The sequence below is a fragment of the Cyclospora cayetanensis genome, unplaced genomic scaffold, assembly GCF_002999335.1.
Source record: "Cyclospora cayetanensis isolate NF1_C8 unplaced genomic scaffold, CcayRef3 CcayRef3_contig_99, whole genome shotgun sequence".
NCBI classification, from domain to species: Eukaryota; Apicomplexa; class Conoidasida; order Eucoccidiorida; family Eimeriidae; genus Cyclospora; species Cyclospora cayetanensis.
The window spans coordinates 5001-139817 of NW_020312773.1; the positions used below are offsets into that span (position 1 = coordinate 5001).

At 52.8% G+C, this 134817-nt stretch overlaps 16 protein-coding genes and 1 non-coding gene across 17 annotated transcripts in view; 8 read left to right on the forward strand and 9 right to left on the reverse strand.

Annotated features, from left to right (window-relative positions):
• Positions 1–321, reverse strand: part of LOC34621906 — a gene marked incomplete at its 3' end in the record, with an annotated part of 4964 nt that extends 4643 nt beyond the window's left edge. Inside the window, exon 1 of the mRNA XM_026336230.1 lies at positions 200–321. Coding sequence (XP_026192015.1) covers positions 200–321 — 122 coding nt within the window. The remainder of the gene's footprint in view (positions 1–199) is intronic.
• Positions 322–684: 363 nt separating this feature from the next.
• On the forward strand, positions 685–3111 carry LOC34617369. The gene is made up of 4 exons (XM_026336233.1): positions 685–831; positions 1945–2051; positions 2580–2810; positions 3039–3111. Exons 1-4 carry the CDS (start codon positions 685–687, stop codon positions 3109–3111), a joined length of 558 nt encoding a protein of 185 aa, XP_026192018.1.
• A 762-nt stretch (positions 3112–3873) lies between these two features.
• On the reverse strand, positions 3874–5981 carry LOC113147057. Its single transcript, XM_026336234.1, has 4 exons — positions 5819–5981; positions 5443–5641; positions 5113–5318; positions 3874–3941 (listed from the first exon to the last, which is right to left on the reverse strand). The coding sequence occupies exons 1-4, from the start codon at positions 5979–5981 to the stop codon at positions 3874–3876; spliced, it is 636 nt and encodes a 211-aa protein (XP_026192019.1).
• A 3158-nt stretch (positions 5982–9139) lies between these two features.
• LOC34617370 (golgin subfamily A member 6-like protein 4) lies at positions 9140–11991 on the reverse strand. Its single transcript, XM_026336235.1, has 7 exons — positions 11828–11991; positions 11626–11754; positions 10489–10581; positions 10234–10300; positions 9965–9999; positions 9800–9868; positions 9140–9296 (listed from the first exon to the last, which is right to left on the reverse strand). Exons 1-7 carry the CDS (start codon positions 11989–11991, stop codon positions 9140–9142), a joined length of 714 nt encoding a protein of 237 aa, XP_026192020.1.
• A 4085-nt stretch (positions 11992–16076) lies between these two features.
• Positions 16077–18486, forward strand: LOC34617371 (ubiquinone biosynthesis protein COQ4 homolog, mitochondrial). Its single transcript, XM_026336236.1, has 8 exons — positions 16077–16179; positions 16322–16601; positions 16856–16957; positions 17096–17207; positions 17389–17484; positions 17696–17989; positions 18108–18182; positions 18421–18486. Exons 1-8 carry the CDS (start codon positions 16077–16079, stop codon positions 18484–18486), a joined length of 1128 nt encoding a protein of 375 aa, XP_026192021.1.
• A 116-nt stretch (positions 18487–18602) lies between these two features.
• On the reverse strand, positions 18603–20410 carry LOC34617372 (basic salivary proline-rich protein 1). Its single transcript, XM_026336237.1, has 3 exons — positions 20260–20410; positions 19223–20154; positions 18603–19106 (listed from the first exon to the last, which is right to left on the reverse strand). Exons 1-3 carry the CDS (start codon positions 20408–20410, stop codon positions 18603–18605), a joined length of 1587 nt encoding a protein of 528 aa, XP_026192022.1.
• Positions 20411–27270: 6860 nt separating this feature from the next.
• Positions 27271–36033, forward strand: LOC34617373 (kinesin-like protein KIN-14M). Its single transcript, XM_026336238.1, has 20 exons — positions 27271–27763; positions 27939–28179; positions 28334–28412; positions 28489–28566; positions 28790–28967; positions 29231–29484; positions 29874–30002; positions 30092–30179; positions 30239–30324; positions 30769–30948; positions 31106–31252; positions 31505–31618; positions 31832–31999; positions 32606–32656; positions 32823–32881; positions 33343–33523; positions 34451–34766; positions 34931–35017; positions 35330–35502; positions 35812–36033. The coding sequence occupies exons 1-20, from the start codon at positions 27271–27273 to the stop codon at positions 36031–36033; spliced, it is 3324 nt and encodes a 1107-aa protein (XP_026192023.1).
• A 1818-nt stretch (positions 36034–37851) lies between these two features.
• LOC34617702 lies at positions 37852–41712 on the forward strand. The gene is made up of 6 exons (XM_026336239.1): positions 37852–37912; positions 38125–38519; positions 38648–39993; positions 40169–40676; positions 40957–41073; positions 41449–41712. The coding sequence occupies exons 1-6, from the start codon at positions 37852–37854 to the stop codon at positions 41710–41712; spliced, it is 2691 nt and encodes an 896-aa protein (XP_026192024.1).
• A 1321-nt stretch (positions 41713–43033) lies between these two features.
• Positions 43034–54111, reverse strand: LOC34617701 (plectin). The gene is made up of 18 exons (XM_026336240.1): positions 54018–54111; positions 53140–53597; positions 51753–52956; positions 51095–51410; positions 49630–50182; positions 49196–49377; positions 48987–49138; positions 48682–48839; positions 48467–48529; positions 48042–48196; positions 47428–47518; positions 45921–46062; positions 45348–45577; positions 44907–45212; positions 44351–44548; positions 44073–44171; positions 43651–43779; positions 43034–43165 (listed from the first exon to the last, which is right to left on the reverse strand). The coding sequence occupies exons 1-18, from the start codon at positions 54109–54111 to the stop codon at positions 43034–43036; spliced, it is 4662 nt and encodes a 1553-aa protein (XP_026192025.1).
• An 8032-nt stretch (positions 54112–62143) lies between these two features.
• On the reverse strand, positions 62144–65283 carry LOC34623421 (putative trans-acting enoyl reductase Rv2449c). Its single transcript, XM_026336242.1, has 6 exons — positions 65228–65283; positions 64190–64293; positions 63677–63840; positions 63267–63433; positions 63033–63110; positions 62144–62654 (listed from the first exon to the last, which is right to left on the reverse strand). Exons 2-6 carry the CDS (start codon positions 64257–64259, stop codon positions 62144–62146), a joined length of 990 nt encoding a protein of 329 aa, XP_026192027.1. The 5' UTR covers positions 64260–64293; positions 65228–65283.
• Positions 65284–74005: 8722 nt separating this feature from the next.
• Positions 74006–75216, reverse strand: LOC34623420 (26S proteasome non-ATPase regulatory subunit 9). Its single transcript, XM_026336243.1, has 3 exons — positions 75087–75216; positions 74547–74819; positions 74006–74376 (listed from the first exon to the last, which is right to left on the reverse strand). Exons 1-3 carry the CDS (start codon positions 75214–75216, stop codon positions 74006–74008), a joined length of 774 nt encoding a protein of 257 aa, XP_026192028.1.
• Positions 75217–75943: 727 nt separating this feature from the next.
• On the forward strand, positions 75944–76027 carry Trnay-gua. Its single transcript is given in 2 exon segments — positions 75944–75980; positions 75992–76027. It is a non-coding gene; the product is annotated as a tRNA-Tyr (tRNA).
• Positions 76028–77234: 1207 nt separating this feature from the next.
• On the reverse strand, positions 77235–81446 carry LOC34623419 (centrosomal protein of 135 kDa). The gene is made up of 12 exons (XM_026336232.1): positions 81327–81446; positions 80693–80788; positions 80427–80507; positions 80027–80252; positions 79674–79776; positions 79363–79444; positions 79183–79215; positions 78976–79029; positions 78621–78821; positions 78150–78372; positions 77766–77887; positions 77235–77387 (listed from the first exon to the last, which is right to left on the reverse strand). The coding sequence occupies exons 1-12, from the start codon at positions 81444–81446 to the stop codon at positions 77235–77237; spliced, it is 1494 nt and encodes a 497-aa protein (XP_026192017.1).
• A 7635-nt stretch (positions 81447–89081) lies between these two features.
• LOC34623418 lies at positions 89082–90195 on the forward strand. Its single transcript, XM_026336244.1, has 2 exons — positions 89082–89888; positions 90073–90195. Exons 1-2 carry the CDS (start codon positions 89082–89084, stop codon positions 90193–90195), a joined length of 930 nt encoding a protein of 309 aa, XP_026192029.1.
• Positions 90196–122375: 32180 nt separating this feature from the next.
• Positions 122376–122639, reverse strand: LOC113147058. Its single transcript, XM_026336245.1, has one exon. The coding sequence runs from the start codon at positions 122637–122639 to the stop codon at positions 122376–122378; it is 264 nt and encodes an 87-aa protein (XP_026192030.1).
• A 794-nt stretch (positions 122640–123433) lies between these two features.
• Positions 123434–128544, forward strand: LOC34623416. Its single transcript, XM_026336246.1, has 12 exons — positions 123434–123578; positions 123731–123848; positions 124044–124202; positions 124308–124410; positions 124663–124822; positions 125057–125102; positions 125286–125603; positions 125830–125923; positions 126333–126414; positions 126669–126842; positions 127058–128226; positions 128419–128544. Exons 1-12 carry the CDS (start codon positions 123434–123436, stop codon positions 128542–128544), a joined length of 2694 nt encoding a protein of 897 aa, XP_026192031.1.
• Positions 128545–132825: 4281 nt separating this feature from the next.
• Positions 132826–134747, forward strand: LOC34623415 (tubulin alpha chain). Its single transcript, XM_022736538.2, has 3 exons — positions 132826–132887; positions 133320–133440; positions 133569–134747. Exons 1-3 carry the CDS (start codon positions 132826–132828, stop codon positions 134745–134747), a joined length of 1362 nt encoding a protein of 453 aa, XP_022586662.1.
• Positions 134748–134817: the final 70 nt, after the last annotated feature.

Here is a 134817-nt window from a genome sequence, read left to right on the forward strand (position 1 = left end):
TACTATAGGTTATAGGCTGTGTATGGGGTAATTTCTGCCATCGCCACGCGCTAGCCAGGAGACTCGGTGCGTCCTGCGCCGCAAGGAGGCATAATCCTGGCAAGTTAGAGGCTATTTCGGGAGAGCTAGCTGGCGGCAGACTGTGAGGCTACACGTTTTGCAGAGAGAGAGAGAGAGAGCAGAGAGCAGAGACACGCGCACTGCACGCATAGCGTCCAGCAGTGCAAGCGGTGTGGATGCAGAGACTGCTTGACGAGGTATGCGGAGAGCTTTGCAGAAGCGTTGAACTGCTTCATACAAGGAAGAACTCGCAATTGGCATTGATTGTAGCAGAGAAGTTCAGCCCAATGGAAGGGCTGCACCGCGGCGGGTGCTTAGGATTGCGGGGTGCCTCCAGCTCACTTGATGAGTGTGAAGAGTTGGCTAAAGCGTTCCTCGGTAAGGAGCTCGAGCATCGCCTCCTTGCACTCTCCCTTAAGCAGAAGGGCCTCGATCTGCTGCAGGAGTACCTGGTAGTCGGTGTCTGAGCAGTCGTCTGCATTTTCTGGCACCCCTACTGCTGCCAGACACTCCGCGCGGAGTCCGGGCAGCGCATGCAGCGGCTGCAGAACGTCGGTACTTTTCTCCAAAGACAGAGGATCTCCTGTCGGGGGGGGGCAGAAGCGCAACAGTGGAGGTGAAGTCATGGCGGGAAAAAGGTGTGGACTGGCGAAAAACGCTCTCCAAGGCACGTCCACGCAGATGCGTGAGTGGGGAGCCGGAGAAGGTCAGGCCCCTATGTACCCAGAGGTGTACAGACACCCCGAGGCAGGAAGAAGTGACGACGGCTATGTGGGAAGATGCTGAGGGGCCGGCGGCCATGAGTCATTCTGCGGAAATCCTCTTCCGACGCGTGTGTATACGCGCGCGGCCGGCTATGCAAATGGACATTTGCAAAAAATGCATGGGCATTGCAAGAAGTGCCTGGCGATCATCATACACGCGTCTGTCCCCCGTGGGCACCTCCGGGGTAAGTCAGACTACGAATGCCGGATGGCTGGGAGAGACCTCCTTCTACGGCTTCCTTATTGGCTTTGAAGACAGCGGAAGGAACCATTTCTGCCGCAAAGCGAAGCATGAGGGTTTACGAGGCGTTGAGCCAGCACGAGGGGCTGCTGCTCTACGCAGACACCCTACGCCTTTTTCGTATATAATTGTCGAGTTGAAGCCTGAGATTCCAATATTCCGAGTCCAGGCTATTAGATATTTGCTAATTCACATGCAAGACTGCCCACCGGCTATTTTTGGCCGCGAACCCCGGGGGGTCGGTGCTGCCGGTGGGAAACAGGGGGGGGGGTGTTTATGCAAAACACCCCGAGGCCTTCAGTCCATTTTGGGGAACAGGGGGGGCCCTCCTGCCTATCGCCGCATTCGGCGAGGATTCGTGCAGACTGCTGCTTTCAATGCAGACTTAAACCCCTTATCTCCCTCTTTACTGCCTGTTTGCGTGGAAAGAGGCGGCCGCAGTGTGCAGCAGGTCATCATCGGCGGCGGTACAGACCGCCTCTCTCAGAGCTCCCCCATCGAGCATTCGTTAGCCTCCCCGAATTGTGTAGCGCATGCATCTTAATGCAGCAAAGAGGAAGGAATATGGCACATTTCTAAACACCTTCATGAATGGAAGATTTGAACGACAGCGTGCGTCACCGGGGGTTGCTCTGCCCGGCCACCGGCCTGCTGCGCATACAGATCCTTCTACAGTGTCTGGACACATGGGCTGCGCTTGTAGCTGTAAATATGGATCTGCACCTGCATAGCGCTATTGCCGCATGTGTATGTGTATACGTACGTGTATATGTATATGTATATGTATATGTATATGTATATGTATGTGTATATGTATATGTATGTGTAGATGTATATGTGTGTGTATGTGTATATGTATGTGTGTCCACGTGGTCGTAGAGGAGCGCTCAGGAGGCTGAGCGTGGCGTTGACACGCTGGCGAAGCGGCTACCGGACCTGTTGGTGACCATTTGCCGGAAGGCTACGGCTATTGGTAAGCGACAGAAGCGCGCATCCATGGGGTGTCTCAGTATCATGAGCTGCTGCTGCATCTTTGCACCGGCACACACGGGGGCTGTCTGTACCTTTTGGCGTAGGATGTGGAGGTGCTGCTGCAGCGAGCAACTCCGGCTTACGGGAGGTGCCCTGCGGGGAGCGCTGCTCAGCAGAAACTGCTGCAGAGGAGGACGAGGCAGCGGTGGAAGCGGCAGCACAACACGCGGGGGAGTTGGCTGTGAAGGCGGCTCGTCTTATTCAGGAGGCCCTAGGGGAGGCCACACCTGCCGAGGGTGGCATCAAGGAACTCACGGAAGTAGGGGAGAAAAATCCACAAAAAATGGAGGGATAAGGAGGGTTCTTGAGTGTGCTAGTCTCCTTGATCTTCTCTCCTTTCTGCGTTCGCTTGTGCAATGCAATGCAATGCGCCTTCGAGGGTCCCCTAGGGCTCGAGGCAAGAAGACTTGGGAGTATTGAGGGCAGGACAGAGAGCTGCATCGGCGGTGGATTGCGTGCGCTCCCCCCTGCCCTGCCGAAAGAGAGCTTCATGAGGCTGCAGTGCGTCGCTGTTTGTGCATGCAGCGCGTCTTGTTTCTTGGTGGTTCTCACGCCTCGTCAGCAGGCCCCCGCGATGAAGCAGACGATGTCTCAGTAGAACCGCAGCAGAGGGGCCCCGCAGCAACGGGAGGCCGCTCTCTTGGAGCTCCGGATATTGTGTTTTTTAAGTGCCCTCTTACCCAGGAGCAGTTCAGGCTTCCTGTTTCGCAGCGGTACGAAGCTGGCAGGGCTGTACTGTGCGTAGTGTTTTCTGAATTTGTCTTCTCCAACTCCCTTCACTTGACATCGGCGTGCCCCTCTGCGATTTCGACGTGCTGACCGGCCTCTTTAGACGCGAAACACATGCATCCCCAGATTTTGAGCCTCGCGCTGTCTGTACACCCCGGGGCCGCTGTGCGTTTGTCTTCCCTCTTCCTTACGCAAAACCTTTGATTCTTCAGGTGGCACCTGGATGATGCATCGGGGGTCTGTCCGCATGTTTTTGAAGAGGAAGCCATCCTGCACGTTATGTGAGGCCGCACGGCAGCGGACGACGCATGGAGAGCATTTTCTCTCTCTGGAGAAAAACAGCAAATTATGTGCCGTCTTGTTGGCTTTCTTTGGGGGTTTCAGCGATTCAATATTGGAAGAGAGCGCAGTTTTGGGGTCTTCTTGTGTTTGCCGCAGGAAAGGGCAGTCGATTGCATGCCCTTTTGCCGGTGAGTTTCCACTCGAAATACTGAATTTGGGCAAAACTAACCCTGCTCTAAGGGGTGGTAGAAAGAGGGGGGCCTCTTACCCCCTTCTGTCGCCTCTTCTTTGGCTGCCTCTCCCCCCTTACCCCACACGACCCCACCCCCCTTCCTGCTCCACACACTTCTGAGTCTGTCCAGCCGCACGCCGGTACGGCGTCTTATGGCGCATTTTAAAGACATCCTGCAAGGATGCATTAAGAGCCGTACAGGGCCACCCCTCACTTAGCATGCGCTGCGGAAAAGCGCCATTAAGAAACTCACACGGTGTTGCTATGCAGCGCGGCTATGGTGCAGGCTGCAGAGCAACCGTCCACAGAGGGGCCCTCCGACGCGATGTAGAGACAGAGGAGCACTTTCGGTAAGGGCTAGCAGCAGCAGCAGCATCACACAGCGACCACTACCACGACCCCTGTACACTTGCTTCCCGCATCTCTGCAGCCTTCCACACGACTGAGACATGCATACCATCACCTCTAAGTCGGTTTTTTGCCTCGCCCTCCCCCTTGCGAATTGGGCACCCGTGACGTTTGCATGCATTTATTTACAGACGCGTGCGCCTCCAAAAGGCAATCGAGGAACAACCTCGAGACGCTGCCGTAGCCGCAGAGGCTGCACGGGGAGGCGTGGGGCTGTCCTAGGGCGTAATTGATGCCACACATCATCGCTGCAAGGACGTTATCTTGGATGCCTTCCAGAGAGCTCTTTTTCGCATTGAAACTCTCGATACCCAGCGTGGCAGCCAGCCTGAAACGCTGGCGAGGAGGAGAGCTTACAGATGCCTATAGATCTCTAGCAAGAGAGCTCACTTCTGCCACCATCACCCCTTCCGTTCCTCCCTTCTCCATCCTCATTTACCCCCCTTACTGACACGGTCTCCTCAGGCGGCACGGTGGGGGAAGGCACTGTGTTCTTAACAGGTGGTAGCGCACTTAGAAACTCCAAAGTTACTACTACTACTACAGAAAAATACGCCAACTCAAACATGGCGCGTCAACGACCCTCCCCACACGGAAGCGGCAGCAGCAGAAACGGCCAGAAAACTGCCTTGCTGTCTGCTAGGCCGCCAGCAGCAGCCCCAACGAATGGTTCCTCCCTTTCCCCTGCAGGCCTTCTCGGGTGCATGCGCGTGCCAGTAGATGTAGTTAAGGCATGCGTAGAGGGGGCACTCAGAGTGCTATGTTACAGCATCCATGGATACGTTTACCGCCAAAGATTTGTACACCCATACAACCCCCCTAGAGGGGCCCCTCCATCACGCCGGCTCTTTTTGTGCCGCATGTACGGAGGGAGGTTGGCGTATACCTTGGACTGAGCCACTAGTCTTCATCCCGGTAAGACACGGGAACCGCGCGTGTTTCTTCGCCCTCAAGGCCAAGAAAATACTCCAGGCCTCCCACTGCGGAGGCGTATGCTGACCGTGCCACTTGCCGAAATGTGAAGCCCCCCGCTTCCCCCTCAGTTGCTCCTGACTGGTGCGCCGCTTGCGGGTGGTGACGAGGTGCTGCTGATTCTTGCGTTGTTTGGCTAAAAGCGCCGTAACTCAAGCGCGTTGCGTGGCTGTCGGCTTTAGCGTCTGCGACGTGCGGGAACCTAGACACGGTGGGGCCCTCGCCCCCCCGCTCAGAGGGCCTTTCCCCGAAGGCCCCTGGCAGTTTGAGTGTCTCCATCGTGGAAGAGGCGGAGGAGGCGGGGAAGATGTGGTTGCTGTGGCTACAGCCAGGAGCGAACCAGACGTCGCACTCGGTTGTGGCGTCGCTGCAACTTTCTGCTGGCGCTACACATTTAGCCAGGGGGTTCCCCCGGATGACCCCTCGGGTGAGGGCCCGTGGGAGAAGCGCCTTCTTGATCTCTTCCTGGTTCATGTAGATGTGCAGCGTGGAAATCGAGAAGAGGACGACCAAGACGAGGCAGCAAAGAGGCGGCTGGAAGAGCAACGCGGATACAACGGACGACAGAACGTAGCAGAGGAGGCCCCAATTGAATAGTCTGAACACAGATGCGCACAGGCAGGCAGAAGGGTAGCGAGAGTGCGAGTGGCGGCAGACGGGATGCGCGAGGAGCGGGCGACTGGCGAAGGGGGGGTGGCAGAAGAGAGGGAGTGCACTCTTACCTGAGAGTGGTTTGTTGCGCAGTGTCCATTACCTGAACGGCCCTAGAGACGCTGGCTGCACCACAGCCTCTGAGGGCGAGGCCAGGGCCCCACATGCTGCAGAAAGTGGAGATTAGAAGCACGAGCAGCATAATTCCTAAGGCTCCCCCTGTGGCTAAGACATGGAGGAGGTGTAGCCGCTTGTATTCGGGGGTTACACCTAGAACGGGCAGGCGGCAGACACAATATCGACGCACTGTGATCATCCAAAGAGTGTGCAACGTGCGAGCAGCGAGCGAGCAATGCAAAAGGCGAGTGGAAGGCTTTTGTGACTGTTGGAAGGTTTTTGCTGCTCTACCCTTGCTGGTGCTGTGTTGTGCTGGGAGGCTTGGCTTACCGGCGGCCTGCATGAGTGCGGCAGAGGCGAAGCCTGCCAGTAGAGAAGCAATTTTGGTGATCCTACTAAAGACAAGCAGGAAGTACTCGATCTCCATGAACTGCAAGGAGACGCTGCCCAGGTTGAAGTCCGTAAGAACCGCTGCCTTGTTGGCTTGTATCATCTTCTCGACGAGCGCAAGCAGCTAAGGGGCTAGAAAGAGGGGGAACTGCTCTTAAGAGCCGGTGGTATGGTCAGCGAACCAATTTATTGACTCTTCGCGCGCACATGCAGCCGCGTGCTGAACATGAGGGGAAAACAGGAATCGGCAGTGCTCGTGTGGCGGACGGCAGCGCGGCTAGGCCAAGGCAAAAATGGATTGGATCAAGACCCCTAAGAAACAGAAAACCGTCGAAGAATAGCTCAAAGTCGGTGAATAAAACGACTTCAAGGAAGAACAAGAGTGCGGGAGGGCCCTACACAGGTGCCGATATCGGTTCGGCCAGAGTCCACGACGGTATGTCTGATATATAACGCCGAGGAGCCACGCTCGCCCTTAGGAACACATGTTTCCTCCTGGTTATATGTTCAAAGAAGAGAAATGCATATATCCTGCCTATTTCCTTGGGGTAAATATACCTGTACTTATATATATGCGCATGTACCACCAGAGTCCCCGCTGGTCACCCGACTGTTAGGCCTTACGGCCTGCGGTCGCTTGATTGCTCTTGCAAGCCCCTGAAGGCGAAACCTTTCAACGGTTCACCTGGGCAGTAATGCAGCTCTTTTATGTTCCTTAGTCCTTTCTTTTTCGGATCTTGCGTGTACTGTTGAAGGAAAGCTTTAAGAGCGGCAAGACACAGAGGGAAGGAAGCCCCTGTCTGAGGCGGGAAGGGAGGCGCAGTCAAAGGTCTAAGGGCCCCTTCGCCGGCCCCTTTTTTGTCGTAAAGACTCTGCCTGACTGTTTATGCGCTGAAACCTAAAGTTATACACAAAGCGATGTACTCGTGGGTTGATTTGCGCGTTTCTTTTTTCACTTTTCTCTTCTGTGTCGTCCATGTGCCTTGCTGGGAGGAACCACACAAACAACGGCCAGATGTTCGTCTACAGGCGATTCGCAGTAACTTCGTGGCCTCCACACATACTGACGTGTGAGCAGTGGCTTTTCGCCAGTAGTGCACTCCTGGGAGTGGCAAGTGCCCCTGTCGACTGACTTTGAGCACCCAAGACAAAGGGCCAGCTCGAGCAGGGGCCCTCGTCAGTAGGCTGTAGTGTGTAACTCTTCATCTATGGTCTCCATAGGCACATCGTTTACATCAGGCTCAATAAAAACTGAATAGAAAGCTACTGAGCGTGTTTGAAAACAGAGGGAAGCTTCTCTTGGCCTCGCTCCTCATCCCGATCGGGCTAGGGACAGCTTCGGTGCGAGTGGCTGCACTCCCACCAAGCATGCAAAGCACTCATAGCTAGTTGCACACTGCATCCAGCGCACGTGTACACGGCATGGCGTATTCTTGTGTCGAGCTAACGACACCCTGCGATGAATTAGATCTAAGAACATGCACCGCAATCAGATGGAAACGCGTTCAGCCACACACAATGTTCAGCTGCACAATAGTGTAGTCGCGTGTAAATTTTTCAAGGAGCGCGTCACACTATTGATTCCTAAAGGTATTAAAGTGGGCAGCAGGCGCTGAAGAGCCTTTCCCTGGGGAGGCAGATAGTCAAGGGTTCGTTCGTAGTCCTTGCCGCCGAAGGCGTTCACCCTTTCCCGAGAATGGACAGGTTGTGCTGGATGTTGACGGTAGAGCGCAGGCACAGTCGTGCTGCATTCTTGCGCGTGAAAGGCCAAATAAAACCTCTGGGATGCCCAAATGTGGCCCACTGAAAAGCGATGTTTGGAGGAGCCTCACCGCTCATACACCGGCGCTGAACCCAAGAAGCCCAAACGCACCAAATGCCTTGTGTCTATTACGCTGTGTAGCTTCCTGTGTTCTGCGCTTTGGGGCTTTGAAGCACTTTGGCTCTGTGGTGGCATTTTGCTGATGCCGTGTCTGCGCAGAAACACACTGAGCTCTTCCACATGGAGGTGCGGTGTCCGTTACACTGCGGCGTGCTGCTGCTGTTCAAAAACCTCCTCGGCCCATTTTCTTTGAGGCTTTCCATGGGGATACACATTGAGCCTCCAATCGAATGCCGAGGCTCAACAAAAGGATATGCAGCATCTAGTCCAAGGGGCTCATGCAAGACATCCTCCCCGTTCTGTCACAAAAACCTTACCGGCACCACTCCACACGCCTTCGGCAGTGGCAAAAGAGGGCAGGCGACCTTCAACCGGGGTGAGCGTCGCTCCACCATCCGCGCACTCCTAGCATTGATCGTGTCCCTGTGCGAAATGCTACATTGCGCACAGTCGCAAAGCGTTCGAATCCAGATTCCACGGGCGCACTGGCCTCTTATCACCCATCATGCGTATCGTATCCACTGTGTGTGGCGTGTGTTCTATTTAGCTCGTATTTGTTGCAGCTCGTAAGTTAGCAGGGCCAATCGAGAGTTCACTTGGAGTGCTTCCATGAGATGATCAGCATCATCGGCTAGTTCCTGCGCTCACTTCAGGTCTATATGCTATTTGCGGGTTCGTAGTGCACCACTGGAAACTGCTCAACTAGGCATTCCCACCCCCACACTCCTCCACCCACTCCCGATCCCCCCAATTCTCATCCTGGTTTTGCCAGTGAAGAGGCCTCGCGCTTTTTTTTCTGCCAGGATACCTATACAGCAGCCCCAGACTACGCGGCCACCCTCCCCGATTAGCAGTCTTCCACGCTCCTCCCCTCAGCCTAGACGCAAAGTCAGAAGGATGCTTCCTATATCAGCCTCGATTTCGAAAACACCTACATTTGATGTAGCGTCACAGCGTCCGTTGCGCCGGCAGCAGCGGCAGGTGGTGTAGCTGCTGATGCAGCAGTGTGCGTGAGGCAGGCACACCTTGATCTACTGAGACGGAATAGCGGCCAGGAGTCTGCCTGGGGCGATAGGTACACTACGATGATCTTTTGCGAGTCGTTGTGCCGCCTCCAACTCCCGCCAGACACCGCGCCAGCCGCATTCCCCCATCCCCCTTCGCCAACAGGAGCCTTGCTGTAGGCAGCCCACAAGGAAAGTGCCGAGAGAGCGCAGAGGCTTTTTAAGTGACAGATAAGGCAGGACCAGCATAGCTCCCGAAGCGGCCACCAGCACATTCAGGAGCCAGTTGCGCTCAGACACGTGAGGCGACTTTTGGAGCTTCAAAGGCCCCCGGCGAGCTTGCAGGGGGATCTTATCGATAAAAAATCGGGGCATCTATATGGCGGAAGTGATCCTGTCTACTGTCTGCTCCATCAGAGACACAAGAGAGTTTTCAGACTTCTTTCTTTCCTCCTCCTCTCTGCGGACGTCACGCTGTACTTCACGCACTACCTCCTCTATCAAACTCAGCAACGAAGCCAAATGCTTCTCCCTAGAGGCACCCAGAGAACGAGGCAGGCCTCATGCGTCGTGTACACCACGGCACCAGCGGGAAAAGCGGAACGCATGCAGACACAGCGTGCAATTCGTCTCTCTATGAGAACTTAGAGCACATACCAGCCCGCAGGCACGGCAGACAAGCAAGAGACAAGAGAAGCAGCAGCGGGCATTGAGAACAAAGGCTCCAAAGAACCGAAGAAACAATGCAGCGCTAAGGCATCCCGACAGGCCTGCGGCAGCCTGCTTCCAAAGTGCTCTCCTGAAAGCAGCTAAGCGCCTCTAAAACTCGAGCGACTGCCTGTCTGAGGGTGCCTCCTAGCTATTGGAGAACTCTGCTCATGATGCGCTATTTGCATGTTTATAGAGAGACATATATATGTGTATATATCTAGAGTCAGATGTGTGTATATGTAGAGATACAGCGTATCAGTTACCTATATATTTGTACAAGAGGGCCCTTTGATCACAGATTTTGAGTTTGAGCCACGCGCTTACCTCGCTTCTTTCTCCTGTTGGATCAAGTTTTGCAGGCGCTGCATCTGCTCAGCAACTTCTCCGACGATCCTGAAGGGATACGCATGCTAAAGCGGGAAAACACGCTGAACTCTATACCGCAAAGCTCATACTGAGTGAGCCTGCACGTGTATGTACAGAACTGACCTGCTTTCCATGGCTTCGCGCTCTCGAACCTCCGCCTGCAGGGCCTCCCGGAATTTTGGTATCTCAACCTGAGGCACCGTCCGTCATCGAATCGTGATGGAGCGAAAGGATATTGCCAGCAGTCTGAGCGTGGTTGGTGCTTGGCTTTTTTACTAACCAAGGCAGAGAGGAAGGAAGAGGGGCGGGGGCAAGGCACACGCGCGAGCGAGAGCAAGGGGCTAAAAAATACTCCACGCATCAAGGGTAGCTACAGAACGCGACTAGAGGACCTCGCAGTAGTGAACGATGCTGGCCTCCTGCCCTTGTCGTTGCTGATTTTCTTGCAGGATATCTGTTCTTGAGAGAGATCACACACACACACACCAGCAACAAGAGGCACCCCCAGTGCTGCCTCAAAATCCGGAGAGAGCGCTTGCGTCTGCTTCCAGCGCGCGTTGCCCTCTGGAAAAGCAGCAGCTGCAAATTCCAGGTGAAATAGAACCGTGAGCAGGATCTCGCCAGCAAAGTATTTCGTTAGAACGCACTTGAGTGCCAATGCCTTCTCCTCGAAGGCGTGCAACAGCGACGTCTCCGCGTCTCGCAGCGCCCGTTGCTCAGACTGCAGCAGCTGCTGCAGCCTGCAAGCATCAAGACAGCAACCCTGACAGCGCGCCAGAGGCCTTCAGGAGGGAGAGCTGGCAGCGATGTTTTCAGCAAGAACGCTGCCTTGAAGCCTCTGAACTCTGTCCTTCTGCCCTCTCTCTCCCCCTCTCCTTCCCCCCACAGCTGCTAAGACAGGCACCTCTAGGATGGCCGCAATGCCGACATATTTCTTGAGTCTGCCTCAGCGTTAAAATATTACCAGCACGCTCAGAGAGCGTGCTGGATATAACAACGAAGAAGAGAGGACCCCCTACCTCTTTGCCATTTCCTGACTGTATCGCTCTGCATGCTGCTGCTCCTCGTCTGCCCTTTGCTGCTGCTGCATCAGACTCTGAGCGGCATGCGCGACGCGAGCCTTGAGAGCATCTAGCGCCGTGTGCGTCTTCTCCTCGGCTGCGCAGACAGCCTCTTCTAGGCCTTCGACGCGCCGCTGCGTGTGCTGCAGCAAGCAAGCAGCGGCGGGAACCCCCCAGGCGCAACGCAGCTGAGGCAGTGCCACGCAACTGAGCGGCAGAGGTCTTGCTGGGGAGACTCGGAGACTTGCAAGAAAGCCGAAAAAGGAGGACAGGCAAGCACGCAGACACTGACAAGGGGGCGACACACGGCAAGACAACAGCGAGGCGCCCACCTGAAAGCGATGCTGTCTCTGCCTTTCGAGGCCAGCGTGCAGCCCAGACAGCCTCTGCTCCAGTCGGTGAAGCCTCTCCTGCAATGCAGAGAAGCGGAAGAGCCAGAGGCACAGCGAGGAAGTCTCTTACACAGCGCTCCTCTAGAGGGGGGCGGGGGTTGTTTCGTCATGTGCTGGGAGGCCCCCTGAACGGCTCAATGCCGAGCGAGAGAGAGACAGACAGGGAGACAGACAGACAGAGATAGAGGAAGACAGAGAGAAAACGCCAGAAGGGTGAAGGCGAGGCAGATGGGGGAGAGTACAGAAGACAGCCAGGGGAGCACGCAGTTGGAGGGAGAACGACAGCTGTATGTACAGACAGATACGGGAAAAGAGATGGGCGTAGGCTCACACTCTTGGCGCTGCATGCAGATACAAGCCGAGCGCCCTCCAGCTGCTGCTGGGGGGACTGTACAGACTCCCGCTGGTGGCTGATGCTGCTGCTGCTGCTGTTGCTGCTGCTACCACCGTTTGCGGGCTCCTGAGCGCATGCGGAGACGGCTACCTATCGAGATGCTGTAAATAATATGTGCATGCACTGAGAAAGAAAGAGCGAGAGAGAGAGAGAGACAGGGGCCGCAGGGGTGTGCGGCTTAGGTAGGGAATAGGATGCGAAAAGTCTAGTTGCAAAGGTTAGAATGGTGGGTGGGGAGAAGTTCACGTTCTGTTTGCCCCTGCTGCTGATACCAATGCAAACCCCTGGTGTCTGCCTCTGCATTTTTTTCGCGTGGAAGAGAGACGCACCATGCTGCCGCTTCCGGGGGTAAAAAAGGTTCTGAGTTTTAGAAGTTGGTGTTGCTGCTGTTGTTGTTGCTGTTGTTGCTGCTGTTGTTTGTGCGGGTAGTGATGATGTGGCGTGAACACACCAGCAGTTGCTGCTACTGCAGCACGTTGGCGTATACACGACGTGTTGCAGCAGGTTCTGACGTTGTGGATGCTGATGCCTTGTCTGGTAGCGCTCGAGATCTCCTGTGGCGTATCTCCGCTGAAGGGTGATTGCCTACACGACGGAGAGAAGGCCTTGTTGTTGCAGCTAGTGGCGATCGTGGCGAATGCATGCCCTGCAGCAGCCTTTGCCACGCTACCCTTGCTTGCGCGTTGTTTCAGCAGCAGCTGCAGGTCTGTGGTTGCATGCGTGCAGCTTTTGCTGGCGTGTGTGCTCCACCCCCTCTCGCTACTGTTGGTGCGCGTGTCTTCCGCTGTGGGAGAGACGGCCGTGGCTGGTGTGGTCGGTAGAATCGGCGAGCGTATGTGACTCTCTGCATGCGTTTCTGTGCCTCCGGATGATGCTGCGGGTAGCAAAGAGGAATACGTGGCTGCTGCACCCGAGAATTTGTCTCGTCGAGATGCAGGACGCTCCTCGAGAGGGTGTGCAGCAGCTAGCTTTGCTGTGCGTAGCGTTGGGAGAAAAGGTGGAGGATATCCTGTCTCTTGTCGTTGCTGCCCTTGTTGTTGGTGTCGCTGCTGCTCCTGTTGTTGGTGTCGTTGCTGCTCTTGTTGTTGTCGTTGCTGCTGCTGCTGGAAGCTGCTGGATGTGAGTTGCTCGCGCAGACGCTCAAGGCGCTCTAGGAGGCCTCGTTTAGGGGGGGAGGCGTCCTCAGCGAGGTAGTGGTGGGGGGTCCCCTTGCAGTACTCAAGCGGCTTTTGAGGGTTGCTGAAACGGCTGCGTGTTGTGTCTGCTGGGGAGTGCGCAGCAGTAGTCGTCGGTGTCTCTTGCGTGCCAGGCCCCCAAGTGTCACTGTCGCTACACGCAACACCCCGCGTGTGCTGCTGCTTTAGTTGCGGCTCTGTGGTGCATGCAGCTCGGGGGGTCAGGTGCATTGCTGAGGGAACGGCTATTGTTGGGGTTTTCTTCCCCCCCCCCTGTCCAGCTGCAAGAGCGGCAGCAGCGGCAGCAGCAGCAGCGGCAGCAGCAGCAGATGCGGGGACGTCTAAGCGCTATAAACGCAAGCTGGACGCCTTGCCTCTTTCTCAGTTGGTATGCCGAGGCAACGCGAGATGGATGGGCTGTCTACATGACTTGCCGCTGCCGCTGCGGTCGGTCAGCACTAGCTGTATCTACAGCGGGCGCTGTTGCCACGTCCTTTGGATCCGTCCGCTATTCTAAGCTCTAAAGAAGCCCATTTCCGGTGAATCGAGAACGTCATTGGTCACGAAAAAGGGTTTTTTCTCGAGAAGCCCTTGCAGCTGTTGCAGCAGCCGCTCAGGCGTAGAGGAGTGTGTTCAAAAGTAACCCCACCGCCCACTGCTGGAGCTGCCGCTGCCACTGCTGTTGCCAACTCAGCTGAAACCGTCGTATTGAGTCGGCTGAATTCATCTCCTTCAGGCAAAGGCGAAGGAGGAAGAGAGAGGCTCGTGTTATTTGCTTGGAGGGCCTTTAAAAGTTTCGGGGGGGGCGAAGGGGGGCGAAGCTCCCCTCGCGGCTTCGGTGTCTGCGTGGCGCTGGTATAAATTAGTGTCCTCGCCTTAGTGCCGATGCGCTCAGTTCTTAAGCTAATCCTAAGGAATACTGGCTTGCTTGTTGTATCGCGTTGGGGAATTGACATTTCCACCATTAACACAGATGCAGGTGCCGGGCTTCTTGCACCGCGACAGCTTGTTGTGCTTGTACACGCTACCACACTTCAGCTAGGTACGGCGCAGTTTTCCCGCAACATGTGTGCTGGCTCAACTTTTAAGCCTCTTATGCGCCTGTCATGGGGCTAATAAGAGCTGGGCACTTCTCTCGCTGATATATCCGTGGAATTGATGCCGTCAACGGCAGGGTTTGAGCACGATTCGTGGAGGCATCCCAAAGGTCGATGCTGCTCTTCTGCTTTCTGGTGTCCCTTCATACATGAGTTCCGGCTAAAAACGAGCAAAGGAGAAGCGGAGGGAATATTCCACTATGCTACTACCAACGGTGCATACTCGGGCTTTTTGCTAGAGGAAATTATCTAACAAAACCACCCTCTCGTCAGCCGGGCGCTGTAGCGGGCTCAGTTAGACTTCGGCAAATTCTACTACATGCTTCAAACCCCATTGAGAGTGAGTACTTGCTGGCAATCTCTACCTCACGATTCATACTCAATCAAGAGGTAGTAAAGAGTTCAAAAATGGGTTTGGCTCTTCGCATACCTTATATGCCGCAGAACGGCGCTAGCTCGATATGATACAAAGCAACGTTGCGTGTCGTTGCGCTAAATGCTATGTGCAACTGGCCGTAATCGGTCGGCGTCATTAGAGGGTGTAGCAACGCGCATCCTAGGTCTCTGTCCCCCTCCCGTCACGCTGGATCCTTGGAGAAGGAGGCGGGCAGCACGAGGAGCTATTTGGAAAAGAATGCACTAACCTCCTGATAGTCTGCTATTGGTATTGGGGCCGGAGTTGATGGTTAATTCACAGCGTCCTCAAGTGGAGCGCACATGAAATTGAGATCAGCAGATCTTCATGGGAGAATTCAATGGTGCTAAAGGCGCCCTCTTCTGACTCTGCAGTAAGCCAGTGCCCCTGGAGGGCTGTCTCTATATGCAACAGCAGGCGTTCCACGTCGCATCACAAGAAACTGAGAACCTCTTCGGAACCAAGTCGGGTACGACAGGCTTCAGGACAAAATTGGCTCTGCTTCTATGCGTGACCACCCGGCTTTTCTAATTTCAAGTTTTCTACGTGATTAAAACGGGCATAGCCAGACTAACATGACGTGGTGCTGGCATCTTACAGCTCCCCAGGGTCGAGAGCTCTTTGCGTCCCGACTGCGGTTGCTGACCTGTATTGATGTGTACAGTAGATTTGTATGGCTAAATCTGTTCTGCCTAGCGAGCAGCAGTTTTGTTCGTCTGCCCCTTTAGTTGGGAAAAAATATAGAGGCTAGGACCCTTGATGCCCACCGCGCTCACTTGGTGAAGTGTAGCAAAAACTGCTTCTTCCTGGTGCTGCTGCAGCAACAAAACCAGTGCGGTCAGCAGCCTTATCAGAATCTAGTTTTCTATATATTTTGTATATGCAGCTTAATGCTGGCATCCTAGCTGTTGCCTCCGCCAGTAACCAAGCCTCAGGCGATGTGCAGCCAGGAAGGGAGGCGTAGACACACACTTGCCTGAAATCACAGGCGCGACTTCGTCCTCGAATTCGGATGTGATGTAAAGGGGTGCATTGCAGTATGCGTGCAAGGGCTCTCCTAAACCCCAGTTTCGCCTGTTGGCCTTTTGCGCACACGGGGTGTTGACTCTCCGCCCTCTGTTAGCACCCGGAGAGATGCAGAACCACCCCAACGAAGTACGTTCGCTAGAAGTCTAACCTTCTGACAGTGTTCGCGATAAGATTCGCTCCAATTCGAAACAGATTTGGCCTTCGGTTCCTGCAGTCGAGTTCCTCTGCTCGGCACTTACTGCATTTTTAACCTCGCATAAGGGGAAGCTGATCCATAAGGAAGTCTGAAAAATAGCAACAAATCCTCTTGTGCCGCCGCTAAGCCCCATTTCATGATTTTACTATCCCGCAACCCATAACTCGGAACGGAACGATGTGCACGCGGGTGCTTGGCTTAGAGCCTTGACACCAGGAGGCGGTACAGGAATCGCAAAGATTCCTGGATTTATCCCTTTAATTACACCGTAATAGTTTCAGATAGACGTGTATTCGTTTCAGGGGGCCTCCAGAGTTTGGCTCCTCAAGCACCCGGGGGCCCCAGCCAAAAGGTGGCGCCTAGCATCGACTCCCCCCAGCGAGGATCCTGCTACTTGTTTTCGCGGGTGTCTGAGTGGATCCGCCTTTTCTAAACAAAGCCTCTACATCGCAGCCGGCGATGAGCTCCCGGAAACTATGGCGCTTGTGCAGTTCTACAGGCCTCTCCAGCGCAGAGGCCTTCGCGCGACAGCACCGTCTGAACCGGATCCATTTGGGGGGCCCCCGAGGCCCTCAGAGCGTAGCCAGCTGGGGGCCCCCTTGGGGGCCCCGTGAGGGGCCCCCTGCCGGGGATCGGGCCCAAACCCGTCCGGAACGTGTGTTGAAGGAGTTTGTATGGGAAGCGGCCTCAGGCAGTTCGCATGCAAACTCCCGGATCCAAGGGGCCCCACCACGAGCAATAGGGGCAGCTAGCGGAGCTTCTGAGTCACCTCTCCTGGCGTTGGCAGCGGTAGGGGGCGTAGCAGCAGCAGCGGCAGCAGCAGTGCGGCGAAGGGTGTCGAAAACTTCTCTGTGGCAGACCCTCTTCAAGGCGGATATTGCCGCACGCTGCGCAATTAACGCAGTGCTAAGGCCAAAAGAAGATCTGCATATTGCGACGCTGAGCGAGATGTTTGTAGAGAGCCAACTCGAACGCATGAGGCAGTTCATGATGTGCGAAGGGTTTGGGGACACCCCGCATGCAGCCTGCAAGGGGGGAGCAGTGGTTTGCAGGAATGCGACTGAACCGTGCTTAGCCACACGCTGGCGGTTCAAGAATGTTTTTCGCGTGTGCTACGTTTTGCAGCAGTTTTAACGAATGCGTTAGGGCTTGGAGTTAGTGTTACTGTGTGTATGTGTACGTATTGGAGTGTGTGTGTGTATTTGTGTGTGTATGTATTTGCGTGTATGTATTTGTGTGTATGTGTGCTTGGAAGGCAAGAGGAGGAGGGGCGAGAAATTCTGAAACAGCGACCACTCTTCGATGATCGTTTTATCGACTACGAGGGACTGAGGCGGCTTCCCGAAAACACTCTAGGGTAAAATAGGGTTTGGGGGCAGGCTAGCAATACGGGGTCTGAATAACTCGCTTTCTGTGAGAGCTGAGGGGCCCCTATTAAGCCTGCAACGCATTGGAGGGTGCTGAAGGCGGATGCAGGGTTTGATGGTGTGTCTAGGTATGCGCTGATGAAATTTCTCGATGGAAATTCGCTGCATGCGGGACACCGCCAGCCCGTGAGGTTCGTGGAGGACGAGGAGCTCGCTTACATCCTGACTCGATATCGTCAAGTAAGTACAGGGGTTGGGGTGTATGCAACTTGGCCGCCCTGCGCTAGATTTTCCGCTGGTTTTTTTTCCATATGCCTTCATGAACGCACGCGAAATCAGAAAGCGGTATGTATGTATGTATGTATATGTACGTATGTATGTATGTGTGTGTATTTGTGTGTGTGTGATGATGGTGGTGCAGTTGCATGACGTAATGCATGCAGCCTTTGGTATGGGCATCTCAGTTGAGTCGGAGGTTGCCTTGAAGCTGATTGAATTCCACCAAACAGGACTCCCCGTGAGCCTTGCCCGGCCCCCCTTGTTGCTGCAGCTTTTGTCCGCGTCTCTTGCGCGTTTGGGGTGAAACCGCCTTCCTACAGACGCCGTTAGGAGGCAGCATGGCTTACAGAGAGCTGCCTCCTAAGGGCGTCTGCAGGCTGTCGCTGCTGCAGCGGTGCAGAGGGCAGAACGAAAAATACCGGCATGCCGTGTACGTGCACGTGCTTCAGATGACGCTGCTTTCCGCCGCCTTTGGGCCCTTCGCTGCACCTCTTCTTCGCGTGCAGCTCTCTGCCGCCGCTACAGACGTAGCGCTCGCAGGAGGGGGCCCCGCCGCCGTTGCCTCCGTGACCCACAGCCTCACCGAGGCCCCCAACAGCTGGCTACAGTTGTTGACCTCGCAGAAGGAGAAGCACCCCGCGGCATCTGCTACGCCAGCGGCAACACCGGCAAAAACGGAAGAAGAGCAGGGGCCCGTCGTGCTGTACCCTAGGCAGGTCCTCCTAAACGACTTGCTGCCTTGGGTAAGTTTTTGCTACGTCTCGCGGGGGAGTCTCTGAGCCAGTCGTTGCCACGCACAGACCTTCCGGAGTATGGAGTTGCCTTGTCGCCCCTGCTGCTGCCCCTACCTGTGTGCTGTAGGCCGACGCGGCCGGGAAGGCGATGCGACGGCGGGTGTACTGTCTCTTTGTGGAGGAGTGGCTGGACAAACCCCTAGTGAGCCGTCGTAGACAAAATTCATCTATTGGCACCTCCTCCAGTTTCAGCCCTAGGGGCTGCGGCACAGGCACCACGGCTTGAGGACTCCCCAGGCGGCAAAGCAAACAAAAGTCTCTCGCTCTGTCGCGCGCTAGGCGAACGCTCTAACATCTGAAAGAGACTCCCTAGCCCCGTGGCTTCTCAGTAACGCAGCTGTATCGCTCTTGTGGGGTGTCTGTTGTGCGGTTCCCTGCAGGATGCATTCCGGGAGCATTGCTGCATCATGCTGCCTCCTGCCCACTTGCTACCCTACTGCGCCTAGGGGTTGCCTTCTGTCCACCTCCGTGGCGTCTTTCGCGAACACGAAAACCTTTAAAGTGGTGCCCCGCCCGGCCCACAGTCCCCCCTCTTCTCCCCCCACCAGGGAAAGGGGGGCCCTTACACAGCGAAACTCAGTGACTGCAGTTGCATGGTTGCAGCAGAAAGCGACAACCCCGAGACACCTAGGGGACACACCCGTGCCGCTGCTCCTGCTCTCGTTGCACCCGAGTGTATGCACAGTGGAGGAAGCTTGGACTCGGCACCTTCCTCATTTTTATTGACTCCTCTTACGCAAACGCGCTGAGATGCGGGGGGACTCACCTCTGGACCCCCGTCTTTTTCCTCCTCCGCTTTGACTTCTGCTGCTGGCGGTGAGGCGCATTTCGGTAGTGAAGACATGACAGATGAGACAAGAGGCACCGCACTGCATCTGGGAAGTCGGTCCTTCAGCTCTAGCAGCAGCCGCAACGTAGATGGACCTGGCAGGCCGGCGAAGGCAGAAAGCCCCCGCAGTGCTAGAACGTTGCCTGCTGCTGCTGCTGCTGCTGCTGCACCGTCTTGGGGTTGTAAGAGGGGCCCCACTTGCTGCATCAGTTTCTCCGGAGTGGCCGTAACTAGGGTCTGCAGCAGCCACAACGGCAGTCTACGCCATCCCGTCACCCTAGCCAGACATCGCACTCCCCTAATAGATAAATCCCCTAAAGAATGCCCACCTTCGTCCCCCCTCCCCTCCCCACCTGCTCCAGCCACGCGAAAAGAGCTTCCTCCTCGGCTTCTTCGGGAGTCTTGGTCACTGCTGCCTCTTCGCCTGCATCCACGAGGCCCCCTACTCCCACTCCTGCTTGCTGCTGTTGCCCATCCACGATGTCGCCGCGGGGAACCGGAGACCCTCCGAGGGGGGGCCCCCCCTGCTCCCCCGTCCTCAATGGGCCCTCTCCCGTAGTGTACCCCGAGAAGGCAGCGACATCTCCAGCTGCAGCACTGCATGCTGGGTCCCCTTGGGGTGGATGCATCAGGGGCCCCAAGTGCGGGATGCTCGGACCGATGGGGGGGCCTCCAGGGGGCCCATGGACCCAGTCCGGAGGCATCCCCCTCATACCGAAAGCCTCCGGAGGAGGCGGAGGGGGCATCCCGGGGCCCCCCTGCAGGTGCATATGGGCAGCCATAAAGAAGGGAGGCCCCGCCCTAGGATGGTGTGGGGCCCCCCCCATCTCCAAGCCCATGGGAGGGGCGGTCCCCATTTGGGGGCCCCTCATGCGCGACTGTGCCTCCGTCCCCGTAGCACTCGGAGCTGCCTCCAGGGGGAGGCCTGAACTATGGCTGCCCCCTCGGCCTCCTACAGCCCGCAAAAAGGGAGGAGGCGGGGGCTGCATGTGCTGTCCAGGCCCGACCCCCTGAGGGCTCCCTCCAGGCTCCAAGAAGGGGGGGCCTCCAGGGCCGGGGGCCCCCTCCAGTGGGGGGGGCATCCCGTTGGGGCCCTTAGGAAAGGCCCCCATAGGAGGAGGGCCCATCGGGCCTCCGCTTCCCTGTGGCCCCGCGGGCCCGTGAGGGCCTCCCGCGTTCCCCATAGGAAGAAACGGGGGGACACCGGGGGCCCCTAAGGGCCCAAAGGGTGGACGCAGGCCCATGGGGCCCCCTCCAAAAGGCATCCAGCTGACTCTGCCGCGGCCTGCGCACAGAAATCCGAGCCGACCCGAGTTCAGACACCCAAGCTAGGAGGCGCCTGAAGCCCCTCAACCCCTTTTCTCCCCTGCCCCGAACACTAGAAGCTCACCGTGTTGAGGTCTTCCCGGTGGGGCCCCCATAGAGGGCATGGGGCCGCCCTGGTCACGGGGGCCCCAGGGGCCCTCGGGGCCAGGGGGCCCCCCCCCGAGGGCCTGAGCCGCGAGGGCTGCCTGAGGAGGCAGCGGGGCCCTCGGTCGCATACTCATGGGCTGCTCCATATACGGACGGCCATAGGGGCCCCCTTGGTGGCAAGGCGCACTTGCAGGGGGCATGCACGGGCTGCCCCCCCCCCCGCTGGCAGCGGCGTGTCCACCTTTCGCTGCTTCGCCTCCCTGAAACACACAAAACACCCTCTTCCGACGGCTGCAAGTGCCTCAAACTCTAACCCAAAGCGGTCAGCGTGACATGGACGGAAGTGCTACGGGGGTTCACACTGCAGACTTCCGAAAATACAGGCTTCTCTAGGCAACAAAACACGAAAGGGAGGCTCTCCGGAGAGGCCCCTACCCGTCTGCGGCGCCCACTGGTTGGAGCCTCTGATGCTGCTGAACCTCCTGGAGGGCCTCCTGCATACCCTGCATGCAAGCATCGCAAGAGCAAGCCCGCAAGAACGTCCTATCGCGCGCGCAGCAAGAAGGTGCTGCCTGCTAAGGAGATGTGCATGCGGGAGGAAGGGTTGCGGAGAGCTGCTCAGAAGGAAAAGCACGCAAAAGGCCCCCCTTACCTGTGGGCCCCAGTGCAAACGGCACGCCTACACCCTCGGCTGCGTCTTGAGGGCCCTGAAGAAGACGCAACACAACCCCCCGTAAGAACACACCCTCACGATCACCAGTAAGCGAAGTTTCAGGCAGCAGGGGCCTCTCATCGCAGTCGCGCCCTTGGGACCCCTGTAAAGGCTTCTTATAAGGGGCAGTGACTCTGCTGTAGGAGGCAGCAGAGGGTGGCGTTTATTGCCCTCTGCCTGCACCCTCCAAGAGGCATGCGAAGCCTGCCAATACAAGGGTAGCCACGATCCCCCATTATCCCTGAAGGCCGCCTCCACACAGCGTTTGTGTGTGTGTTTGTGTGTGAAGGGCTGCAGCCGCGGGGTGTAAAAATGAACAGCGATACGCATGTCTACACACACATGCCACTCGCGAACATGTTAAACACTGGACGATGGCTGCATGAGGGGCTTGTAGAAAAAAGACTCTTCCCCACCTGTCCATCTGAGCGCATCACATCTTCGTGCTCATCGTCTGGGGGCCCCATGGGGAGTCCCCGCTTTCCTGGCAAAGGGTCGGGGCCAGGGCCCCCCCCCGATGAGGGGCCCCCTTTCAGGGGCTTATCTCTCCGTTCCCTGGGGCCCTCTCGGGGGGCCCTACGGGCTCTTTGTCGCTCATAAGGGGAGTCCATGGCCTCCTGAGGCTCCCTCCTTCGGAAGTCTCTGTGCTCCTCTCGGCTGTGGTGGATGTCTTCTGCCTCGGAAGGCGGCAGCCGCTCTATTTCCCAGTGGGGGAGCCTCTCGCCAGGGTTCGGGGTGGGAGGCCCCTCTGCTGCTGACCCCTCCCTGAGCCGCTCTCGAGGGACGGGAGCTAGGCGGGAGGCCCCATCGCTGGACCTGTCCTTTGAGGAAGGATCTTCGCGAGACTTGGCGTATGTTCGCTCCTCCCGCGACCACTCCCTGTCCCTGCTGCGGCTTCTTGGAATCCTTGATCGCCTATGCGGAGATGCACCGGGCCCCACAGGATCCTCGGAGAGCCTCTCCCGCCGCTGTCTGCTTTCGCCCCCCGCCCCTTCCCTTTCTCTAGCCGCTGGGAGGCCCCTGCCGTCGCCTCCCAGGTGATGTCGGGAAGAGAGGCCCCGAAGATCGCGCTCGCGAGCTGACATTTGGGGGCTTTGACACCTGCGGCTGTTTGTAGGGAGACGAGAGTGAGGAACGAAGAGCGGCTGCTCAAGCAGGCAGCGCCCATGAGCCGTCACACGACGACCAAGCGTAGCTACAGCACGCGCAGAGAGAGGCTTTGAGTTTGGTCAGGGCGTCCTGCAGCCACAGGTCTCCATCCCCCGCTGCATCGGGCACAATTTAAATTCCCCTGGAAGAAATGCACACGAAAACGGGGGCAGAAAAGGGGGAAAAGGGGTGGGAGACGCGTGGCTTCGCGTGCTGTCGGAGGTAGGAGCGCACTCCTTCAGGCTCGCAGGACGCGCTCATCGGCAGGGAGGGGCCCCCTGGACGCACGCCAACAAGGATCGCAGGGCCCCCAATGCTTGAAGGAAAAGCCGCAGCAGGAGATAAAAAGAGAAACACAGAGAGCTTAAACCCTAGAGCGTAAGCGCTACATCCTCGGCCCTGCTCAAGCTCCCCTGCGCATGCAGTCCAAGACCCATTCAAGATGGATGTGCAGTAAGCCGCCTTCCATGGAAACCCCAGTGCATGCATCGAGCGCCTAATTGATAGTAGAACACGGCCCTAATTACAAGAGAAAGGAGGGGGAGTGGCGGCACCGTGTTGGCCCCTAACTTGCCCTGTAAGGTGTCTTCGGCGAGGGGGAGGGGGGAAAAGGGGGGGCTAGGAGCACCCATCCGATGAACCCTTACCCGCCAGCATTCCTGACTGCTGTTAAACGGATCTCTGTCTCGACAGGTTGAGCAAAAGCAAAAGATGCTGTAGCAGGAACCCTGCTTCTGTTAGTGGTGTGGTGGTAGTGGTGCTGCTGCGCCTGGCCTTCTTCGGGGTGCTCTGTGGAGGTGCCGCTGCCTGTACGTGCGTCGGCGTGCGTCTGCGAGCCTCTTTTTAGCTCATCTACCCACTGCCACCCTTGGGGCTGGTTCTGTTGTCGCTCGAAGATTCGTTCTGGAGGGAATGGGGTGCGTCCTGCAGCTTATCGTGTTTTGCCACTAGTCGCGCGGCCAAACACAATGCACTTCCAGCGTGGAGCGAGAACTCTGCATGACTGCTTGCCTGCTCCAGCACTAGAGCTGCCTTCATCGTTCCTTTTCCGCCTCGCCTTAGCCAGAGAGCCAATCGTTCTAGGGTTCTGCGATACGAGTGACAGACGATTTACACCGAGTTGCAGCCTCAAGGTCACTAGAGCACGCTTAGGATGCCGCCGCTGTAGCGTGTCATCTTCTATGATTTGACAGGGCTATGAGTTTAGCTCCAACCCGGACACAAAACAAGTGGCAGGTGATGAATTTCCCCCCTTCCTGAAGTGCTCTTTCCCCCCTTTCAACCCTTAGTGCACCTCTCAGGGGTCCAGTATCATTTGAAAATAAAGGAACCATAAGTATCCAGCTCGTCGGCTCGCTTACCGACTACGCAATGAACTTTTCGCACCCGGTTGCACATTCAAGCCTGTTGTGCATTGCCCCACGGCGTTGATTCTTGTTCGACGCTAACTAGCTTGACTTTGCACGAAGCAGCAAATACGGGCAGTCAAGCCGAAGTGTGCAAAAGTGGAGTGCTTGCCCCACTATGGCTAGAAAGGTGTAAAATGCATTTTACGTACCTACATATATGTATACATGCATGTATATACATATACACCTGCTAACACACACACGCACCTCCTGCATCCAGGGGCCAGCAAAAGCATGGTCGGCCTATCCATGACACATGCATTCATAGTGCACGTAATTCCAGTGAGCGAGTATATGAGCAGAGCAGTCGGCGAATTAATGTCAACGCATTTAGCATTGGCAGCAGTGCTTTCTGGGACATATAAGCATTACATCTGCAAGGTGGTCCTTTTTGTTGGTATAGCGAGGGGGAGTGGTGCAGGTTGGCAATGATATATGACGATGGTTTCTGCTCACTGCAGCGCGCCAGGAACAGGTTGGATGCGTGGGAGTGAGGTGACAGAAGAGCGGCGGGTTCAGAGTACCTCAGTTTGTCGTTGCTCCTTGGCTGGTAGGACATTCCCCCATGGTGACATACGCGTGCTTGAAAACAGCCTGTATAGGCTCTAGGCTCTCAGGGGGGAGGGTGATGCAGTAAATAGGCTAAACTCTGCGTTGGTGCTTTGTACTACATTGCTTGTATTAACTGAGAATTACTAATGAATTGTTGAATGGGTTTGCATGTCATACCTCTTTCTGCTGCAAAAGCGTTATCGCGATAAATAAAAGACCCAATTTTGTGTGCTAGTGCGCTTGATGGAATGTGGGATTAGCTGGAACTGCTGGCATTGCTTGAGGGGTGCAGCAACGCGCACACAAGTTCTCCCTTTCCCTTTAAGCCGGGGACCTGGAGGAGTATGGGCAGGGGGAGAAAGCTCATTGGAAAAGCACCCAAAGCCTATTTGTTTATGTTGGGTCTGGGGTTGATTGTCTCTCCAAAGAATTATAAGAAGGAGCGGTGCAGTGGGCAGCACGCACATGAACTGTTAGGCTCCTGATCCCCAATGCCAGTGGTAAAGAGTCAGCAAACAAGCTACAAATGTGACTAGCAGGCGCGTGCAGCCACAACACACGCAGACCGCAAAGGCGACTGCTCCTGTCTCCGAGGAAGCCCGTGGGAGGATTGCTGGCGTGGAAACAGCGTGGAAAAACAGCACGAAAAACCACATTAGTGGGGCAAGAGGTAGATGAAGGCACCTTATACTGCACTTGTTGATCCAATGAAGAAATCATGAAGATCTGACTGTGTGGTTTGGCCGTTCGTGCATGCTGCTTGTCGTGAAGTAGAGTAGGCTACTTGGATGCAGCAGGAGTCATCATCGTGTCTACGTGCGCTACAAGTTGGCAAGTTTCACAGAGTATGAATAAGTGCTCGGAGTGCCTACAGGCCGCATAGCCATGCACATCTATCTCATAAATGACCTGAACTATCTCCTTTTGCCAAAAGCTTTCGGGGTGATGTCGAAGGAGGGAGACGTGAAAGCGCATTTGCAAGGACACCTAGTAACTTTACTACGTCTCTCATTCGGTTTAGGGCTAAACATGTCTCTTTTCGGAGACCCTAGGCAGAGAAGGACACTCATGCTGTATGTGCAGCTAAGAAACCAGCAGCATGGGCGGCGGCAACAAAATCAACAAGCACGGTAGCAGCCGCAGCTACAGCGGAAGCGGGTGCCTCTTGAAGGATGTGGTGCAAATCGCAGAAAATTATGCAGGATCCTGGTGGCCAAAACCTACGAAGACGTGGCCTCCAAGCGAGGGTAATTTCCGCTAGATGAAGGGCGGTGGAGAGGGAGCAGCACAGAAATTACTAATAGGGTAATACACCGAGCGAACAAGAAAAGCGGGCAGTGAAGGCAGATACAATCAAGGAAACGGCGAAGAGAGCAGGCGGCGGCAAGCTAGGCACAGCCTACGCAAAGGCCTCGCTAACAAAAGGGAAATAGCGACAGATGATATCAAAGTTTCACAGAGCTTGGCAGAGGAGCAGAGAAAGAGCTCAGGGAGATTCAAATGCAAAGAGGGCCCCGAGAAGGCGTTCTTTGCGCGCGCGCACACCAACGCACACACACACACACACACACATACACACATACATACATACATACATACGTTCATACATACACACGGACTGCAGCAAGCAGAAAAATAAAAGAAACGTTTGCCTGTCAAGATCAGTTTGATCACGTTGGTGCTTCGTGTACGTTGTTTCCGGGGAACGACTGCCCTTTACTACAATTCCCTAAGACCTCAACGGCACCCTGTGAAACCAATCGGGGGCATCAAATCCTTGAAGAAGTTACTTGGGCTCTACGGTTAACAGTTTTGCGTTTAGGGTCTGGAGGGCTAGCGCATGTACAGCCCTTTCACTGCCAATGGCCGTATATTGGGAGTCCTTCAATCTGAACCCTAGCCTCCCAACACGGGCCCTCCACAGAAGTGGAGAGATAAAGGTGTATGTAATCACATCTCTGTGCACCTTTCGGAAGTTTTTTTGCGACATCCAGATCTATGCCAACCACTGCCGCAGGCTCACCAGTTGCTGCCGCCGTCGCCGCTGTTGCGGTCGTCGCCCTGGCATGCATTTTGTGAACGTCAGCATCTGTGTTCCCCCCATTTGTGCCCCACAAATTTTGTGCTTTTAGTCTTAAAGCATGGCAGCAAGCAGCTAATATTAACCCCAACAGAAAGAGCTGAGGAGACACCCGAGGTCACTTCCATGCGCGCTGGCCGAAAGGCCACCCGGCGGCGATGTGTGCGTCCCGCTGATATGCATTTTGTTGCTCACTTGTAACCCGCAAGAAACTTCAGCTATAGACATCTAAATCCAAGAACTGAGGGATCCAGGGCCTTTCCACAGGCTGCAAAGCCCCAGTGTGCACATTGCAGAAAAGAGAACGCCCGCTTCCACTTTGTTGGTGTTGCTGTTGTAGCAGCAGCCACACCCATAGCTTGAAACCGGCAGAGTAGGGCATAGTGGACAGCTGCTGGTCGGCTCTCTGACCCTCGGGGCTCTGCGATCTCCTGCGTTGTAGTCAGAAGTGGTCGTTGGTGAAGCGACGGATACGGACTACATAACGGCAGGACCAGCACCACGAGTTTCTGACCTAGGCTTGTAAACACCGATTTCAGTGCACACAGCATGACGAGCTTCGATGAGAAAGAAAGCATGTATGTATGTGCTGCTGTAGTTGCAGAGTGTCGATTGCTATGTCTGTGCGCTACTGAACGTCACTGGAAGAGCCTCCGAGCGAGGGCTTTCTGATCCTACTGCAAATGCTGTTGCTGCTGTAGCTGCTGTGCTTACCTGCTGCTTTTGCTGTTGTGACAACAGTGCTGGGCTGCGGGGGTATGGGAGTTCTTTTGCAGGGAGGGCCTAGGGGAAGCAGCCACAGAGGCGCCTCATCCCTTTATGGTGCCTCAGGGTTCTGCAGATGTAAGCGTGGAGCTTAGGATGTTAGAAGTTATGGCTTAAAGCTCTTTGTAGAGCCGATTCAAAGTCACTACGCCCTCGCCTGGGAATGCTCCATGGCACCACACCTAGTTAGTGTTAGACCTCCGAATGGTCTGCACAGCCTGAACCCTCATTCCTGCGCTTCAGGCCGAGTCTGACCATCCCGCTCAAACAAATGCTCAAGAGGATGCCTTCCCAGAAGTGGGGTTGCCGTGGGCCTCTAGCATGGGGGTCTTTGACGCTGGACTCGGGTGGGCTGCCCCTACAGGGGCCCCCACTGGCCTCCTCGAGGAGGAGAGCTCAGCAAAAGGGCCCCCTCTGGAGGAAAGTTTGTCCAAGCGTGGGGATGAGGGAGAGGGCTGTTCGCTGGCGGCTGCGAGGGAGGAAAGCCACGCAGAGAGAGTCACACCCATGAGGAGCCCCCAGCTAAGTTCTTCTGGAGATCCTCGCGATTCAGTGGCGTTAAACTCCCCAGAAGGAGAGAAAGCTCAGGACCAGGAGGAAGTCTCGCTTGTCAAGAGGCCCAGTAAGGGAGCTCGGTTTGCGGAGACACCCGAGGAGGTGTCCCTTTCGATTGGTGTCGAGACGAGCCCTGCCAGCCGCACTGTTAAAGTGCTGATCTCTGATAAAGCAGCCACGTACAGCGACGGCATATCTAGTGGAAGAAAGAGCATCAGAATTCCAAACATGCTTGCTCAGGAAGTCGCTGGGGGGGATGGTAAGATGCGCAACGCAAGGTGGCTTAAAGGGTAGGACTAGAATCTGCCAAGGAGCCATTCTTTGAATGTCTTGATGCCTCTTGCGCGAAAAGGAGGTATCAGGAGCTGATTTTTGTAGCTTGATTATGTATGTATGTCTGGTATTTATGAGCATGAATTCTTGTTTTCTGAGAGCTCAGTTGTCGCGTTTGCCTGTTTGTGGGTTGAACGGACTAGATGACCTCGAGGTGCCACGCAAAAAGATTGAGGTAGTGTCTTTCTCGGAGGGGCGAGTAGTAGACTCCGCAGTGATGGCTAGGGAGGGCCTCGTTGTCACTGACAAAAAAAGCTTCATTCCTACAGAAGCGGCTAAGGCATACATCAGCAGCCTCATTCAAGAGTTCGACAGAGTGAAGAAGCAGGCAAGCAAGCGAAAGCCCTCTTCGCCATAGCTCCTAGCCTTTAGTTTCCATAGTGGCATACTAGCGCTAGAGGCCAAAGGATACGACCGCAAGCACAAGCTGCAAGCGTCTGAAAATGCGGCTAGAAGGGCACAGGGGCCTAGCCTTTCATTCACTCTTGCAAGACAGGCCCCGTCACAACACTGTTCAACTTCACGGATGCACACCAAACCGACCATCTTTAGAGGCCTGTGGACGCCAAAGCTCCGTATAGGCGCACGCTAATGGCAGTATCTCGAGTAAAGAGACAGACCCATTTTCACGTGTGGATGATTTGTGTGTAGCAACTGGCGACGATGCAAGAAATGGAGTGGCATTTTCGAATGGTGGAAGATGCGACTCGGAGGCGCGCGGCCAAGCAGGTATTTCAAAATTCCTTAACAAGTCTGTAAACTTTGAGCTGTCTTTCTCTCTCTCTTTCTCTGTCTCTCCCCCTCCTCTCTTCACGCAGATATTCGGTGTCTAGTCTTGCCTTCTTGGATGCTGGTTTGAGCTTTACTGGACGGCACCCGGTTATGTGACCATCTTTCGGTGCTCGGCAGCTTATGCCTATAGAGCTTGTAGCCCTTGATGCGCTTTTCTAAGGTGGAAACTCTTCGTCGGACTGCGGTGAGCAAGTGCACGATGCTGCTCAAGAAACTACAGAGCACGAAGGCGCGCCTCGAGTTCTACGAGCAGGAAAACAACGAGCTGCATAAAAATTTTGAGGAGAGGGTCCAAGAGTTTAAGGAACAAATGCCCAAGACTATGCAAGAGCTCGATGGTATATACAAACGCCAAACACTTAACTGAGAGACACGCTATGAGCCAAATACCACAAACCCCTCACATACGTATTCACCTTCCCATCCATCCGATATGCATACAGCACCGCACCATAAAATGCAGAAAGGGGGAGAAGGAAACGCCAGGCCCTGTACGAGTCGACTTTTCTGGGTGAAGCGAGGGGGCACAAACGACTCAGAGGTAGAGGAAGGAGAGATTTAGGGTGGTCTATTGGTTTAGGGCTTTGGGTGTCAATTGCAGCGCAGTGGCAAGGAAGGATTGAGGAGCTTCGGGATGTGATTTTTAGCAGCCAGTCTGAGCTAGAGGTCCTAAAAGAGCAGCAGGATGATCTGATGCAGAACCTGGAAGAATTCATGAGCTTGTTGGGTGCCCACGTCCCTGAAGTCAGCAGCGTCAAGCAGAAAGTGGAGGCCTTTGCCGCAGCTCTCCGCGGCAAGCTGCAACAACACCAGCAGCAGGATATCAAATTTACTCTGAGTCTCATGATTGAAAGGGTAGTGGTGCAAACCCTCGAAAAGCAGCTCAAGGCAGCCAAAGAAGAAAGAAGCGCTGTCGCCCTCGCTGCCACACACAACCAGCAAGCAGAAACAGAAGAACGTGGCAGCCTATACCACGAAGCTGAGCGCTCCCACGCAGGAATAGCCGCCCTTCAGGCCTCTCTTGCTGCCGGAGGAGGCGCAGGGGTATGCTTTAACCCTTGAACCCGAGTCTCTGAGCAGTGTATTGCTCATGCCGACCCTGATACAAGAGGCCAGAAAATGTTTGCAAAACGAAGATCTGCAAATTAGCGGAGGCTTTGGGGGCTGTAATCATTTTTTCATGGGGACGTGCTGCAGGGCATTTGAGGACCTTCCCTTACGGTTTGTGGTGGGTTTGCGTGCAGACAGGTACCGCGGCTGGCAGAAAGCTGTCCGAAGGAGAACTGCAAGAGCAGCGAGGAATCCGAGAGCTTGAGGAACGCCTGCAAGCTCTCTCCAACCAAGTGCAAGCTCTTAAAGATGAAAATCACAATGTACGGACTCGGAATGCTCAAACTGGCGGCTTCGGTATTCATCCTATGGGGTTTAGCTTCTAAAGCTCTGTGTTCTGGTCTGTCTACAGCTGCAAATAGCGCTTGTGAGCATGGAGGAAGTGGCGAAAAAAGGCGAGTCGCTCATGTGGCTTGAAGAATGTTTTAGCGCTTGCGCAGGTATGCAGCGGTTTAGAGTCTAGATTTGCGCTTTGGGGTGTGTCTGCTGTGAGGCTTAGGGGGAAGGGCCCAAGGTGGAGGCGGAGCAGGCATAGGAGCGTCAACAGTACAAATACTGAACCAAGCAAAAGAGAAGAACAAACAGGTGCAAAGGAGCTACACATGAGACACCAAGACCTAAATCCTCGTCGTATGACGGACACACGCCATTGAAGAGAGGAGCTTGTGATACGCCTGCGTGTCATCTCGCCCTTCGCTTTGTTCCTGTGCAACCAAATAGCTATATTTTAACGCCTTCCGCCGCTTGCCTTAAGCCTGTGCGTGCTGTGTCGGTTCCCCTGCCTTTTGGCTGCTCTGTTGCCATCACGTGCACTCTCGACCTGCCTCCCGCCATTATTCCATGCCTCTGCTAGCCTCTTGGTTAATCGGCGTGGCCGTCTTGCGCTTTGCTTGCTGCGAGTGCACGTGACCCCTTCCTTGCGCATGGGCCTCGCGGTGTTGTTCCTCGCAATCCGGTGTGCGCTATCGCTATCCGGTCGTTTTGCTGCCTTGTGATATTCCACTGTGCGCATTCCAAACATACATACAGTTAGAGCAGCAGGTAGCAGCGCTACAGAAAAAGCTAAAAGAATGCGAGGCTGCTCGTGCAAAGGGCGGTTCCTCGAACAATCAGCAGATGAAGGCGCTCGAGCTGCAGCTTAAGGAGGCAGAAGCAGACAAACGCAGGGAGCTCAAACTGCTGGAGCAGAAGCTAACCAAAAGCAGCGAGGTGAGCGCCCCACTGCATCCCATAGTCTTTGTGGCGGGTGAGACACCCACGAAAATGGGGGACGCACGGACGGCCGTGCATCGAGTGTAGCTTGTTGCCGTTTGCCGTCCTTGCGTAGTGTCATGTCGGCTCAGAGCTGCGGCTCGCGTTCGCGCAGGGTGCAGCTGCCGATGCGAAAAAACTCGAGGCTCAGCTCCACAGACAGACGGAGAGGGCAGAAAAAGCAGAGTCGCAATTGGGCTCTGCTACCAGCGAGCTCAAAGACGTACAGGCCAAGTATGACGCGCTCGCCAAGGAATTCGCGGTCAGGCAGCCATGCCTCATAGAGGGCTAAAGCTATGAAATCCATGGTTCTCGTACATCCACATAAGGCTGACGCGCATATCTACGTATATAAATCTATGCCACCAGCCAACCGCCTAGCCAGCCAGCAGTGCCCCTTATGCACACACATCTTCACACAGGTAAACACATGTAGGGGCATTGCGGCCTAGGTAGAGTCAGCACAGCCCCTCCCCAGAGCTTGCCTCATTCCTTTTCCTGCATCCATCTTCAGGATTTGCAGAAACAGCTGGCAGATGTACAGGGGCTGACAGCTGAAGTGTTGCAGCTCCAGGCCACAGCAGCGCAACAGAGCGGCATGATCAAGGAACTAGAAGCCTCCTACCAGGTTTGAACAAGGAGAAAAAGGGCTTGGGGTTCCTGGACCGCAAGAGTGTGGGTATGGCCAAGCTCGGCTGAGGAGGCTGTAGAGGGGTTGACTGGCGCATGCCCTCGCTGGGTGTGATGTGGGCCGTTAGCGGTCGTTACCAGCGGCAGTCTTTAGGCGCAAGAAATTGACTCATAGGGGAGCTCGCGTTGTGCTGCTTGCTGCCTGGAGTAGGCGGAGAAGAAGCTTCGGAAGAAGTATTACAACGAGATCGAAGATATGAAGGGGAAAATTCGCGTCTTCTGCCGCGTCCGGCCATTCGCAAAGTACGAAGTGGAAAAGGGCTGCTCACGGAGTGTTGAGGTCATCGACGAATACTCCGTCAAAGTCGCCGCTCCAAAGGTAATGCTCCGCCCCCATCGACCCAAATTATAGGAGGAAAGAAACTAGGGGCCCGCTATCAGGGAGAGAGTAGAGTGCAAGGATGGCCAGAAACACGATCTTAAAGCATTCGTACGCAACAATGGCTCAAGCCTCACCAAAAGCAGCCTAAATTTGCCTTCTTCACTCCGGATCCACTTTGGGAAGTGGTGTCCTACATGGAGAAGAGAGAGGGCCTGTGGAGCAGAGTGACAATACGCATAACGAATGCACAGCAGCGAAAGTGTTGCTAGTCCCTTCATAAACCTAGATGTATCCTGGTCTGCCGGTGCATTTACTTAGCCATTCGCTTGCTAGGCCGTGCAGATGTGCGCGGGCTTTAAAGACAGGCAGCGAAAGGGCAGTTCTTTGGATGGACTGTGTGCTTTCCCTGTGGCACCGGTCTGCCTGCGGAAACACCCAACGCACTAAATGCAGGCGTCTAATAATAGCTCTGCACGTTCGCGGCTTCCGCTCGACCTCCTTTTGTGCTGCTGTGCACATATCTGTCCTTCGCAATTCGGTCAGCTTTCTGAGCATCTGTGTTTGCGAAGGCTTGCTAGAGGTGCTTGGTTTTTTGCCTGCCAGGGAGAGAAGGAGTTTACCTATGACAGAGTCTTCTCTGGAGAGAGCACTCAGGTATGGATGTAGAAAATCCTGATTCATCGGGGAATGTTGAGTGGCCTCAAGGTCGGTGTTCTGCTTGGCCAGAGTGTGCGGCTACCATAAGCCCGAGAAGCGACGAACCACCAGAAAGAACGCCTTCTAAAATGCCGCATCACGCTCTGTTCTGCGCACTGTGCAGGAGGAAGTTTACGAGGACACCGAACGACTCATTCAGTCCGTCATCGACGGCTTTAATGTGTCAGTCAGAGCACCCTCTACTGCCACTGCTACCTGGCCGAGTGCACCGTATTGTACTCCCCGATTCCATGTGTCCACGATTGTGCTTATCAAGCTCCACGACTTGTTGTATCTGTGGGCAGTGCTCTACTATGGCCGTGTGTTCACGTCAAAACATGTTGGCTCAGTCTCTTCCCTCTGGGGTCGCGTACGTCTTACTGAAGCAGGGAAGTATTACCTGCCTGCCTGCCTGCCTGCACGTTGACGGTTGTGTAGTGCTACGTATATACAAATCCGCATCTCGCACATCCCTTCTTCATACCGTACTGCCATTGTGTAGTTGCACACCGTGCTTTGTTTTCGTTTTTCAGACGTCAAAGCACATAGAATAGCCTGACCAGCCGTCTGTGCTCTTCCCTGTGTGCCTGCTGGCATCGCCTTTAGCTGTGTTTGCTGTGTCGTTGTTGTTGCTACTGCCGCAGATGCATCTTCGCTTACGGCCAGACGGGCTCTGGAAAGACCTTCACCATTCAAGGCAACACTAATTATCCCGGAATTGCGCCGAGAGCCATCAAGGGGCTCTTCACGCTCCTCAATTCACTCAACCCCCAAAAGTTTAAATTCGAGACACACAGTTATATGTGCGAGCTTTACAACAACCAGGCAAGTGCGCCCAGATGCAGAACATAGCAGAGAGAGTAGCACAGGGGAAAAGGGCACACAGGGGGACGTACGGAGGTAGTGAAACGCAGAGATGGGGGGCTGGCAACATGAAAGTCAGGAAGAAAGCCGCGCACGGGCATGTAAGCTCCCAAGCAATAGGCAAACACAGACAAAGGGCGATCAGCAAGAGGCAAGCCCGCACAGGCACGAGTACTAGGAGGAAAGAACTCTGCAGGCACACACACGCAAACACCAAACGGCGCACAAGCACACAGCGGCAGCCCATGTTTGCCAGATGCGAGGCCAGCTCACTGGAAGCATAAGGAGGGGGAGCAGTGTATTCTCTAAAGTTCGCGCTGGGGAGGCATTCTGGGAAGCCCTAAATCCTAATGAAGAAAACACTGTAGCCTTTATGCTCGTGTATGTGATGCATAAAATGCCATTTGATACACCGAGTAGATGATAACAGCAGTAGTTCTTGAACGTAACGGAATTAGGTGATCGTGGTATGGCTAGGACTGGCAGACTCAATATTGTTGCGAATTTCCCTACATCTAGAATAGAAAGCCTGAAACTGCGGCTCTCGTGTCAGCGTATCTACAAGCTTCTGTGTCGTGCTTAGTCGACTAAATATTCCTTCTGCTTTGGTGCTGCATGTTCACTCTGTGCATGTTGGCAAAAGTTTCGCGCCTGAAGTGGGTGCGCGAAGAATGCAAAGAATAGTTTTAGAGTGACACTTCGCCTTTTGCCTGAGCACGAAGCCTTATTCGATTGGTCAAGCACTGTGTGTGCACATAGTTTCATATTTCTTAGACATGTGTTAATCATAGAACGAGCTCCAAGGCGGGTACTGCAATTGGCGTGGACAACATGCGTGGGCCTTTGGGCAGGCCATTTCCGGTGCTTACTACTGTTGCTAACACGCAGCTGGTTGATCTATTGGCCCCACCTGAGGTGAAGAAGAATCCTCCGCCACTAGAAATAAAGAAAGACAACACAGGTATTGTGATGATACACGGGATCACGTTGAGGAAGGTAACTTCATCAGAAGCTTTAGAAAAGATATTTGAATACGGGCTGACCGCCAGACATGTTAGTGGCACTGCCATGAACGCGGAAAGCTCTCGATCGCACTTAATTTTCGCCGTCATCGTTAAAATCGAGGACTTACTCGAAGAAAAATTCACTATGGGCAAACTGTCACTTATTGACCTCGCTGGATCGGAACGCGTCTCCAAAAGTGGTGACTATACGGACAAGCCTAATAAGTTATCTAAGTCTATGAAATAATTAGATTATTTACAGCCAAGACAAACATTAAGCGTCCTCTAGTTTTCGACGTATAAAGGACAACGCGAAAAATATGAAACGCGGAGATCCACCGTCCGACTTCAAATGTATCTCCAGGTGTCACAAAGGAGCGGTTGCTTGAAGCAAGGGAAATCAACAAAAGTCTCACGGCTCTAGGTGACGTCATTTCTGCTCTTTCCAACGGTGGGCTGTCACTTGAGTAGCCTTTCCCTATCACGGCTGATTCGGCGTTTCATGCCTCCCCCCTATGTTGTTACAACTGACACATTGCTCTGCTGAGCCAACGGGACAGTGAATGGAACATGTGTTCTCCAATCATTTGCCGGTTGAGACGTCATAAAATATGCACACTCAAATCAGGCACGAGCTTGTAAACCAGTGTTCATGAACTTCAGAACATTAAAAAACAGTGATACTCCACCAAGTACACCTGCTGACCGCTTGGCAGATACTGCTGTATCTGTGCTTGTGCTGTTGTCTTTGTACATGTGACAGGTGAAACTTTTATTCCATACAGGAACCACAAGCTCACGCAAGTGATGAGTGACTCACTTGGAGGCACCGCTAAGACGCTGATGTTCGTCAACATAAGTCCAGCAGATTACAACACCGATGAAACAGTCACGTCTCTTATGTATGCATCGCGTGTAAAGCTCATCACCAACGAGGTGAGACGAGTCCCCGAGACCCGCCAAAAGGGGGAAAACGACGCATGACGAGTAGCGTTCACTTTTACGTTCCCCTCTAGGCGCCATTGGCTGAGAAGAGAGCGCACGGTGCCTTCGCTTCGATGTATTTTTCCTCGAAGTAGCAATCCATTTGACCATGCATTGCCCCCTTCCACAACGTCCTACTCTGCTGTTTTAGCTTCCAAGGCCCACAGGAATTGCCAGCGCCTCAAACATTGGGAGCAGCAAGTCGTCTCTGCCCATCCTGCATCGGCTTCAATGTTTCATCTTCTGCGAAATTATTCTCAGTCAACCAAACAAGTTGAGTCCAAGCAAATTGTAAAACTGAAAGAGAGAGTAAAGAAGCTAAGCAATGCTCTAGAAAAGGCGAAGCGGGGAGAAACCGTAGACTACTCCGTGCTAAAGGAAGCACAAGGTAATTTTCCCGAGACAGATGAAGGCCACCCTGACCATGAACCAATCAAGGAAGATGACTCGAACCTCGACGAGCCGCAGGATTTGACCTTTTAGGATGTCTGAACAACATGTCCTTCTCACTAGTAAAGAAAATCGCACATGTAGAGCACGAAAAGGGTTCAGCAGCTTTCGATGATTCGGTTCTTCGATGCTGGCTCCCTTGCCCTGCAACTCCCCTCCACTTGCTTCGATTAGATGTTGGCTGCTTCGCGTAGTTCAGGAATTCTGCCTGCGCGCTTGCAGCTCAGTGCATCCCTCCGTGTGCTCTCCGGTGGGGTGATGAACCCGAGGGCAGTTTTTGAACACTACACGAAAAGAGAACGGAAAACAGATGCCAAGTCCACGCTGCACACAATAAATATTCGGGGATGTCTTAGTATGCGCGAGACACATGCTTTCCCCCTTAGCCACGCCAATTGGGCAATATGCCGTGCGCAGCTCTGCACCAGTCGAATCGTCTTCGGCCCTTGATTGATCGTCACCTTAAGATTTGCCGAACGCTGAAACCTTCCAAGAGGCGCTCTCCCCGATAAAGTTCCCCTTTGGTATTTGACTGAACGTCACCAGATGCTTCTTCTCCAGAGAACCCGCCTGCGTAGACCACATGGCCGTTTCATCGGCCTTTTGGTAGTTGCACTTGATATCGTGCACTGGTGGTATTACTGCCTGAAATGCCAGCTAGTCCTCTCTGGATTGCAGACCCCGCAAGGGGAAGGACGATTGTATGGGAGCCGCAGGGATTTCTATTTCTTAAAACGATTCCATGTGGCCCTAATTCGATTAATCGGTAAAATCGATCGTGCCACAACACTTGGTTTACGATCCAACGGTGGTGTCGAAACTTCTTTCCTCACATCATGTTGCGGTGCCCCTTTCTTCGTGGATGTATCTTCGCTCAACTGCTTCTTTGCCTCTACCAGTTCGTTTACAAGCAGTTCCATCGTTGTAGAGTTGTCTTCGATGGTTTTGGCATACTCTTGCTCCTTTGACACGGAATCTTGGAGTCGAGAAGCTACAAGTTTTGCCTCTTCCTCGAGTATCTTTATTCTCTCTTCGGCTCTGTGATTATTGGTCTTCTCCGTCCTCAGGGCCTCTTCCAAAGTCAATATTTCCTCCTGCAGGCTTTTCAGGTGCGTATTCATCTTTTCCTGTTGAGCACGCTCCTCGACGCTGAGCTTCTCAAGCGTTACAAGCACGATAAAGACACCTAGCAAGAGGTACCCTAGATCTATACAGAGCCAAGTGACGAATAAAGCCCTCTGACGCTTCACGTGCTCCGTGGGCAGCAAGTGAACAGGCTCATGGTTTTCAAGGGAAGTCGCCGCCGCTTCATCGTCAAGCAACTCCGAATCCCCCACGTCCTCCGCTTCATCAGCGGTGAGTGTAGAGGACGCAGCCAACGTGACGTCTGTGGGTTGTGCCTCATCGCCAGCAGCTCGCTGCGGGTGCATACAGGCGCCGAGTGACCACACTGCGAGGACTAACAGCAGTTTCATCTTTGTAGAATTACAAGCAAGTCGACGAATTCTTGTGGTTGGTGCTGCTGGCTTCTGGGGCCTGGCTGTTGCTGAGGCACAGGCTCAAACCGCCGCAGCCGCCGATGCTGTTGGTGCCGCGGCTGCTGTATCTCATGAGCTTCTCCTGGGCTTTGCTGTCGCGGAAGCTTGCTGTTGCCGCAGCCACAGCTCCCGAATTCGCGGCGCTTACTTAGAGCTGCGGGGAATCTGGGGTACGACGGAGAGCCACTGGTAAGAGCTTTCCAACAGCGGTGGTCGGCACTCGCGCATTGATTAGATGCCAAGGAGCTTCCGAACGTCGTGGCGGCAGCAACGGCAGCGCTAAATGCGCGCAATTATAAGAAAAGCGCAAAAAATGGCAGCAGAAGCAGTGCGGAAGACCCCGATCCCTTATCCCGCGGTAGAGAGCGTAGAGGGCCCTAGGGAGACAACGGGGGAATGACTGGAACCCCTGCGGTGCCGGCAATTTTCTGAACAAGCATAAACTGAAACAGCAAGAAAGCAAGTTTGAAACGCATGAACGAGCAGTGCCAAAGCGGCCACAGCGGAGCACTTGCACAGGCAGCGGAGAGAGAGACGCGGTGATAGGGCTTCTTTAGACTGTGGGCTGGAACCTGCCGCCTTGCAGAAGGCCCCGAGACGCAGGAGGGGTGGCAAGCCTTTTGGGGAAGCCTTTCTGCGGGTATTTTCGTTTTAGAAGGTTCTTCCTTTGTTTGTGCTGGCCTGGCATTCAGAGAGCGAGCGACACCCGCCCATCCTGCTCCCCTGCTTCGAGGCACTGGAGCGGCGCAGCGAGCCGCGTGTCTCTTTCAGCCGTCTTCCGCGCCGAGGACTTTGCGATCTGGGCTTCGAAGTCAGGAAATTTCCCCTAAATGGAAACCTTGGTGCTCGGGAAGACAGCTGCAGCGGCCCCAATCTCGGGGTGCGGCGTCAACGGCAGCGGCAGCAGCAACGGCAGCAGCAGCAACGGCAGCAGCAACGACGGCAGCACCTTGCCGTGCTGCGGGAGGTCCTCCTCCTTCGGCGAAGCAGCAGGGAGCCTTGGAGCGGCGGGGGGGGGGGGCAGCGGCAAGCGCTGCCTGGCCTGCCAGTTCTCGCAGGTGGCTTTCAAGATTGCTTCGAAGACGCCTCCAGCGCGTTCCTGTCTGAAGGTGCGCAGTTGCGATGGAACCTTCACCGGAGGGACAGAGAGACCGGAGCCATTGCTGTCTTTGAGGGGCCTCTCTTCGCCTGCAGCGCTGGGATCGTTGCGAGCAGCTGTGGCCGTTCCCACAGATGGCAAGTCTGCGGAAGCGGACGGTGCAGAAGTCTTCTGCCCGAGCACTTCCTCCGCAACAAAAGCCGTCGAGAGTGCTGCCTGTGGTGGTACTATGAAGAGTGCTGCCTGTGGTGATACTACAGAGAGTGCTGCCTGTGGTGATACTATGAAGAGTGCTGCCTGTGGTGATACTATGAAGAGTGCTGCCTGTGGTGGTACTACAGAGAGTGCTGCCTGTGGTGATACTACAAAGAGTAATGCCTGTGGTGATACTACAAAGAGTAATGCCTGTGGTGATACTACAAAGAGTAATGCCTGTGGTGATACTACAAAGAGTAATGCCTGTGGTGATACTACAGAGAGTGCTGCCTGTGGTGATACTCTGAAGAGTACTGCCTGTGGTGGTACTATGAAGAGTACTGCCTGTGGTGATACTACAGAGAGTGCTGCCTGTGGTGATACTACAGAGAGTACTGCCTGTGGTGGTACTACAAAGAGTAATGCCTGTGGTGATACTACAAAGAGTACTGCCTGTGGTGATACTACAAAGAGTAATGCCTGTGGTGATACTACAGAGAGTGCTGCCTGTGGTGATACTACAAAGAGTACTGCCTGTGGTGATACTACAGAGAGTGCTGCCTGTGGTGATACTACAGAGAGTGCTTCCTGTGGTGATACTATGAAGAGTGCTGCCTGTGGTGATACTACAGAGAGTGCTGCCTGTGGTGATAACACAGAGAGTGCTGCCTGTGGTGATACTCTGAAGAGTACTGCCTGTGGTGGTACTACAAAGAGTAATGCCTGTGGTGGTACTATGAAGAGTACTGCCTGTGGTGATACTACAAAGAGTAATGCCTGTGGTGATACTACAAAGAGTAATGCCTGCAGCATCGACAGCGCCGGGGAGAACCTTGGCGAACAAGGCCCTCCAGCACAGGCCTTCACAGGTTCTCCCCCCTCCGCTGCTTGCATCCCACGGGAAATTCCCACAGAAGACTGCATGCCATCAAGGACAGAGGGCAGTGCTCTGCACGCCAAGCAACAAAGCGGCAGCGATTTGCCATCCGAGGCACCAGAGCTACGTTCGGATATGCAGTCTGAGCGTTCATCAGGCGCAAAAACAGAAAGCAGTGACACAGAGGCAGCGGCAGATGTCACCCGCAGACATGGCCCTCTGGTTCTGATTGTAACAGGGATGGCGGGAAGCGGAAAATCTACGCTCGTGAAGGCCATGGATACGTGAGCCATCTCCAGTTTAAACGTTTACCTCCTTATTCATTCATGCACCTAATTTCAGGAGCACATATTTCCTTCCCTTTTGATCTCGCATACCTCCCCTACGCGCCTATCGGTGCTGCATGCATCGAGTTTTTGTGGTCCTAAACACTTTTCTAGGCGATTTCCGTTTTTTCAGGCAGCTGCGTTCTGAGGGCAAGCGCGTCTACATAGTGAACTTGGACCCTGCGGTGTCTCTGCTACCTTTTTCGCCAAACGTCGACATACGGGATAGTGTGGAATACAAGCGAGTGATGCAGCACTACAAGCTGGGGCCCAATGGAGCCATAATGACTGCCTTGAATCTCTTTGCAACTAAGTTTGGCTCCTTGTTGCACTTGCTGCAGCAGCGGAGTAGCAGCACAGACGTCGTGTTGATCGACACTCCCGGGCAGATTGAAGTCTTCACGTGGAGTGCGAGTGGGGCCCTCATGACGGAGGCGCTTGCCACCACCTTCCCGACGGCTCTGGTGTACGCGGTAGACGCATGCCGAAGCAAGTCCCCCAATACGCTTCTCAGCAACATGGTGCATGCATGCAGCGTGCTGTACAGACACAAGCTGCCCTTCCTGGCGGCCTTCACCAAAGTAGACGCGGAAGATCCAGCGCTCCCTTTGCAGTGGATGATGGACTATGATGCGTTCCAGGTAAGGGCACAGACACACTGACATCCCACGGCAGTGAGGCAGCTGATGCTAGCGCGTGGAGTTCGAGGGAACGGCCTGAAAGTGGCAAAGTTGTTTTCCTTGCTGGCCATCTCCGCATGAGGCAACCGGGAAGTGTGCATATATATACATACATGTAATATATACATATATATTTATACATACACACAAATGTCCATCTATGCCTCTTTATAAAGTGCACATATGCACATACGTACATGAGGAAGCGCTGGTTGCCGCTGTTTTTTTGAATTTTTTTCAGGAAGCTCTGCTTGCAGATGACCGGTATATGGGCAGCTTGGGGCGCTCGACGGCCTTGGCACTCTGCGGCTTCTACGAAACCATTGAAACCATCTGCGTTTCAAGTGTCACGCTGCAGGTACGTCATGTCACGTACAGCCGTGAGAGGGGGGAAGGCAGGCAGGGGCCACGAGGAGGGGCCTTGCTGTCGGATAATTGCGAATGTAGCAGCAGCAGCAATTATCCGACGGCTTGGCGAGGCGTGCAGCGCAGAACCGTCGCCACGGGGACCTTTGCATGCAGGCACACTTTCCGCGCGTGACTCGAGATCTAGAGAGTTTCCCCAGTGCGAGCGAGGTGCATAGAGAGGGGAATTCGGGGGGTTGCCTATTCATACGGGAGGAATGGATTTTCCAAGAGCTCCTCGGCGCTTGCTGGTTTCTGTGGGCTTCTTTAGAAGAAGCCAAGCGTGTTGCCTTGTGTGCGTTTTTGCGAGCGTGGTGTCTGAAAACAGGGAATGGATCAATTGTGGAGTAGACTGGCGAGGCTTCGCCGGGAGTACCAGGAGAGCTTTATCCCATACCTCCTTAAGCAGCGCGAGACTGTCCAGCAGAGAAAGCTAGAACGACAGCAGCAACAGATGGCGAGGTTCAACGCCGACAGCAGCAGCGGGGGCTCGACGAACCGCAAGGAATCTGCTGCTGCTACTGCTGCCTCGCACGAAGTAACCGCGGAAGCAGAGGGTGCTAGCGCCAAGAGAAATGCGGAAAAGGATTAGAAGACCGCGTTTCCAGCAGCTATATATATCTGATGTAACCCTTTACTGGAAACAGATGTGGACTGTAGTGCGGCTATCTAGGCACATGCGCATTATTCCTATGGATGGACTGGGAGGAGGAGGTTTTTTCTCGCCGTCCTGCAGCGCATCCCTCTGTAGGGTTTTATACTTGGACATTGAGGCGAAATGAAGATATGTATGTATCTGATATCTCTATACATATTTCTATTTATATATTTATACGCCTCTCCCCTTCCCCCTACCAGCCCACCTTTTGCATGGGAGTGGTAATACTCGCGCTACTGGCTGCCTGCTCCCATGCGCGTTTGCAGAGGCCGACAGGCCTTGCACACAGTGCAGCACAGCACGCTAATTAGCTGTCTTTTGACGGATACACACAGAGCTCTAAACTGTAGTTGCTTCTTCGCAGAAGCGGCTGTGTGACTGCTGCTGCAGCAGCGGCCGCAGTGAGATGAAGGCAAGCGGTACGCTGAGCTGCAGCGCAGGTCGTCGAGCTGCACCTGTCGTGTGGTTCCCGCCAGGGGCGAATACGAGCAGCAGAGTGCATGATAAAAGGACTTGACTTGTCCTGTAATCGCGCACAAACGTGCGAGACACGCGATAAAGAAGCTGGACTGTAGATACAGGGTGCAACACGCAGAGCAAGGCTCCCACGCGTCAATCTCCCCAGAACATGTAGATCTACGCTGCCCGGACTCTGCATGCGGCCGCGAAAATGTAGGACGGTAGCACGAAAGGAGGAAGGTCATATAGGCAAGGAAAGCGCATATAAAAATGCGCCCATCGAACGGCAATGCCCGTCTCCAGATGCATGCATGCGGCGCACACGCCTTTTGGATACAGAAATGCGCGGCACATCGAAAGAGGATGCAGAAAAGCCCGTCCCGACGCATACACACACACACATACACACATAAAGATACACAGCGTTTGTTGCCTGCTGCTGCTCGCAGCAGCGCGTCTGCACGGCCAATAGCAGCAGCCTTACGTGTTTCTCCCGGCAAGGGTGCCGTGTGCGCAGGACGTCGAAAATGAGGGTTGCGTCGTGTTTTCTCGCGGCTCACTAGCTACCCAAGTATTAATATTGCACGCAAAAATCAATTTCCACCCACTCCCACCCCTCCGGCTCGGCAGACGCAGACAGAGAACATACAAACAACACCGTCAGCCACAGCGGGAACGTGTTCGGTAGGGAGGGGTCAGCAGCTCGCCCCTTCCCCCTCCACGAAACAAGAAGCGGCGCTTTTCCACCGTCGCTGCACTGCGAGCCAGCCAGTACGCAGCCGCCAGACCGGTGTCATTAGCTTTCCTCCTCTTTCAGCTGCTGCTGCTTCTGCTGCTTCTTTTGCCTTCTTTCTGCCGTCTGCATGCGCTGCACGCCCTGTCCAGAAAGTTGCGCATCTCCCAGCAAGCACAGTACCAGTTCAGTCGTCTGCAATCAACGCAAGCAGAGAGGACCACCAGCGAACGAGCCATGAACGCGCATGCAATGCTGCAATCGCAGCCGTCCTCTGTTGCCATCAACTGCTTCGGCCTTCAAAAAGGCGGCCCCTGCCTGCCTACCTGCCTTCCCTCCCTCCCTCTGGCAACACACGTCGCCAATGGAATAAACATTTGGAGGAATAATAGCTTCCTCTACAACAAATAGCCCCTTCCCGCTTCTTCTACACCAAATACCCCCTTCCTGCTTCTTCTACAACGAACAACCCCTCCTGCTTCTTCTACAACAAATAGCCCCCTCCTGCTTCTTCTACACCAAATACCCCCTTCCTGCTTCTTCTACACCAAATACCCCCTTCCTGCTTCTTCTTCAACAAACAACCCCTCCTGCTAAATCTGTCTTGCCGCGTGTGCAAATCACACGCCTTGCAACCCCCCGACACTCGCTGCGCGTGTGTCGGTTGCTTCCTCAGTTACCTGCAGGTGCTTCAGCAGTTCCTTCTGTGTAGGATTTTGCGCTGCTTGCAGGAGGAGCCGCATGCAGAGAGACGCCACGCGGCCTCGCTTAAGCAACCCCGGAACTACCTTCCAGCGGTAAGGGCTGCCCTGAGCGGCGCATGCACACCGATCTTCACACCCCTCCCAATTGCATGCTTCGCAGACCTCCTAACGTTAGGCACGAAACAGCCGACAGTGCGTGTGCAAATACACGATAACAACTCGCGCGCACGCACGCACGCTCATGTCTTGCCCCGACTTCGCTGCACAACACACGGCTTTAGAGAAAACTGCCAGGAGGACGTGTCAGAAGGTGTGTGCGTGTGTGGGAGAGATAGACGAGCAGGAGACAGACGCAACTTGCAGGAAAAAAAGGGGCCGAGCCAAGAAGCAGAGCTTGCCTGAAGAGCAGAGAAGGGTGCCACCATAGGAACGGCTGCAATGATCGAATCCTCGGGAGTGGGATTTGCTGTCAGCAAGTCCAGTTGACTTAACCTTTCCTGCAGCACAAAACAATAATAACATGCAAAGCCTCAAAAAAATCCTCCTCTTAACTGCGCACTGCAAGGAGCTCTGGCCCTGCCATGCCAGCCACAAAAAGCACTCCACTCAAGTGTTTCCTTGTATCAACCATTCGTCTTTCTTTCTTTCTTTCTCTCTCTGTCTCTGTCTCCCTCGCTTCTCCCTGCGTGGCTTCGCATCTGCACATGCTCTCAGGAAGTGGACGCACAGCGAAGTCTGCAGCGGCAGGCGGGGGTTCCTCTCCCTGCATGTGATGCAGCATGCTTTTCCATTCATGCCTCTCCTTTTTCCGCCTCTGAGCCTCTGCAGTCCGCTGCGCTGCGGCCGCTGCCTCTCGACTCCGCGCCGACTCCCCCTGCACATTCCCCCACAGCTCACTTCAGCTCAGCTCAGCTCAATGAACGAAGAGAGCACACGAAGATACACACCAGCGAAGGCTCCAGGAAAAGCAAGCCTTTCTTTACACGCAGACACGGATGAATGCAACTCCACAGCTTCCCCGTAGAACAGCGGCGGCGCGATGAGAATGCGCTAGTGTATGTACAAGAAAAGCAGCACCCTGGGAGAGCAGATGTGCTCATGTCTATATTTTCCACCCACATACATATACATATATCTACAAACATATGTACATATATAAATATATCTATATATAAAAATATGTTTGTATTCTGAATACACGTGGCAGCTCCTCCTTGCGTGGGTCACCCTACAGCGCTGGCAATCAGCTTCATTCTCTGTGCCCTCTCCTCTTCGTCCTGATCGGCGTATTTCTTTTGCGCGCGTTTTTCCTTGGATCTCCGTCCACGAGGAAGTTGCTGCTGCTTCGGCATCTTGGGTTGCTGTTGCCGCTGCGCCTCTAGGAGTTCCTGTTTGGAAGTCTCAAATGTTTCCGCTGTATCTACGGCTGCCGCTGCTGCGCCTTTTTTGATCCGACGGCGCGCTGCAGCAGACAGACGTGCTTTGGCCTGCTGCTGCTCCTGCTGCTGCTCGTTGCATGTCTCCAGCAGCTGCAGCAATGCATCGTGGCTTTGCTTCTGCTGAGTGCCGTCGCCGTCCTCCTCTTCAGTCTCGTCCTCCACCTGCTGCTCCAGAGTCTCGTCTGCTTCTTCGTCGCCTTCCGCTTCTGCTTCTGCCTCGTCTGCTTCTTCCGCTTCGCTTTCGTCCTCTTCGGGAGTGCCTCCCTCTCTCGCCGATACCGTGTCCTCCTCCGCTCCCTCCTCTGAAGACGAGTCCAACCAATCACCACCAGCAGGAACCAAATAAAAGTCTCCCGATTCAGCAGCAGCCGAAGCTGCCGCTGCATCCTCCGAGGCTGCCGCTGCAGCAACAGCTTCCAAGTCACGCCGGGTGTCCGCAGAAGTCGTCCCTAGGTCATCGTCATCTGAAATTCCATGCAAAAAAGACGCCAATTTTAACATATGCAATCGCCAAAAAATGCCACATCAACGTCGCTAATCCCTTCAGCCCCGCTCTCTCCCTACCCCCAAAAACAAACACGCTGTCACGCATACATAGACATATATATAAATATCTATTTATATAAATATATCTATATATATATATATGCCTGATATGTCCTAGGCCCTCCACCGCCTCACGCAATCGACCATTCACATTTCTTTATTCCATTCTACTCCCGTCACACCTCCCTCTCCACCTCTCACCCCAACAAAGATACTGCACACACACACCCCCCAGAATGCAGCGCTCAATCCTCTACTGACCTAGGTTCATGTCCAGATGAAGGGAGAGCAGCTCTTTTGCAGAAGGTGTTTCGCATACGAAAAAGCCGCGAGGCGGAGGGCCATGATCTGCGCTGCGGTGTCTATTCAGCATCTTCTCGACATCCACGCTAATTCCAGACACCTACACCACAAAGGCCGTATCGTGGGCATGCGCTGCCCTCAATTACCAAACCTTCTACTAGCCGAGGCGAAAGCAGGCAAGGCAACTCTCTTGCCGTCTCCCTCAACGGCCCCGTCCACACAACACACCCAGTCATGTAGAAACACCCATGAACTCCTGCTCCTGCTGTTGCTTCTGCTCCAGAAGACACTGTGCATAGGCATATCCCCGTTGAGAAGCGTTCCTGCTGCAGCAGCGCCGCTGCAGCAAAAATGCCAAGCCTCCCCTCCTCCCCATTTTTCTCCCCTCCTCCCTCCTTTTTTTCCCCTCCTCCCTCCTTTTTTTCCCAACAAAACCTACAACGATGTGGATGTCAGGATCATCATGCGTCTCCTCGCCAGCTGCTTCTGTTGGAGAAAGAACGTGCATGTCCGACGCTAACTCTGCAGATGAGTGCGAGAGCAACTCGCGGGGTGTCGGCAGCGTTTCCTCAGTGTATCCTGAGGAACGCAAAAAACCGATTTCAAAGCTTTAAAAGGTCAAAAAGAGGCCTCCCACCCCCCTTCCCGCCTACATAAGGCCCTCCTCCTCCCTCCCACGCATGCACTCCCGCATAATGGGGTGGCCTGCATGCAAAACAACACCACTTCCTTCCCCTCCCCCGCTCTCCGACATTCGTCGTCTCCTCCTTTTCCCGCTGAAGCAACACACCAAAGCGAAAACATCGCCGCAGCGCCAGCAGGAGAGAAAACCTCCCAACGCACATACCGGAAGGTGGAGGCCCCTCGTCTACAGAAAATCTTCGGAAAAAACGAGATCCGAAGCTGCTGCTGGTGCTTCCACGCGATTTGCTGCTCGCAGCGCTGTAGGCAGAAGCACTGCGAAGGCAGCCCGTTCCAGGAAGCATGGGGCCGCTGCTCAAGCTCTTCCTGGCACTGCTGCTGTGCAATGGCAGCGATACACTGCGACCTCCTGCACGTGCGAGATGCTTTTGATCTTCTCTCTCATCCTGAAGCGCAAAAACAACAACACAACAGTTCCGTTTCCTCGAACACGCGCCCTGCGTGCCAGCAGGCATAGGCTGCTGTCAATCCCACGCCTATTCCTGCTGCTAAATAAATATATATACATGTATAGATATGTTTACACGTATAAATATAGATACATATATATATATGCGTATATATGTAGATACATATATATATATATATAGATACATATACATATGTATATACGTATATATATGGATACATATATATATATATACGTATATATATAGATACATATATATATAGATACATATATATATACGTATATATACAGATACATATATAGATAGATATACATATATATATCGGCAGGCTGGCGTCATGGGATGCTGCGCACCTGGGAGTAAGTCGGAGGGGCATCATCGACAGTCGTCAGTTGAATGGACGGTGCATCTGCAACAAGCCTCAGGAACACATCGGCAGCAGCCCTCTTTCCTTCTTGCTGCTGCGTTCCCTCTGCAGCAATAAAGCGTCGTCCGAACGAGGCTTGCGGATCGCGGGAGGCGCGCGAAGCGGATAAACCGATTGCCACGACTTCCGCTGCCCACCGTACACCCCAGGAATGCACGAGAGGGAGGAGCAAGAGCAGCAACAGGAGCAGCAGCAACAGAAGCAGAAGCACACGGCGCCACCACTAATGCCATACGAGCCGCCTCCCTCCCTCCCTCCCTCCCCCTTTTTCCCCGTCCATATGGATAAAGCCCCTGCCTGCACCTACCGCTCTGAGACTGCTGCTCTGCTTCCTGCAAAACTTGAGGTCTCTCGATTGATGAGGCTCTCGAGGATTCACTGCTGCTAGGAGGGAGCAGTCCTGACCTGGGTGCCCATCCCGTGCCTGTGCGTCGAGGCGTCCTACAAGCCGGAGACGTCTCGCTCCTCTCCCTTGCTGCCGAAGACAGCGTCCACTCATCGTGCTCCTCTTCTTCGGACGTCTCCTCCCCCCCCTGCTGCTCCTTCGCGGCAGCAATGGCAGTGGCGACATCATCCCTGCCTTCCTGCTTCTGCCCAGCCTCCTCTTCTTCTCCGTCCGAGGGGCCAAAAAGCGAATGCCGCGTCTCTTCCAAGTCGGGGATCTCCTCAGGGGGTAAATCGTCGAACTCCACGTGCTGCACAAACATATGTACATTCATATATATATATTCATATGTATATTGAATTTATATATATTCATTTATATATACATTCAAATACATATACATACACACATTCATGTACATATGCACATGCAAGTACGTGTGCAAGGCACCCGCCCCCGTACGATGACAACAACCCACAAGGCGACCTCCGTGTCACTGCTGCTGCTTCTGCTTCTGCTGCCCCTGCATGCTCGTAAAGCAGCACCCTGTGCACCAACGGAGCCACCAGAAACGACTCACGAGGCAATCAAGAACGTCTGACACGACGCGAGGAGGCTCTGGCGAAAAGGTCACATGGCATGCCTGAAAGTGGAAGTCGCATGCAGCACAAGAGACACCAACGAACGACAGATTTATTACCTCCAGGAAAAAAGGCATGCTCCGCCATTCCTGCTGCGGCTGCAAAGGAGACTTGCTACATAAAGGCCTCGTCACAGAGCGATGCAATTGCATACCTCCTCTACTTGCTTCGTCTTCAACGAGCTTCGGCGACCAAACTCGTGCCCCTGCTGCTGCTGCTGCTGCTGCTGCTGCTGTTGCTGCTGCTGCTGCTGCTGCTGCTGCTGCTCTACATCACGCTGAAGCTCTCGCAGGATCTCTGCGGCTTCTACCCCTGTACAAATGAGCGAAAGTGTGGATACCCTGCCTGCTGCCGCCATAAGCCTTTACAGAAAGATGCAGCAAATCTGCAAACGCTAGAGAGAGCACTCCCCACAAAAAGCAAGCGGCATCAAGCAGCCCACAGCAGCATGCCACACACCTCTTTGCTGCTCAATATCCTTTACCGAAACGTGGCCTGTAGGTTTCCGACGCCTCCCACGACGGGCAGTAGCTGCTGCTGCTGCTGCTGCTGCATCCTCCTCGAGGTTACCTGAATCAGCTAAACGAAACGCAGCCTTCTTTACGCGGCGAGGCGTTATCGTGGATGCTAGGCCCCCTTCCTCCTGTTGCTGCTGCTGCTGCTGTTGCTGTTGCTGTTGCTGCTGTTGCTGTTGCTGCTGTTGCTGCTGCTGCTGTTGCTGCTGTTGCTGCCTCTGCCGTTCTTGCTCCTCCTCTTGCTGCTGCGCCTTCAGCAGCAGCTGCTGCTCCTGAGCCATCTGCTTCTCTGCTTCTAGACGCATTTCCTGCAGCTCTTCGAGAGCCTCCCTCCCCTGCAGCAGCCCGAGGATACCCGCAAATACACACGGGATTATTTTTTGTCGAGGCACAGGAGAAAAAAGCCACAAAAAACGGAAAGAGCTACACGCAGCTTGCCGCCAGAGAGGGGGCCTCATGCGAATAGGCGCTACTGTACACTGCATCGACGTCTAAGTACACACGCAGGGGCAAAACGCAGAGCCTCCAGTCGCAACAAGCAGCGCAGCAGCAGCAGCTGCTGCTGCAGCCGAACAAGTGCACCGTACGGCATGTTTCAAAACATTTTCTGGTCGCGAATATCCAGTAGGCTTCCGTGCAGCGCTGCGAATGCTCATAGCTCTGCTGCTGGTGGTGATGCTGGTGCTGCTAACTTCAGTAAACCCCAAAGCTTTCTTCGGCTTTCTGGGAGCTGTTGCTGCTGCTGCTGCAGCTTCACGATCGACCTCTGTGCTAGGAGCTTCTCCAGCAGCAGTCCGTGAGGCAGACGCTGCTGTGTCTTGACCAGAAGCATCAAATGCCGTAGCCGCAGCTGCGCCTACAGGCGAGCCGCCCTCTTGTACTGCCTTCTCCTCCCGTTGCTGCAGTTGCTGCTGCTGCAGTCGATGCTGCTGTTGCTGTTGCTGCTGCTGTTGCTGTTGCTGCGTCTTGCACTGGGATACGACGTCCTCTTCGCCACACAAAGCGTGCTTGCGAGCTCGCTCTCCTCGATGTCTCGCAATAGATGCATCGTCACCAAGCCTCCAAAGAATGGTCAGGCCCATTTCTAAGCGATGCACGCTCACGAAGTGTCTCTTTCCCCTAATCATAAAAGCCCCCGTGCTGCAAAAGCAGAAAACACGCAAACGCAAACCCACATTGAGCCGTGTGTCTTTGCCTTCCCCCTCCCCCCTGCATTTCCCGTCCCCCCTGTTCTTCCTGTAGCACCCGCCAGGAACCGTCGCTTGGAATTTTCACAGCTCGCGCGGTGTCTTGACAAGAAAGAACCACGCTCTAAAGGCGTCCATCAATCCCCCTTCCTCCTCCCCCCTCCCCCCCCGTGCATGCAGCCAGCAAAACACCCACAGCCCCAGCACGAGCAGGAATAATTGCAGCAGCAACAACTATAGCAGCAACGACTGTAGCACGACTAACTATAGCAGCAACAACTATAAAAGCAGCAACAACTGTAGCACGACTAACTATAGCAGCAACAACTATAAAAGCAGCAACAACTATAGCAGCAACAACTGTAGCACGACTAACTATAGCAGCAACAACTGTAGCAGCAACAACTGTAGCACGACTAACTATAGCAGCAACAACTATAGCAGCAACAACTGTAGCACGACTAACTATAGCAGCAACAACTGTAGCAGCAACAACTGTAGCACAACTAACAATAGCAGCAACAACTGTAGCACGACTAACTATAGCAGCAACAACTATAAAAGCAGCAACAACTATAGCAGCAACAACTGTAGCACGACTAACTATAGCAGCAACAACTATAAAAGCAGCAACAACTATAGCAGCAACAACTGTAGCACGACTAACTATAGCAGCAACAACTTTAGCAGCAACAACTGTAGCACGACTAACTATAGCAGCAACAACTATGAAAGCAGCAACAACTTTATCAGCAACAACTATAGCACGACTAACTATAGCAGCAACAACTATAAAGCAGCAACAACTATAAAGCAGCAACAACTATAAAGCAGCAACAACTATGAAAGCAGCCTTATTTCATACCTCAGATACAATCCCGAAGGTGCTGCCTTTGATACCTGATGCCCCCACACCCACCAAGCTCCCACAGGAGCTTTGCTCTGCCACGCGCTGCTTCGACAAACGGCAAATTCTGCAGCTTGCTGCAGCGTGGGGGGAGGGACAGGAGCCTCATCTGCTGCCACACTGGCAGCATCTGCCGTACTTAACGCAGTCTTGATGACACACGTGGCAGCACCGTGAATGTCGCCGTGAACATACAAATCCTGCTGCTGCAAGTAGCGGCGGAAGAGCAGCTCGTTCTGGTGAGCGTCTCTGCCGGCAATCACGAGATATCCGTCTGCAAAAGCAGCAAGACAGCAGAAACTGTGCGTCACGTCACAGACCCCAAAAAAACCTCTTTCGCAATGCCTAATATGCAGCATTTGCGCGCGCGAACTCCTCAGTACGAGAACTGCCCTTCCCCCCTCCCCCCCTGTTCTTGCAAGAAAGACATCCGTCCATCCGCCATTGTATCCAATCCCCACAAACACACAGAAAGTGCCAGTCTCCTCGCCGCAGCAGTAAGAAAACAACACACGCAAGCTTTGCATATTCTCAAGCCTACGGAATCAGGAGCTGCAAATGACGCGATCAGGCAGCACGCGTTTGCACATGCAGACAGGCGGCAATTCTGGCTAACCTGTCGTTATGAACCAATAAAATCTCTCGAACCAAAAAGGCTTCCTCAGCTTCTTCAGTTCCTGCTGCTGCTGCTGCGGCTTTAACCCCTTGGCATGCTGTTGCTGCTGCTGCTTCGCCTTGCCTCCAGACGCAGCAGCAGCGGCAAGGGCGGCTGCCATTTGCTGTGTCGTCTTGTGCTCCTTCTCACGCAAAGCCTTGCGAGCTGCATGCAAAGCCTCCACATTGCCAAAGGCAGAAAGCGAGAGGTTCACAGGCACCAGCAGCAGCTGCTGCTGCTGCGGAAGATCGGCAGCAGCAGCTGCTGCTGCAGCTGCTGCTGCGCTCCCTTCTGCTGCACCCCCGGCGTCTCCTGCTGCTGCTGCTGCTTCTTCTTCCGCGTCTGCCGCTGCTGCGGGTAGCAGCAAAAACGCCTCATTCTTCTCCAGAGAGAGTCTGTGAATATGCGAAGCTACGGGGTGCCCCTTGCGCTGCTGCTGCTTCAGATGCATGTTCAGTTCCTCCCACGATACACCCGCCGCAACGGCTGCACGAAGCAGCTGAATGGCGTCTTCTACCAGCTGAAGGTTGGCCTCAATAGCTGCAGCTTGCTGCTCTTGCTCTTGCTGCTGCTGCTGCAACTGCAGCAGACGCTGCTGCTGGTTCTGCTGCGCCTTGCCCACACGACTTGCTGCCGCAGTCTGCTGCTGCTGCTGCTGCTGCTGCTCAACGCGCAGATCCGCCGCAGCAATAAAGTCGTCCACGCAACTGCTGAAGTCTCTGTACCATAAGGCCACAGTGCTGCCTGCTGCTGGAGTCGCTGCTGTCGGAGTGACTTCTGACGCCTGTGCTGCTGCTGCTGCTGTTGCCGCTGTTGCTGCTGCATCCGCTGCAGAGGCAGCGGCAACAGCCGCTGCCGCTGCCTCTGCAGCCGCAGCTTCATCGCGCTTCTGCTGCTCAGGAGCCTTGAGCACTGGAAGAGAGGCGTGTTGGTGCAGCAGCACTGGCGTGAACTCCAGCAACTCGAAAAGCTGATGCTGACGCTGCTGCTCTCGCGGCTGATCTGTCACCGCTGATGCTGCCAAATCGGTGTCTGCTTTTTCTGTTTCTGCTTTGCGGCGAGCAATTATGTAGCCGCGGCGCTCTCCAGACTGCTGCTGCTGTTGCTGCTGCTGCGCGTCGGGCACATCACCCAAAAAATCGTCCTGTCTGCTTACCTCCGCCAGCTGTACATACACATACCCACAGTATTTGCCAAAACCGCAAAAAGTTCGAATACACTCGTATACATAGATATACATATTATATATAGGTACATAGATGCAAATATATAGATACAGCGCAATCATGGTTGGAGCAAGCGCAGCAGCACCTGAGAGAAGGGCATCTGAGATATCAAGTCTCACCACGCGCATAGCCTCATGAATGGCGAGAGAAAACTGCGGTGCTGCAGCTGCAACGGCAGCTGTCGCCTCTGCCGCCCCTGCCGGAAGCTTCTGCTGAGGCTTAAGTCCATGCAGCGTAAGACAATGCTGCTGCAGCGCCGGATGCGAAAAGCAGACAATTTTTGAGAAGAGGCTTCCCAAAGTCAAGGGTTGCTGCTGTTGCTGCTGCTGCACTAGCTGCATCAACAACTCGGCAGTTTTATCCGCAGTGAAGAAAGCGGCATTTCGTCCTCCTAGCAGCAATGAGGCGGCAGGAGGTTCAACAACATAAGTGCTGCCGACGGCTACCCTGATGCTTTGTTGCAGCTGCTGCTCCCCTTCCTTCTGTTGTTGCTGCTGCTGCTGCAGCGAGTGCGTCCTCAGCACAGCAACGATGGTGTTGCTGCTGCTTTCTGCCACAATGAGGTTACCCAAGACATAGACTTCAAGGTACAGCGACAGGCGTTCGGTAGCACTCTGCAGCAGCAGCTGAATCACGCGATCGCCCCCCAGCTGCTGCAGCCGCACCAGCCGCTTGCCTCGCAGCAACTTTCGCAGCCGCATGCAGAAGGCGGAAGGCAGTGCCTCTTTGCTGCGCTTCCACTCCGTTAGGCAAAAGCCCACGCCAGGCTGCAGCAGCAGCTGCTGCTTCTGCTGCTGCTGCTCCTGCTGCTGCTCCTTCGCTGCCGTCGAAACGCCGCAGAGCTTCAACACAAACCGGTGGCTGCAAGCACCCGTTCCGTAACCAGACACCCGCAAATCGTAAACATTTGCAACCCTCAGACCTTCGCAGAGGGGACGAATGCTGCTGCACATGGCGCGAACGTCAAGCGCGCTCATGCGCTGCTTGCGTTGCTGCAGGCTTTGCGCAAGCCCGGATGAAGAAGCCATCGAAAGCGAGGCAGAGGCTGGTGGTGCTGCTGCTGCTCCTCCCGGTGAAGATGCAACGGTCGTCATCTTCGCAAGGAAAGGCCCTAAAAGTAGCCACTCTGCCGAGGAGGCTGTTGCTGCTGCTGCTGCGCCTATATATATATGTATATATATGTGTATATATAGAAAGATCTACATGCATGTATAGATAGATATATATATATATTTATGTAGAGATATCTACACGGGGGGAAAGGGAGGGCCGAGAGGCAGATCTTCCTCCTCTGTCTGTCGGTACACCCACACACACGCACAATGTCTAGCCCAACGCTGGTTGCACTTGCAGCGAAGCCTCAGGAAGCATGCCGCGCGGGAAGCTCGTTTGCGCGTACAGCAGGAAATCCACGCATGCTCATGCTCGAGGACGCAATGCGAGGGATAAAACGCCGTGCTCAAGATGCAGGCAGAAACTCCCAACGGAAGGCGCTTTTCCTACGAGGGAGGGGGGTGGCCCCCTGCGCAGACGTGTCGGGAGGCGAAAGACTACAGAAAATAGATGGATAGAGACAAAGTGCTGGAGGAGGTGCTGCTGCTGCAGTCCGGCGAGACATCCAAGCACGCGTATTGCTGAAGCAGTTGCTGGCACTGCCCCCGAGAGACTGACGGGTGGCACAGGATTCTGCTTATCCTGCAAGAAAGAGTAAACGCTGCGGCGATACAGTTGTGCCGCGGAAGCAGCAATTGCAGCAGCGGCAGTAGCAGCAGCGATGCTGCTCGTCCTCCCTCCTTTCCTCACTGCCACATCAAGCAGCAACGCGCTGCTGGTCAAGGACCTCACACCACCGCATTAGGTGATGATCTTGCGAAGACTGCTGTCCGCAATTTGATGCTAACTGTTTGCAAGCGGAAACGGAGGAGGAATAAATGGAGGCAGCAGCAGCGCCTGCTGCAGCAGCGCCTGCCGTGGCTGTTGTTGGTTTGCCTGTGCAAAAAGCCCGTTGCTGCACATGCTGCTGCTTCTCGCAGCAGCCAAAGAAATTTGCGAGTTTTCCGTGTTTGATGCAAACACGGGTGTTATTCCCAATGCAACAACGGCGGCAGCGGCCTCAGCAAGCGCCGCCTCTGCTGCCGCACAGTGTAGTTGATGCCTTCATCACACCAGCCGCTCAACAATAGCAGCAGCAGCTGCTGCAGTAGCAGCTGCCGCCGTATTGAGGATGGACTTTCTAGCGCGTCTGCTAGTATTGCAGGTGTTGCACTGTGTCTTTGGTGGGAATTTAACACAAAAAACTCTTTTCTGGCAGAAAGGCCGCGCGACAACAAGCCCTCTGCATTGTTGCGGCTGTCATACCGGCGTTTGCACCCGTTGCGGCTTCTCGGCTGCCGCAGCGGAATGCGTTCGTGTACGGGCAGTCTCTTGCGATTTGCATGAATGGAATTGTGCGGGACCTTCTGTTTTTGAGGGGTTTGTGATCAGCGGGAGGTCTAAGAAGTGCAGCAGCAACAGCAGCTGCAGCAACTCCTGTATCGGGATGCCGGCGGCGCTCCTCTTCGTAGCGATCGCGTCACTAGAAGTGGCAGCACAAAAGAAATCAGAAACGACGGCGTGAGCTCGCAAACGCACTTGCGAAGATCGGCATTCATTGGGAGGGGGCTGGCTTCTTTCTTTCCCCCTTTATGGACTGCTGCAATGAATGGCCATCCTGCGGCAGAGGCAGTGCTGCCTCTAGGATGGGGAGTTGCGCTGCTGCTTGGTGCCGAGTTTGTCGCCCTTGTTGCAGTATGCGTGTTCGTATGCCTGCACAAGGAGACGGAGTCACAGGTAAGAAGCCGCCACCCCACAGCGTCTGGCACCGATACTGCAGCAGCAGTAGTAGCAGCAGTAGTAGCAGCAGTAGTAGCCAATGAAAATTTGACGCATGCTGCAATCCGCGAGTCTCGACAGTCCCGTGCGCCTTGATCTTCGCCGCGTCGCAGCGTGTTTCGTGATTGGGGTGCAGGCAGGCAACACGCGGAGGCGCACAAAAATACACATACATATACATGTACATATCCATGTACGTATGTATATACACATGTTGTACACACAGTGCCATTAATAGCGGTAGCAGAATGCGCGTGGCTGTGTGCACCAGCGTGTCTGTTTGTTGCAGGGTCGTGTATTATCGCGCCTGCTGGACGTTGATTACCGTGGGAATAGCAGCCTGTGGCGGCTCGCGTTCTCTTTCTTTTCGTGTTCAGTTGGATCATGGGTGCTCTTCCTGCCGCCTGCTCTGGGGTGGGATTGTCGCACTTCTGCTGTTGTTTTATTGTATGCTGCTGCCACTGCAGTTGCCCCTCTGCTGGTCGGCCTCGTGGCTCCGCCAGTGCATGCGGCTCTTAGAGAGCTGAAGCGGGAGCAGCAGCAGCAGCAGCAGCAGCAGGAGAAGCAACGGCAGGATCGGCTATCGGCGACGCTGCAAAAAGAGGAACGGGCAGTGGACGTGCAGCAGGGGGGGGAGTGCGTGTTTGCAAAGTCGGAGGGGCGTCAAGACTTTGGACTTGTTGAGTTTGTGCTGCTGTACGTCTTGGTGATGCGCGTGTTGCGAAGGTGTTGAAGCAGCTCTTTGCACGGCAAATATGCGCCGTGGATGTCAGAAGCCGTCTTGTTGGCGGAGAGCTGCTGCTGCGTTTTTTCCCTTGTTTCTGCTTCAAAGCTTTTGCCGGCTATTTTTACCGAGGCTAGCGGCTTCGGTGTGATGCATGCATGTGCCTTCGTCGTGCACCTGTGACGCGCAGGAGATTCGGCCGTCTTCACCATGTGAGCCTTTCGGCGGCTGCGCTCTTGTCAATGGTGCTTTCCTCCGCGGGAGAAGCTGCCTTCGTGGCAGCGGCAGCCAAACTGCTCTGTCCTTCTCTTCCAGCTGCTCTTGTCGCCGGCAGCGTGCAGGTTGTGCCTTTCGTCTATTCCTTTCTCTTCGGATTTAGGGCCTCGCTCTTCACGGATATGTTTCAGCTGCCGCTGCTGCTTCTGCTGCTGCTGCTGCTGCTGCCCTACACGGTGCGTGCGACCACGGCTGCTGCGGCGGCAGGCACGCTGCAGCCGCTGCTGCAGCCTTCTGGGGAAGACGGCGTCATTGCAGGCCTTGTCATGCTCCTCTCGTATCCTCCGGCTTACGTAGTGGATCAAGCGGTCTGGGCAAGAGCTGGCCGTGCCAAGACACCCCTGCAGCTGCGACTGGCGGTGCTTGCTGCTGCTGCTGCTGTAGGGCTTGTGCTGCTTGCCGTGGGTTATACTGGGCTTCTTGCGGCAGCGGCTTTTGACCAGCAAGCTGTGCCCTTGAATGGCGCCACTGCAGTCGCTGAAGGGAGGGCTCCACTCTTCTCGTTGTTTCTGCCAGGCGAGAGCCTCCCGCTATTCGCATGCGTCCTAATAGGGACTACTTGGCTTGCGATGAGCTCCGCAGACGGTGCTCAAAATGCTCTGCCTTGGATCATTGCTGCAGACATCCTGGGTAGAGATGTGCGTGCGCAGCACGTGGCAGGGCCCCGCGCCATCGCCCTTCCCCCGCTTGATGCCGACAGCAGCAACAGCAACCCTGACTACAAGAATAACGGCAGCAACGAGAGCAGCAGCAGCAGCATTAACGAGAACCGTAACTCCTGCGACCTCAATAAATGCACCAACAAGAGCAACACCTCGAAAAGAGAAACCGGTTATCTGGAAGACCCTAGGGCATTACGCAACTACCGCGTTTTAGGCTTAGTGGGACTGCAGGTGCCTAGCTTGGTATTGGCTGTCTCTTGGTCCGATAGCTTGGTAATTTTGTTTCTTATATCCAACTTTTTAACGTCTGCAGTGCTCCCCCCTGTCTTGCTGGGGCTGTGGAAGGGCACGACTGCAGTGGCCGCTGCAGCGGGCATTGTGTGCGGCGTAGCGACGATCCCCATCTGCGGCCTCATTTACACGGGGACGCCTGCCGCGATGCTTAGCTGGTTCATTGTTCCTTGGGGAGTCACCAGCGGAGCCACGGCTGTTACGTTCCTAGCCGTGCCAGTAGTCGCTACTTTTACAACGATCTTTTTGTCGCTGGCCTTCCCATGCCGCACGCAGAAGCGTGTCGAGACGCCACCAGTGGCTGCGGCTGCCCCTGCAGGAGTCGCGGAAGCGAATGCAGGTGCACGCTTGCACGTTGAAACAAGGGGGATTCTTCAGAGTAAGGGGCCCTTCATGGGGCCCCAGAAGCAGCGCGGGCGCACGCTGCAGCGGTGGATGCATCAGGAGAGGCAGGGGGTACAACTGAAGGAGGAAGTGCGGTCTTGCTCTTCGGTAGCGGAGGAAGACGCCACAGGCATCGGCTCGAGCACTCCGGACGTGTGAGTGCAACAGCAGCAGCAGTGGTGGCGGCTACCGTCTTCGCAGGGGCAGTGCATTGTGCACATTCACCGTCCCAGGCGGCCGTACAGCGGCAACTGCCGCAGGGGCTGCTGCTAGGTCTGCTTCCAGCAGCAGCAGCATCTGCATCCGAGATGGGTCCACCAGGACGTCTTTGGAGCGATGCTGAGCTGCGCAGAAGGGGCGGCGGCCAGTGCGTCATATATATTTAGTGTTGCAGGCTGCAGCAACAATTAGAGCGCCCGTAGTGGCAAAGACGTGTGCGTGCGTCTGTTTTAAAGAAGTGTCTTCAAGTGTGCGCGAAGCATGCGCATCTCAGTCATGTGCTATGCGTTCCGCAGCACATGCCTGTAGCAGTTCGCTCAAGTTGCGATTTCCCAAGAGGCAGTTATGTGCGGCTGCCCTGCGACCTTGGGCAGAGTGCTTGGCGGTGTATCGCACTTTTGAAAAAAGACTTTGCCGACGTCGCGCGGCACGTTCACGTGTGGCTGCTGCGGAGGAGCACCCGAGTAGGAGCCCCTTTAGAGCGGAATTTGCAGCCTCCCGTTTTTTGGAGCTCCTGGTTGTGGCGGCAGCTACTTCGGGAGGCATCGCTAGGCTGCTGCAAGCTCTGCAAAGTTGCATTCCACTGAGAAACACCTTCTGGCGGCTGTTCACCACCAGAAATTCGAAGGCTTCTTGGCACTCTTATGGCTCATTCGCGATTCAAAAGTGCTGCGAATCGTGGGGGCCTTCGTGGTCAAGTGACCCTTAAAAACGCACGGGTTTCCTACAGACCAAGGCATCGGATGTGGCCTTCTTTCCATATACATAGATATATAGATGAAGATATATATGCTCAAGATAATGCATCTGGATTCCACTGACGAAGTGTCTTGCATTGGCGAATGTGTGGTAGAGGGCACGATGACCTGATCTGCATGGAGCGGTCCGCCGTGGTGACCGCGCGCAGCTACCTGCTACATCGCATGCATTGAATTGATCGTCGCGAACTTCTCTGCTCATATCTTGATATTTCTGCAGACAGATAAGTATATCCGCGGTAGCAACTCTGCCCCTAGGCGGCGGACTTGCAGCAGCAGCACCATTACCACCACCGGTGACTTCTTTTACAGAACACATAACCAAGTGTGCTTCGACAGCGACTCGGTAGGAAGAGCTGTCGTAGGCACGAGGAGCCTTTTTTCCAGGCTGTTTGACTTTGTTCCCGAGGATGACACGGCCCTTGTACATAGAACCCCAGTGCACTGGTTTCTAAGGAATACAGCTGCGGCGCAGCAACAAGCATCGGAGTGCATCTGAAGAAGCAGCGCTTGCCGTAGGAACGCAGCAGGGGGGGAAGGAGGGCACTGGCAGCAGCGTTACGATGACCGCCTCCTTGCTTCTGGGGGTAGGCCTCAGCTGTTGTGGTGCCTGCTGCTCGGCAACAGGGCAGATCCTCCTCAGATTGACGTTCATCCTTCGCAAGGCAGCATCAGACACGGCAGAGGAAGCAGCGGTAGGCGCAGCGCAAGCGTCAACTGCGCCTCCGTCTCGGAGTGCAGCCTCCGCACTCCCCAGGAGCAACTGCCTGCGCATGCAAGAGGCTGCTGCTTTGCTCATGGTGTCTGTTCTGTCGCCCGCCTTTACGGTCTGCGGAGCCGCGCTGCTGCCGGCCAGCGTCTCAGGCTTTGGATCTTTGCAGCTGCTGCTCCTGCTGCTGCTCTCCAGGTGTATCCTCAGCGAGAACGTGCCGACAATGCAGTGTGCAGGTCCGAAGCTCCCTTCCACCCTCTCTCAACCCTACATTCTGTTTAGACTCCTCACCCCATGCCGGCGAGGGACCAAGGCGCGAATAATGGGAAAATTTTTCTGCTATGCACGCCGTGTGTGGATGCCATCAGCGGGCTTGCTGGCAGTGCCTGCACTGACGCTGGAGGCAGCTGGAGCCCCCCCCCAGGATCGCCTCCTTTCTATTGATCAGCTAAAACTGCAGCTGTGCCGGCCTCAGAGTCTGCTGCTGGTCGTGGTGCTGCTCGCTGTGTTGTTGCTCGCCGCCGTGAAGATTCGCTGTACGGACACCGCGGCAACAGAATATCGCACTGTGGACGAGGACCAGAGCAGTAGCAGCAGAACTGCCGCCGAGAGCGACTGCAGGGCAGTCGTTACACCCGCAGAAAGTCTTCTCCAGGAAGATGGCTTGTTGCAGCATACACAGACGTCACAGCAAGAGCGGCTGCAGCCACATCCTGTGTTAGGGGTTCTTGCACTACCCTTTGCTGCAGGCTCCTGCGGGGGAACGAACCGTCAGTTCGACGCATCTCCCACACAACCGGTAGCCGCTGCTGCAGGGTGCTGCCTCCACATTTCTACCGCTCTAGACCTCTTTGCCTGTGCACGCGAAGAGGTGCTGCTGCCAGTGGCTTTGCTTGCGTTTGCTGTACGCAGAGCTGCTCATTAAGATCTTACAGATTTGGGTAAGCGGAATGCGGGCGGCTTGCAGCACCCCAACGGACGCTGCGGTTCATAGCAGCACCAACTTATTGCCCTGTTGGCTACAGCCCGCTGCGTTGGAGGCGCGTTGGGGTTTATGCGTGGTGGTTGTGTTGCTTGCCACGATCGCTGTTGTTGAACTGCTGTTTCTCATGAAGGCGCTGCAGCTGCTGCCGGCGTCGGCTGCAGCACCCATAGCGCACGCTGCGTCAGCAACGGCGGCCGCTGCAGGAGGCTGTCTGCTGCTGCAGGATACACCGCGCCAGCCCTTCATGTGGGTGGCCGGCTTGCTGCTGCTGCTGTTTAGCCTGAGCCTCATGGCTGGAGGGATCGCCATCTACTCAGCTATCTGTTCGTGTGCAGTAGCCTGCTGCGGAGCCGCTGCTGCACTGATCACGGCCGCAGCGGCTGCAGCTGCCGCGGGTGTTGTTCTGCCCGGCTGGAATGCTCTAGTGCATCCCCCCTCCTCCACAAACTCTGCTGTTTCTCTTGTGGGGTAAACTAGATGAGGCAGTTTGTTCAGCAGCCAACGGAGCAGCAGGCGGAAGCAGCAAAAGCATAGAATGCACCCATGCGACTATGGTGGGCTAAGCTGCTGCCGCCTTGTTACTCTCGTCTGCACTATGGACGACACATGTGGCGCGTAGCAGCAGCAGCAGCTCGACTGAGTGTAGTGGCAACAGCGGCAACAATGTACGTGCTTGCGTCTGCTGCCACATCAAAGACACGTTTTCTGCATAGGCGATAGAGGCCTAATCGTGCTAGCCAAATAAGGTCCAATCCGTCGTTTGTGGGCCACGTATTCTCGTGCAAAATAATACAAAAGTCCGCGTGCAGCGGCCCTCGCATGCGGCACAGCAAGGCGTTTTTCGGGCAAAGTCTGTGCCTAAGCGCAGCATCCCCGCCTGCTTCCTTTACAGCCGCGTGCCCTTTCATACTCTATATCGTCCATTCAGGAGCAAACTCTTGACAGCTGTTTCTCTCGCACGTCAGCCCCCTGAGGCCGCACCACCTCGAGAAGAAGCTCTCCCTCTCTCACAAAAACCCATTATTGCCTTAGAAGCGTCCCCTGAAGGAAGCCCAAGATCACGACTTTGCTCCCATACGCGCTCCCTCTGTTGCTGAGATGCCTCCCTCTCTCCCTCTCGTAATGTGCTTCGTCTGCGCAGTACTACTGGTCACCGTTCGTGCTTGCGCTTCTTCAGGCACGTCTGTGGCGCTGCACTCGTGTTGTTGTGCGTGGTGTACTTTCAGTTCTCGCTACGGCCAGCTCTACAGCTTCTTGGTGGCGGATCTGATGGTTTCAGCACCGTCGTTATCGACGGTGACTTCGCACTGCATGCCGCTGTCTCTGAGCCTTTTAATAAGGGGCTCCCCGATGCCAGCAGCAGGAGAGACAGTTCCCGTGAGCCGCGAGCAGGAGGGCAACTCTAACGCAAGGGCCAAGGCGCACTCGACCACCATTTTCGCAGTTTCTTTATATCCGGGGTCTCCATGTTTGCTGCCGACTGTCGCTCTGAGGGTAATGCCCTCCACCCTACCGACTGCCTCTACACTGAAATAGCCACTGTTCATTGTCTGCATAGTAGGCCCCTCCCCGGGGTCCGGTACGAGGCCTAGATATCTCCCCAAGTAACGCGTGAGCGGGCAGCCTACCGCCAGCAACGCTGCATACGTTGCAAACATGGTGAGGATGGCGGTGAAGAAGTTGAAATAGCAGGCGAGCATCTCGTAGTACACAAAATCGCGACCGTATGCATAGTCCTGTAGGGCATTGCTCCACCTGCGCACAAGGAGACAGGAGGCAAGCACACCGGACGGGCGCGTATTTACAGCACACAATGGATACGCCACTACACCAAATGCTCCACCGAATCACATACACTACATGATAGCAGCAATCGGAGGAAGAAGCCACCGCCCCCACCATCGGCACAGGCACCACGGCTGCATTCAGTGTTGCAACGCCTATGGGTACACTAAAGAACGTGCAGAACGCCCGATGAAGCAGAATGAGAGAGAGCAGTACATGAGGTGTCTGGATCCCTTCATGCATTCACAGGCAATAAAAGCTGTCTGTCGTAGACAACACAGGTCCCTTCCCAGAGGAACAAAAGGCCTCTTTTCGCCAGTTCAACATTCAATCCCTGCAAACACACACCTCACGACGTTTTCGTTCACGCGTGACATCACGAAAAAGGTGGAGTAGCCAAAGTCGGGGTCTCGGTGTAGCGCGCATCTGCCACCAGAACAGCCACACAAGCATTAAAGCAGCTCTTTTCCAAAGGCATCGGCTGTTCCTGCGCCAGGGGGCCATGCGCAGCTGCGCTCGCAAGAGGAGATGGCGCCACAGAGCTACGAGCACAAGCACTGTCAGCAGGGCAGGGGACCGTACACTCTTGGCTGCAGAGGAAATCCCTTCGCATTCAGCGGCGGCGTATCAATTGCATTCAGAGATAAGTAGAACGGATCTCCCATGGACCGATGCCCCATAAGATTCAGGCCGGAGGCCACAGTGGCGCCGGAGACGCCTCCCCGCATACTTCTCACCGCCATCTTCACCTAATCCCAGACCGCAAGCGCCAACAGCACACACGAAGACAGATGCCACAGCGGCAAGGCGAACAGCGGCTCTCCGGCAGGCGACACAGCACGAAGGCTGAAGCAGTGCGTGCTGACACCTAGGGCCAAGTAAAAATACTACGCCAAGTAGAGGCTGCACTACTCCACAGCCGGCAAGGTGGTTGCGCGTGCGCAGGTTGAGAGATGAACATAACGTAGCGTGCTTGTGGCGCTCTTTCCGACCTGAGAACAAGGTCGGCGTACGAGTTCCTTCGCCTTCTTCTGGATCATGAAAACGCACATGTCGCTCGGAACGCTATCAAAGCCGCAGAAAGAGACGAGCTTCACCCCTCGCTCCTTCGCCGCTTGGCCATGCCGAGAATGCAACAGCGCCACAAAGGGCATCTCTGGAACAAGGCCAAGCGCAAAAAGAAACACAGCAACGCCGCACGTAACAGCAGCATGTGAAACAGCAATAGCTGCCACAGCTGGCTGCGACACATGCAGAGACAGATATACCCACCACATTACCCAGTATCGATGAGCACGGGCACTGCAGGACTCCATCTTGCCTACTTGCATGGACATGCAAAATGTATGCATACAGCGGCATGCATGCACGCAGGCCTATTGTTCCCCCGATACGTCCTCTTTCTAGGGATGCTTTCTCAAGCCCTGACTTGTTTCCCCCTTTTCACACGCGAACAGTAGCCACACACGCTACAGAGTATCACGTGTTTTGACAACTTGGTGCACCTGCTGTAAGGTCGCAATAGTGCGTCCTCGCCTCCACGCAAGCCCTGGCTACGGGTTCCCCGTATAGCATGTACGGCCCGACTGTAGTTATTAGAACGCGGCATCTAAAAGCACGCAAACACACAGACACACAAAGTCAACACCAGTGTACGTACACAAAACGAGGGACCGCAGTGGAGCTTAGAACCTAATCGGGACACCGCGCGATCGTGCAAAGTGTTTACACACAAAGGCAGACAGCAACTGTTTCCCCTCTTCCATGTTTGCAATTTTAACAGCCTTCGTCCTCCCCTCCCCTTAGCCCTTTTGGTATCATTCACCCTCACTCGAACAATGGCCCTTTCTGCGAGCTAGGGAATCAGCAAATGTGGCGCTGAACCCCGTCACCCCAAAATGACACAGTCCACCCCCGCTCCTCCCCCCCCCCGATGCGAGAATTCAGACCTTTTTGCAAGCTCGACCAGTGATGCGTAGTCATCTACATCAGCGACGGCGGTATTAAGCACTGAGGGTTTCAATCCGTGTCGTGTGCAGAGCTCGTTCTTCAGTTCCTGTAGGCGCTGCGGATTGCGCGCGGCAAAGACGACTTTCAAGGTTTCCTGGTTCAGATAATTCTGGCACAGGTACGAGGCGATAAGTCTGAGCAGCAAGCGCACACATGGGAATGCAAAAGGGTCCGCGGTAGCAACGCAACAGCGAGAGGGGTGCAGTGGGACGTGTGTGCTGCTTCTGCGTTGTTTTGTTGCTCCAGCTGCCGGCGGTGAGGGGGCTACCGAAGAAAAGGTGGCAGGGGTGTCTGAAATGAAGAGTCAGAGAGGCAGAATGAGGCAAAAAGCAAGCGGGTGCGCGTGCATGGCAGAAGAACGATTTGGACAAGGCGGCGAGCGAGAAGGAGGTAAGGTGTGCGGCATTTCGGACGCAGATGGACTGAATAATGACCATGGAAAAGGAGGCACATCTACACACACATGGGGGTAACGCATAGCTGCGGTCCTCAGTGCCCATGAACACTGATTTGACCAAGGAACAGGCGCTCACTTTCCTACGAATCCTGTGGCACCAAAAACCCCCAAATGGAACTCCCGAGGTTCATTGACCGGGGAAGCTAGGGCGTTCATTTGCGACATTTTACAGTTATTAATCGAAATAGGATAGGCATCAAGCAGTTATTTCTATGTATTTTAGCTTGTCATCTCTGGCTTCAGAGGCGTGTTGCTTCTGAAGCAAGTGAACCGATGCTGCGATTTGACTGTTGATGGCTAAGCGGTGTGCGGTATGTCTGCTACACGAGGTAGGCGAAAGAGATCCACCAATTACGGCGCACAAACGCACAGAACAAACAATAGTAGAAATAATTGAGGGGTGCCCAAACTCCAGCAGAAAGAAGGCAGTAGGTTGCGGAGGAGAGCGCAGTCGTGGCATCGCTCCAGCTGCATTGCACATGCCGCTAGCTCACAAAACCACCGGAGAGCCAAAAGCGAAGAGAAAAGGTGTTTATTCCTTTGCATGCTCATTTTTTGCCCTGTGACACGCATATAACGGAACACAATAGCGCCCCGATACCAGAACTGTCCCTAGGTAGTGCTTTCACTGTAACTAGGAGACCAGTTGGCCACTCCAGCAGCTCGTTTGAGAGCCAAGCACCACATTGCCTTGTTTTCCGTGCCACGAATATGTACTATACAAGGTGTTCGAGAGCTGCGATACCTGGGAAATGGAGCGCCGAAGGGAGCTAAGAGAGTACTGCCCATGGATGTTCGAGGTCACGCACGCAGGATCCCTTGAAATAGTAGGCTGCAAGAAGTCTTGCTTTTGTCACTCCTTTAAGAACGCACCGTAGAATTGCTCCATGTGGAGTCTTGTAATGGTTTTTGGCGGATAAAAGCGCAGAACTCTGGGCTTGTCGACCTCTTGGCTCGGATACACTGTAAAGGGGTGGTATGGTCCAACAATTTCCGCTATAACAGATTCACTTAATTTTGATTCAGTACAGTCTTATCCTAATGATTTGATTGTACCTAAGTTCTTTTTGTTGATCAGCAGTGCTAAATTTTACACCAAAGCGGGAAAGCTATGTGCGGGAGCACTCGCTACTACACTATGGGCATTTGGGAACCATTGCTCGGATTAGCCAGATGCTCGAGCAACATTCACTCCAGCTATGCTTCCTTTTTTTTCTCTCTAGGTGAGCCCTGTGGGTAGGTGTGGCAACGAGAGGGGCGAACTCTTCAGAAAAAAAAAGCACTAAATGACATCCTCTTCTGTTTTGATGTGATTTGTCAGCCCAAGGGCCTCAGTAAATTGTAGCCTTATACATATCCACCATCCCTCGCAAGCCGGCTCCCCCATCCTTTGCACAATCACAGAAACAGCTCAAAGGCGAACAGTCAAGGTCAAACGTGTGGCGACGATGGCGTAATTTTGGTCACATGCTCATGCCAATAGCTTTATGCAAAAGAGACGATCTCCGGTTATCATTTTTCCAAGCAAGTGGCTCCTTATACTACCTACATGCACTTCAAGGGAGAAGCTGCCTTCTTTGTTTCCTTCTCGAGTTACCTTCCTCTCTGGACGCACTTCCACCGCCTCTTGGAATTCCACCGGCGCTAGAGGTTCTTCCTTGTCACAGCTGTGCATTATTTGCCTAAAATTGAGCGGTGAAGCGTTACCGGCAAAGGACGCTGGATACAAGTCCAACAAGTAGCAGTGCTGCCATGGGGCGGATGCAACACCAAGAAGCTGGTTAATCAAGCCTTCAGCTGCGATGCACAGGTGAAAGCAGCCATGTAATTTTTAAAGTGCTATCGGATGGATCTGTGAAGGCTTGCAAGACACTTCTGAAGCCAATTTTGTGTGGCCTATTGCAAGATCGCTTAGACTGACTTGCGCTGGCCACACAATACTACTGACCCCGGGAGTGCGATTCCGATTGGCCCCTACTCCTTACGGTTAGTGGGCCTAACCACGGGAGGCATATCACCCTGTGGTGCAAGCCCCTAACAACTGCTTCCTTGCTGAAACCTCATTAGGACAGCCTGGTGCTTAGAAAGGGGGCATCGCTCAAAACCCGCCGAACAGCCAGCCACAGAGGAGCTGCGGGGGAAAAAGGAATTTCTATCTGAAAGATCGTATTCAGGGCATATACAGCGGGCTGCAAGACCAGAGGATGTCATCTCCTGCTAAGGAGGATCAGGGGATCCCGATCGATGCCGAATAATTTTAAAAACCAATGAACCAGAAAAGGCGTGCAATGCATTCGGTACATCCAAGAAAGCTGTGCACATCCATCGCCTTCCACTTAGCTGTCTTCTCCGTGGCAGGTCATGCCGTACTGAGAAACCGGTGTTGGGTACTGGCGTCACTCAGGGCGTAGTCCTCTCCTACTCAGCGCATTTCACTCATACCTTCTTAAGGAGCACTGTTCGGGGCCCAAGAGCCTTTCCACGCTCTATGAAACATGGCAACGGCCTTTGTGACTTGGGTCGCTTACAAGCGCCATTATACAAGCTGTCCTGCTCCCTCTATTGAAACAAGTAGAGCTAGAAACCGTTGCAGCAGCTATTGCTGCAAGGCAAGGCTTCCATTAACAGCTTGAAAGCATGCATGCATCAGCAGTCTTTACATTCACCCAGAGGCTGTGGCTTCAGCTGAGTGCCTCCCCACTTCGTGCCTACAGTTTGGAAATCAAATATTACTGCAGGGTCGCCGAGGCTTATTGTGGTAAGCCACTTAAGGTAGCGCTGAATAGCCCAGCCCGTTTCGTTCGATGCCTCTTTCCGGCACACCCTAAATCGCCAAACGTAGGAACTTTTTATGCTACCTTTTGCGCCTAAGCTGCCAATAGGAAATCCACCATTTCTCGTCGCTTTTCACTATTCAGGCCCGCACCGTGTAGCACTGAGCCTTTCAAACCGAGTTTTGATGGAAGTCTTGAATGAGCCTGCTTCGTTCTACTGCCCAAAGGCTACATGTTTCTGGGCTGAAGAAGAGGATTGCCTGCAGTATTCCTGGCTGCGTCCGCAGAGCAGTCTGAACCGCTGTGTGTGCAGTTACTTTGCGCGCACACACACGCACACATAAGAGGCTGCCATGGCGTCGATTGATTACACCCTGCCAAAAATACGATGCAAAAATGTTCACCCCAATTGATATTATTATAGAGATTCTACTCCTAAAATCTTCGAGCTCAGCTCCTGTGGAATCAGTTACTTTTAGCGTCACTGTGAGACTCGGTTGTGTCGTATCGCTTCTACCAGTCACAGTAGGGAGATTTGTGGCGCCTACGCCTTACCCTGGCATTGCACAAACTCTGTAAAATATCGAAATTCCATAACTCATTCAGTACTTGGTTTAGCTGATAGGGCTCTGAAATGACGGAATAGAGGACAACTGGGATGCGCAAGCATCTACAAAGTGACCGGAGCGCTTGGCCCAAACTAGGCGCAACAACTTCAAATGAAGATGGCCTCAGTTTTTATTTTTGTACAGAAACGCTAGCTAGTTTCACTTTTTAGAAAGTAAAAAGGACAAATGACGACGGCAAGCAGTTCATACTCTCGTGAACATCAGTGTAATAGGCTGGCCATACCGAAACACTTTTTACCGTTATGTTGGACTACTTTCTAGTCTTTTATATGTTCGGTTAGCTTATATGCTGCACCTTATTGCTAATTCGATACAAGTAGCTGCAATTTTGTGTGCGTATACGCTAGATAAGCTGCGCGCCTCCCTTCCAGTGCTCGGACTGCTTTGAGGGTGCAACTACAGGAGCCTAGCTGTCCTACCCTGATATCAAAAGCTATAAGGGCGCAGGCAAAGACAACCTGGAGCTGTTTTGACACCACTCTATGCCTGCTTACCAACTCTAAATGAAGTCCTCAGCTAATTGTCTGCATAGGGGGAGCTTGAATGGACAGCTACGTGAACTGCTGCACTTTTGTACACATCAACTACACTTTGGTAGCATTAAGTGCTGCAATGGCCAGCTCTCATCTCTTGATTCTCAGTGCGCGTACACTTAATAAATGTCTTGAGCTGTCAGCTGGCATGCAGCTCTAGTCGGCATTTGCCCTTGACCAGTTTAGCAGTAGTTTCGAGTTAAATAGCCTGCCTCCTCCTACACAAGATCGGAACGGTAGAAGCAAGCTCGAATTATACTGTCCGGTAAGGACACGATATCCCAGTATTGTGGTAGGCAAAGTCATACGTATGTGCTGCGGGTAGAGGATGCCACCCCGCTCAGTGTAACTTGCCCGACGATGTCTATTCAAAGTATGACTCCGTCGGCATACACATTCATTCCTCTCAAATTCATTTACTCAATTATTCCAAGTTTTGTAAATGCATTGTGAAAGCTAATTACAGCGTGCCGGTATGACTTTGGACAAAGCGAGTGCTAAAAGAACCGGTGGTTTCTATGCACCGTTGGTGGTGCGCGACTCATACTCATGCTTTTGGAAGCTGTTTGCAGGATGTATACGTAATACCCCAAAAGACTATAATACTGGTGCTTTTGTTATTATTTGCTGGTAGAATCTCAGTGGATCCGCGTCGTGTACCGTAACGGCGTTCACTGGATCCAGTCAAGGCACAGGAGCAACAAGCCCAGCTGCCAAGGTACATAAAAATTACCGTAGGGGAGAAGTGCAAACCTAGATGGCTTTATATAAGCTCGGGCTGTGTAAACAGAAGACTGCACAGGAGGCCCCATACCAGTTCAGCTTGAGGGCTCCCACCGAAAAGGGGCGATCCTCAAAAGATTCTTGCTTAGTGCTACTTGGGGCGGTCTTCCAAAAGCGCCACTTGCACAAGTCTTAGCGCCCCTTCGCGCGCTTTGCTTTTTGCCAGTGCTTTCTCCACCTCCCTTGGGTGTCCTTTCCAGTGTTGGTTCCTTCCGACCGATGCTGTCATCCGCTCTGGTTCTGTTCACATTTGTATCTCCGCAGTATTTTCTGTTTTCCGCTCTTTTTCGGCGTTCCCGTGTGTGATTCCTCCTGCTTGAGCTAGTTCCTACCTGTGTTTTACCCTCACGCCGTTTTGCTCCTTATCGGTCTCTGTCTCCCTTTCCGACGAACTGTTAGTTCGTTCGTTATCATGAAAACGTAACAAAATAACAACGACTACAGTCTTGGAGGATTCAGGATGGGCCCCATGTGATGCTGTATAGAGAGCAGCAACTCTTGGAGTAAAGAGGACACCGTAACTACTGACTCACAAGTTGGCTGCGTTTGCCTCCATACGACAACGCACGTTGCAATAAATGTCCTTGGAGAGGCTGTATCGTTTTCCTTGAAGATGCTTCAATATCGTCAAAGGCGAATCCTGCATCACGGGTTTTCTCCGCATTGGAGCAAAGTTACAGACCATGCTACTGCAGTGGAATACGGAGGGCTTCACAAACCCCCGCTAAGCTTGATGGTGCTCAACGGAATAGCTGCTACAAAAGGACCTATACAGCAAGATTATCCTGTTTCAACACTTGCTGCCTGTGGTAGCTCATGCCCAGTGAAGTGTGAATGTAACGGGCTAACCTACCATTGGACACTTCATAGCGCGCTAGTAAAATTTATATTAAATTAGGAAGGCATTGACTAATTGGTTTGTTTCCTCGTACAGGCAATGTTGACATAAAATGGCTGGCCTTCTCCCCTCATCGAAAACTCTGCGGGGCGCGGGAAGGAAAGGCTGGGAGCGCTTCTAAGAAACACTAGATAATTTTTTATTGAGTTTGCATTCGGTCTGGATTAAAGTGACCACGTATGGAAGCCTTATCTAAGCACCGTTATTGTTGAACTTGGCCGGCTATTCTGAATGTAACGAATGCCTGTGAGTCATGATATCAATGTTGGGGAAAAGCCCACGCAAGTTCACACTAACGGGATACGGAATAGTTCTAACGTTGAACTGTATTGGTTCGTTTGTGATGGAGGCAGTCACACATCAAACGGCCTTCTCAGCTCATTTCGCCACTTTGTGATTTATCAACTCACGGTTAATCCCGAGAAACTAAACCTTGATCCCCACATAATTCTCTCGTGAGCATAATAATGTCGTGTGAAATCTAGCAATAGTGCAGGTTTTACGGAGCACTGCTCATATGGCTTCGTATTTCAAAAGCTGCCCTCATACCCATCGCGCAGCCATTCCTTGCCGTTCTCCAGTAGGATTGGCATTCACCGCTAAATACAGACTGATAGCCACTCGAACAATACCTCCCGAATCACCGATTCAGACATATAATAAAGCATAAGGTGTACTCCTCACTGAGGAAGTGTCGGTTACACAGAAATGCACGCACTCGTGTAAATTTAACCCGTCCATAACCGTTGGCGGTGTACCACCGCAGGCACTCGCCAGAACTGTACTCTTCTAGACAGTATGTACGGTCATTGCCTCAATTGCCGTTCATGCCGCATGGTTCAGGGCTGAAAGCATGCAGGCAGCCCCCACAAGTAGTACAGTCACCGCCTTGATTGCTGTACATGCTACATTGTTCAGGGCTATAAACATGCAGGCAGCTCCCATAATCCATCACTGCTTGGAACCCTGATCGTGCTCGGCTTGAGTCCTCGGCCTGCCTCCGCAGTTACAGCGTTGCTCCATCCTCACGCCTTCCAGGCAAGAATCTATGTGATTTCCACACCCTTTCCTAAGCAGCACACGTATTGCCAAAGACAGGGGGTCCATATATTACTCGCACCCTAGTTGGTGTCTGCAGGTTCATTGGTTTTTGCAAAACCCTAGATAATAATGGGGACGTGCAGCTTTTTCGTTCCACTCTAGCGACTACTAAGGTGTTGGGGTGAAAGTAACTAAACGATTGGCAATGATCAGAGCGACTGGGTTTTCAGGCATGCAGGTAGGCCACACATAAAACTGGATGAACGGCAATGAGAAGGGATACAATAGAAACAAGGCAGAGTTTAGTATGCAAAATTGCTATAGCCCGAGCAAGTGGAAACGTGGATACTATGCAGGAGGCTTATTCCTAACCCATAATGGACTTACCAGGTGGCCTTTCCGCAAGTGGCACAAGTTGTTTGATAGCACATCTTCCTTTGGCATCCAGTACGAACTAGGAAGAAAACGCAGAAAAAAGGGTGTATAACTCACCAAAAACAGTTGCATCCACTAGATACCGCCATGGATTTTTGACGAACATTTCTGCCATGACAGTTTCGGGCGGAGCCCCTGGTTGGCACTGTGCTGCACAGTCGCAAGTAAGGATCCCTTTCCCACAAACCTCGCAGCGAAGAGCGATCATGTTGTAGCTGTTTAAGATCAGTTTTCATCATTCCGGGAGGTTGTCTATTTGCATGATTGGAGGTGTATAGTATATTTTTTCGACCTGCTGGTGGAACCGCTGGTGTAGAGAAGAACTTCAGCCCTGACAGCATAATGCATTGCTGCACTGCGCTTTAGACTACTGAAAGGCAGACTGTCTCTCAATCTTTGCATTTCAAGCTGCTTTTCAGTGTGGTTTGCCTACATATGGGAGAGCAACGGTGGTGAGGTGGGGAACAATGTTCATCCAATTGCCTCCGTGTTATCGTTTCCCATATGCCATACAAAGTGAGAGCAATTTAGAAGCAAAGTGGGTGCACAACTGTGGAATAAAGTGAGAGCAAAACAAGGCATATTGACAAGTACGGCGACGTTGCTCGGCCTTCAGGAGCTAACACGTCCTCACAGCAGCTCCGGTGCCGTAGTCTTCGTCCTACTGGTCCAAACCTCTACAGCACTTCTGTAATAGCTAGGTGAGTCATTGGTCCGTAGAAATTTTTGTTCGCCGTATGAGTTCCTGAACTTGAATCCCGTGGTCGCTGTTTTGTAGTCTTGCTTATGGTGGTGTATACACGACTCCCACAGGTGAGATGGTGCACTCCCCTCGATATGTGGTACCCACAACTAAGGGAAAGTCTTCCAGCATACGCTACTTCTGTGTAAGTAAACTTTTTGTCCTTAAGAAATGCTATATATGTTGGGAAACCTATTTCCAGTAGCCTGCAAAATACCTGGACGAAGAACTACGCCCGAATAGCGTACTTGCGATGGATCAGCGTTGAATTCACTAGCGAAGCGTCATGTTTACTCTCAAACAGCTTTTGTGGTGACATACTACTGGGTAACCATACTGGTAGCGGTTCTAGAGGTCAGAAGCTGACTGCCAACGAAATCCCAGTCCTACATATGGATCCACGCGTTTTATTTCCTTGATGCGATTGGCTTCTTTCACCCTTAGTTGCAGCCAACCGGGGGTCTCGTCTATGAGGGCACTGTATACCATGTTTAGGCATGGAAGGAGATCATAACGTGTACGCCAGTATATGGTTCCAACCGAGCTGTAAAGCAGCGAAAATTCGGGCAACGCAACACGGAGTGGCATCGGCTCTACAGGAGCAGCCGAAGCACAGCTCGAGGTAGATAACTTTTGAAGACTCCCTAAAATTTGCCCTCTCGCAAGCAGTAATACGCGAGCCAGCGTTAGCTAATAAACGGTATCCATGGATTGATCCTGTCTGTTGCCTACACAGCTCAACATGCGATAATACAATTACAAATGAGGACTGATATTTTCAGCTCGCAGTCAGATGTTTCACCGTATGGACTAAGCGGCGTTAAGCCATGAGTTCCATTAATTTTATGGCTCGCATAGTGCTATCGATTCGAAGTGTACATCAAGATGACACAATACTACTGCGTTGGCTGGACGAAATGTCCATCTATAAAACTATGAGAAACTTTATTGCGTCGACTCGACGCACACCAATGAAGTTTCCCACTCCTGTCTCATCTCGGTGTGCGCCAACCAGGACGTCACTCCTGTTGAAGTGGTTTTATATGGCAGCCTAATAGGCCCTTGCCGTGCCACTGGCGGGGTACTAGCCACAGTGAAATGACCCTACTCCCACGTTGCACAACAACTGGCATACGTTCGTTCTCGTAGCGTGCAACCTCTCCAGGCAGCAATTCAAAGATTTGAGTAGCAGTTAATGCACGACTGCTGCTATCTCCGCCAGGTAGGGGCCCCTTTCTATGATTCTGAGTAGAGCCCGCTGCTGCATTCCGTCCGACCGGAAGGCGCAGAGTGCCAAGACGTAAGACTCGGTCACCAGCAGCTATTCCTGCAATGCCACTGGGGCCGCCCGGCTGTAGAACATCCACTACCGCGAATGCGGGGCCCTCGTCTGAAGCAAATGCAAAAGAGGCAAATGGGGGAGTAGCATAATACAGCAAGTCCTGCAATACCTTAAACGTTTAGCACTTCGGGTTGTGCAGCTTCAATCACAGATAACCTGTCTAATTGCCTCAATCAGCGCTGCAACGCTGGCTTGATTCTTCCGGCATGGGTCTTTACCTTCAATCGGAGGCGGGGGCACTTCGTCCTGCTCTCCAGCCACTTCGGTAGTGTCTGGTTGCTTAGGTGCTCTAAGGTCCTGCTGATCGATCTGCGCTTTCGCCGACTCCGCATGCACACGCAACAGTATTTCCTCAAGCTTCCGCTGCACCTCCCGGTAGTCTGTCTGTAGACAAGCCAGCTGATTCCGCGCACTACGCACGGCATGCACATCGATATCTGCCCTAGGAAAACCCTCCTCATCAACCAAAGGGCCCTTTAGACCCGGCATCCCTGAGGCAGCGGACACAGTTCAGACACTGCAGGCAATACAAAGAGAAACTAGGCGCGGCGTAACGACCAAGAGTGTAGCTTCTAGCAGTACCATCAGCAGAGGCCCAAAGAAAGGTGCCAAGTAGAACTAGGGTTGAGGAGGGCATTCAAGGCATCCCTTGACGAGCATCAGATTCCATGGAAGCACGACGGCCAGCCTGGCCACAGAGTCGTGTAGCTGAGTTCGCTGTGCCTGCAGCAGTGCAAACAAAGGTTTTTCAAGCCCACCTTCGGATGTAAGAAAGCTGGCGATAGCCTCCATTCTCTCTTCAAGCATCTGCCGCTGTTGATACATCTGCTCAGCTTCGACAGCTGGGGAACAGGCAGCCTCGCATTTTGGGGGTACCTCAGTCGCCATTATTAACATCAATGAGGTGCCTGAAAAAACACTGTGATAGTATGGGGCGTCTTTGGCGGCCAATGACCAACACTCTCCGCTAATCATGAACCGCCCACTGTAAGTGTTTCCGTCAGTGCATGGAAGCTGCCTGACCTGAAGAAACCTGCGTCCCGTACTGTGCACAGTACAAGTTTACGGCTTGAATTTATCTGTAGCAACCCTTAAGTGCAGTCCTGCAATATTACATCAGGTACGCCACCACTCCACAGAGCAGCGAACGGGGCTGGTGGGCGCCTGTTCTGGTATTATTAAACGTGCATACAGTTCGCAGAAAGCTTAACATAGGATGGTGGATATGCTGGACCGTTCGCTTTGGTGTAAGCTAAACGAAGAAGATGTTAGCACCCAATGAGTATCCGTGCTCATCAGGCTGAAGTCGATCCACGTCCATTACGCGAAAAAAGTGCCGTAGAAATCTGGGGCTTTGGTACGGTAAATTAAGAACATGTGTCTGAGGAATTATAAATCGAAAACACACCCTCAAAACACTTCCTTGTCAAGTGCTGTGCAGTGTCCGAAGTGATAAAACTCCTGTACCCACTGGCGCATGCAGGGCGCAGCGCGAGGGAACGCACTCTTCCGGTCTTGTCACAAATGGCCGCTCATATTTACGAGAAGGAGGGAGTTTCTTTTCATGATGAGTAACTACTAATCAAAACAAGTTTGTAGCTGCCAGTTTTCGACACCGGTGATAGCTCAGTTGGTAGAGCGGCAGACTGTAGATGCTGCGGGAATCTGTTGGTCCCTGGTTCGATTCCGGGTCACCGGATGCGTTTTACTGTCTGTGGGGACGCTAGGTGTTCAGCGTGAACTTCGGTGCAGCGCTTTGTTTATCATCTTGAAAATGTAATTAACAAGATCTATGGGTAGCGGTGGCAAAGTTTTAGAAACCTTCGTAGAAGACGGCCACTGTCTACCCAGCAAAGAGCCCTAGTCCAGAGAACGCAAACGAATACAGCTGTGTGGACGCTATGCCTTGCACCTTGAAATGTGCAGCAGAAGCTCCAGAGTGACACCAGCAGTCGGTTAGCTTTTCGCCACGTCGAATGCTTGGCCATTTATTTCTAGTGAAAGTATTTGATCAGACCCGGCATGGGGATACATAGAGCAGCAACCTTCTAAAACTGAAAGAGTCTCTGTCAGTACGAGGAACCTGCTGAGCACTTCATTCGTTTTCTTACGAACGCCAGTCCGAAGGCAAGAAGCGATGGTGGTTCGCGTCTACAGCCACTACACTCTACCTGGAAAGGCTTTTTCCTGAGCCAGCTAGTGCCACCCTCACCGGGCGACTCTAACCGTGCCAAGCAGTCGCACTCGTCCACATGGAAAGCCTCTACATGTCCCAGTGTAATTAATCGATGTAATGCATCTCGCATGGCTCCCTAATTAGTGCCGCTCGATGCAACCTAGTCTTGGAACACCTGTACTAAGCCTTGAACACTCACTCGCAATTTAGTTCTCTAATTGCCATGCTGGTTTGAATCCACCGTACCCAAAGAGGGAGAGACCGATATACAGAGAACGCAAGATTACAGCACGAGATCAGCAGCTGCTCCTGCAAATACTGGAGTGTCCTATTACATCCCATAGGCACATCTAGCCAAGAGTTAGACAACTGACCTAGCTTCAGAATCGTGCTTCATGTGGCAACTACAAAATGCCGTAGCATGCGCAACAACAGAAACTGATACAAGCCGAAAATGCAGTGCAGTGCATAAGGGCTCAAAGTTCATGCGCAGTGTTTGGAGAGATGTTCAGTCTATCCGAAAGACAGAATTTATCGTGTGCACGAAAATGCAGATGCCTCGCATCATCAGCTGACTGCCGTGCGCTTTGGCAGCTGCTGTCGTAGTGCTAACGCCAGGACGTCCGTGTGCCCCCCTCCTCCCCATCATCCATACATCCGCTACACCACCAACATCAACAACCAATAACAAAACACTACCCTTTGTGAAGAAAAAAGTATGAGTAATCACTTATTCTTCGTCAGCCTCCTCCGGGGTAGGTGAGCTCCCCTCCGCGGTTTCTCCGTCCTTCTCCTCTGTCAGCTTCTCCTTCTTTGCTAGGGCCGCGATTTTCTCGTTCACTGTCTGTATCTTTGCCATGATGTCCGCTTTCCGTTCATCAACCTAAGAAGACAATGAACGGAATATGATACTCTGACAGGCACAGTGACCCATTCGGTCAACAGCTGTGCGCCTGCTAAAGGCACTTGCCCGAATCTGCAGGAAACGCCAATGTATGGCGTTCACGCCCACTGTCTCGACGAATAATAGGCCTTCCAATAGAATTCCACGCACGGCGCACGGATCAATTAAATGTGGTTGTAATGCGCATAGGCTACGTTAGGGCGGAGTTTACGGAGCTTCTACTCTTGGATGCGCAGCAGCAATTCGTGAAAGTTTTGTGCCAATGAACTGCATTGATAGCCATGGCCTGCCGGGCTCCCTGGCACGCTAACGGGTGTCTATTACGGTCCTACGGGCCACAGTGGACCTCTTACTAACCTTCATAGCGCTCTCTTGTTGCATTTCTTTGTACTTTCGGAGCTTTGCGTCAAGCTTCTCCAGGCAGGAGGGAATGTCTTCTAGCGTAACCGGTGCAGTCAGCTGTTCACAACAAACCAGCAGCAATCAGAGCCGTGAGACCACGGAAATTCCTTGAAGCCTGCAGCCCACTGATTCACTGTAAGGATAGGCAGACGATTTGTTAAGGCAGCCACGCGTCCACACAGGGTAACACTCGACGAAACAGCTCTATAGACACACCCGCAGCATTTAGTAACGCCGCTCTAGAACATGATGGCACACCATGAATAATTTTCGACTCCATTGTAACAGCATCGTCTGCGTCATTCCCATCCGCTAACAGAAATATGCCGTCTGCGTGAATGGACAGACAGACTAAAGCTGCACATCCAAGTCGCTGATCTAAAACTACATTGTGGCGTCTTACTCCGCATTGTTCGAAGTAGGTCAGGGTTCCCACGTCGTATTTGAGGATCTTAGGTTTTTCCTTTTTCTTCTCATGGTCCTTCCCCTGTTTGCTCTTCTGCTTGGGAGCGAAAAAGAAGACCTCCTTTCGCTGACTCTTTGGTAGAAGAGCGCCTGCCAGCTGCAGAGAAGCCCATGCACGCACCCGATGCAGTCCGCCAATTCCAAATCAACTACTTTCATATTTTCGTTTTTCCATTTTCACCATACTGGCTACGTAATGATCCAACTACGCCGAATAGAAGCCTTTCTCAATCAACCATGTATCTGACTGCTCCTGTAATGCAACTTCATGAAGCCCATGTAAAGTGCCTGGCACCTGCTTTTGTGTTAATGTGCCGTGGGAAGCAAGCAGCAACCGTAGCATACGTTCTCATCTTCTTCATCTGCCTTCTTCTCTTCGGTTGTGGCGGTACTGGGCTCTTCAATGATCTTTTGCAAGTATTGAATGGTCTGGGAGAGCAGCAGACACTCTGCCTCGTACGGTAACTCCGACTCGACCCGTTCCAGGTCGCGGGTTAGCTGGAACCGCTCGTTCTCCAAGTCGCGCCTCTCACGCTCCTCACGCATCTGCAATCAAGTCATTAAATGGCAGACTTTTGCTTTTTAATGAACTTGAACCACCGGTTTATCCACGAGACGCTGGTTCACGACAACGCGCTCTGCTTTAAGATGCCGATACCTAGGAAGAATATATCGCTATTATGGTAATTTTTAAAGTTACCTTGAGGCCGCGTTCACGCTTCACTTGTTGCATGTAGGCTTGATGATTTTGCATCTGACACAAGCATAGTGGAAGGCGAAATACATTGAGGCAAGTGCGTAACCGCCGCAGCCCAGGATTCTTCGTCTGCGGCTTATATTCTACTGCGCAATGCAAGTTGTTTTAATGCCTCGGTTGAAACATAAACTTCAGTGGCCTATTACGTACCTCGCGATTCAGCTCCGCTAGAATCTCTCGGCGCTGCGAAGAGCAAAAGCACGTGAAAAAAACCACCGCGGTAGCATACGAACGAAAAATCCGAGCTCACTGAATGACTTTCAATTTCAAGTTGTGTGAAATAATATGGCTTAAAACAAATTAGATAGAATGAATAACAAAAAACCTCACGTTCACAAAATGCGTGCTCATCTCCTTATTTAAACGGTCCCTTTCCTCAATCATTTCCCGGCCAGGAGCAGTCGCCCTCTGCCTGCGACACCAGAAGGAGCGTTGAGCCAAGCTACCGAATCACACAAAGCCCACTGAAGACTATTGATGCCTAAACAAAGCTGCGCAAGAGAACAACTCGAGAGGGCATCGCACGTAGCAGAGAGCAGGTCGCAAGAATGCAAGCGCCGAGTTGGCAGGAAGGAATGCAAACTCAAGGCAGCCTTCAAGGCCGGATCCATGGTCTTTGTCAAGCGATTTTTTGGTGTTACCTTTTTTCGAGCAGCTCCTTGTATTTTTGGCTTTCCTCGCGCTTTTGCGTGCGGAGCTCGAGCAACTTCGTGCGAACCTCATCCAGCATGGCCCTCAGAGGTACTGAGCGGGAAAACGAGAGGGGGAAAGCATGCTACTGACAATGCATGCACAAATGGAGACAGAGGCAATGCTCTGCTGGGTTAGTGGCTACGTCCGGGGAATTTACAGCACTTTCTTGATAAGGTCCTGCAACTTTTCGGTAATGTCAAGGTCGCTTATGTCCGCAGATACTTCCACTATTCACTAGCCACAGGCACGGCTCGAAATAGATGCTTCTCCTGCTATTTTAATCAACTTGCATCTAACGTACCGACGGATGAATCCTCAATGCTGCTGGCGTTTTGCTCGAGCGCCTGGTACTTAAACAGCAGGGGTTTGCTGTTCTTAAGCCTCTTAATTTCCTCCAACAGCCTTTTCTCCTCCTTAAGAGAAAGTGTCGAAGTCATCATGCTGTGCTCTAGGGCCGCCACCTTCTGGTCTATGTCTTCAATGGACGAGAAACCGATCTTCCGACGCAGATCTGATGCGGACTGCTTCTGCGGCAAGTCCAAGAGAGTATCAAAAAGTGTTTGGCAGTATAGAAACGAAAGAAACCGGCTCAGGAAGCCTAAGAGGACAGCCTTTAAACACAGGCTTTTATTCCTAATGGAAGAAAGCACACTAAGGCATAGGGGGATCCCAATAATTTTCAAAGCGTGCAAATGACTCACCATTTCGGCACCCTCTTTCTGCTTTGACTGGATCTTCTCGAAGAGAACTTTGCGCTTTTCCTCGAGCTCATCAATTTGCTTCTGAACAGCGAAGCCGCAAGAGAAAGAAATATGCGAGACGCGATGCAAGGGACCTATGATAACAGCTTGCACGGAGGTTTAGGAATCGCACTGTAATATTCTGGCTGTTTATAGCTCAAAGTGCGAAGCAGGAAACAAACAGACTGGCAGTAGCGGAGAGACATCCACCGCCACACACTACATACCTGCAGAGCATCTAGGCGGGCCTGCCTATTTTGCTTTTCCATGTTGTATTCCTCCCGCCCGCCGATGACGGCGGAGATTTTTTGTTGGAGCTCATTCTGCACAACCCATGCAAAAGATGTCGCACGAAGCCACTATCTCCGCCCTCATAAAACGGCAGACCGCGCAAGGAGACTCCATATAAAGCGCATTCCACATGCAGCAGGATCACGTAACTCCCGGCGCATTAATACCAAATGTACCCCAGTAGAGAATCGCCCCAAAGTGAGAAACGGATCCAATTGCTTTTTTGCGAAAGTGTGCGTCACACGGAGGCAGGTACCGCCATGTGGTGGAAGGCTGTTATGAATGTCCGTAAGTGGGCACTGGGCGTGAAAGTAGGTTGGGATGGTTTTGCATGGACTCTCTGTTAATGCCCCCTGTACTCCCCGAAGAAAGGTATTTAAGCAGTCTAGAGCGGTAAAGTTGCGGCGCGAAGGCGGACGCCAACTAGAAGGCGCTTTGCAGACACGGCATGCACTGTCTGCGCGTTCCGTGTATCGTCAGCTGCTCTCTACAGGCAGAAGGGTAGCTTCCAGCTATAGTCATAAAGATCAGATCACACAGACGCGAGTATGGAAGAAAGATCCGACGCACGATCTTCGCCTTCAGCTCCTCAATAGCCGCTGTCTCGGCCTGCACGCGGTCCCTGTATAACTTCTCGTCCGGCTTGGGCACGGGCTCCAGCTTCTTGGTCTTGTCTACTTTCCCCGCCATTTTGCTTGGAGCTGGCCCTCGTCGCCCCGGAAGCGCAGAGAGCCGAGAGAGTGCAACTCGGGACGGACAGGTCGCTGTAGCACGTGCGCGTGCGGGGGCGAGGAACTACTCCAGCGTACGCGCAGCAGACCCCGGCGGCGGCTCAGAGCTTCCTGTTTGCTCCTTAGAAATGGACCAAAGGTATTTCTAGAGGGCCCCCTAGCGGGGGTTCGCGAGACAGGCCCATGGGAGCCATGCAGGACTAGGGGAGGGGTTGCTCGCAGCCCCGGACGCTCGGCACATCTGACATTGGCCGCCTCCGCAAAAAACGGCCAAAATCTTGAACATCCCCGCATTATGAGGCTGCTATGGACTTCTAAGTCGACTATGATTCTCCTTGTATTGCTACTAGTACGGATACAGAGAAGGACGGAGCATGCAAATACTTGAAAAATGCACACGCAGGTTCTCTGAAAGGTGTTGTTCAGTATCGCAGCCAGAAACGCGACTATTTACCATTTTGCAGCGAGTTTTGCGGGCTTCCCAGTGCCATTCAGTGATGCTTCTTGGTTCCTGCTCGTCCGTTCGCCCACGGTTCTGTTTCTCCTTGGGGGACTGCGTTGTTTACCGTTTTTTTCATGGCGGCTCCAGAAAGTAGCTGATAGTTTTCTTGACAGAATGTTTGCCTGCATCTATAAAAGTAAGTTTCTATTCCCTGTCCTCGAGGCTTTAGAGCCTTGGGCAGTACGAAAGGAACAATCAGGCTGAAGAGGGGGCTGCACACAGGTACTTATCAAAGGTCCGTGCAGCAGGGATTCGTGTGTCTCAGACAGGCTTAAATACTTGATTAGTCAAGCTAGGAGGGTACAATGGTGAAATTCACCCAGACACTTCGTATGGCAACACTATACTCAGGTGTTCTTACAACCGTTTTTGAGGGCTTCCATCAACGACTTCAGTTAGAGGACCCTTAATTCCAGACTCAACGGAATCCTAACAGAGATGTGAGGGAATGCTCCTTGAAACAACTCATGCCTTTCCCTGGCCGTGCTTCGCAGCGTTCCCCATTTGAGGGCAAGGGGGCACCTAGGCTGGGCGTTGCTGCGCCCTGTAAGTACTCCTAGCATTCACAGGCACAACATGGCGTCTTCAGGTATTGAGCAAAGAATACCATGCAGCAGATAATACATTCGTACAAAGGAGTTAGTCAGATCCTTGCCGATTTTTAGTCAAGTGCAAGTAGTACAGTGGACTGCTAAAGCGCGACAGCCCACTGCCCTTGTCCACGTGCCGATGTCTAACCACACGCCCTCATGTTCGTTACCTGTATGTCGCGATCAGCCGCATGCAGGAGAGCGGGAAAATTGCCGTACTATCACAACTCCTTTGACAGGCGGAAACGCCAAAGCAACACGAAAAAGAAAGCCGAAGCGCATAATAACCACTGGAGCGAAATCGACGGGAAGGCAGACGCATTGGCCAACAAAGAATGAGCGACTGAACGAAAGCAAATAGCAGCGGCACGACGGCTCGAGTTTATTGGTGCGCTGAGATATGAGCATCCTACTCCGGGACAGCCGAAGGCAACTAAAATGTGTAAAGGGAGATAAAAAAGGATACCAGTTCAGCAGTACCTCTGCGCCCAACAGAGTAGTTCCTATATGCGCATACAGGCTTCAAAGATCCAAAAGAGACAAAAGCAAGAATTTAGTAATAACAAATGTGAGTGTACCATTGCTGAACCAAGTAGAGAGCACGAATAACAACCAGCTACTTTTCAAACACTATACATAGATGATATTTCAGGCAGAGAATGCACTGGAGAGGGAAAATTACCAAGGAACCCGTGCAACAACTGTCCATGGCGGCTAGTATTGTAGCTCAAAAACAGCTGTAAAGTCTTGCGCAGGTAGCAGAACCCGCAACTGCTCTTCCATCAGCTGCTGAGACTAGCATTCCCCACAGCACCTTAGTAGGAAATATCATCTAGTAGCTCCTCGGTTCTCATCAGTCTTTGAGTCCAGCACTTTGAGGAGTCCCTGGAGATCCTCCCTTGCAGCAGTCGCTTGCCCGCGCGGTATGATTCAAGAATAATTGGTGGGATTTCAAAATTTCTTAGGGAAGCCGATATTGATAGTCCTGTGGCGTCTAACGCTTTGGGAAATCGGTAAAGTGAGAGAGGGCATTTACTCGTGAGAGGGTGGCGAACGATCCCTATCCCCTGGACACAAGCTTCTTAGAATGCTCATCGTATAATTTAGCTTGTACAGCCCGCTGATCCAATAAACAGAATATTTTGGCTCGAAAGCACGCAGCCGAACGCTGTGTATCACGATTGCGTGCTTGCCACTCATGAGCTCTTTGTGCGTGCATTCGCGTTCACTAGTCGGCGGTTCTCCATATCCTTTCGCTGCTAGGTGTGGCTGGCGACCTCAGACCACCAGGCCCGTAGTAGACAAGGGCCCCTCGAGTTAGATAAGGTGCGCGGGAAAGCAATGGCTATACGATTATTGTGTGTTATTACAGGCCCACTTAGCACAGGGAGGAAGATCAAGCCATATGCACGTTATCTGCCTCAGAGTGGTCCACAGTGGCCATATTATGTTCAATGTGTATGCTGGTAGTGAGGGCACGTCACAATGCACTTATGAACTTCGGATCTTTATCGGTGGGATCATTCCTGAAGTTCACAGAGATGAGTCAAGAGTGATTGAGCAATTTGTTGAGCCTTAATAGAGCAGGAGCAGGGGGTGAAATTGCATACATTGCTAGTCCGTCGGCAGGCAAATCGGTGTTGTCATGACACTTTTTTTCGCATCAGTTCATATTTTCTCAGTAGCCGGAAGGCTCTGCAAAATCCATGCGTAGAGGAATTACAAAGCCTTAGCTGCTAGCCATCTGCGCATGAAAGCGCATGCTTTTTAGCGGCGAAGCCCATCCCGGGCCCGTAGAAGAACCGTGAGAGCTTTTGCACTGTAGTGTCAATCCCATCATGGCGTGAATAAACAAGCTCAGCCGCTTTGCGCAGAACCGCACAGCGGAGCGAATTCGGAGTGTACACGCAACAGAGTCCTCGGCTTCTGTTGAACCACAGCAGGCCATTCTTTACGTAGCAGCAATTCACCCATTTGCGTGTCGAGACTTGGGCAAGGTAGCGAAGGCTTGGGTGTTGAAAGCGTAACACGCCTGCAAGTTTGTCCAACAGCAACCAAAACGCATCACAGACGAGCGGCTGCGCTGCACAACAATGTTTTGGGGGGCCTAGCAAGAGGGCGTCGGCGAATGCGATCGTGATGCACCTAGTATACTTCACTGTAGGAAAAGAAGTGCGGCGACCAATGAACAAGTTTAGGGTTATCGAAATCCCGAAAGCTCCTCTTAGCTCACGTAAAGGGCTGATGGCCTGTCTAGACTGTTAAGTGATGCCCATGAAGATAGTGTCAGTGCTTTTTTAATTCCCCCACACTGCATAGATATCCTTTTCCCGCACTGGGCACCACTGCTTGGTTGTAGGGAAGTAAGAACAATAACGAGCGAAAATTTGGTGTTTTCAAGAGCCAGTAGCCTCTTAGCAGAGAATTACATTCACTGCCACGTCACTGGCATCGGTCGACAGGAAAAGCGGTTCTCGTAATAGGGCAGCGCATATCCGAGGGTTAGGATGACAGGACAGCGCCCTTGCTGCGGCGTCAGCCCACTCTATAGGTCATAGACTACGTTCTAAGTAAGTCTGTCAGCACATAAGGGAATGAATTTTGGTAATAGCGTGCAAGCCCGTGGGATTTCGCACCGTCTTTGCTGGATCGCAACGATAATAGTCACCCGTTGATTGGTTAGGATTTTTTTGGGACCTGAGTCTATTCCAGGAGCTAAAACTCGGAATCAGGGGAGCACAACTGTTTCCACGAAAATCCAGCACTTGCGTGCTGTCACACACCATTGCTTTTCCCACAACAGTTGATGTGCACATCGTAGGTGCTTTAGGTGCTCTGGAACATTTTGACTTCATACTGGTGCCATTCATCCAGAGTGCCAACACCCTGCCTTGACAGGCACACCAACGTCCTTGTCCACCTGGTATCGTAGTTCAGCTGGGGCATTACCAAGTCCAATTTGCACACAGGTATACTCTAATTTGCCATAGCGGCCGTGCAAGCTGGCAAGTAGTCGGTGAAAATGAGGTAGTGGGAACTTCTGCTTCGGAGGAAACTTGTTTAGGGGTTTACCATCAATGCGCATATCCCGTTTTCTGTTCTTTTTGGCACGAAAACCTGCTTCCACCCGATGACACTGGCTGATTTCTGCATGGCGGTTTTTCAACAGATAATCTGCCTGCCGCTCAACAGCCTCGTTAGGCTGTGGGAGCTTCCGATGTTGCGGCGCACAGCTTGGGGGTGACCCACGGATAACCTTAATACGCTGCTCTTGACAGCCAGCAAGTGGCCATCCTTCTTGTAGCCAGTCATTACTTGACACATCTATGGACTCCCCCATAATAGTTGCCCATTAGCTGTTCCTCTATTTAACGCTTTTAGCAGATTCCGTGAATACAGAATCCGTTGTAGAGCGGCTAAAGTGCAATGCATGCAAACAACCGTCTTCCTTCACCGCATTGCTGAGCCCCCACACGAGGACTTGGTCTCAACTTATTGCGGTACCGACGCCACCATGCTCTGCGTAAATTATATAAACATTGCTGAAGACACAAGGAAGCGTATCTTCTTAGAAATATCGGACATACTACACTCCAAGGAGCGCAGCTGTACCGTACGTGGGATGTTCACGGCAAACTTTTCGATATCTAGTCGTGCCTTGGTCGAACTGGGACAGGTTTACGCGAGAGGTCATGGTTTATTGAGATCCGTTCTAATTTCCATTTGAAGTAGCACCTAAGCGATGCAGCCTTGCCAATCCGTGTGTCTTGCTGCCCGTCAACAAACCAGAGTCATAGGACCGACGCTAAAGAGCAAACAGGCAGATGCACTTTTGCAGCATTTCATCGGATAGCAAATCCACTTCACATTCAGTGTCAAGTAATGCTAGCGCTTCTTGGCTACTAATGTTACTTTTTATCAGCGTAGAGTTGAACCGTGGGGAGTCCCCAAGTATGAATTTACTTTTCTGCGTCCCCCTTCACTGCGCCGTACCATGCATGGGGTCCTTCCTTTTCCTTCTGCTCCTTTGCTCGGCATGCTGCCTGCTCGAACTGGGGATGGACACTCTGGTCAAGCTCTTTGGTTTATTTATCTGCGTGCAGTCCTGGATTATTTGACCCCTACTCCACAATAGGGGCAGATGCGTTGTTGGGAGTTGTCTGGTGCTGCTTTGGATCTCGGGTTCCGTCTTCTTTTTCCATTCTTAGCTAAGACTGTAAGCTGCGGTCTATTGACGCACTTCCGACATCCATGACCTTCGAATTCCGACTCAGATCTTCCTTTTCAGCTCAAAACACAGGAGGCGCACTCATCTGATCCTGAGTTGTTGGATTTCCACCAGCTGCGACAGGCATAACGGTCGGCTGTAGGATGACTGAGTCTCTATCCACCCTGTTATGTTACTCTGGATAGACCTACAATAAATCGCTGAAAAGCAGCTGAATGGCTATGTTGTACCTATTGAAATTCGAAGGTCTATATTAGTATACTACCAACTGTTTAACCATGCTTTAACGCCCTTAATTTTCCTAACGCTTACTTTTGAGCTGACATCAGCATACACTTATGCGTGGGAACTTGTACAAAGGCTTGAAGTATATCGGTCTCTGAATGCAGGTGACTTCTTCGACACGAATCGAACCTCTGCTGAAGTACCCCTCCCCTCCGATTAACATGTCACAAGGAGCACTCCTTCCTGCTCACCTGGGAGTTACAGAACGATGTATATCTCCCACCACCTGATTGAATCGTTAAATACTTCTCCATCCTGGAGGCCATCATACTTACATGCTTAGTATGACCACATAGACGCATCCATCAACATTTCATCTCCTGATATGCGTATTTCTACTAGGTGTCGAGCTAGTGTGTTCACATTAGTTTTGCAGGGAGACCTCTGCTCACCCTTGAAAGCGTTGTGCCCGAGTGTACTTCGATCGCTAGAGGCCGACCCCCAGATTTGTCCAAAAACAAATTACTGAATTACTAAGTGGCTATATTGAAACAAGACTAGTGTTGTAGTGAAACCTTGTATCTTGCAGCACCCTCCGCCAGTGGATGGGCGGAGAAAAGCTTCAACGAACCACACGGTGCTACCAACTGTAACGCCCTATCTAAGATCTTCGTACGGATATACTTAAATTGAGACTCAATGAAGGCTGAATAGAAAGTTCTTGAGTAATTTCAAAGGAACACCCGCCCTCTCCGCCCGCAGCTCTCAAAGGCCGCGACATTAGAGGAGACGGTTAGCTAGACATTGCCTAGCTGCACCCCGTAAGCACTCCAAGCCTGCGCAGCTAGTAACACATTGCACCTAGTGCACCCATACAAAAGTCTGAATCTTCCCGCATCGAGCTAGCAGTACTCTGCGAAAGCCAAGATCTATAGCTAATCTAGCTTTAAGCCTGAATAATTGACGCACTTGCCTGAACATCCCTCTCCGTAGCTCGGATCATTGGAGATAATCTGGTTAATGGAAATATCTAAAGCTTCCAGAACCTAAGACTGCGGCCCATCAGACTCATCTGCCTATGTAATCCGCAAACAGGCAGCCTTTTCAGCCTTTCAACCCTCCTGAGCGCATGCATATAGTTTGTTCCTACGCAAAGCCAGAAGAATGCGTATATATCGTGTTGCCTGAGTCACGGAAATCTGTAGCAACAAAGCAGCCCCGCATGCGGCAGAGCGACTAAACAAATATATTACAAACTTATGTTAAAGTAACCACCAAATTAGGTACTAATGAATGTGACTATCGGGTCACAAAGCCTGGTTTGCATTAAAGCTGCCAACATAACCGCCTTGCATTGCCAGTGGTGTGGGCCATTTTTACTAAAAGCGACTCAATGTTTTCTAGCTACAGTGCACAGGATATGCCACGACACCGACCTAATCGCATTAAGAAATGTTTTAAAAGCGTAATATAAGGATGTGAAGCGACTATATCTGTTTTTGTTCAAAGTAGACCATGGCCACTCAGATCGAACCAACCAGGGCACCAGCAGCAACCTGAGGAGGGTATGTCATCCACTGTGGTCCTAGTAAGCGCCTAGAATGGATAGCTACCTAAAATCACGGAAAATGCAAAAGGTGTAAGCCTTTTACTGCATTACAGCTCATGGTTGGGTACCAGCAGGTACGCGCCTCGGGTGTGCGGCAGAGGCCTCAACGACGGCTAGCCAGTGCTTTCAATAGCTTCTGCGACAAACTGCAGCCTTCATTCAATATAAAACTCAAGCATTACGAATAGGTATCAGGTCTCTGATCCCAGGTCATCATCTCACTTCAGGTATTTCTTAATCAGTCGTCCTGATTATCCGGTGGATCCACAGACACATTGCCATTCAGCATTCTGCGGAAAACTATCCTAAAGGTACGTTCCTGAAAACATCTGCACCTGGAAAGTATTCAAGTCTAATTGAACCAGGCTTTTTACTAGTAGACTCTGGAGCCTTCTGAGTTGGTTTTCAAAACCTGAAGCAGTTCCGCGAAGTTAACAAAAATGGAGCCCACAAACAACTCCTCCCGGACCCGAGAGTTTTCTGCACCAGAGAGCGAGCAGGGTCAAGCAGGACGAAAGAGTTTCTCTACCAGCTCTGTGGCGAGTAGGCCTACCACCCCTGCTGCTAGTGTACCTGTTGGATACGAGCGCACTTGGAGCCATTTTAAACGATCTTTTTGTCGTGGTTTCTACGTTCCTGCGCCTATTAGGCTTATAGATACCGTATACTGTTTCTATTTAGTAGTTTCTGAATGCATCACGGCTCTCCTATCCGGTAGAGGAAGCTTGCACGATCTGTGTGATAGAACCTTAACAGCTATTTGTTCCGCTGCTGCCAGTTCTCAGTTGGATGTCTATATGGTTTTTAACCCATGTGTCATATGCACAGGTGAGGAGGGCCTTATTGCTGGCTTCATAAGCAGGCTAAGCTCCACATTTGGTATCCCCTTGGGAAGTTTGCAAAGCCGCCCAGAGATTCAGACCTCTGGAGAGGAAGTGGTGGCGGACCCCTCAATGCAGCCGCGGACGGATCAAGCTCCAAGAGACTACGGCTCTGGTTTGCCGGGATACCCAAAGCATAGCTGTGCATACTTTGATAGCACATTTGGACGCTCCAAGGATGCCCCCGAGTTCGTGAGCCTGTTCAAACTTCTAGATGTGCATGATGACAGACTGATAGGCCCCAGGCTTTCTGGCTTCCCGAAATGCAAGCTTAATTTTCCCCCTCTACCTGCGGACAAGCTTGGCACTCCAACGTACGACTACCGCGATCTCATAGGATACCGTATGGACTTCCACCCATACGTGGTACGCAGAAACACTTCCTTGCCAAACGACACGCATGAAAAGATGTTAAGAACAGAAGCCCCCGTTTAGCAGAATATGGTGGCTGCAGTACAATAGTCTCGAGAGGTAATCATGGTCGTGTAGTGCTTTGAAGACATTCCTTCCAGCCCTGGCGGAATTTGTGTGTTATTGTGCTATATTACAGAACGCTACAATGAACCCCGAAGACCCTGCACGCATGTATGTGTGCGCAAACTGGATGGTTGGGTACCCATATGGAGTCCCAGCAGTCGAAGAGAATGAAAGAGCACAATTGAAAATGGCATAGGTCGCCACATCCACAATTTGGTCGTACGCCGTGGACTGATGTGGGGCATAGGAGGCGGCGTATGCTTTAGGTAGAGGGGTATCAAGACGTATATTATATAGCGGTAAAATTGCACTAAGATTCTTATCCAAGAAAGCCGCCAATCAGGCAATCCTGATGAGGCAGGTCACGGCGCATGGTAGCATAAAGCCCTGGTGTTAACAGTGCAGTGCGGAACACTCATGCTGTGTTTGCGCTGCTTGTGGCTGCGCATTTGCACCGTTCTCGGTTTTCCTCGCGCGCCAGTTGACAGGTATTGAACTCATGGTACAGACTGGTATGCTTCATAATACTACAACTATTGGTTTCTTTTTACAACCAGAAGCAGTGCCACTATAAAAGCAGCTATTCGAGAGGTGTTCGAAGCTGTTGTTTTGCCCTTGTTTAAAGCGCAGCAGCTGTTGAAGTGCATCGATTCCGCTGCATACCCGAAGCAGAATTTGAGCGGAGGTGGTCTTTGCGTAAGTGGAATGTTATAGCCAGCCACGAGCTAATACTGCTTCCATCATTGATCATTGGGTTGGTGGGTGCTCCGTCAAGGTGGATTCATTTAGTTCTACCGTCCCAATTGATGAATGAGCAGAAGATATAGCAGCATGCGTGTTTGTTGATACGTGTTACGTATTCTGCAAGGAGTTCCTTCTTGAAACAGCCCTTTGAAATTGGGTGATGTGCCCTCGCTCCACCATCTGAAGCTGCGGAGCATAGGAACCAACAAAAAATGAGAAAAATCTGGTTGAAGTACGTACTTCATGAGGAACAAAGCTGTGTAATTAGCTCTGTGGCACGCAGGCTGCATAAATGACGCCATTTCGTCGGCACTAAACAGTGCACAATCGACTAGTTTACATTTCTAGATTACCTGAAGCAGCAGCCACTTCGCGGCCCGTTTTCGCAAGCCGTGCCATAGGCTTCCCGCATGTTGCAAATCTTGGTCGTTGCTCGCAAAACTGCCTCGCGAACGGCTGGAGTCGTGTCCAGTTTCCACAGCATGCTTGGGTAGTAGGTCTAAAGGCTGTGATGTGTTGCCTCGGCGTGGCAATGAATCATCCTCTGCGTCACTATTATCTCCTGGGTGGAGATCCACAATCTTGAAGAATTCATGAGTGCACATCCCCAAATCTTCCGCGCCGCATTCAAGAGGAACAGAAGTGGGTGTACACCCAAATGCGAAGTCCATAAGCGCATGCGCAGATTCACCCCAGCCCTTTGGAGCTCGCTTTTCGATGGAATCATGCCGAGCAGACGCTGCAGCTGCTGCTTTACTACGGAGATGCACCTGTCTCTGTACTGCATCTGAGAGCTCGAGAGCCACCAAAACTGAGCAACAGTTTGAACCATCGCCGCCATTTCCATTGACTCTGTGAATGAAGCCAATAAGGGAAGAATCAAAAACAAGTACGGGACCCACTGGCCAGCCTATGAGAAGCACACACTTGGATCCCAGCAAGACTAAAACAACGAGCCCAGCCTGGCGCGTTGACCTGTGATCTAGCAATTGCCCTCTACTTTCTTTAGTAGGGTTAGCGGCTTCCCTCGCCGCGCATGCAAGGGCTCTTGCAAGAGCTGCTGCTGATTTTGTTGGGTGCCGATCCAACATATGTGCAATGTATGGAAGTTGATGAAACTCCACGAGGCGCATGAGCACCAGCTGCACGAAAGAATCTTCAGGTTCCACTCGTCTCAGGACGTTCCACCGCCAACAAAGCAATCGAGGCAAAGGAAGGCGTGGAGCTTCGGGGCAGCTTGCTGGGGTGCTAACAGCCGCTAAGACCGCGGTGGCTACTGTGTGCTCAGTGAGTCCCTGCGAAATCCACTGCATTCTCGAAGATATTGAAGAGCTCGCCTCTGAGCGAATCTGTTCCAAGAGCTGATCCAGAAGCCTCTGTCGATGGTTGATAAGGATGGGATGCTGCGAATATGGTAGGTGACTCAATTGCTGTTCCCATCCGCGAGCAGCCAAGGAACCTAGCTCCATAATGCCAGTGGCAATATTCAGCACCAAGCTTGCTACGGCGACCGCCAGGCCCTCTGCCAAGCCTTTCGCACCGTGCGCGCGCGCTGCTGTCCAAGGGCCAAAGATAACATCTGCGTCAACCACGTGCATCGATCCACAGACGCCACGATCTCCATACCTAAGCATCGCTTGAATCATGCATACACCTGCACACCGATGGCGGCTGCTCAGCTAGTGATCACTTTATAGTCACATAGCTCGGTTTATGCCTTACCGTGAACAATATCCCCTAACTCGAGCCCAAACCGCTGCATACCCTTTTGCAGACCCTCAATTAGCGTGGATGGTATTCCATCTCTGTTGCCTGAAAGGATTACGTTGCCCTGACCATGCCTGTCTCCACCCGACGCGGCAGGCAGCTCTATGCGGATATTATCAAGGGCTGAGGCGGTGAGGGAGCTTCCCAAGCCTAAGGATATGCTGAGGCCATCAGCAATACCTATCTCGAAGGGACCGCATAGCACAAATATTAAAGGCACAAGTTGTGATGCTGTGCAAAAGATTTAGCAAAATACGTGTGAAGTATCTGCTTTGCACTTGTGAGGGAGGTTCTACATGCTCTGGTACCAGGACTCCCTGTCAGCTGCCACAATGTATATTTTTATGGGTCATGGATGCACTGAACAAGCTTCCTACCTTACACTAGCAATTTTAATAAGTCAGACGATGCAGCATAGCAGACTGATGTTGAGAGAGGAGATGCTAAAGATAACATTTTGCTGGCTTCTGGCTACGGTATTCCGAAATCCTCACCTCCGAAAATTGTCGCTAGCACGAGCCTGCCTGCGGATGACATTGCAAAAGCCTCAGGGTGTGCGACGATGGGCTCGTCTAGGCTGTCCCCACTGGTAAACACGTGTCGAAATTCCTGCCAGAGAGTATTTGCCATATCTTTGCACAAGCGCCTAATCAAGCGACTGCGTTGCTCCCAGCCACCCACATTGCATAGGGCTTCGGTTGCAGCCAGAAGCGATGCTGCACCTCTCATGGTTTCGTTTCGCACGTGCCGCCTAAGCAAAAATGCTAGCACCGGCAACGGCATCTGGGATACTTCTGATTGGAAGGGATGCACGCAGATTTCGCAGTGTGCAATGTTGCAAGCTCGCAGCACTGTTGGGAGAACGGTGGAAGAAAGGCAACAACCGATGCCTTCAACGGTGCCTCCCCGGATTTCTCTGCTGACTGACTTAGCTGCAGAGTACTTGAGGTGGTTGGTTCCATCAGTATCCGCCCCTTTTGAAGACAGCTTCCCCAGTCCAGGTGAATCTGCAGTTAGGACCGACCAAAGGTCATCGCAGAGGAGCTTTACTGCAATGGTTGTACCGCCGCAGTGTACTTGTGATATGCAGAATGATCTTGCATTTGTTTGGTCTAGAAAATACGCTGACAAGGGTGACTGATTGGAGCGAGTTGAATCGCACCGGAACGTAACTAGGCTGGTTTCTGGCCCTGATACGCTTGCGTCTCCATATACCCCGCAGAAACTCCGTGGATTGTAACAGGGATTGTCGCAATTGGGGCAATGATGCAACATACGTCCGCAATTTGTAGAAACGTGATATCCAGAGCACTGCGCTGACAGGGGGCGACGTACATTCATTTTGAGGAGCCTGTGGGCAGTAGACTTCAGGCTAACCGGGAAGGCAATCCGACCGCACATCGTGTTGCGACATGTTTGCCTGGAGAGCGTTTGAATTACAGAGTCTGCGGGCAACTGGCAAGCAGATTCAATAGATGCCATGGAAGTCAGCACAGAACGTAGGTGGAGATTGACCACAACTGGTGAGACTGCTAGCGAAGCGTGTTCGACTTCTTGATGGACATGGGACATGAAAGGAAGCATCCCCGGGTAGCCACGCATGACTTCCACCCTGCCGAAAAGAAGCATCTGCATCATAGGCTCATTGAAAATCCTAACAGTGTGCTCCCCGCTGAGCTGATGGTGCATCCAAGCGAGAACTGGGGATCCTTCCGGTTTATCTAGTCCAGAGCAGCCTCTTCGCTCACAGGATTGAACAGATCCAAGAGTAGCTGGTCCCATGATTAATGGGTACACTGTTTTGTTGCCAAAATCAAACAAGTGTGCTTCTTCAAGAGACATATCAACTCCAAAGCGTACACTTGAAGGGGAAGCCTTTCCCTCTAACGGCCCGTCAACCAGCGAAATGAGCGCTAAAAACGCTGCCTCTACCATTTTCGCATCCAGTACGATCTGCTGACATTGCCGACCCCAAATGCAGCGGCCTGGCGTCAGCCTTCCCAGTTGTTGCTCACGCCGATTGGGGCCCTGGTCACCAATATATGTGAGGCATATGTACGGTAGGCGGACAGAAGCTACACAGAAAAGAACACAGAAATACCAGGAGCCTTCCACAATAAACTACAGCTTGACAGCTACGCTGGCCAGCAAATAGCACTGGCTAAATTAGACTAGTGCATTTCAATTGCTGATCAGCAGGAAAACTTGCCTCGAAGTATCTTGTCACATGCCTCTTTACCCAGCAGGTGCGCAGGTAGTGTCCTTTGCAGTCCCAGCAGGCCATACTGAGGTATGTCGTTTCCCCCGATAGAGCGTTCATGAAGCCGTCGAGTCTTTGGAATGTGAACGGAATTGGCTCTTTCTGTTGCTTTCATAGACGCACGATTGTCCCTCAGGCCGCTTTTCCCATTGGCAATGACTGAATCCACTACACGGCTTCTTCTGGGAGGCACTGAGGTTACCGACACGATAATTGTTGGGCCTCGGGTTCGAACTGCAAGGTAAAACCAGCGCCGCGGTCGCTGCAGCACAACTTTTAGGCACTTGTTTGATTCCAATCCAATTTCGATCCAGGCAAGGTCCTCACCTTCCAGACGAATATACAGCTTCTCTTGCAAGGCATCAACGCCAACCTTGCCATTGTTCAGGATTGACTCAGCACATGCTGCCATTGCCGCTGCGCCTGAGCGGTACAGTGCTGCAGCTTTTGCGTTTGAGGTGAAAGAGGCCCACCTGCGCGGGCAGTCGCTATTGTGCAGAGGAGGTTCTCCCTTGATACGAGCGGTATCCATGCTTTCGTACCATTGCCGCACACCCAGAAGCCCCCAAGATCCTTCCATCAATTTGAGAGGCTCGAAGGAGTCCGGCCAACGGAGACGCGCTGCCTCTGCTGCAGCTTTTGCCACTAGCCACATAGACCAGGCTTGTTCAAGGGTGACGCCTTCTATAGATCTCAGTATTTTCCGAAGGGTTGGTGGAGGCCACAGAAAATCGCTGACATTACTTCCGTCCGATTCGTTGTTTATATAGCCATGAGACAAATAAAGACGCTTTTCCATGTCGAATTGCTTCGTCCTAGGTCTCAGGCTGCCTTCAAGCTCGCGGGATAGTAAAGGATCATGAATGGCTCCAACCTGAGAAAGCCGGTGCAGCGTCTGCTCACTTGATCCAGAAGAAGACATGTTTACATGTGGCCATGCAGAGATACCTGCAGCCTCCTGGCTCCTGCGCAAACAAATTTTCCGGCGTTTGGAGTATGTCCGATACCTCTCGAACCCTTGAGAACCTTCACGTTGCATGAGGTCCAGCTCGTCAGCTACTGCTTTGTCTCTTACGGCTTGAATTTGCGTTGCTGCAGTGTCTCCAGCCTCGCACGCCGGACAAAGTGGCAGCGCACGGCGCATCCAAACCGGCCGCGCCTGTAGGGGGGGCACCAATATTGGGGGCGGCCCAGGAGGTTTGAAAGCAGGGGTTTTGCATCCATCCATACCCTTCAGCAAGGGCGTCACAATTAGAGCGGAAGCAGCAGCATGAGCAGAGTCCATGGTCGAGAAACACGGTGGGGCAGATGAAGTAACACGGACTGTAATGTTTGTCAGATGGTTTTCTACATGAATCGGAGCCACACGGGCAGGCGATAAGTGAATGTAGGATACACCGGCATCATTTTCGGTGCTACCAACTACTGTTGTGCTGACAACCGCAGCGAAGAGATTGCCAATGCAGTCGTAAAGCGGAATGCTTTGGCTTGCGCTCCGGGACGCTGCTGCACCAGCAGCGCCTACAACGACATCTGGTGAAGTCTGTGCACCAGTCTTTGCTTCAGACTTGATGCATATGTTTTTGCTCAGGGAGTCTGCTATACCAGATGTTTCATGTTTGCTTGCCAAGATAGTTGTAGCTGTGCTGGACTGCGGAGGGGGCGAGCCAATACATAGTGCGTCTGTCCACAGAAAGTACGGCAACTCAACTGCCTGTAGGGGTTGCATTGGTGCAGGATCTGAATGAGGTGCACTGCTAGCTGGACTTCGTTCAGTGAATAACGGAGCAGCAGCTGTAGGGTTTTCTTCGTGATCAGGAGGCAAATTGTTAATAGATTGGCGCTTTAAGGAAAGCTTCGATCTCTTCCAGTCTACGGAGGGCTCCGCTTTATGCTGAGCAGTGAGAAGAGCATTCAAAGGCTGTTCACCTCGCTCAGAGACATGTAAATTCGGAGCTGATTGGGGGTCATCACCGGCAAACTCCCGTTTATGCTGTTCATGTATCCAAGGGGGATGAACACGGGATCGGTCTATTAGGGTCTGTCTCCAATTTTGTAGATGACGCTGGTCCCTAGGACACACTGGTGTGTGCTGTCCTTTATTCTGCTTATCCAGGAGTGACCGGTATTTCCGAGTGCTTGATCCAAGGATTTGTGAAGAGATACTGTCCGTTGGCAGCTCACCAGTGTGTGCCTCACTTGGAGAACCACTGGGAGCCCTAGCGTGAATTAACAGAGCAGTATGAAGCAGAGGCAATGAATTGGGAGCGACAGTCTGCTGTTGGCTTTCCAACTCTTTGCCTTGATCAGATAGATGTTCTTGCTGCTCGTGAGTTAGGCAGTCACTCCGTTTAGCCCGCAGCGACGGCGTCTGACCAACACGCATTCTTTCATCCTGAATCTTGCTACCTAGTTCGCTCCGTCCGTCTTCCGACATCTTGTTGCCGCGGTCCTGGTCAAAGTCTGCTGCCTCCAAAAGATTACTTTGGCTATTCCGCCCTGTAGTTTGCCTTTTAGGCCATCTCGAAGTAGAGGGTGGAGCAAACATGAACTGCTCACCATCTTCTATAATGGCTGTGCCCAACGGAGCTTGCTCTGTTAAGGATGGCAACTCTAACTCTGCGGATGTGGCTGTCCGAGGCCTCGTCGACCAGCCATATGCCTTGGACGGGGCATCCCACTCTCCAACATCAGAAAACCCTGCCAGACCTCTGCTTCTTTCCTGGTTACGTGCGGCACGCTGTGTAGTTCTTGCATGAAGCGAAGTGGTTCTGTGTACTGAAGCATCATATTTGCCTAGATCGGCGCGATGATCACTTTGCACATTGTCACCCGTCATTTCATGCAAGCTTTCGCCGTCGCCCAAGCCAGATGACTCGTAACCTACCCCACTACTTTGGTGAAAAACCCCATGCTGAAACAGCACGTCGTATAATCGGAGCCCTTCGAATGAAGGATGCGGGAGTTCCAGTGGATCGAAGACTTCAGTATCGCATACGCCTTTTCGTGCACTGGACTGCTGCGATGGCCGCGACGCAATCCTGATGTTAACTGCATATGTCGCATCGGCATCTGTGAAATGGAATACAATCGCCGCCTTGTGAGGCAATCTGAAGATAGGTGCTGCTCCATCAAGAATATGGCTTTCTGGAGGTGCATCTGTGCCATTTCTGGTTTCCTCACTCAGCGTACTGGGGTTCAAGTATCTTCTGTAAATAGGCTTCCGCCTATCACAGCCTGCCAAGGCTAAATTGTAAGCCAATGCGAAAACTGGCTTACACCGAGAACCGGTTGACGCTTGTCGTATTTCAAGATCCAGTTTCGTAGTATTAATAAACACAAATCGTGGAAGAAGCTGGAGTGTCACTGACGGAGCAGACAATATCGAGCAAAGCTTTGTCCACTCTGCCGTTGGTGGCAAGGTTGAGAAAATCATTTTCGGCATGCGCTCTGCCTTTTTTCTTTCGGAGTGCGAAGCGCTCACGAGATCAAGGCTTCTATTTTCAGCCGTTTGCCAGTTGTTAGACGGGGGGAACAGTTCTGAAAACGTGAGGAGATCAGACCCTGCGGTATACTCATATTCGAACCCTTCAGTGTGGACTTCCCGGATTTCATGAAGGCCAGCAGATAGAGGTTTGACCGATGAAACGAAAGAGTTATTTTGTAGAAAACTTGAGAGTCTCGAACGATCAGAACCCGGAAGAACTGGTAGCATGGAAAGCAGCAGAAAATGGCTGTCTGGTCGTCTGATGTTTTGTTGTTGAAGCACCAAGTCCCGTGGTCCCATGCGCAAGTGCAGAGGCTCTTTCATCCCTGTAAGTTGGAGTTCTTTCGCCAAGACTTGACTATCCCCTGTAGAATTTCCTGATATCGCCAACAACCACTGGGGTATCAGGTGCCGTACACAAGGACACAACAAACTTTCCAAATCCAGTTCCAGGTGCCACTCGGGAACCAGCCCGCTAATGTCACTAGAAGGCTCCATTCCGCCACAGTGCGTTTTGGGGACACAGCTGCTTACATATTCTCCAAAAGTGCTTCCAACAGAGCGGAGCAGACTGCTGGGTGAGTACTGTTGGGAGAACTTTTTGGAGCTGCAGCCTAGCAACGGGTTCCTTGCAATCGGAACATCCGCAGTACTGTCACGTTGTGTCGTGTCTGAACTCCTGTCGCGAGATGAGTGACAGCTGTCGGAACTTTCCTCAGGGTCTCGAAGTGCCTCAAGCAGCTGTAACGATTCCCCCTGATTCAAGCGGAAAGCTTCTGCAAGTGCAATGGCCAGCCTTGCGGGCTTTAGCTCGCATTCCCCAATCATTAGTCTCTTGGACGTGACGAGCTGAGGCAGTTGCAAAGGTTCCCTACTGCCTACTGTTCCGTGTTCCGTTGCCAAACAAGCCAACGGTAAAGCTTCGCTGGCCTGGACAGCGCGCAGTCTGGCAAGCTGGGTCCCTCCCTTCCCTACAGCTGCCCATTTTTGCCTGGGTTCAGGCATCGTAGGTGATGAAGGCTCAACATTGTCTCCATAATAGCGCTTCTGAAATCTATGGCGCTTGGTGAGGTCATCTTCTACAGAGGCTGCTGACACAAGGCTTGCGTCGTCCTGCACAACCGCTGGACGAGGATCTAACGAGCTCGACGTCGCTTCAGAGGAAGCAAACAATGTTGAATAGCGCGAACTCGCAGGCTCTGCTTTATAGCCCCAACGGTAACGAATACTTTTAGAAGACAGGTTTGCGAAGCGCTGCTGCTTTCTGAAAATAGGTGCAAGGGACAGAGGTATGTCTCCGCACCTTTGCCAGATTGCCATAGGAGAAGATATGATAAGGGTCAACGCCGCAGCGGAAGCCCTAACAAACAGAGGCAGCGAAGGATCAAAAGGGGAAAAAATACAGCATATGCGAACCTGAGATACACAACCCTCAATATCCATTGCCTGCATGATCACTTCTTCATCCAACGGACCCTTGTGGCTAAGGGGCTCTGTTTGAGGAATGTCTTGATGTAATCCACAAGAATAGGCCATAGATCCCCCATTGTTTGATGAGAGGCTTCCGTTCCTTCCGGCATTGCTTGAGGTATAGGAAGCTCTGTCATGATACCCAGACCACAGAGTGAGCCAGGGGCTCCAAGAACCGTTTCCCAACTTCAAAGCACCTACTAGACCGTCACAACCGTGGACAGTGCAGCAAAGACGCTCACGTTCTGATGGGATGACAACTACGCCCCACCCCCCCTCTGGCACAAAGCGCGGCGGGCAACTCGGTAGAGTCTCTGGTGCGTCTGTAGTCAAAGATGCGCCTTCAAAATCTGTGAAACTGCTCTCGGCTGCACTCCATACGTCTGATGAAGAGCTCTCGCATTCAGCTTCCGTTCCACCTGTGTTCTTCATATCTTCCCATAGCGGCGAATCAACGATGCGCAGAGAGATTGGGCATGGAAGGTGATTGCATATCCTCAGCGGAGCCTTGAGAGTCCACCGTTGCGCTGCTATCTCCTTGGGGGCACCGTGCTCCTCGAAATCTGCATTGTGTTCAGCCGCGTTACCGGATGCTTTCTCGCCATTACTTGAGGCCAAGGGCGGCTGCGTAGTCCCACTGAACAGGTTTGTTGGGACGGTCCAGGATGTGGTATTGAAACATGCGATGATAAAAAGTGCCGGTGAGGTCTGATCGGGTAAATCCGCATGGGAATTTGTACGGACTCCTGGATGGAGTACTAAAACAGTGCAATAGACTCCTCTCCGACCCAAAAGGTGGATCGCACTCGTTGAAGTGCACCGTTTTTTGGTTGCGTTTCCTCTTCTCAACAGACTCTCACAACGGGCACACAAAAATGAGGCAAGAAAAACCTCACCACGGGCGGTAGGACCGCGACATAGGATACAGCGCGGACTTGGCAAGGTTGAAGCGATTTGCTCAAGACACTGCTGTCTGTCGGCCTGCACAACGAGAGACCACGAGCTTCGCCCAAGAAGGCGCTCGTATATTAGTTGTTCGTTCTCTCCAGCCTCTAGGGTTTTTGAGCTATTGCCTTCCTCAATTCGGCTCCTTTGATCCAGAGCAGACAGTAAAGCAGGAACTGGGACTCCATGGATAGTGTTGTACGCGGGACAGCAAAGCAAGTAAGCGGCGTCAGTGTTTTGTAAGGTTTTTGAAAAAGCGGAGGCGCTTGCAGCATCGTCAAACCATATTCTTTCTCCCAGCGGGAGAAAGTAGCACTCGCTGTTTTTGGTGGGCGCCCCGTTTTCTGAAAAACCACAGCATCCTTGCTTCGCACGGTATGGTTTCTGCTTAGCTTCTGTGCAATCCGAAATATGCCCTTTAATATCTGCGGCAACAGGCTCCATGCGTCTGCATCTGAGACCGCATATGAAGTTCAAAGGTGAGAGATTGCGCACAGCCAACGGGGAATGGAGTGTAAGAATCTGGTTGCCCTGTTGCAGGCCACTTTCAGTAGTTGCTGCCCGTGCAGTTAAAACGAAGTTCTGGTAGCGCCACGGCTCTGCAATCACGGATGGATGAGCGCCAGAGCCTTCATTAGGGCAAACTATTGCCAGTTTAATAAGAGAGCTTGCCGGCAAGTCTTGAGGACGAACGACAACCGCTGCTCCTCTGGCCTCTGCGTCACTGATGGCTGCAATAAAATACTCGAATATTATTTGCCTGGATTTGATATCAATATTTTGATATGCCAAAGAAGATGCCAAAGCGGGATGGGCGGCCAGAAGCCGAACGCAATTGCTTTCCATGGACTCCCCTACCCCGCCACCCTCTTTTGAATTCCTTTGGAAGCCAACAGTTTGGTTAGGGCGGATCAGTCTCCACGGCGAGACCAATCGCCCAACAGACTCGCCCTGTGTGTGGTAAGCAAGCACCAAAGGCGTGCCAGAAGCGTTGAGTAGGAAGAAATCAAAGTCTAGCAGCCGCATAGGCCGCGCGGTTTTGAGACGGCTAGAACTTATGGGCATTCTAGAGACTGGATGTCCAAGGTTCTCCAGGACAACTTCAGAATGGCGATTCGAGAGAAGAGGCAGGTGGTCAAAAAAACGGACACACGCGTGGTCCATGCATCTGCTGCCTGCAACTTGCTTCAGTTTTTGCAGCACGTCAGATGATGTCGAGCACAACCGTCGAGTTGGAGCAATCGTGCATCTAATTTGAGAGAGTCGCGGAGCGAAGGTTTTGCGGCGTCTGGTGAGGTGGGTTGTTTGTGTGCTGCGCAGAAGGGTATGAATACGCTTCCTGTACCTTAATGAGGCAGATTTAGAACTGCCCATACAGCAATCCCCTAACTGTGCTGGCATGCTGAAATCATGCATTGGCGCCGTATCAAATTCCGCCATCGAATGGGATGAAGTCGTACGGTTGTCGAGGATGGAGGCATGCTCTGGGTCTAGCATTGAAACTGCTGGTACAAGCCATTCCGAAACTGCATGTTCCCAGAATTTCCGAAGGCTGCTGCTGCTGACAGCGGCAGCGGCCCTCCACTCAACTGCAGCCTGCTGTAGCGCAAGTAAGAGGGTGTTCAAGTGCCAAGATGCAAATGCGATTTGAATTCCTTTTGACGATAACAATGGAGCCCTGCAGTCTGCCACAGTAGGAGCGATGATAGGGCTGCTGAGGCTGGAGGAGTCTGAAAGTGGCAGCATCTCTAAGACGTCGCGGCCCTCTAGCCCCAGAATTACCTCACGCAAGCGCATGCGTAGACTGAAGGACAGTGGAGACCAATCAAATAAGGGTTCCCAGACGGAGATGGTGTTGCTGCAGTCACCAAACCCCGCCTCCTCCTGGGGTAATTCCAGGCAATGCGCTCGCTGTGAAACGCTCAGACGACATCGGAACATGGATTCACGTGCGCCATTGGGCACAAACGCATCCTCAGCTAAGCGCTTCTCGCTTGTTCCGTAGCTCTCAGAGGGGTACGCCTCGCCTCGTGTTCCCGCGAAGAAGCTGAGGACACAAGCAGCAACTATGCTGTGTCCGGAGCACATAGAAGATGTGAGGTATCAAATAGAGGCCTCGTTGGGTAAGTACCCTTGATCGCCAGCCTCACTTCCCACGAGGGAGGGGGCCTTAGAATTGAAAAAACACAAAAACTCTCAGTATTCGACGCAATGTAGGTTTTATGTACTTACTCAAGGCGGATACGTGCACCGCCGCAAGCAAAGAATTCTGGAACAGCTTCCGTCCCGTGCTGGCCTAGACCGCTACGACTCTGCTTTTCGTGAAGCAAATGCTGTATCAGACGCTCATGCAGCTGCTCGGCAGAAACTCTTTCTGGACAGCTTTCACATGAGGAGGCCCTCAGATGGTGTAGTGACTGAATGGGCAATACCTGTCCAGCTGATCCTGTCTCAACTAAAGCCATTACGTTTGCGCCTGCAACCCGTATGCCTTCTATGGAGAGTTTGAGGAGAGGAGCTGAGCACGGTGAGGAAGGCTGCCTCAAATTACCAGAAGAATCAGAACACTTGAGTCCGGACGCAAGTTGGAACATGCCCACCCGACTTCTGCTTGCATGAGTCAGAGTTTCTTGATCCCCAAAGGGGTCATTTATTACCATCAACTCGAAAACTGGAAAGGTCACCCTCAGATGTAGAAGCGGCATTTGATCTGTAAAGTATATCCAAGGCCTGCACAATCTGGCGAAGATGGATGAGTGAGGCAGGCCGCGAACGACACCTGACTGCAGATGCAAACATGCGCAACACAGCCAACGCACGGCACGCACAGTATATGAAACGCGTGCCCTATCAAGGAGTCCGCCAGCATACCTTGCAGCTCTAAAGTTGAAAGTCGCGCCAAGAATAGCGGTGCCTTTCAGCCAGAAACGCTTAGAGTAAGAATATACGTCGGCCTACTTGTCGCCAATTTTCGGAATGCTCCTCCTCTAGCATTCCAAGTGTCTTCCCCAGTTCCTTCAGATGGAAGAGACTTTGGAAAGGAAGAGGCCGCGGGCGACTCTCTGATTCGTCGAAGGGTCTAGTGTTAGGAATCACATTCCCGAGCTGTGTAGCAAGATGTACCTCATGCTCCGCTTGTGCCTGGTGGTTTTGCCGCTGCTGAAAGTAAGAGGAACTTGAGAAGGAGCGGCAACTTGGGATATTCCTTACCGAGGGAGGCTTTTGCGGTGCACACTCAGGCTTCTTTCTGGAAGCGTCTTGAAGTTTCTTAAGCAGTATACGATGAGGTACTGAGAGACTCATTTGCATTAATTTTACTGCGTCATACAAACGCTCTACATGCCACAGCCTCACTTTCCAGCGGGTAGGTGAGATAGTGACGTTGACGGTGTGATAGGGCGGTGAAAGCGGATGCAAAGAGCCGGATTCCCCATTGACCATATGATTCGCGTGCCGATCTGAGGAGGCTGCTGCTGCCAAACTCCAAACAGCGCGTGCATGCAAGTTCGTGCCTTGATTGTGGGATTGAAGGGCGCGAGCCAGCGTAAGAGGGTTGTCCAAGCAGCTTTGCGTTAAGGGAAGTGCTAAAGGCACCAAGAAGAGAGTTATGGGGTCGTCCTCGAGGTCATCAAAACTCATAGGGGCAATGCTGCCATACCCGAATTTTCCATTCTTCTTGAAGGCGTCGCTTCGACTTTGTGGCTTCGTCACAACAGAGGCAGACTGGTCCGTCGAGGCGTTGTGGCTCAGAATGCACTCGGTCAGGAAAATCAATGGGGGTGCAATGAAATGGTAATCCAGTGCAGCACTTGCTTCAGAGACAATAAAGTGATCTGCACCTAGGCACTCCGGGTCGTAGGCCGTAGTTTTGGGAACAAAGCGGGGTCTTTCGGCATCAAGTTCAATGCATAAGCCTTGGTCCTCCCTGGCCTGTTCCCTCATAGACATCCAGCCATTGATGCTCCCACGACGCTTAGGCTCCCACGAAGTGACCCGCAAGCTGTATGATGGTATCAGGCAAGAGATGTGATCACTACAATACGCCTGTGCACCAGTTCACAGTGCCAAAAGAAAAGGTAGAGCTTTAAATAAGGAGGAAGAATGCATCGGAACACTGTGCAGGAAGAAAGACAACAACGTAAAGTGGTTTGATCAATATTGCAAAGGAAAACATAAATAACTTTTTAAACTCGTTTAGAAAGCCCGTGGATTCAAAGTGCATCAGGTGCAGCGCAGTATGTCATCAGGAGACAGGACCTTCGGGAAGTGTGACAGACGTACTGCAGCTGTTAGCCTGTGTTTGTTCATATGGTGTGTATCTGCATCGGAGGTATGTGGTGAAGGGACGACTGGGGTGTTAAACGTATCTGCACTCAAGCTTTCGCCTATTGTGCCACCCAATGCATGTTGGCGAGCGTCTCCTGAATGCCTATACCACTTCGCAACAGTCGACGCCAGATCTTCGTTCCCACGGGAGTACTTTGAGTCAACACTGGCTAGCGGAGCAGCACCCTTCGCCAGCCGCTTCCTCATGCGCATGACATCTACCTTTGGTTTATCCCCCACGTGATCATCTCCTGCATCTGATGACAACTGCCACAGCAACCCAGAGGATATTTGCCTCTCCGCACCAAGCATGAAATGCAGTTTCTGTGAGTGGCGAGTTGCTTCAAAAGAGGCTTCAAATACAAACGCCGCAGGCGAGACGACAAGTTCCAGAGTAAGTGCCTCAACGCTAACATGCACGAAGCCAGCTGATGTCACCAGTTCTGCAGCAGGCTGCGCTAGGATCCCTTGCGTTGCGCTCTGAAGCTCGACAAGATCCAAAAGAGAGAGAATGAAAAACAGGTTTTGTAGACCAGGTAGTTCGCTTGTGGAGGAACAAGTTACTCCTTTTGCTTCACGACATGCAGAGCTTGGGGATTCGTCCCACTGGTGCTTCCGTGAAACACCGGAGAGCTCCCCACCGTCCCGCCTACGGAGCCTGCTGCGTCTGGTAGCACGCCCTCTTCTCTTCTTAAGCAGATACTTACGCCTGGCGGCTAGCTCGTCTGCCGCAGCAGCTTCCGCCTCCTGAATAAGTCTTGCTCTAAACTCGCGAGCGACCCAAGATGCTAGAATGTGCAGTTGCTGGATTGCTGCAATCGAAGGATGGAGGAACATTGCTGTGTCGTATGTTGCCGCATTCCTCGAATATTGGGGAGGCTCACCAGACATTGGCACGGTAGCGGTGGCTGCAGCAACTTTTTCGGCAGCAGCAGGGGGAGAGGTTGCGTTGCTCTCACCTGGAGGCCCTGACTGTGGCAAGTTCGGTAAAGCACCATCGTTCATGCTCAGTAAGCCAGTGAATGACAGCTGATGCTTCCTTGAGCCTCTTGGAGCGTCCATCTCGCCGACGGTCCTGGCGTGGAAAGTTGGCGGATCGGCAGAGACACAGGGGGCAAGAACCTGAGTTTCGGGAGGCTCGCCATTCATCATGCCACGACCACTTAGAGGAAGAAGCGAGTGCTGATTGGCTAGTGAGCGTCGAAAGCTCTCGTTGCTCCTCGCTCCAAGAGGCCGATAAGCTAGCGCTGGTCCATGATCCTGAGATGAGAAAACTGAGCTACCAATCTGTTGCTGCCATCTAGATTCCCTTATTTGTGGAGAGGATTTTACTTTGTTTTGGGTTGCATTGAATTTAGCTTCAGGTGGGGTGCCTGCATTTCGCGCAGCGAAATCGGATGCTGCCCATGGCACGCCCTCTGCGGTACCGCCTAATCTAGCGGTGTCCTGGAGCCTTTTTCGAGATGCCTGAGAGTCTTGAGCAGCCAACGTGTCGGTCGGCAACGCGTCCATTGCGGCGAGAGAGTACATAGGGGAAGCCACAAAGAAATGGAAGACACTTACAAGTGCGGGCTGCAAATGGACCTCTGGATTACCAATGAGTAGGCAAGCAGCTGTGGGCAGCAGGGGCGCCGACGTGAAGACGGAGTCGTATAACTGCTTTGCAGTACCCAGTAGATTAGAAGGCATGCCCTGTTCCGATTGCTCAGAAGCGGTGCTGCGTGCACCTCTGAGTGCCGGCTGGTAGATCCTGTCCATCTTTCTGGCAAGACGCTGAACTTTGGGCACGGCTGCACGGCCTAAGACGCACTGTGACATTGAAGGAAACAAGAGCAGCGGAAAACTGCAGAAGCAAATTTCGGGTGGGGCGAATTTTCTTGGCTGGCTCGCCGATAACAGCGGCTCTTCCCCCTCTCGGCAGGCTGTCTTTTCATTTTGCAAGTTCGTTGCTCCCTGAAACGACCCTGAATACTGCCCCGTGCCCTTTTGGGTACGGAAGCACACCACATGCGATGGCGATCGTGTCAAGGAGCTTATGTACTCTGTGATGAATGCTGATTGAATGCAGAAGACCGTTGAATTCTGCGAATGAAACGCCACACCCCGCAAATGGTTGCTCAGTAAGGTAAGACATGGCGCTAAGAAAGCTCGTCCACAGCTACAACGGGATCGTGGGAGTTGCAACAAAGCATAAGCCACCCCTGTAGGTTCAGAAGCTCTTACCAGCGGTCCAATTTGCCACAAACAAATATTAGATGCCTGCAGAGTAAAGAGTTCTGCTTGAGACTGAGCGGCACACAGGGAGAGTGTTATGCCTTCAAGTAAAGCCCGGCGTAGAACAATTTCGCGATGCTTCTCCAGTCCCCAAACCAAAGACAGCTGTGAAGTTGCTCACAACACTCACACATACGTGCCTATATTAAAAAAGGCTGGTTTTGTACTAAGCTAAGCAAACGCATGGCTTACAGGTGGGGAATCGGGGAACCCTGTAATGCTTCGTTGATGCAACGCTGCAAATTATTGTATAACTACTAGATGCATTTGCATTAAGCCTTACGCTGTCCTTGAGCTTTGCAGACACGGGTGGCGCGTAGTTATCCTGTTCCCATGCATCGCCTCCTCGAGATTCGTTCAATGAATTTCGTTTGGATCGTTGCTGGAACGGGAGAAAAACTGAGTCACACTGCTGACCATCTTTTATAGAGCCGTCAAACCTGGAGAAAATGGGAGGGTTGTATAGTTCCTCGTTGCTGGCCTCTTTAACCCTATTAGCCTCCCAATTCTCCCTACTATAGCTGCCTCTGTGTGCGTACTTCAAGGGGCCTGTTTCCGTTCGCGGATGGCTGGAGGACGCGCTTTGTCTGTCCAAGCCAAATGGGAGTTCATGGGATAGCGGGGATGAAAAGGAAGCTGTTGGAGCTAAGGGCATCTGTGGAGAGGCAAAGACTTCGATCCGCGAGTTGGCATGCAGTGCAGCCACGAGCTGCGGGGTCACTCTCAGGCAGATGTGAGAGCACCGCAAGTCTAGACAAATATCGAAAGACGCTCTAGTCTCTGTTGCTCTAATGAGAGCCTTGGTACTGGGCATCGTGGTGTTGTTGTCTCCACTGGTCCCCAGATGACCCTTGGCGACTGGGCCATCTTCCTCATCTACTAGGTCTTTTTTACGCAAAGATGCCTCTTGGCGCTCAGACGCGCCGTAGCTGGGAGGCTTCATTCCAATGAAATTTTTGTGCCCCATCTTCGCATGGAGGGGCCTCCAAATCTCGGCTACCAGAGAAGCAGGCTCACTTATAGGCTTCCAGCCAGGCTTGTTCTCACGCGGCTGTTCTGCGTTTCGAGCTTTTATGTCTTCCCATTTGCTACTGCAGCCACCGGCCTCATGTGGTGCATTTGTGGTGCAAACGCGCTGAATAAAATGCCGTCGTCTGAACTCGGATCTGCTGAGGGAGAATTTCTGAGGATTTTCGTTTCCAAAAGAACGGGTACGCGAAAATTTTCTGGAATGACCTCGATCCCCGTTCTCCATACGATCATCTAATTCAGTGGATGGTGCAAGCAGGAAGATCTGAAACTTGTCATAGCGCACACGAAAGAGACAAGCAGGTAGCCCGACTGCGCACATCTCAGGCAGATTCCACCTCTCTACATCACAGTGGAAGCCTGCGTCCGCACAGTTGCCTCGGGTGGAAACAGTTGCACCCTTGAAATTTTCAAAAGGGATTGTTTGTGGTTGTTCGCCGTCGATGGGTCGTGTATGCTCTCTCTGAGCAGTCCTCCCAAGGCGTGTCTGAATGTCTTGAGCAACATGGCGCAAGTCGAAAGAGGGGGGCGGAAGCCGTGCGCGAGCACTCAACTCCGTAGAAACCTAGGAACAATATTGGATAGACAGTGCGTGCATCAACGCATGTATGCGGCTTTTCACCCGATTTTTCCCATGAAGTGCTTTGACTGCCTTGTGTGAAGTACAGTGGCACTGCACGGTCTAGCGGCGTACCTTGAAGACGCCACAGGACACGACGATTGGAGGAGGTGCTCCGGGTTCCATTCCAGCAAACACGAGCTTGGGCATAATCACGCGAATGTGCAGGAGTAAAAACGGCTGCAGCTTGGTGGTACCTTCGTCTGCTGGACTGTGCATATTCTGAGTAAAGCTTTTCATATGCTCATGCCTTGTGTCGTTTTCCCTTTCCCACAGCCTATCACATGGTTGCCTTCCATTGCCTTTCGGTCCCCACAGCTGCTGAGTCAGTGCCAACTGTTGCTTCTGGTGCTGCTTCAGTGCTGCGAGGATTTCAGCTACACCGATTCGGCAATCCGAGACAAAGTGCATGAACAAGATGAGCTCTCTAAGTCGCACAACAAACGTGCTATCGCCAATTGTCAGTGACATCGAGGAGCATGTGTCTACTGCGTAGCCCTCTTCTTGAAGCCGCTTCTCTATGATAGTGAGGCACGTTGCTGTGGGGTGAAAGTGACAGTCAAGCCAAGTAGTGCTCGCACGCCTGCCTAAAGGCAGGAATTCCTCGGCGCTGCTAGATGAATTGGTGCTGTGTTCACTTGTTCCGTAGCCTGAAACGGTTGCCTGAGGCCTAGCACTTGGGATCTGGGGCGAGATACCACAATCCTCGCAATCGAAGGGCCCTCCACAGCACTGCCGTGGCCGTGTAAGTAGAATGGGTAGTCCGAGACCTCCGCCGGTGATGCTGATACAGCCTAGCCTGACTCGCATGGAAGCCTTGGCTGTCAAGCAGAAGCGAAATTGCTTAAAGTCTATAGTACATAAGCAGATATCTGAGTCAGGTGAGATACATACACACATTTGGCGGCCTTCCTAGCGTTCCGCTAGATATGCCTTGCTGCGCACCAACAAAAGCTGAGCTTCCCCCTTAGAGGCTCCCCAGTCATGTGTGCAGTTGTGTACCTGTGTAGCACTGGAGCAACTGAGCTTGAACGCCAGCAAACTCCACCTCCCAGCCCATTTCAAGCTTGCATGCTGAGGTTTCGCTCCTGCTCTTCGTCGTTCGCGAAGATGGCTGCTTGGGTTGCCTACTTGACAGCAGTTCTGACTCGCCGACCTGACTGCTAGATCGGTGGCGAGCCACTACGTGCGCCAGCGCTTCCGAAGACTGCATGGATGCCCCAACGCGGACCAGGGAGGACAAACATGGAGACAGATCTTGCAATGACTGAGGAGACTGAGAACCCCGCAAGCACAGGCAGCAAGAGGCGCCCAAAAGTTTCGAGTCTGTGCAGCTGTCGCCCTCAACCACTGTGGAGTCGATATGGCGTCATTTCCTACTCTACTGGGTATGCCATGCTTCAACAGCAAAACAGCAAGCCAGAAGGAATCCACAACTGGCACCGTATTCAACAAAATACCAAGAAAACTTTGAGCTGGCTGCAAAATAGCCTCGTATGGCACTGTGATAAGCCTCCCGAAAGAAAGCATTGAGACCAACGTTGAACGTCAGCTTCTCTGTATTGCCTCTTTCTGCCCTCTGCAGCACATGAGCAAGGACACCGTACCAGGGAAGCTGCTACTGGATGCAATAGGCCAATGTTGTCTCTCTCTCTCTCTCTCAAGCAGCTAAACGGCACATTAGATCTTTAACACTAAAAGAAGGGTCCCTTAGTGATATAGACGCTGTTTTCTTGCCTGCTGCGCGAGAAGGCGCTGGTGAATGCTCTACTGTTTGCAACAGTACACGCCGGCGGCTACGTGCAAGCACATGGGTGTTCTCGGCAATCACGGTTCGCAGGCTAAATGATAAATGCTCCTTTTGGGGGAAAAGTAACGAGGAATCCCCCAAAAAGGTCATCCCGATGAAGGTTACCACCAGTCCACCAGACTCGAACTGACGGAGCAGCTGCTGCTTCCTCGTAGCATCTTCATGGAAAGGTGCGCTATGTGTTGCTTCATCAGGTGCCCAGCTCGAAGGGCTAGAAGGGTCTGGAAGAACTGTAGGTAGCCCTGTAGTGCGGGAATCTTTCTGCATCCGTGATCCGGTGCTCAAATCACGCAAGTGTCGACAGATGTATTTTGAAAAGACTCCACCAGGAAGTTGCTCAGCTGAAACAAGGGCCGCAACGAGCCGCTCCACAGAAACGTGGACTCTGTAGCCACAGAGGCAACGCTTTAGGTTTTGCATAACCCCCATGGGGCTTCGGTCAGAATAAGACGATTTTTCAGTGATGCTGTTTCTATCCGTCAGAAGGGCAACAGCTCGGCGACTTCTCGGGGGAAGCATCGCAGACTTTCGGGTAGCGTATATAGCTGCAGCACCCATCCAAACTTCGGCGGAAGAGCCCTCCGAATTCGTCCGTTTGGGCGTGGGGCCCAAATGGGGCTCGATGGTAGCGTAGAGCGGTGGAGCACCAGTAGGTGGTCGCGTTTTCCACCGGAAGACGTTCGCGAAACCGTGTCTGCGTCGTCTTGTAGTAGAAGGTGTCTCGGCCGGGGAACTGGTCGCGTCATAGCCTTCATCCTTCCAGTAATGCGAGCTAAGAGGCGAAGTAGAAGCAAGCTTCGAGGGACGCCTTGTTGCGGCTGCAGAAAGACTCCTACCAGAAGTCCTCGGGCGATTGCTCCAGGCCGATGAAGACGGGTAACATGTGAAGTGTAGAGGCTCGAAATATCTTCTTAGGGGAGCCTCAATTCCGCTTTCGTCAGAAATGTCGAAGGACCAAACCCACCAGCGCGATGCCTGCCCTTGGCCACTGCCAAAATTCTTGACCGTGTTCTCCATGGCCGCGAAGGACGAAAATATACTAGGCGCCGCTTCAAAAACGCGAATTTGCAGCAAGGGGCCTCCTGAGCCTCCGTCTGACAACACTCCACATAGGCGCGAACACATCCACCGATGGCCCCCATCCATTAATCTCATAGCCGTAGGCCAAACAACCGCTATAGGGTGGAAGTCCGACGGATGTCTGTATATCCATAACGACACCGGCTGCACAAACCGCCGGAATCTGCAGATGCAGCACCCAGACGTCTGCTGGTGCTTTCCAGAATCATTTTCCTTGAGCGCTTCGAGCACTGACACCTGCCAAAGGTTCCGAGAAGTGGGACGTCTCCACTCGCACCAAAACACTGACCGGATGGGCCGTTCACCAGGAACAGACTTCTCCGCAGGCATCGACTCTTGCGTTTTCTTTGAATAACTGCGTGCTTCTTCGGCGAGCGGCGATTTCCGCCCCAGGGAAAACACGCACCATGGACACAAAGCGCAAGCTTCTGTATCCGATATCCCAGGCTCGGAACTCACGAACGTGTACCAACTGCTGCTGCAAGGACTATCCCAGGCGCCTACGTCCACGTAACGCGTCGTAGTGTGCTGCTTTAGGCTGACAGATCCGCCACTTAACGGGCTACCTATCTGTGAGGATTTGGTCAGATGTTTAGGGGAGACTGTATGCTTGAGAGCGTCAGATGTGTCTCCTTTGGTTGAAACGGTTTGATCTGCCAAGCCATACAATGATGCACGCTGATAAACAAGAGCCAACCCACACAAAGTCACGCAGCTTCTCCAGCTTAGCAGAACGGAATGGCACAGCAGCAGACGCTCCGCACTACAGAGCAGCAAAGGTACCAGACTTGTGGGTAGCTGCACTGTCTCCGCCTTCCGTGTAGAGGGGGCCGTCATCAAGGCCAAATCGGCCGGGGACAGAGCTGCAGGACAAAATGGCACTTGAGCATTGGCAAACTAAAGGCACTCAATCGCGCTCCAAGCTGTTTCTCTAGGTAAAGGCACCCTTCTTGGCCTCCAATGTGTGCAAACATGGCATACCTTCAAAAAATTCGTCAGCCTCCAGCCTTTCACCAATTTTCACCGAAATCTCTCTGAGCAGGCAATACATTTCCACTCTTCAAAAGAAGCGTATCGCACTAGTGAGCTTCCATTTAACAGCATGGAGCAGAGGAGTACCAATAAACGTCTAAGGTGGAAAGAAGGCGGTAGCCTCGAAACAGCCCGTCCCTACCTCAAGATGCCGTCTGCTCGCGGGAAAAGCGAATATGGTGGACGGTGCACAACTTGCACTGAGACGTGATTGCACCCAAGGATCAACTTGGCTGTTTCACTCTCTTCATCGAAACCAAGTTGCTCCCCGAAGGACCCTTCGAGGTTCCGGAGCCTCGAGAACTCTCGAAAACCAAGAGACCTGCGACGCGCCGTTACTCTTTGTGTTGCATGCCGGGTAACACTGCTTGAGTCAGGTCTTGTGGGAGGCTCAGCAATGCCCTTAGTAGGGGTGAGTTGTCGCCAACTGGCTTGATGCAGTTGTGCTCCATCTCCACGATCTGCTACCCCAAATCCGACAACTTTTGCTTTCTGAAGCCAGGATAGGCAGCCCCGCAGCCTTTCAAATGCCGCAACGTGGGTGTTCAACAGTTTCATAGTAGTTTTTCCAGGCGCAACCGCCGAGGCAGGCGTTCTCGTAATCGCAAGCTCCCCACACGACAGCAAGAGGCAAGGCAGTCGCAGATCAGGGGGCTGCAATAGAGCACTCATGGGGTCCTCTTCGCAAACGCATGCGCTTCGGTGGCAGACACAGCAACGCATGCACGCTCTATGTAGCTGTCGAGCTTCCGGTTCCACTGGGGCATCCCCAGTCACTGCTCTCGGTGTAGCCGGTGCCGAATCCACCCCCCGCTGCCCGCCAAGACCGCGATAACCAGCAAGATTTTTCATTTCTGAAGCGTGTTTCTGGGTTGTGCAGGCAGTTGCGACGGGGCAAACGAAGGACGCACCGATAGCCCTCAAATGAAATTTTCGCTCCTCGGCAGGTCGCCTCAACCAGTGAAGCTCCCTGAGCGCGACAATCTCCATAAGAAGGGCCTGCCGGTGTGTGGATGGCACGCATGGACAAAGCCCTCGGAATTCACCGGTATGCCACAACACACCACTACGGAGTCGAGAAGTACCTCTCGTCACTGCCGCTGCAGCAGCTACCCCCAGTGCACTGACTTTTTTCACAAGCTGTACGGTGCCCCACAGCGCTTCTGACTTAAATTTGGCAGCCGTGCCAAGGGGTGGTGAATGGCTTGTTGGAGCATCCGTAAAAGTGCTTTTGCGCTCCGTTGCTTCCAAGGGTGCATTTGCGTCTGAGGCCTTCGAACGAGGTTCGGGGGAAACCAAAACAGACAGTGTATTAGCCGCCGACTGCTCTTCCAGACAGGCCGCTGCTGCCGCTGCCCTGCAGATGTGCAGCGGTAGTGCTGGACAGGCAACAGCCGATACTAAATAGCGACAAGGCGTCTGGGGATTGAATAAGAGCTCTGTGGAGTACCCGGAAATTCGGTGTGGAGACGCGCCCAAGAGCGTATGAGCATAAATGGTAGATTCTGGCTTCCACTGAAGATCCCTCCACAAGCAAATCAGCAGATATATCAAAGCAGGTGAGGGAGTGATCGCAGGACAGCAAACTGTCACTGATAAAGACCGATGAGAGGCGCTGTAGTCCAGGAAATCCCCAGAAGTGCTGGTCTCTGTACGTCCTTCCTGGTGAGAATTTCGTTTCCATGCTGGATCTGCAGAAAATAGACAGTCTTCCCCCGATGACTGCCTGTCACCTATTGTGCCGCTACCGCTAGCATCCAGGACTTCGCATGAGGGAAAATTCTGTGCTTCTGAAGAGGCCTTCCTCGCATTGCTGCCCTGGGGTCGCCTTAATATCAATTTTCGCGGGAAAGAAGGCTTTATTCCAGCGCCCAAGGGTGTGGCCTCAAGCTCTTGCTGTCCGCTCTGCTGATTTGCATAAGATATAGAGCTTTGGTGTTCTTCAGCGGCACTGGGTGGCAATTGAAGAGACGAATCCACGCTTAGCTGAGCAGCAGCAGAACCCTCAGGCTTGAGGTCAGTAAGGCAGCATGTTATCAGGCGCTGCACTACTGGTGTTTGGATATGCATATTAACTTGACAAAAAGAAAAATTACAGTGTGGAAAGATCTTACTGAGCCAACGCTGGAAGACGAAGACATTGTTGCTGACTTCCATGGACTCAAAACCGAGTCACTTGGAGCCTCAAGTTTTGAAACATTAGACTGCAGCATCCGCGCACGAGCTGTGCGCTGCAGCTTGTCCAGTGGAGTTTCGCGCTGACGAAGGCAAGACTGAGTCCCACCATCGGTTGAGGTTCGGCCTTTCATGTGCTTTAGACAGCTCGAGACGCATAGATCGCCATCTTGGACACCTAAGACTGCACCGTTATAAGGTATTCCGTGTTCTGAAGCACAGCAACACAGGTTAGATTGCAGTCCTAGCAGATCATGCTTCTAGAACATTTATACCAGAGGCATTTTAAAAAGGCTAGGATGAAACATGTCCTTCCGGCCAAAAATGTAGATGGGATGGCCGCTGATACCAGGAGCGTGACTCTAGGGGTTTGTGAGTCAGCAGATATAACGAGCAACATACTCCACTTTCGCAGTGTAGGGCCGCAATACATATTGGCAAGACGAAGCCTCCAGTGAGGTAGAGACATCGAAGGCTCATGCAGGGTACAGCCTTTGAGGCTATTGCCTTCGGCTAGCTCTGGCTCTTTTCCATCAAGGAGTGTATCCGTCCAGCGACGTGGGCTTCCTCCAGTGCGATCTAAAACTGGGTGTGCTGTGCGCGCCGTTAGTCTCGAGGGTTCTGCTATTTTCCCTGTGGCTCCATATACCAGGAGTGCTTGGAGCCTTAAACCGAAAAAAAGGAGGTCCACAGCGGAATTCGGCAAGCTGGGGCCTGCTCTCCCTTGTTTGCTATAGGGCTCAGCATGCGTCTCCAGCCGCCTGCCCTTGAGACCTCCATGCTGCATAGTCCGCGTAGCGAAGCGCATGCGCAAGCTGTTTTCTGGGTGGACGGGGTACTGGTGTCTTTGGGGGATAGGCGGGATGCGGCCGCGTTCTTCCGATTGGGGAAGAGGTCTTGAAAAAATGCGCCTTTGTGAGGTGCTCTTGAAGCTCACGCGTTCTGGGCAATATCTCCACTCAGTTTTGTCCGCCGCTGCTACAACAGAGCAGCAGGATGAGCTAACTTGTGCCGTTGTGGACCGCGTAAGCAGCCACCGGTCTCGACGTCCTGTCGCACTGTCTTCAGCGATTTTGTGCTCCAAATGAAGTCCCAGCGCCGTCAAGGACACACTGAATTTGATACTATGAGCGCCCCGATCCCCCTCAGACCCCCCAAATGCAGCCGATTGAGGATCTGTCCACGCAGTTGAACCAACAAGTTCCTTGTGCTCGCCCTGCAAGGGCATTGCTGAGCTGTTCCTATCTGTTTCAGGCAGCATTGCGTCTGGCTGCAGCAAAAGCTCCGCAGATAGGTTTCCTGCAGTACCCTGATGAGCCTTGCGGTGCTGTCGGTCTGTTTCTTCTTGCTGCTGCTTCTTGTTGGGGAAATGTGTGGAGGGTTGATGACCACCATCTGCGGTCGGCTCCTGCAAACGTATTTGAACTCGTTCTTGTTTACAGTGGCCACCAGAGATTTGAGAAACTGCGCTACGCCCGCTGATGTTTGGCATGAATGAGCGGAGGGCACTGGGGACCGACATGACAACAGTAGGCACACGAAGAGTCCGCAGAAAATTCATGGCGGAAAAGCCGGTCCCAGGGCGGTCCATATAGTTCAGTCTTTTCTGGGTCATTAGAGGCACTGCTTCTGAGTCAGTGGCCATGCAGGACTTGTGAGACGGCAGCGTTAGGTGCTGATGCAGCAGAGCAAGATCAGTTGCGGGGAGTGTCAAGTCCATAGCGGCCTGGCGTCTCCAGAGAGCGAGCAGCTCTATTGAGACATGCGCTAGTGGCCCTTCTTCAAGAGCGCTCAACTGGCCTCTAATCCTTGAGACGCTCTCGACATTGCGCGTGTAAAAGAGACGGCAGCACGTGTCTACGTATGCTGCGTGGTGGCGTAGCAACAACAAACGCGGGGCTGCGAAGGGCGAAAAGCGCTTTCCGTCACACGACAACATGCGCATCCAGGATATGCACCTAACAGCAAAGAACCAACGTCTTTGTGCCACAGGCGCTATCTGCCAGCTCTTATGGATGCGCATCAAGCTGGTTGTGATAGAGGTAGTCCAAGAATCAAGACGCGGTGCAAGCGTTTGGTCATTCTCTACCCCAGGATCAAGCAAGAGTTGCCGCAGCGGAGCTAGAGCGCTGGGTATCAGTAGCCTGAAGACGGCGGAGAAGCGCATCGCACAGAAGCCCCGTACGGGCAAACACAAAGCGGATCTACTTAATTCTACACAAGGATGTGTTGGAGAGCAGGCGGAGAAACATGCTTTGCTCTGTAAATAGCTATTAGACCCGAAGGCCCTCTATAGGAACCTACTCTATGGACTTGAAGGAATTCCAGGTGGCCTCGTGCCGCAGTATGCTGGCAACGTCGGTCACCATTTCCTGAATTCAAATCAACGCAGCAACTGCATGCGCCTCGGAGGGCAGGCAGCACTATGGAATGCTTCCTGGTTACAACAGGGGAGGATGAGGCAAAAGAGTCACACATGCCACAGTATGAAAGGGCTAAATAGCTATGTAGGAATGCCGGGAGGGACAGTGCCTTGCAAGGCGCAGATATGTAAGTCAGAGTTTTGAGAGACTGGGCCCCTCACCCTATCCAGACGAAATACAGTCGGACCCAACCGACACTTGACCGTGTGGCACAGGTCTTCTCCAGGGAACTCGCCCCTGTGCTCCTTGGGCAATTCTCCCCCCCTAAAAGTCATGTGCACTTCAAAGATTGTCAACGGCAGCATCCAGGGCTTGCGCGAGGAGGAACTCCCAGGCCTCTGCTCAGAATGTACATCTCGCTTAAAGACGTGTTCTAGGTGTCCATGCACTCCAGTCGCTTTGCTGACACAGAGCCTTGTTCTCATAGGCGACGGGGCAGAGGGAGCGGGGCGCAGTAGCAACCCAGCTCGGGTGCCTGTCAAGCTGGGGTCACCGTCCTGTCCAGCCAACACCGCAGCAGCTGCTGCAGCCTCTGCCGCCGCAGTTGTTGCAGCCGCCACAGGAGCTGATGAAAACAATTGATGGGAGAGTCCGAATAGAACTGTGCATGTGCGCAATTAAACGAGAAACACGGAAAGGCTTTTCCATTGAGTCCATCCTGTTTAACCGCCATGCGCCGCAGAACTGAGGGACCTGACTTTCAGATTATGGAAGTGCTTCCTTAGTGTGTTGTAGGCTGATAACTCACGCGCTTCAACGTTTTCGTCCCCGCAGAAAAACTTGCGTTCATTGCTCTGCCAGTATACCGCCAAACTGACCAGTAGGCCCTGCGTACCAAAGGGCACAAGTGTACGGTCGACATGCCTCATCAACTCAACAAGCAGCAGTGAGCTCTATGATTGCTCCGCCAAAAGAGCAAATACAGAAAACAGCCCACTGCCCACTTCCGTAAAGAGCCCTGTTTGTGTGTTCCTGACTGCAGAATTTGGCAGGTGTACACAAACCTTTTTCAGTTCGGATGCTGTAATTGTGTCCTTTATTTCTCCAGTGAACTCGTCCTCAAAGTTTTCGTCCGATGGTGCAGTAGGCAGGAGCAGTGGCCCTTGGTGAGGGTCCTGCAGGTCATCAACTGGGGTGTCTGTTTGAGTCGTTGCAAAAGCTGCTCTGGCTGCTGCTACACCAGCCGCAGTTACAGCTGCGTGGTCCAGCAACAGGTACGGAAGAACGATACCGCACGAGAATGGAGCAGGTGCAGTCAATAAGGAAACGCTGCCATGGTGCTCAAAGCGAATGTGAACGTTGGATAGTTGAATCTTCAGTTTGTTTAGAAGCATTTGCTGCAAGTTATTGCGAATATAGGCCTGCATGCCTCCTGTGCTTGTGGTATTCTGGTCTGTCTGGTCTGCATCATGGAAGCTGGGGGCTCGTACGGGAGCGTTCTTTACCGTTCCATTGCGCTCCCTCTCTCTTATCATAGCAGAAGTTACTGCATTTAACCGCCGCCCGCGCTCCTGTGCGTAGGAAGCCTTAACAGAAGCCACACTCCACGTATCATGCTCTTGTGGGACAAGAAGCAGAAGAACGGAGTTTAGAGATACAATAACTGGGAGCTGCGAAAACAATGGCGGGATAGACACACTAATCCTGCCAACAGTTCCATGAGCAACGGTATACGGAAATCCTAGTTCAGAGAGCATTGTCGACTTAAATTTCACGTTGGTATACAAAACTTCCTCTCCCTCGCCTTTGTATGCTTCCTCCCTGTCCGCCTGCCCTCCAATAGTTCCATGGGACACACCGCCGAGATCACTATCCGACTCTCCGTAAACACGATTCGGCCGAGCAGTAATGGATTCATTATGGGGCACACCCAGAATAGGAAAATTTGAGGCTTTCTCATCGCTGTTCTGTGCTTGGGGGGACCTTATATCTGGAGCAGTGCTAACTTCTTCACGTTCAAATGAATCAACAAATGGAGAGAGAAAGGACTCAATGGAAGCGTCAAGGAAGCGCCGCACTTGCCATTGAAACATCTTCTAATAGGATTCTAGCCTTCCTTAAAATTTGTGGCCACGACCCAGGCAGTCCCCTGCACCTTTCGCCACTTCAGGCTGTTCTCACTGGTACGCAGACTTTGCCCGTAGATATAAAATCGCCTTGGCACCACGTCAGAATTCGACAGAGTTCTCGAGCCGCAGCGTGTTCTATACTGCTCTCTGTTGCAAGGTACGAGCTCTCTTCTCTGGTGAGCTATCGGAGCTTTTTTCAAGAGCCCTTCAGTCCAATCTGTAGATAAAGCCTTCTGCACCAGTCCTGATACCCGCATGCCAATCCCATCAAAAAATCCCAGACAGCCACCCTGAGTCAAAATAGCCCTTGAAAGCCCCAGTGGTAGGTGGTCCGCAGGAAAATGCCGGGCCGAGTGTTCTAGCAGTCACTCCAACGGTCACTGTACTTGCCAGCACTGCCTCTGAGCTTCAGCCACAGCGGCAAGCGTACGAAAGTTGTGCCACAAGGAAATAACGGCTCGATTATACACTCAGGAAAATTTTAACACTCTATTGAATTGAAAGATTACCCTCTGTGCACGCACTTGCCAGAAAAGGGACTAGCACCTTTGCTAGTCGACTTCCCAGTCCGGTGGTCCAGTGCCGATACTCTAGCCTTATTGCCCTGTTTAGGATACATTAGGGGCAAGGCTAATTCTCATTCATATTTCAGTTTAAGACGCATTATTCTTTTATCATACTTTCCCTCTTCGGATGATCACAATGCATTGAGGCTCAGTGAAATGCGGCGTATAATCGCTATTCTCTGGCCAATCGTTTTTCAGTACACTCACCCTCCTAGAGGAAAAACTACTTTTCGCCTTTGGAATTGCATTGCAAATGTGATGAAGTTATTTATATCTATCAAGAGAAACGGCTTGTATATGCCAGTTGTGTAGTTGCCTTGCTTTTGCTTAGTCCGCCCTTTCTGTGTTTACACACTATCCTCCAGCAGCCACGAACCGCGCTGTGACCACCTCAGCCCTAGAAGATCCTACTTTGTTTGTTTCTCCCCGCATCTTTCTAAGGGAAGTCGAAAATTCTTTTTCCTGTTCATCTTCCGGCTTTGCCTGCCTCTAAAACCTACTGCACCATAGTTACCCTTTTTTAACCTTTTCCACAGCATTGCCTCCCCAATCTAACTTCGTTCAAGATGTTCACGTGCATAGAATTGGGGTAATGCCACTTTAAAAGTAATAGCTGAATTTTCAAAACTAGAGGTCTCTCAGTTGAACCGAAGAGCATTGTGTCTATAGGCATGCACTTAAGTGGACCTACCCATAGGTGGGCAGTCCCTACTGCACAACTTGGACCTTATCAAACTTCAATATCGGATTATCCGTACACTACAGCGAGGTGAACCTTCGAATGCCGTGAATTAAAGTCACTACAAAAGTCATGCTGCGTGCACGTGCCTAAGTTGCCATGCGGAAGTGGGACTTAATGGAGTACTTGAAGGGTGCGGAAGCGCGCTCTTCAACTGTCTTCTCTCCACTTAAGGCCATCTATGTGTACTGGAAAAGGCGGAGAGGGAAGCACGTAAGAAAAGAAAACTGGATATTCGCGTGAGCTGTTCAAAAACGGATTTTGATGCTGAGAAACTAATTAAATAGAACATCGGAGATTTAGAGATGCGTGTTCGAATGGAAAACACCACTCCTAACTTGCTGCTTGCGGACTCCCAGGTGCCTAGAGGTGTAGCACCGGAATAGTCCGACTGGGGAGTGCCTAATAGAAAGGACCCACACTTGCACCAGAAAAACTCCCCCAAACCGTACCACTCAAGAAAAGACACTACAGTGAGTGTTCGATGTAGCCAATAAACAACTTACTGCCGATCAGTAAGCTCCACTTCAGCAGTAAGCTCTAGATTGGTGAAATATCGTCCTCCACTGCGGCCACATGGCTAGGGCGAATACAGGTATAAACGCTGAGGTTAGCGGGAAAACCAGACAAATTTGTAGCACCAGCTAAGCATGGCACTTGCACAAATTTGCTCTTACTAACAAACTATGTGGTTCTCAAGCTTCTGAGCTGCGTCTCGATGCAAGCCATTTGTGCAATAAGAAGTGGTCTCGCTGCGGAGAGCGACTAGAGTACTACCAATGTGAACCGTCGTGTCAAAACTGGCCTTTTATTCGGCAGCAGGGACGTAACTGCATGTCCCGGGCATGAAATTTCGCTAATTTGTTCTTTGACTGAGCGGCCCTCCGAATCTGACTACCTTACGGTTGTTAGAGCAATACGTACAGCTGCACATAGCACTCCTACACAGAAAATGTGCAGAACGTATGTCCAGTGTGCTTTCCAACCATATCACACTCCTAGAGCTTGGGCATATGTTCCAATGCGAAGCTTTTAACCGCTGATTAGTGGCTAAACTCTTGAGACACGTCAAGCTCTCTTCCTACTCATATCCCACCTAAAGAAATGCGCATGGCTCTCTTAGAATGTCTTATGGGGGATTACAACGCTGAATCCCGGATGCCAACACTACATCTGTGCCACTATTACATGAAAAGGGCATCAAAGAAGTCAAATTAAGACATGGGATTGTTCGAGAGCAGCTCTTGTCTTGTGGCTACAAGCCACTGCTAGCCGCGCTCCCGAGTCCCCATCACCAGCCAACAGTCACACCTGAGGTGCAAGAGGTGAATCTGCATGCCACGCGCGCAGAGCTACCTCAGGCCATGCGAAAACCAGGCCCTCCAATATGGAGCTCGTGGGGGCGCTGATAGATGAGAACCAGCAAAGCAGAGGTACCGCTAACCACAGGGGATAGCCGTAAAGGCAGAAGCGAACAAGGGGATCTCTAGGATAAACTCGGCCTCCGCTTGCATGGAAAGTACCTTCAGCCATTCAAGAGGCAACGTACAGAGCGGGCGTGTCATGCTCCTGCTGCCATGTGCTGCAGCTGCTGCGCCTGTGCTGCGGCTTGCTGGGCCTCCATGAACTGTTGTTGCATTTCAAACATCTGGCACTCACGTTCGTAATAGAAAATTACGGGGGCAACCAGACAAATTGCGCCAGTGGCTGCCATCCACGCAATATTTGAACTTAACCAGTACCCAGTATTCCACAACCGCCGAAGCCGACGACCGGCGCGGGCAGCTGGCCCCTCGCCCAAATCCCTGGAGAGCACTGCACCCATGTTTGAAAGAGCCGACCTACTGAAGACGTTCCGTGAAAGAGAGTTGGTGTATGCGAGGGATTATCAGATTTCAGACACTCAATCCATTGAAGGGCAAGACCAAAGGAAACGTGCTGCACGCATGCAGGATCCGGCAAGGTCGAGAGCTTGACCTCCGCGGTTCGCTCAAGTGCTGCAGTTTGTAGCCACAAGCTTGCCGCCGGTCCGCGCTCCGGCGCAGGGTATTTGTGAGGGGGCCTACGGTGTGGAGTGCAGACATACACCGGAGAGAACCATGGAGTAAGAGGGCTGATGAGCGGAAGTAAGAGCCAAGTGCCTTGAAGTCCCCGGAGAGATTCAGGCCAACAAAATCCCACCCTTCTATATGTAATATGAAGTACGGGTATGCGAAGGAAAAGGTGCTTTCGGAGAAACCTGAATCGCATGCAGCAGCTAGCCCCACAGCCCCCCTACAGGAAAGTTACTGCGGATATTGGGTGACTAACCAAATTAGCTTTCTTCATTGCGTTTATGCGAAATCTGCTGTTGTATTCCTTCCTCGTTTCAGTGGCGATGCAGATGCACTAAGTTAAGGCTGCAATGCGCAAGGCAGTTTGCAGCCCTCTCCTTTTCGTAGAATCCGATGACTTCCTTGCTGTCTGACTGACTAACTCAGCGAAGGCCAAGGGCTTTGACTCGGTTTTCCATTACGAGCGAGGCACGTCTGCAGCCAGGCCTATATGCGACTCGCGCTCCGACCCCATCCAAGCCCCAGCTGCCTCGTGCTCAAGTCATAGCCGCCCAACGTGCTCACCATGGGAAGAGGCCCCCGCCGCAAGGAGGCTTCTCGAAATCCGGCGGAGGAGCCCGCTGAGGCTAGCGGCATTTGGCAGAATGGAGTGCAGCGCTACAGTGCCGCCTTTGAGTCCTTCTATAGGGAGCAGCGGATAGTGCCTGATGGTAGGTCAGTCCCCTTGCAGCCGCTGTAATGCGCATAATTGCCTTCCCTCTGAGCACAGGGCTTCTCGGTGTCTGGAAGCATTTCTTTTCGTAAGCACACATTGCAACTAATGGAATACGGAGTCACCCGATGAATGCGACGTGTGCTGCAGAGGCGTGGGACCTCTTCATGGAATCTCTTCAATCGAGCCTCCCCACGGCTTTCAGAATAGTGACTGTGACACCACACCGCCACTATGTACATAAGTTTCTACAGGAGACACTCGCAAGGTGCGTTATTCCATTGCTAGGTGCCTGTGGTAGCGGCTTCTGCCACTTCCACCTCTTCCTCCCCTTCCCCTTTTCCCGTTCGGTAGTTGCAAGAGCCCCCGCTCCAATCCATGCCTACTTTTTCGGTCCAAACTTGGCATACGACACCTCCAAAAATATGCGCTGCCTTCCCGGGTAACGTGTGCTGCATCAAAGTCTGCAGGACCCCACATCTGCCAATGCTGCGGATGGGGCTGAGGGACGCCAGACAGATTTTCGAGAGGCCTTGAAGGCACTAGAGTGGTACAAGAGCGGCAAAGAGGCTTTCCAGCTGGAGGTTTCCCGGCACGTTTTGCGGACGTGCAAGCCCCTCTTGTAGGTGCTGTTGAGCGGCGCTGATGTTAATGTGGAAGCCCCCAGACATCTTTTGCGTGCACGTGCAGCTCAAATCCGGAGGGGAACATCTGCGCATGTTTTCAGGAGCTTTCACAAATTTTTAGTAGCTCAGTCAGAAGCCGCAACGATTTACCGGCAGGAAGCTGTCTCTATGATCCCTGCACTCTTTCTTGAAAAGGAAATGCGGGTGGGTTCTTGCCCGTAGTTGCTCAATTCTCCATTCCCTGTCCAGCTTGACGAGCAGCCACCGCAATTACGTGCTTCAGTGCAAGCCCGAGCTCCCCGCCACTCCGCAACAATCAAAGCGGCGTCATTCTGTCTCAGTCTTCGCACAGTGCCGTCCAGTGAAGTCCTTTCTCCCTGCCTGCCTTTGATCTTGCAGCCAGCCCTGCCTCTGTGGCATGATTCCTTATGCGCGTTGCACTGGTGTCTGCTGCAGAGTGATTCGCTAGTCCTGGATATGTGTGCCGCTCCAGGCTCCAAAACCTCCCAACTTCTCGAGGCTCTCCACCGGGCGGCTGAACACGAGAAACGATGTCGCCGCATACAGGAGAAACGAGGAACTGAAATGGAGGAAGATGGATGGCCTGCACTTCCAAGTAAGAAGCCTATTTAGTGTGTGCATGCTGCAAAGCACGAACTCATCCTTTAGGGCTTCGAGATACGGAAGATGAGGAGGGGTTGTTTAAGGGGCAGACCAGAAAAACGCGAGAATGCTGACACTGGCCCTAGTTCGGCGGGTATAAGGAGGGCTGCTGCTGCAGCGGGACTGCTGGTTTGCTCCGTATCTATTTCCGAAGACGTGTGCGTCACGTTGCATGCGCACGCCGCAGCTGGCGCCGTTGTAGCCAACGACGCAGATGTCACGCGTTCTCACATGTGCGTCAGCTAAACTCAACACGCAGCCCCTTGATTACTCCAACGCAGAGCTCTTGTCGCAGCATCACTTGTAGCATCATCATCACCACCCGTCGAGGCACTAGCAGCAATTACAGCAGCAACCGCACTCCGTCTTTACTATCGTCTGATGCGGTGCGCTGGCTCGTGATCTGCCGAATGCAGGCTGGTTCATCACCTACGCCATCTTCATTCGCCCTGTCTTCTTGTCACGTCGCACGCTGCCCAGTTTTTTCCGACGGTCTTTGAACCTCCCAGAGTTCAGCCGGCTGCAGCAGCAGGGGCCCCCTACGGCGTTTCTGTGGCTGCGGAGAGCGACGAGGCGGCTGCCACACGACTTTCACCCGTTCAATTCGACGGGGTGTTGTGCGACGTGCCATGCTCTGGAGATGGAACAATGCGAAAGAACGCAGCCTTATGGGCAGCATGGAGCCCACACCAGGGACTAGGCTGTCATCGGCTGCAGGTGCAGATTCTACTCAGGTGAGAAGCGAGTCAGCTTCTACGGTGCACGCTACATGTGCGAGATGTTGTCACCGCCTCATGTTGTATTGCAGCTTCGCATGAATGCATGGCCCGTGTAGACTCTTCAGTGCCCCGGCAGACGCCTGGTTTCCAGTGTACGTATATACACCGGGCTGGAGGAGACTGCGGAAACTGCCCTAGGTAAAGCTTGTGCTTTGCCGCCGCAAGTGGGTTCTATGTACAGGGGCATCAAAGTGTGCAAAGTCGGAGGCCGCATAGTTTACAGCACCTGCACGTTTAATCCAATAGAAAATGAAGCCGTCGTCCATGCAGCCATGGTAAGGCAGAAAGCACGGCGACAGAAAACGAACCGAAAATAGCAGACCATCACGAATATAGTCTCACCAAACCAACTGGAGTGCTAGGGGGACCCCAGGGCACCCCTCTCTTTGGGTGACGCTTCCTCCCATTGATTCACAGCGCATCAAAAACTGATGCCCACGTTCGCTACGTGCGCTTGTGTGCCTTGGCATCGTCCGAGTCCTAGCGTTGTGCAAGCATAGTGGTTAAAACTGCAGGCGCAACGAAAGGGGAGCAAGCGCCAGACACCGATGCGCTTCGCGGCATGCTACGCATCTGCAAAGTTTGTAGCGTGCCGGTTGCTTATAAATGTTTGTGTCCTTCATTTCCGAGAGTAGAGGCGTTTGTATGGAGGTTCTTGGAGGGCTATGCGGTTTCTGCCTGCAGACGATGTCGAGGGGAGCTGTGGAGCTCGAAGACTGTACAGAGGATCTTCCAGCCCTTAAAAGGAGCCCAGGATTGAGCAGCTGTACGTCTGACTCTGCTTGCGTAGTCGATTTTGTGCCTTGCACACACGCAGAAGTGTGAGGCTCTCCTCAGAAAGAGATAGACCGCCGGTAACCAGCAGTCTATCTCTTTCTGCGTTGCTATTCCCCGATCCCGCCGGCGACTCCTCTGCAGCCGCATCCTTTGTCTCCCCTCCTGCCTCCCTAAATAATGGCTATGGCGAAGGCAACACTGAGGCGCTGCTGCCCCTCTGTCTTGGCGCTTTCCTCGGCTCAGGGCGCGTAGAGTGGGAAGGCCGGTGGTATGACTCGTTTGACAACGTGCCTAAGACAGCCAGAGCCGCCAAGAAACTGAGGCCATCCATGTTTCCTCCAAGCGATGGATCGGGGTCGTCTCCAGCGGTGCCACTCCACCGCTGCATGCGTTTCCTCCCTCACGTGAATAACACAGGTCAGTCGTCAATGGCGGCATGGGCATAGCTTCTGCCAGAGGACAGCACCTTGCACAATTCTGTCCTCCAGACCTAACTATTCCCTTTCCTAGCTGCAGGACCCTTGACATGCACCCAACATCTCCGTCTAAGTAGTCATTTTTCCCGACCGCATGGCGGCCAGTCCGGAGTGGCCAATTTTTATTCGCCGCTGTGGGCTTGATGCGCATCTCAGGCGGCTTTTTTGTCGCTGTGTTGCGCAAAGTTCGCGAGGTGTGTCTGACTCCGCTCTCGTGCCCCCCGAGCGCTAGCGGATGCTCTCAGGCAGCGAGTTTAAATGACTTCCCCGAGGCCGGGGGGGGCGGCCTCAAAGAGGTTGCATATGCTGGGATTCAAGATGCTGCAGACGCATGCACGGACGCACTTGCTGAGAGCGTTTCGGAGGCGAGGGCGCGAAGACCATTCGATAAGATGCAACTTGATATGGTTGGCCTCGATTGGCAGCCTGAAGCGTTGCAGCGGCAGCATCAACAGCTGCTCCAACAGGAGGAATGCTCCAGGAGCTCAGGAGAGCGACCTGCTGGGGATCCAGACGGATCGGGGAATTCAACTGCGGGCATAGCGGCGGCATGTGTACCGGCGTCCCATGCCAGCCAGCGGCCGTTCACAGGAATGTCTATCGCCGTCACACGTGACATTTTAGAGAAGGCACTACGGTCAGTGCTTTCTACTTTGGACCTTTCTGAGGATTTGTTGAACCCGTATAAATCAAAATGTGCCGTGCGCGAGGTGCTGCTTCGTCTAAGCTCCCTAGTGTATTTTCGCCGAATGACGTCGGAGTCTCCAGGCGCTTCTGGCGGAGAGCCCGCGGAGACAGGAGACCTTCCCAGCGAAGAGTCGCGAGACAGGCAGCCCAGACGGCTCTTCTTTGTGTCTGAAGGCGTCAAACGGCTGGTGGAGGCTGTCGGGGCCTCTCGCTATAAAATTATAAATGGCGGCTGCTTGGCCTTCCAGGCGCGAACCAAGGGAGTCTACCGCATTGCGTATGGTGGAGCACAGTGGCTGGCGCCATTCTACGAGGCAGTGATGCGTCTCACTACTGAGCCGGCTGAAGCTGTTGCAGCTGGTGCAGCCACTGTCAAAGAGCAGGCGGGCACGCTGAAAACCCTCCTCGGAGTCTCTGCTCAGGTAGAAGGCCGCCGCGTCTTCCACATCCCAGGGGGACTGCTTTACAAATTGACAGCAACGGAGCAGGCGGATCGGCGGGTGCCTCTTTGTGCGATTGAAGAAGCTCGCTTTGGCCAGACTCTCGTGCAGGCCTCTCGTGAAGGTTCTCTACTGTTGCTGGCACGACTCCCTCACCACGCACCTGAAGCTGCTGGCAGCACCTTCAGCAACGTGGCGGTAAGGCGTGGGGCCATGGGCTTGCTAGAGTTGTCGTGTTCGGAAGTCGTGGGGGGAAGCAGAGAAGCTAAATTGTTCCCGTATTCGAGGGGACCGCGAGGTGTATGGGTGTATGGGATAGCGCTATGTCATTGCAGCTACAAATCTCAACTTCGTGGCGTTGCTATAGTGGTGTGCGATGGACTGCTACAGGTGCCAGCGTGGAGAGGGCGCACCAACGTGGAACTGATGCTTGACCCGAATACACGATGGGCGCTGAAGTGTCTCTTGAACGCCTGCGGGTTTGGACATGAAACATCTATTTGTGACAAAGCATGACGCATGGCCTGCACAGGTGCAGCAACAACGGCAAGAAGAGGGAGATAGATAGGCAAATACTTAATATAGCTGTTTGTGACGCACGTCACACACTGTACGTCTTAGGCCAAGCATTTTCGCATTGTTCCTTGCCTTACCTTAAGTCGAATTGCACGTACACGATGAATTGTTTTTGCAAGCAGAGGCCGCGTATGTGTGCTTGTGGTGGGAGCACCTATATTTGCAGACCGGCACTCGAAAGTACAATGGAGTCAGCTTTTTATTGTAGGTATTTGCTGTAACTCTTCCAAGGTTCATCAAACGAGGAGGCAATATCAGTCCGAGTCCCTGTAGGATGTCTTGTGTCCTGCCAATAGGTGGCAGCTTTCAGCTAGTGCTGCATGAGCGCGAGAATCTGTGACTTTCTACATCCACAAAAGCTTAGAGCAGGCAAGTTCCACTCAGTGTTTGACACAACGGCGTATTCTGGGCATTGAAGCGGCTGCAAAGGGCCACACCGTAGGCACCTAAAGTTACATCGTAGGGACGCAAACAGGAGCAAGTTCTGTGGCGGGCCGCGAGTGCTCATGGGGCTAGGCAATCGAAGATTGACTCAATCACAGGATGCATGCCTATGTCATCGCGCCTTGCCGCATGCTAGCGTAGGTCCTTGAGGAGTGATCCTAGGTTGGGTCTCGTCAGTTCAGATGAAGCAGCAGCTGTGTGAATGTAGACGTAAGGATAGATAAGGGAAAGGTTTTAGGGAGTCATGCTGTGGGAGGCCCTATCCCGTCACGCGCTTTTCCATGGGTGGAAGCGCGCGAAGCTAGGGGGGGGGGGGGCTGGTACAAGCATACTTAGAACATAATGATCTCGAGCGTGGGGCCACATGTGAACCCTCTAAGCTCTCTGGTGGTCTCCAGCTGCAATTCGGTCTAGATTTCTGAAGCCTTCATCATCTTTAGGCATGTGCGTTTACGGTTAAAAGATAAACATATCGATGTCGAGTGCCTACTGTGGACGGACTCCAAAATTTGGCAGCGCGATGCTCCTTGAGTCGAAGAGTCACGACATAGCAATCGCCTCGTGCTGCGTCGAGCGCGTCATTCTTGTGTTTTGCCAGTGGGAGCTCCTCCAGCTCGTCAAGGCAGTGCCCACCCAAACCGATGGGCGAGGAAGTTCAACAATCGATGAGAACCCTTCCTGCCAAACAGCGTTGCTTTAAGCCTTGGGGGCGGTCAGTCTGGGTCGTAATCTCCAGCTCCACCAGCGGATAGCGTGTGCTGCCGTGATGCAGTATCAAGAAGAGCCAGAACACTCTCAGTGGCCAAACTCGTCATGCACATACTCCAAGGTGCCCCTAGGGTGATGGCACTTGGGGGGAAGTGTCGTCATCAGCCAGCTTTATCTTTTTTTCAGGAGACTCGTTGCACGTTGCCTAGAACAGGAGAACCTTTTGACTCTGTGTGCCTTCAAACCGCCATTATATACAGCAATACGCTAAGCCCTAGAATACTTGGATGCCAACTTGGACGCATTCGTTGATGAGTAGCTTAACAGTGACTATGATGTCCCTTTCAGCTAGCCCTTGCCTGGTGAGCCTTTCCCTTATCTACATGTCCCCCGGTTCCCTGTGGGTGTCACATGTGTCTTAGACACGTATCAATTCGTGGCTCCACGCCCTAACAGCAAATAGCCAATTCAAATTCAAGGTTCTCCCATTCTTATTTTGTATAATATTGTGACCACCCCACACTCTCTTGAGTAAGCAGAGCTGTACATGTTGTCAGCAGTGTTGCGAATAAGGAATCGAGCTACACATTGGTGAGTTTTGCCCCCGTCTCCCCTTTTTTGAAGGCTGCTCACTGGTAGTGCACTTTTCTAGGACTATGATGTCTTGCGCTTAGTGAAACACCCTCTCCAATGCATCTATCCTGCCTTCTGGTATGTATCCAAATTACAACTGGGCCCTCTAACTGCCAGCTGCCTCCAGCCGGGATTCTGTGCTAGATTATGTGTGAGCCAACTTGACGCCATGCAGATCACTGTGTATTAAGTGACACCACATTTGTCGAAATTCCGTGTGCCATTTGCGCAAGCAGGAAGGCATTCTCGATCTTGATAGCAAGTATTCACTTGGCGGCCGCACAAAGACGGGAATCCATTATGTTTGACATCGCAGGGCAAACAAATAAACGAACCCATCATGCCTGAATTATGGGGAGCAGCCAACGGGCCACTCACTCTTTCGATTATTAAAAGTTGGTTGTGCTTGTACAACGGCGACTATACTGCTCCGCTACTGAATAAACCACAGTGGAAGCTAGAGCGAGGAGGGCATGTAGCTGAGCTTTTCCAGGAGACGGCGCACGCAAAGACTGCATCTACGCTAGGTTTTTTCTCCAGGTCGACTTAAGGAGTCTTTAAAAGGTGAGCCGCGATTTGTAATACTCAAAGGTTACCTCTGCTTGCCCCGCAAATACAGCTGCTTCTTACGCCTCAAAGAATCACTTTTCCGGCGAAAATCGGAAAGCGAGCAGCGGGGATGGCGTTGGCTGTAAGTGTAGGCCAGTGTGTACAGTCGAGCAGGCGCTGCAACCTCAGTATAGTGCCATAGAGTAGCTGGCAAAAAGGGGAGAAGCTAATAATTTGTCAGGAACTAAAGCCGGTTGAAAAGAAAAGCACAACACAATCAAACCATTGAGGTAGCGATAGTGTACCTACAACAATGATAGCTCCTCTCAGGGTAGGCAGAATTCTAAAAGCGATTTTGTCCTTCAAACGGTGGTATGGGTAGACGTTCTCAGCCAGCAAAAGAAGAGGCTAAAGCTTGAGGACTGGGCAAGAGATATCCAGTTCAAAGCACTACGAGACGGGGCCCCGGCTTTGAGACAAAAGAAAGAACACAATGTTTCCAGGTCTGGAAAGCAGCTAATGTTGCTGGCGGTGCCTTGGTATCTAATTCATGAGTTGTATTCGATTAAAAGCTAGCTACCTGTAGCATTCGACTTTAGGTACCCGAAGAAAGGCATTCATCTCTAACCTAGAAACAAACCTGCTAGAAAGTTATTGCGCATTTTCAAAAAAAAACAGATTTCCCACTCCTCCTGCCCGCGCCTATCAGGGCTCCGATATGAGGGAATAGGGACGTCTAGCGTCCTGTAGCTGCACCCTCTCTGTAGCGGGCTCGGCTACACTCCCGCACTTTCTAGACTAGAGCTATATTTCACGAGAATACTAAAGAGTTGACTAATTGTTTTGCCTGTGCATAAATCTTATCTATTGCAGGGTGCTGCCACAGTAATACAAGAAGATGGAATGTTGGTTGCCTCTGTGTTTAGTGCTACGCGCAGTTAGATGTAAGCTCTCGGAGTGCAAAGAGGGTGTAGGTACGCGCGCCCTAGCTGTCCCTCGCCCTCCACATAGGGAATGGTGGGCGGCGCAGGCACAAGGAGGCAGGAATTCCTTTGGGAAAACCTAAATAAACTTCTATTATGTTTGTATTGGGTCTTGAACTAAATAGCTCTTCCCATGGAGACCTCAGAAGGAAGGCTATAGTGGGATACAGTATCGCTGGCACGAAGTAGTTTTAGTGCTTCCGTATCAAAATCAAGTAACTATTTTACTCACTCACATGGGTAATCAAGGCTATATGAGACAAGCCAGCCGAGGGTGAAGACATCTTTAGCTCAGAGAAATCGATTGCAGCGACCAGCACTCGCAAGCCAGCGGACACAAGCTTCTAACCAACCAATTGGAATAGCAGCTCGACAATCTAGACAGATGAGAATTAATGTCAAACGTTTTGTTAAATCCAAATAGAAGAGAAACCGCAAGGATGAGGCAGACCAACACCTCAGCACGACAGCAGGCTGAGGCCCAGCGCTAGATACCGCCGATAACTGAAATGAGGTTACAGTTGCACAGTTTTAACACGTAGCTCCATTGAAGTTTAAAAATCACTTAGGAGTAAAGGTACAATATTCTTTAGTGGTTATTGCGTGGGAAAGGCCCTTGCTTGCAGGCTGAGTATGCGGCGGTGCAGCGGCGGCGGCCCGTGCTGACGGTGCTGCTGCCCCTACGCACAGCGTGTTGCGGTGGTGGAGGGGCACTGCGTGCTGGTCTTTGCTCCTTGCACATGCTTTTTCCTTGGAATTTCACAGTTAAGTGCTCCTCCTCGTTGGACACTTGACTCGGGAATTTCATAGTTTTCAGTTTTTCGTTTCGTTAGCTTAAGAGGACCCTTGTGTCTGCACGCCTGCCTGTTCTGCACTCGCCGCCGCCCACCACCACCCCGCGAAAATGAGAGAAGTCATCAGCATCCACGTCGGCCAGGCCGGTATCCAAATCGGCAATGCTTGCTGGTGAGTGCATTGATCTGAAAAGTTAAGCGTGAAACCCGAGACCCGCATTGCACCTGTGTCTCACCAGCCACGCTTGGTTCGCCCGAGGCTGCCTGGACATTGCTGGAGGCTGCTACTGTGCCTATTTCCACGCCGGTTACGCGCTGCGCCCTTTCCTGTTTGTGATATTAATGCAAAGCAAACTACTCTTGTAGCTGGATGATGTAGTATGCACAGTCCATGTGTCAAGGCGCTATCGTGGGCAGTGCCTTGATACGAAGATGACTTTCGCTGCGAAGCCGATACTGTCCATTTTTACCGCACATGCGCCCAATTTCGGACAAAAATATTTTAAATGGGGGCTTGTATGCCACACAGAGCGGACCCCATAAAAAATTCAGTGGTCTTGCATCCCTTTATCCGGAGTTCCCATTTGAGTTGTGGTGTCTGCAGGGAGCTTTTCTGCCTGGAGCACGGCATCCAGCCAGATGGCCAGATGCCCCCTGACCAGAGCATTGGCGGCGGGGATGATGCATTCAACACCTTTTTCTCTGAGACCGGCGCCGGCAAGCACGTGAGTGGCTTTCTCGAGATGTTGGGCAAAGTTTGACCGGTTCGCTTCTTCTTTTGAGTTTAGTCGAATGTCCATCAGCACGAAGGTATCATGAAAATGTGCATGTGGGTCCCTGTTTAAATTCGCAGGTGCCTCGTTGCGTGTTCCTTGACCTCGAGCCTACGGTCGTGGACGAAGTGCGCACTGGCACATACCGTCATCTGTTTCACCCCGAGCAGCTTATTTCTGGAAAGGAGGATGCCGCCAACAACTTTGCCCGCGGTCACTACACCATTGGCAAGGAGATCGTGGATCTTTCCCTCGATCGCATCCGCAAGCTGGCAGACCAGTGCACTGGTCTGCAGGGCTTCCTGATGTTCAACGCCGTGGGTGGTGGCACTGGCTCTGGTCTGGGTTGCCTGCTTCTTGAGCGTCTGTCTGTGGACTACGGCAAGAAAAGCAAGCTCAACTTCTGCTCGTGGCCTTCTCCGCAAGTGTCTACCGCAGTTGTTGAGCCGTACAACTCCGTGCTGTCGACACACTCCCTGTTGGAACATACCGATGTTGCGGTCATGCTTGACAATGAGGCCATCTACGATATCTGCCGCCGAAACCTTGACATTGAGCGGCCAACCTACACCAACCTGAACAGGCTGATTGCTCAGGTCATCTCTTCGCTCACCGCTTCCCTCCGCTTCGATGGTGCGCTGAACGTCGATGTGACGGAATTCCAGACCAATTTGGTGCCCTACCCGCGTATCCACTTCATGTTGTCGTCCTACGCTCCCATCATTTCGGCAGAGAAGGCCTACCATGAACAGCTCTCCGTGGCTGAAATCACCAACAGTGCATTCGAGCCCGCGAGCATGATGGCCAAGTGCGACCCCCGTCACGGGAAGTACATGGCGTGCTGCCTCATGTACAGAGGAGACGTTGTACCGAAGGACGTGAATGCCGCCGTTGCAACCATCAAGACAAAACGCACCATTCAGTTCGTGGATTGGTGCCCTACCGGGTTCAAGTGCGGCATCAACTACCAGCCGCCCACGGTGGTGCCTGGTGGAGACCTCGCGAAGGTCATGAGGGCCGTCTGCATGATCAGCAACAGCACTGCAATCGCAGAAGTCTTCAGCCGCATGGACCATAAGTTCGATCTCATGTACGCAAAACGCGCATTCGTGCACTGGTACGTGGGTGAAGGTATGGAAGAGGGTGAATTCTCAGAGGCTCGCGAGGATCTGGCGGCGCTTGAGAAGGATTACGAGGAGGTAGGCATCGAGACAGCGGAGGGAGAGGCAGAGGAGGAGGGCTACGGCGAGGAGTTTTAAGCGTCTGTAGAGAATCAACGCGGAAGGAACGGGAAGGCGTGGTGGAGGAGGGGGAGGGGAGGCCATCGCG

Bases quoted from the DNA above. Each gene is read 5' to 3' on its own strand.
- LOC34617372 (XM_026336237.1), bottom strand. From the start codon at position 20,410: ATGCGACCGAGGGCCCCGCTGCCTCCTCAGGCAGCCCTCGCGGCTCAG. The intron at 20,155-20,259 runs GTGAGCTTCTAG...TTCTGTGCGCAG, and splicing joins ACCGGGAAGACCTCAACACG to GCCGCGGCAGAGTCAGCTGG. The intron at 19,107-19,222 runs GTGGGGAGGGGA...TGGCTGCTGCAG, and splicing joins TTTTCGCGTGGCTGGAGCAG to ACCCTAGTTACGGCCACTCC.
- LOC34617370 (XM_026336235.1), bottom strand. From the start codon at position 11,991: ATGCAGAGGCAGACACCAGGGGTTTGCATTGGTATCAGCAGCAGGGGC. The intron at 11,755-11,827 runs GCTCTTTCTTTC...GCATGCGCTCAG, and splicing joins CCTGTCTCTCTCTCTCTCTC to GAGCCCGCAAACGGTGGTAG. The intron at 10,000-10,233 runs GTCCTCTAGTCG...GAGGCCCTGCAG, and splicing joins GCATCGTTCACTACTGCGAG to GCGGAGGTTCGAGAGCGCGA.
- LOC34617701 (XM_026336240.1), bottom strand. From the start codon at position 54,111: ATGACGACCGTTGCATCTTCACCGGGAGGAGCAGCAGCAGCACCACCA. The intron at 48,530-48,681 runs GTATGCAATTGC...TTCCACTTTCAG, and splicing joins AGACGAAGCAAGTAGAGGAG to GCATGCCATGTGACCTTTTC. The intron at 45,578-45,920 runs GTCAGTAGAGGA...ATGGAATTTCAG, and splicing joins TCATCTGGACATGAACCTAG to ATGACGATGACCTAGGGACG.
- LOC34623416 (XM_026336246.1), top strand. From the start codon at position 123,434: ATGGGAAGAGGCCCCCGCCGCAAGGAGGCTTCTCGAAATCCGGCGGAG. The intron at 123,849-124,043 runs GTGCGTTATTCC...GCTGCATCAAAG, and splicing joins CTACAGGAGACACTCGCAAG to TCTGCAGGACCCCACATCTG. The intron at 125,604-125,829 runs GTGAGAAGCGAG...TTCTATGTACAG, and splicing joins CAGGTGCAGATTCTACTCAG to GGGCATCAAAGTGTGCAAAG.
- LOC34623418 (XM_026336244.1), top strand. From the start codon at position 89,082: ATGGAGCCCACAAACAACTCCTCCCGGACCCGAGAGTTTTCTGCACCA. The intron at 89,889-90,072 runs GTACGCAGAAAC...GCTATATTACAG, and splicing joins TGGACTTCCACCCATACGTG to AACGCTACAATGAACCCCGA.
- LOC34623415 (XM_022736538.2), top strand. From the start codon at position 132,826: ATGAGAGAAGTCATCAGCATCCACGTCGGCCAGGCCGGTATCCAAATC. The intron at 132,888-133,319 runs GTGAGTGCATTG...TGGTGTCTGCAG, and splicing joins CAAATCGGCAATGCTTGCTG to GGAGCTTTTCTGCCTGGAGC. The intron at 133,441-133,568 runs GTGAGTGGCTTT...TTAAATTCGCAG, and splicing joins AGACCGGCGCCGGCAAGCAC to GTGCCTCGTTGCGTGTTCCT.
- LOC34617369 (XM_026336233.1), top strand. From the start codon at position 685: ATGGCGGGAAAAAGGTGTGGACTGGCGAAAAACGCTCTCCAAGGCACG. The intron at 832-1,944 runs GTGGGAAGATGC...ACGTGGTCGTAG, and splicing joins GAAGAAGTGACGACGGCTAT to AGGAGCGCTCAGGAGGCTGA. The intron at 2,811-3,038 runs GTACGAAGCTGG...TTGATTCTTCAG, and splicing joins AGGCTTCCTGTTTCGCAGCG to GTGGCACCTGGATGATGCAT.
- LOC113147057 (XM_026336234.1), bottom strand. From the start codon at position 5,981: ATGATACAAGCCAACAAGGCAGCGGTTCTTACGGACTTCAACCTGGGC. The intron at 5,642-5,818 runs GTAAGCCAAGCC...TGCCCGTTCTAG, and splicing joins CGCACTCATGCAGGCCGCCG to GTGTAACCCCCGAATACAAG. The intron at 5,319-5,442 runs GTAAGAGTGCAC...ATCTGTGTTCAG, and splicing joins GCGCAACAAACCACTCTCAG to ACTATTCAATTGGGGCCTCC.
- LOC34617371 (XM_026336236.1), top strand. From the start codon at position 16,077: ATGGCGCTTGTGCAGTTCTACAGGCCTCTCCAGCGCAGAGGCCTTCGC. The intron at 17,485-17,695 runs GTGAGCCTTGCC...CACGTGCTTCAG, and splicing joins TCCACCAAACAGGACTCCCC to ATGACGCTGCTTTCCGCCGC. The intron at 17,990-18,107 runs GTAAGTTTTTGC...TGTGTGCTGTAG, and splicing joins TAAACGACTTGCTGCCTTGG to GCCGACGCGGCCGGGAAGGC.
- LOC34623419 (XM_026336232.1), bottom strand. From the start codon at position 81,446: ATGGCGGGGAAAGTAGACAAGACCAAGAAGCTGGAGCCCGTGCCCAAG. The intron at 79,777-80,026 runs GTACGTTAGATG...TTTCCCGCTCAG, and splicing joins CATTGAGGATTCATCCGTCG to TACCTCTGAGGGCCATGCTG. The intron at 77,888-78,149 runs TTCACGCAGACG...GGCTCTGATTGC, and splicing joins AGCTTTAGTCTGTCTGTCCA to TGCTGGTTTGTTGTGAACAG.
- LOC34623421 (XM_026336242.1), bottom strand. From the start codon at position 64,259: ATGCTATACGGGGAACCCGTAGCCAGGGCTTGCGTGGAGGCGAGGACG. The intron at 63,434-63,676 runs GTCGGAAAGAGC...GTCTGGGATTAG, and splicing joins TACGCCGACCTTGTTCTCAG to GTGAAGATGGCGGTGAGAAG. The intron at 62,655-63,032 runs GTGTGTGTTTGC...CCTTGTGCGCAG, and splicing joins GTGAACGAAAACGTCGTGAG to GTGGAGCAATGCCCTACAGG.
- LOC113147058 (XM_026336245.1), bottom strand. From the start codon at position 122,639: ATGGGTGCAGTGCTCTCCAGGGATTTGGGCGAGGGGCCAGCTGCCCGC.
- LOC34617702 (XM_026336239.1), top strand. From the start codon at position 37,852: ATGGCAGCAGAAGCAGTGCGGAAGACCCCGATCCCTTATCCCGCGGTA. The intron at 37,913-38,124 runs GCCCTAGGGAGA...GCCGCCTTGCAG, and splicing joins CGCGGTAGAGAGCGTAGAGG to AAGGCCCCGAGACGCAGGAG. The intron at 39,994-40,168 runs GTGAGCCATCTC...CCGTTTTTTCAG, and splicing joins CTCGTGAAGGCCATGGATAC to GCAGCTGCGTTCTGAGGGCA.
- LOC34623420 (XM_026336243.1), bottom strand. From the start codon at position 75,216: ATGGCGACTGAGGTACCCCCAAAATGCGAGGCTGCCTGTTCCCCAGCT. The intron at 74,820-75,086 runs GTGGGCTTGAAA...CCGCTGCCTCAG, and splicing joins CAGCTTTCTTACATCCGAAG to GGATGCCGGGTCTAAAGGGC. The intron at 74,377-74,546 runs GTAAAGACCCAT...CATTTGCTTCAG, and splicing joins GCCCCCGCCTCCGATTGAAG to ACGAGGGCCCCGCATTCGCG.
- LOC34617373 (XM_026336238.1), top strand. From the start codon at position 27,271: ATGGGGGTCTTTGACGCTGGACTCGGGTGGGCTGCCCCTACAGGGGCC. The intron at 28,567-28,789 runs GTATTTCAAAAT...CGCTTTTCTAAG, and splicing joins GGAGGCGCGCGGCCAAGCAG to GTGGAAACTCTTCGTCGGAC. The intron at 31,253-31,504 runs GTCAGGCAGCCA...ATCCATCTTCAG, and splicing joins CGCTCGCCAAGGAATTCGCG to GATTTGCAGAAACAGCTGGC.